Source organism: Meles meles, chromosome 2 (genome assembly GCF_922984935.1).
Source record: "Meles meles chromosome 2, mMelMel3.1 paternal haplotype, whole genome shotgun sequence".
In the NCBI taxonomy this organism is placed as follows: domain Eukaryota; kingdom Metazoa; phylum Chordata; class Mammalia; order Carnivora; family Mustelidae; genus Meles; species Meles meles.
Window position 1 is genome coordinate 157,603,861 of NC_060067.1, and position 144,179 is coordinate 157,748,039.

A 144,179-nucleotide genomic window follows, 5' to 3' on the forward strand; every position below is an offset into this window, starting at 1 on the left:
CTCTATTGGTATCTTTAAACTACCAGGAACAGGATTAAAACAAGAGGAATACACATTTAAGCAAATTATTTGGAAGCATTGTCACTCAGGATTAACTTTTAGCAAAATTCTATGAAATGCAGTTTTACATACATAAGTCAGAAAATCCCATTTTCCCCTTTTCGTTGTTTTGGAACATTCTGAGGAGTTCTTTCCCCAAGGATATCTACAGTGGTCCTTCCATCAGGAGCCCAGGGGCATATAATGACCTCTCCCTCCACCTATCCTTCTGAGTTATTAGTCAAATAAAACTATTTAGTTGAATGGTATTAGGAAGAAAGGAAGAAAGAAACAAAGAAAGAAAGAAAGAAAGAGGAAGAAGGGGGAAAAAAGGAAGGAAGGGGGGAAAGGAAGAAGGAAAGAAGGAAGGAAAAAGGAAGAAAGGAAGACAGGCAGGAAGGAAGCAGGGAGGAAGGAGAGAGAGGGGAGAACAAAAGAGAAAGAAAATGGGTTTAAGATAACAGCTATAAATATTTAACCACTCATGATGTATCTTATGCTGTTTCTTTTATTTATAGTCTCTCTCTCTCTCTTTATCTGGGAAAAGGGAAGGGGAAAAGAGGGAGTGGTTAATAAGAGAATGTTAGAAATAATATAACACAGTTAACTAGAACATTCTTTGGCTTTTATTATGTCTTTTATGCCTCCCTTCCCCCAAGTAGGCTTAAAATCTTCTGTTTCAGAATTTATACTTTTTAGTGCATTTAATGGGTTTAGACATCTTCCTCTGCCAGACTCTAATCTTTAGCACAATTAATAGTTTTTTTAAAAAATATTTGTGAAATAATGGATAAATAATTACCAAATCGAAGGAAATTCCTCGGTTTTCCTCTGTAATTTATCCTAATATTCAAAGTAGTTGGTTCCATGAAGGAGAGTGTGGGTATTGAGTCCCTTCAGAGAAGGCAGGGTACTTTTTCCCTCATTCACAGGACACCTGGGCCATTTGGATGCACTGTGACATTCCCCGCAAACAAGAACCCAAACAGCTCTCTTATCTACCGAGTCTTCTGAGTTACATCGTAAGGGTTGCAGAGAGGTGATGAAAACAGGAAGTCTGTTGGTTAGAACTTGCACACACAGCATCTCACAACACAAGGAGAGCTCACCCTCCAAATATCACCTCCTTCCCAGGAGGCTCAGCCAGCACAGCCCCTGGTGTTCAGGGAACACCTCAAAGACAACTGGGAAAAATCAGAATGAGATTCTGATGTTGAATTTGTGTTTCATTGAGTTTGATTGCCTCTTTCCAATGTTGGAAAAGACAACACGATAGAAGGCTAAATTCTCCTCCCTAGGATTTCTCTGCTACACTTTTCCTTCCACACAGACAATTTTACAGTCAGCCTAATCCCAACCTCTGTTTTTTTTTTTTTAAGTGTGGACAGGCTGATCAATCTCTGTCCCTGAATAATCCTAATAGATACACCAACATGATAGGCAAAATTAGGATAAACATTTGGATATGCTCAGCGAAGGCAAATCTGTGGCAACTGGCTGAAAACCTCTGGTCCTTGGGAGAAGCTAAGGAGTTCAAGTGAAGGGATGAGTTGTAGGATGGGGCTTTTGTGCCTTTGACACAGGAATGAAGGGGATCCTTCAGAGCCTGCAGGAAGAAAAGCATCGTATGATATGGCCTAGAGTGCCCCGTTATGGCAGAGCGAGACACGTGGGTGACATATTGCCCCTCAAGCAACTGGTCTCCAAATGTAGCTTTTTTGTAGATGTTCCTACTCAAACAGCTTTCGTTTTATGTACTTCTTTAAGAAAAGATACATTGTGATTATCTTGAAATGGCACATCAGAAACTCATCATCTTTATGTCTTTCACTCACCTAGAGCTCAAAGTATTGTAGCAGCTTTGTTTCTTTTCTGTAAGGAACTGCTCCAGGTTGACCCCGAGTTTCCCTATATGAAGTAAATTGAACAGTTAGGGGTTTACAAGATTTAGCACATGAACCGAACGTCTATGTTAGGCACTGTGTGGAGTTGGAATTACTTGCTGTTGGAAATGAACTGCTGTAATAGTTGAGCGAACAGAGTTTTGTCAAAAATCTGTCACTTTCAATGACAATGAAAATTACATTTAAGGAAGAGTGCTGTTTCTGGCTTTGCAAGATGTGGTTTCCTCTGTCTCATATAAAATGAATCTGCAGAAGTAATCAAGGAATGTCAAATGTCCACTGATGAAATCGGAAGGTTACTTAAGAATTACTAGTTGAGGGCACCTGAGTGGCTCAGTTGGTTAAGCGACTGCCTTCGGCTCTGATCATGATCCTGGAGTACTGGAATCGAGTCCCGCATCCCACTTTCTGCTTGGCAGGGAGTCTGCTTCTCCCACTGACTTTTCTCCACTCCTGTTCTCTCTCTTTCTCAAATGAATAAATAAAATCTTAAAAAAAAAAAAGGAGAATTGCTAGTTGATTTCGTTTTGTTTTGTAGTCATCAGAAAAGGTCCCAACTTGTTTTATTGGTAATTAAAATCCCCTATTGACTTAACTTTTTAATTTCATTTCTCAGAAACAAGGCGCATGTCTCTCTCTGTGAAAGCACAATTACCAGTTGAAACTGCATTAGATTTTTAAGCTATTGAATTGAATTTGGTGCTTTGACACAGTCGTTTACTAAACAGTTTAACGTCAAGCTATGGGAACATGAAGACACTCTTAGTGGGTCCATAGCAATGGCGAAACTACCTCAGCTCATCTGCAAATAGCAAATAGCTCCTGCTCTTTGTAAACTAAAATATTTTTACACCTGGAGTAATGTTGCCTTTTTTGTGTCTTTGTTTTTAAATGTACATCTTCATGAAATAAATATGAGAACAGAAGGCTCTATTTTAGTGAAAGAGGCCATCAAACCAAGTCTACCTCCTGAGGTGGAAGCATGGAGGTCTCATTTGCTCAATTCCTTCCCTTCACCCACACAGCGTTCTTTTACCTGAGAAGGGCGGTCAGATTTTATGAACAGAAGGGAGAGGGAATTGAAATTACTGAGCCTAAAGCAATAGGATTTTGGACAGTGGAGAAAAATCGCCTGGGAAATATTATAGCCTTGTTGTCAGAATCTTGGGGTCACAGAGGAAGTTGTATAAAGAGGCCTATCGGGACCCAAGGATAAAGTAGGAATAGAAATAACATATGGTAAGAGCGTGAGAGGAATCTATCTACCTCTCAAATAATTACTGTCATTTTATGCACACAGGTGGACAAAAGAGCAACAGGCAACCAGTTAGTCTGATACACGATGAAGACCTTTACACAGTTGTAACAGTTGCCAAGCTTCTCAATTACCTCTATGGTGCTGAGTATAAATATTTCATTTCAAAAATACTTTTTTCAAATGTTTTAAATCCTCTGCGGGAAAAGGAAGAAGGAGGAGGAGGGGAAGGGGGAGGAGGAGGAAGAGGAGAAAACAGAGAACAGCAAGCTAAGCCACTAGAGGTACAAAGATGTACAGAACTCAGTCTGCATACGTGAGGAATTCAGCCTTTGAAGGAAAGTATTATAGATAGGGAGATGGATGGATCAATTAAAATGTAGCCTGGTAAATGCTATCCCAGAGCTGGGAACAGAATGCTCATGGAGGATAGGGCAAGTACTTTTCTTGAGGGAAGACAGCGTTCTCACAGTATTTGAGATGGAGATTGAAGAAATAACAGCAATTTGCCCGGTGGGGGGGGGGTGGGTAGAAAATTTAAGTCGCGGGGAACGGTGGGGGCACCTGGGTGGCTCAGTCAGTTAAACATCTGCCTTTGGCTCAGGTCATGGTCCCGGGGTCCTGGGTTTGAGCCCTGCATCAGGCTCCCTGCTCTGTGGGAAGTCTGCTTCTCTCTCTCTCTCCCTCCACCCGTCACCATGCTCATGCTCCTGCTGTCACTGCTCTCTCTTTCAAATAAATAAAATAAAATCTTAAAAGGAAGAAAACAGAAAGAAAGAGAGAGAGAGGAAGGAAGGAAGGAAGGATGGAAGAAAGAAAGAAGGAAAGAAAATGCAAGTGTGGGATTCCAGTCACGAAGAACAGTCCTGAAGTATGGCATTTGCAGGATGAGGAAGAAGGTCAATGAGAGAAGAGCACGGAGTTCATGAGAAATAAAAATTCAGAACAGGCTTCAAAGCCCAGTAGCAACCAGAACAAAAAGGTTCTCCTTGCCATCTGAGGCAGCGGTTCAGAATCAGAACCACCTGTTAGGAGGGCTTGCTAAATCACAATCACTGGACTAAAGGGTTGTGTGAACCTTAGTCCTTCTGAGAATCTGTCTCTGTCCAGCCCGGAGCTGTGCTCTGCTTCTGGGGTCACATGAAATGACATCAGGGCTTCTGGTCATCTGCAACCATCCTTGCAATTACCAGAGTTACCTCTTAACCCTATCATTGTGGCTCCTTCACCTTTGGCAGATCTTAGCTCCTCTTACACCGTAAAAACTTACCATGAGCCTCCTTACCTTCACCCTGTCTTATATACATTGACCCAGAAGAGCTAAAACCTTCTTACATCCATAGTCCCTGAGGACATGTAGTCACATGGCTCTTCTCGACTGCAGGGGGGCTGGAGCACATCAGGGAGCCTCCTGATCTTCACCCTCCAACCCCTTCCAGAAGCCCTACAATGCCCAAACCCTTTGGGGAGTCTTGCCAGCTTTCCAGGCACTGGCATGAAGAAGGATGCAGACCCCTGTGCTCTCTGGGTCCACAGGCCCCCCCCTCGGCTTGGGGGACCCTCTGTGTACTCTGGAGGGGATCCTTTATGGTCTTTTCAAGGCACTCTATTTCTGTCTTCAAATGACACTCCAACTTTTTCCTGCTTCTTGCAAAACATAAGTTCTCTGAAAGTTTGAGGCTTTGAAGAACCAAAAGACAGAATGATTTGCAAACCAGTTTCGATTTCTGTCCTGCCCCTAAACTGCTTGAGACATTGAGATGAGGCATGGAGGACAGAAAGATAGCAAAGTATGGGGCCAGGGTTGGGGGTGGGCGGGATACTCATACACACACATACACATCCCGGGCCAACATGTCTACCACACGTTTTACCATTATTGGCTCTTTTAATACTCACACAACCACACAAGAAAGACAAGATGATTTCCCTTTTATAAAGGAGAAAATTGAGGCTTAGGGAGATTATTTCTCCAGTGTTTAAAAAGTAGCGCATGGTAGAACTAAGCATTCAGCTAAATAAATTCTCATCCCCAAATCCCTCCAATTAATCACTCCACTCAACCTCTGCCTTTATTTTATAAAGACAAAATAATGTGGACCTTCACACATATCTGCTGAAACAGCGAAGACCTCATAAAGTCTGCCTTTTATTAATGGTTATGTAGATTTTAAAGACATGGGTTAACCTCATTTCCCAAAGAAATATATAAAAATGAAACAATATAATATTAAGTATTTATTTGAAAATCACTGTCTTTAGGCTTTTTTTTTAAGTTTTATTTTTTTTAAAGATTTTTTTTTTTATTTACTTGACAGAGAGACCACAAGTAGACAGAGAGGCAGGCAGAGAGAGAGAGGGAAGCAGGCTCGCCGCGGAGCAGAGAGCCTGATGCAGACTCGATCCCAGGACCCTGAGATCATGACCTGAGCCCAAGGCAGCGGCTTAACACACTGAGCCACCCAGGTGCCCCAAGTTTTATTTTTATTTAAGATTTTATTTATTTGTCAGAGAGAAAGAGAGAGCACAAGCAGGGAGAGTAGCAGGCAGAGGGAGAAGCAAGCTCCCTGCTGAGTAAGGAGACCAATGCAGGACTCGCAGGACTCGATGCCAGGACTCTGGGATCGTGACCTGAGCTGAAGGCAGATGCTTAACTGACTGAGCCACCCAGCCATCCCTATCTTTAGGCTTTTTGAGGACAGGATTAATACTTCTATTTCCCCCTACCCCAAGTGCCTAAGACATTTCCTAAAAAGAGTAAATGATATTTAGTAATTTATATTCACCTATAAATATATCTGGCCCATTACTCAGGAAGACACACTCCATGCTAGGAGGCTGCATGCTGACATGGAGAAGGCAGACAAAATGTCCTGGGAAAGCAGGGTCCTTCATTATTGCTGCCAGGAAATGATGTGCTTATCTTGAGACACTAGCACTTTTTTATTTTAGGAGCACTCCCAAGGGTGTTACCCATTCATTGTGTGTTAGGGTTGGCAATCTGATACCTACCTCCGAAAAAGGCAGAGATAGAGTTGGAAAGCATAGAAAAATCATGATAATGACTTAGGGAAAAAAAAATGTATATATATATATATAAGAAGAAGAAGACATCTTCTTTTTTTTTATTTTAATCCCCTTTTACTCAGTAACTCAGCTTTTGAAAACTGAATCTGATGGCCTTTAATGTGTCAGCTTGGCTGAGCTACGGTTCCCAGTTACTCAGAATCACTTACCTAGGTGTTGCTGTGAAGGTATTTTTTAGACGTGGTTAAAGCCCCTGATCAACTGACTATAAGAAAAGGAGATTATAAGACCACCTGAGCGGGCCTTGTTCAGTTAAAGGGACCCAGAAGCAGCTGAGGCTTCCCAGAAGGCGAACTTTTGCTTGCTTTGGACGGCAGTCTCAGCCCATTCTAGAGAGTTCCAGCCTGCCCTTCCCGACAGCCTGCCCTACAGATTCCCCACTTGCCTAGCCGCCCTCCACAAACACATGAGCCAGTTTCTTAGAGTAAGTCTCTGAATGTACATCTCCTCCCGGTTCTGCTTCTCCGGTTGAACCCTGACTGACACTCTTAAGTAAGAGAAATAATCTGACATTAAATAAGATGTTCACTGGCATATAATGGCAAATTTAAGTGTGCGGTATTATGTTAAAGTAATTATGGTACAGTCACTGGATGGGTTTTTAAGTTCTATGCATGAAATTTTGGTAATATAGAAAAAAATGTTTGACGTACAGGATATAAACTATATGGAGGATGGTCACGGTTATGTAAAAATGTATCAAAAAAAAAAAACAGAAGAAGACTTGTATTAGAAGTTGTCTTTGGGAAGTGGCATTATTTATATTTTAATATTTTAAACTGGGAGAAAAGGTAAATATTAATCTTTAAAAAACTGGCCATTTATATAAAGATGCACATTCCTTCAGAATTAAGGACATTTCCAAGTATACATAATTTTAAAATACTGCTTTTAAAGTCCCTGGTGATTTTTCAAAGAAGTCTTGTGTCTTGATCAATTAGAAAAATAAGTACACAACAGTACAGATAAGATTGTTATTATGATTCTGCTTAGTGAAGAGTTACCTTAAATTAGATTTTGAGCTGGACATGTTTCCATCAAAACGAGCCATAATTTTAGCAGTTGTTATAATAGGCCTAGATTCTAACACTTACGTTCGTTTCTGTGCACAAATATTACCAGTGCTGGTCACATCCCCATCTGTGTGGGTTCCAGCAGCTCCCTGCATGTGTATGTCATACGTCTTCCTCTCATAAACTGACTTTGAAAATCAACAGTTTAAAAAAAAAATCCACAGTTTTTGTCAGAAAAACTGTGGGGGAAAGGGACAAAGAGACATAGGGGGGATCAGAGCAACAAAGCCACGAGATTAGTTAAGTAGATAAATGCATCTGGTGTGTGTGTATAGGAACAAGGTATAAAATGAATTTTCCATGTTCTAGGATTTGTCCAACGAGGATTAAAAACTCAGTAACATATCTTAATCCTAGCTGCCATATTCAATCGTTTACCTATCTAATCTAAACATGAAATCTGAACATGAAATCTAAAGCAGATACCTCTAGAGCAGAAGCCATTGTTTTATGTTATTTTATGTGTTTCATGTTGTGTAAGTACCCATTCTATATGTCACGAACAGATTTATTATGGACATATGTGTTTATAATAAGAATATTGATATTTCAATTGGTCAAATATAAAATTATATATGTATTTTATATGTAAAATCTTGTACACTGTATGTATGCATGTATGTATATACATATACACATGTATATATACGTATATGCATATGTATGTACGTGTGTGTGGTGTGTGTGTGTGTGTATGTCATATATATATATGTATATATATATATACATATATATATACATATATATATATGTGTATATATATATACATATATATATATGACATGAGAATGTGGATTCCAAATACAGGGTCAGTGGGTATCTTTTTTTTTTGCTTGCCTTGTATCTCCAGATCATGCAGTGACTCCAGATTTTCAGATTTGAAAGGAGTCAAACTTCGGAAGATTTTGAGATCCTGCAGCAGGGCTGGGGCTACTGACGTCCTCAGAGGCATCTGTGCATCTCCCTCCCCCAGCACTGCTGGGGGCACCAGCTTCTTTGAAAAAATATCCTGGGGAGATGTGCTCTTTAGTCAGCAACCCCGAACTCTATGAGATCATCATCATAATTTCATACAGAAACTTTGGAAGAAGTCAATAAACTTTGGCAATGTGCTGTGGGCATATGAGCTTGTTAGAGAACACATGTAGTGATCGTGAAGAGTTGATGACAATTCGGGATCCTCTCTTTTGAGGCATCTGTTTTCATTTATATTCAGTTGTTCATCTGCTATTCATTCAGGGAGGCTTGTTAGTAGCTTGGACATATTTAAGCAGTTGACTAGTTGACTCTACATAGAAAACTAAAATACAGATAATGGTCAGAGAAGATTAAGGCAGAATTCATCATATATATATATGTATGTGTGTATACACACATACACACACACGCTACATTAGCAATTCTTTTCATTGTGGTCTTATCGTTTTTATTTGCACTGGAGCACATTATGAATAATGCTGTGCTTCTGAGGCAAGTGGACCATTAAGTTCTCTGATTCACAGGCTAGAGCTCCTGTGTTCGAAAGGTGTCCAGGCCTGTGCTGTGGAATGAACGTGGGCCTTTATCCCGGAGCATCAGATAGACTCACTCATAAGTGAGGCATTATGTTTATGTTAAGGCTATTTCATTAAATGGAATTCAAAAGTTGTTTGGAAACAGAACACTTGGATCACATCAGGCTCTACACTCTTCCACCTCTGTGACTACACTTTGACTCTTCTGGCCACATTTTGTTCACTTGTTCATTCACCAAAAGCACAAGACATAAAAGAAAATCATTGGTAAATTGGACTTCATTAAAATGAAAAACATTTGTTCTTTAAAAAATGCTATCAAGAAATGGAAAGGCAAGCCAAAAACTGGAGAAAATATTCGCAACACAATATGTCAGAGGAAAGACTTGTTTCCAGAATATATAAAGAATTCTTACAATTTAATAATAAGACAAGTAACTAAAAAAAAAAAAAAAAAGTCAAACTGTCTGTCAAGGTGGTTATAGAAAACCTGCCAGCAGCATAGGAGTGTGATCTCTGGCACGTAATGACAACTCGGTCTCAGAAACAATGGTAGAACACAAAAATCATCACAATCTCTTTCCAAGGGGAGTCCACCTCCTCCCACCACCATATTTGAAACCTGGTAGGACTTGTGACTTGCTTTGACAAACAGAATACACTAGAAATGAGGTTGTGCTAGTTCTAAGCCTGGGCCTCAAGAGATCATACAGCTTCCACTCTGGACCTTTTGGAACCCTGCGAGTACCCAGAACAAGTCCCAGCTTATAGGCTGGAGAATGAGAACCGCTGTAGAGAGGCTCTGGTGTCTAAGCTAAGGCCTTCACAGATCAGTCAGGCTCTGTCTCACAAGGACCAGCTAGCAAAGCCCCGCCCAAATTGCTATCCACAGAACCGTGGGTTAAATTCAGGGTTGTGGAGCACCTGGGTGGCTCAGTCGTTGAGCTTCTGCCTTCCGCTCAGGTCATGATCCCAGAGTCCTGGGATCGAGCCCCGCGTCAGTCTCCAAGCTCCTCGGGAAGCCTGCTTCTCCCTCTCCACTCTCCCTGCTTGTGTTCCCTCTCTCGCTGCGTCTCTCTCTGTCAAATAAATAAACAAAACTTTAAAAATCAATCAATTAATTAATTAATTAAGTAGGGTTGTGGTTTGAAGCCATTAACTTGGGAGGTAGGTTGTTAATCACAATGAGTAACTGATACAGACATCTCATCAGTGAGATGAGATAACACAAGTATCTACCAAACTGGATTGTTGAGATTTTAATGAGATACGTAGTCTGTCCAAGTAAGTAAATACTCCAGTAGGTACAATAGCAATGATTAGAGCTGTTGCAACTTTTGATAAAGGAGGCTTTGACAGAGGAGGCTTTTTCAAAAGGCTGGCACTTCACGGGGCTACTGTATTGTCTGATAACCTTTAAGTTCCCATTTTGAAAAAAATACACTGTGAGCTACATAGGCTGAAAATGACTCCTGCTGATGAGAGGTAGAGATGTTCCTCTTCTAGATCATGGCTGTTTAATGTAAATACATTGTTGGTGCAGAGAGGAAGAAAGTTTACGGTTCTTCTCCCCGCTGATCTAACAGCTCCTATTCTTCTATCAAATTAAGCTTTTGTCTCATGTGGCATCAAGTTGAATCAAACAGATGTATGGGAGGGAGCAAGGGAAGAAGAACGTGAATTTAACATAGTTAAAAAGATAGTTTCCAAGAGGACTACATGGAGCAAGCTTGAGCAGAATACCTTGATTGTTGTTTCAACATTAGTTGGGACTTTCAGCTGCATTCCATTCAATGTTATCTCAATCAATCATGTCATCAGAATATAATATTTAGAATTTTATTCCAATGCATCTTTTCATGCCCCCAAGCCCAAACTATGAAATATATTTCTTAAATATATTCTTAAAAACTATAAGTGCTGATCAAACACTAATCCTTTTTAGTCGTCTTTTTTTGCATAATTTTAAAATTTTTACAAAGTCTTTCTCAGCAGCAAGCGCATTAACTGTTATACTAACAAGTGTTAATGTAGTTCCTGTCTTTTCCCGAAAGGACCATAAAACCGCAAGGTTTTTAGGATTTAAGGCATAGATATAAATATTCAACCCAGGTGTTTCTAAATCACCTTCCAGAATCTCAAACGATGCTATACTTAATAGCTCTGGCAGAATGTCTTAAGAGTGTCTTCTGTGTGTATCCCGTTATGCTACATCCAGAAGAAATGCATACAATAAAGCAAAGCCTGCTGACATATTTATTTTTAGGATAGTTCTGTCATATGAACTTTATAAGCATATTTGAAAATCCAGCTGTGGAAAGGTATGCATACTAGATGAATGGCTATTGGGCATTTGCCAGACCACGAAGTTAAACTCTATGTCGCCAAGAAAAATTCTAAACCAATGTTAGAGCAATTCATCCTTTTAAGTTAAATCTTCAATTAACCACCTAATTTCTGTCAATATCAATAGCAATCTTTTTTTATGCCTATTAAAAAATAAGAAAATAGATTACAATGTTTTTCTGAAACACTCCTAAGCGCGATGTCTTTCCTGGCTTTTAAAAGTCTTATCTAAAAAATGTTTCTATAAATAAAAATGTCCTTTGTGCCCAATGTAATCAATTTTCCATTTTCAGTAAATTCCCAAGAACTCTACCCTCCACAGGAAGTGTTGGCTCAACATCCTGGTGGATTGTTTCTGTTAGCAAATGCATTATTTAGAGAGGAATGTCTCCATGTGTTCTAGATCTCAATTCCAAGAAGGCAGTAGTTCAATCCTAAGCATTATTTCCCTCCAGTTAGAAACAAAATGGCATTTATTCCTCCAAAAATAGAGTGCTTGAGCCAGAATTTATGGATACGTTCAACATGAATAATTTTCTCTTTAAACTAAGGCACACTCTGATTCTAGCCCTTGTGTTTCATGAAAATAAAAATTACATCTAAATTATAACATTTATTTTTAATAACCCATACAATCACATAAATACACAGATAGAAAAAAAGTTTAAAAGCAGATACACCAAAACATTAACAACGGTTATTTCTTTGTTATGAATTTAGTACAAATTTGCTCTTTGTACTTCTAAAAATTATTAAAATGAAAATGGTCTTTTTAACACGTTGAAAAATGAACATGTGGTATATATTCAGAATAAGAACAGAAAAGATTATATATTCTTATATAGCCATTTTATAGAAAATATGAAAGTTGAAGCTAAAATAAGTACTCTTATCTAAAAAATTCAAGTTTACATATTCTTTTTGACCTAAGGTTAGAGGATGTTATTTGTAACTCCTCCAAACTCATCTTTAAAAATTTAACAGGACAGTTCAGTAGTCTATTTTTACTGTAAGTCTATCTTAAGCAAGAATGTTGATAACCTGAAGGTTAATATATATTCATAAGCTTTTTTTTTAAAATCAGAACAACATAATCCAAAGTCTTACCCTTTTTTGAACCTGAAAACAAACAAAAAAACCCCAAAACAACAACAACTAAACCTCATGAAATACCTTTTGAACTTTTCCCCTTCAGTTTCTCACAGCATTACGTTTTCAGTTCCCATGAGAAAAGTACATTCTGAAAGCTATAAAGTATGAGAACATTATCCTGGAAGCAAAATGTTATTGTTAAGCCACCAAATATATTTCAACATTGATCATTTCATAACTTTGAAGATATACCAAAACAATTAAAAAATAGGTCTCCTTCAACTTTAGCTTTTACAACTTAAACAATCCACTAAAACTGTACCGTGAGAAAAAAAGGCTAAGAACTTTTTTGAAAATTCTTGTGATTAACTCTTGTTAAAATACATAATTTTTGTGTGTTTGAGCAAAGTGCTTTCCTGGGTGTTTTCCTACTCAACCTGATTCACCTTCCTAATGAAATCAGAAAGTATATAATAGCCATTACTCTTTACATTACAGTCTTCAATGATAGTGGTTTGTCATAAGTCTTTCTACATAACTTCAGATTTAAAAAGCCACTTTCATATGCTGTTAAATGATACTTTGGTCCAAGGAAGCCAAGAGCAATTGATAACCGTCTATATAAAATTCAACTGGCTTGAGTTGTATAATAATAACACAGTACAAGAGTTTTCGCATGTTTCAAAGTGTTACGGTTAAGAATCATAGTTATTGAATAGTTCTCCTTTGCCATGAGAAAAGAAAAAAAGAAGCTGGGGCGCCTGGGCTGCTCAGTTAAGTGTCTGCCTTCAGCTCAGGTCATAATCTCTGGGTCCTGGGATCGAGTTCTGACATGGGCTTCCTGCTCAGCAGTCTGCTTCTCCCACTCCCTCTGCCTCTTTGTTCTGCTTGTGCTCATTCTCTCTCTCTCAAATAAATAAATAAAATCTTAAAGAAAAAGAAAGAAAGAAAGGAAGGAAGGTGATTTTTCCTAGAAATTACACACAATTTTCTGGATATATCATGATACCCATCCAGTCTCTAATAATAATGCTGGCATTTTGGTTCACATAAATGGAAAGTCCGAAGGTAAATCAGGCTTTGGAGGAAGCTTCCTCTATCAATTCAAATACGACTTTTATCATTGTGCCCCTTAAGACACTGGCTTTTTCTTTGGGTTCACATGGCAGCTTTTCACTCAGGCACAAATAACTATCAGCTCCAGACTCTAATCCTCATACTGCATTCTATAGAATAAGGGAGACTCTCTCCTGGTAACTAATATGGACAAGGAAAGAGGTTTCTCTTTCCAGAAAGACCAAACTCCTTAAAACAAAACAAAACCAAGCCAAAAAATCAAATTCCTTGTCCACAGTTGGGTTACCTGCTCACCTATCAATCAGTACCTGAGAATCAGTAGAATGAGTTATAATGTAAGTGGATCCATACCTGAATGCATGTCACCTAAAACAACGCACCTCAGGAAGGGAAGGCATTGTTGCCCATTAAGAAATGTGGGTGAAGTCCCCAAAGGAAGAGAAGTATGAGAGCGCACAACAAAGTGTCTACTGTATCTATCAAAATTACATAGATTATTTTATATTAATAATAGTTCTATTTCATCACTTTTCAGAGAAAATAAACAAAAAGAAAACTTATTCCACGGTCTTTAACTCCATGACCAAAATGAACAATGTACCATGTTTTTGACTTGAAAATAAGTCCCAGATGGACAAATCCACAAAACCTGCATTTTCCTATGCTTAGAAGAGCAGAGAAGACAGGGGTAGTCCAATGGCATATCAGAAACAATCTTAGGTAGTACTAAGAAAACGCATTGTATTTGCATCCCTTAGGGAGAACTTTATGAAACCACTCCCAGAAAATAGGATTTATGCAGAAACTAAGTCATTCTTTGGGGTAGACATGGCACTAAATTTAGATCAGTTATATAAACAAGACCAACAAATCAATATGTTTATTTAATTATCTGGAATTATAGGTGGGAGGTTATTTATCCTATTGGAGCCATTTATAGACATAGTTCTTTAAAAGTGACTTTCCAGAGGCCTAATATCAACATTCTTTGGTGCATATCATCCATCCAAGACAGAAACTTCCTTTTTTCCATAGCCAGCTAGTCAACCATTCTTTGATTCTATTTCATCACTATTTCTCTTTTCTGTCTCCCTTTTTCCTCCAGTACTATTTCTTTGCTGTATGTCTATGTCTCTCCTGGACAGTGTAACTGCTCCCTAACCAGTCCTTGTACCTTTACCTTTATCATCTTCTCATTTCCCTTCTAAAACTCACCTCGGGGAATCTTTGTAAAATGAAATTCTAGTCCCTATGGCTTCCCATTGTTTCGCAAGGTAAAGCTCCTTAGGTTTATACAAATTCTACCTCTCTAGTCTCACTTCTCACCAGTAATTACTACCATTTTTTTTAAAAAACAATTTCATGCAATGTGGAATGCCTGGGTGGCTCAGTTGGTTAAGCTCTTGACTTCAGCTCAGGTCATGATCCCAGGGTCCTGGGGTCGAGTCCCACATTGGGCTCCTTGCTCAGCTGGGAGCCCGCTTCTCTCTCTGCCTGTTGCTCTCCCTGCTTGTGCTTGCTTGCTCAGTCACTTCTGAAATCTCCTAAAGTTCCATGGTGCCTGGGTTGGGAACTAGGGCTGAGGTAAATTTCTCTGTCTGGGTGAAGAAACCAAGGCTCAGAGGTTGAACTACTTGCTTCAGGAATCCTTGACCAATGCCATCCGGAAGGAAACTATGGGGAAATATGCTGGAGTGGGGTGGGTGCTTAGATGGTGGCCTTGATCTCAGGCTTTGTCCACTTCCAACAAGGCCACTGCAATAGTTTGGCCCCACAGGTGTGACAGTGTGACATCACACCTGACCTTGTACCCTTGGCATCTAGACTGCCAGCTCCCCTTCTCAATCTCATTGGCTTCCTGTGGACATGAATAACATCGAAGAAGGAATTTGAGCACTGGCATTACTTTCTAAGTGACTCTATTGGGGAAAACCACTGCTGGCAAAGCAGAAAGGGTGGATAAGGGTGGTGTAGAATATTTGGGTGTGGAATGATCTGGCCCTTCTCCCTGACTGGCAGTTTGGAATCTTTTGCCAGTCGAGGCTGAAAGGCTTTCTGGGTGGCATATGGAAAAGGAGACCCCCTCCTGCTTCTTATGAAACAGCTGAACAGCTCTCTGGAGTTGGTCAGGCTAGACAGCTATGCCATAACCTCTAGCACATGTCTCTTGTTGACCCTGTGTTTTGTCCTTAGGAACATCTAAATTATGTGAGAGATACAAAGGTATTGGTTTTAGAGCTGTTAAACCCCTTTAACATCGGCATTTTCTCAGGACACGTCCAGAGATTTGGCCCTCGGACACACACCTGGACTTTGGCTTGGTGGGGGTTGGGGAGGGACAGTCACAAGCTGCGTCTTCTTCACGCACATGATGGGTGCCCACACTGGCCTTAGCTCCTGTGCCCAGTTCACAGAGTCTTCAGGATTGGAATTCCCACTTGGCTACAACTTGGCTGTTTTCCCTTCCTTGGTGAGATTTCTGGGCCTCTGCACATCTATGGTTTCCTTTACGCATCAAATCAGTGAGGTAATAAATTCCCTTTTATATTTAAGCCAGTATAAGTTAAGCTATTTTTGCAATAGATTCAGGACGCTGAAAATATGGTCAAGTAGCTTCCAGTCTGACACATTTGCAGGGCTACCCTCTGTGTGAACTGCCAATCCTTCAGGAAGCCCCCATCTTTCCAGACAGTAATTCAAGTACTTAGTATTAATGTCAAATTTATTTTCTGTCTGTTATGGCTTGTGCATTTTTGCATTTCAAAAACCATTCCCTTACCCAAATATCATAAAGGTAATTTTTTATATCAGTGCTTCTCCAACTCTAATAGGCATATTTTTAAAAATATAGATGTAGCTCAAAGGTGATGTCGATACTGTTTACAGATCTTACTTTCCTATTTTCATATTTATGTCTTTGATCTACCTGAAAATGATCATGAATGGTGTAAAAAGAGGCTTTCCCTGCATTTTCCCCTATATTGATAGCCATGTATTCCTACAACTACTTACTGAATAATCCATCATTTCCCCACTAATGTAATAGTTGTTCTACATCTTATCTACATATAGTCTATTTGGGGGCTCTCCACTCTAACAGCCTTACTGCCCTGTACTACAATTGTTTAAGAATTCTAATCACTGTTATAATTACTACAGTTTTATAAAAGCCACTCCCCATTTTTCCTCAAAATTGTCTTAGTTATCTTTGGTAGCTTTTCTTTCTTAAACTCTATTATCTTAAATTCTGGAGGAAAATACCGAAGGTTTTGGTTGGAATTAATTGTGCAGAAATTATAAACTGGGTGAGAATGGACAATCTTTATTGAATATTCCTAGCATGAAGATGGTAGATCTCTCCATTAATTTAGGCTTTGCTTTTATTTTACATAAGTTTTATAATTTTCTACATGAAGTTCACACATCTTTTTATTACATTTGTACCTATGTACATTCATTATAGGTATATAAATATATATCATGGCTCTTCCATAGAAATAAGTGATTTTTATTTTATTTTATATATATATATAATTTTATATATTTTATAATTATATATATAATTATATATAATATATTATATATTTTAATGATTATTTTATTTTATATAGATATAATACCCCAAATCTACCAAATTCTATTAATTATAAAACTTTGTCTAATTGATTTTAGTTTTTCTACACAGCCTTTCTCATTGCTAAAAATCAGTGATAAGGAGAAATCTTAAGAAGCAGAGTAAGAAGATTCCATAAAGGAACAAAGATAAAAATGACAGACTTCTCATCAGAAATAATTCAAAACCAAACAACAGTAGAGAGGCATCTTTAAATTACTGAAAGGAAGAATAATAAACCTGTTCACCTAAAATTATATACCCAGCAAAAACATCCTTTTTTTTTTTGACATCTTTTAAAAATGAAAGTGACTTTTTCAGAATTCATCACTAGCAAACTAGTGAGAAGTTAAAGAAATCCCTTCAGGCAGAAGGAAAATGATACCAGGAGAAAATGTGGCTCTCCATAAAGGAATACCAGCAATGGCAAATACATGGATATACATGATTTAAAAAAAAAAAAAAAACAACTCTAACCTTTTTATTTATTTTTTTTTAAGGATTTTACTTATTTATTTGAGAGAGAGACAAAGCACCTAAGCAGGGGAAGCAACAGACAGAGAGTTAGAAGCAGGATCCCTGCTAAGCAAGGAGCTCTACTTGGGTCTCAATCCCAGGACTCTGAGATCATGACCTGAGCCAAAGGTAGACACTTAACTGACTGAGCCACCCAGATGCCCCTAAACCTCTTTAAAGAAGAAGGACTGATTAAAGCAAAATTAATGACAATGTTCTATGGAGTTTATACCACATGTAGAGGTAAAATACATAACAAAAAGCTTGAGAGAAAATGGAAGTATGTTATAATGTTATAATGTTCTTGTCGTATTACTTGAATTAGTGTCATATTATTTGGAGGTAGCCTGTAACAAGTCAAAGATTTATACTGCAAACCTTAGGGCAACCACCAAAGCGAAAAAAAAAAAGAAAAAAAAGAAGCCAATGAAAGAGGTAAAATAGAAACATAAAAAAATTCAATTAGTGCCAAAAGTGCAGGAAAAGCAGCCAGAACAACAAAAAAGAAACTAAGACCAAATGGGAAACAGAAAACAAATAAGGTGGTAAATTTTAAACCCAACCATATCCATAATCAAATTAAATATAAATGACCCAAACACTCCAGAGATTTTCACATTAGATGAAAGAGCAAGACCAAATTGCCTATTATTTTCAGGAAGTTCACTTTAAATACACCCCGGATACTTGAAAAGATGGGAAATAATTACTGTAATAATACTTTCTAAAAGAAGGCTGGAGTGGCTATATTAATGTCAAGGTCGATTTCAGAAGAAAGGATATTACTAGATAAGCAGGGCCTTTTCATAATGATAGTCAATTTGTCATGAGGAAATAGTCAAAATGTTTATATATCTAATAACACATTCCCAATAAATGAGAGAACTAAAAAAATTTTTGTAGCCTCCAACTATAATTACAGTTGGAGATTTCAACAACCCTTCTCTCAATAACTTATACATAAATCAACTGGATGTTATTAAAATTTAGAACTAATGCTCTTTAAAATACACTGTTAAGGAAATGAATGAGAAGGATTGGGAAAAATCTTTACAAAACATGTACCTGACAAAGGACTCTTAAATCTCACTAGGAAGATGACACTAATTAAAATATAGGGAACATGGGGGCACCTGGGTGGCTCAGTGGGTTAAGCCTCTGCCTTCGGCTCAGGTCATGATCTCAGGGTCCTGGGATCAAGCCCCACATCGGGCTCTCTGCTCAGCAGGAACCTCCTTCCCCTTGTCTCTCTGCCTGCCTCTCTGCCTACTTGTGATCTCTGTCTGTCAAATAAATAAATAAAATCATATATATATATATGTGTGTGTGTGTGTGTGTGTGTGTGTGTGTGTGTGTATATATAAACATATAAAAACATATATATAGGGAACATGGGGCACCTGGGTGGTGCAGTGGATTGTGTCCAGCTCTTGGTTTTGGCTCATGTGGGGGATTTCAGGGTTCGGAGTTCGAGCCTCATGTGGGGCTCCATGCTCAGCCCAGAGCTGGGTTTAGACTCTCTCTCCGCCCCCACTGCCCCTTCTTCTGGGCTCTCTCTCTAAAATAAACAAATCTTCAAAAATAAATAAAATAAAATAAAATAAAGGGAACAGCTTTGAACCAAACTTCACCAAAGAAGATATATAGATAGCAAATAAGTATATGAAGCTCAACGTCTTAGAGAAATGTAAACTAGAATTACCACGAGACACCATTATGCACAGCTTTAATAGGGTCCTTTTCACTGCACTGTTGAGGGAAAGACTACCACCCTAACATCATGTGGATGGCCCAGCATAGGACACCTAGTACAGGATAGATGAGATCAACATCAGTTTAAGTTACATGTACACACAGCCTGGGGGAGGAGGAAGGACACTGCATGCCACTGGAAGGGCCACACGTGAGTAACTCCTGAAGACAGGAAAAAATTAGGGGCCGTGGGAGGTACGCTTCTTAGCGTTTATGAGGTGCTCCCCTGGTTACTGCTTAAGGGTGCGACTGGCTTCTCTGAATAACTGTCTGGCACGAAACTGGAACCTGCTACTCAGGGACAAGCAGGAACTGTGCCTGGTCCCCCTAGGAAGGAGGGTGGTTTGGCCGGGGACTCTCAGCCAGGGCAGCAGAGTGGGGAGGGCAACTAATGGCGAGGCCATGTGAGGCCCCCGCATTTTACCAGATGTCAAGACAGCACATGATTACAGCCTTGCATTCAGTCTTTCATCGCACGCACCCACTAAAAGGTTGATAAAACCAAGTGTTGGTGAGGATGCAGAGAAATGCAACTCATAAATTGCTGGTGGGGAGAGTAAAATGGTAGAGTCATTTTGGAAAAGAGTTTAGCAGTTTCTCAGAAAGTTAAACATAACTTTATCATGGAACTCAGCTATCATTCTTCTTGGTATTTATCCAAGAGAAATGAAAATGTGTATTCAAAGATTGTATTCAAATGTTCAAATAGCCTTATTCATAATATCCCCAAACTGGAAATAACCATCAACTAATGGCACAACACAGAAATTGGGGTATTTCCACATAGTAAAATAACTATCAGCAATATTAAAGGAATGAACTGCTAATACACGTAACATGGGTGATTCTCAAAAGCCAAACACTATAGGGTTACATTTACATGAAATTCTAGTAATGGCAAAATTAAAATGACAAAATGCAAATTAGTGGTTGCTAGGGACCAAGGATGGAGGGAGAGGAGTAATTACAAAGACGCATTAGGGTGATGGTTACAAAAATGTATACATTTGTCAAGGCCTAAACTGGTGAATGTGATTGTATTTAAATTATTCCATAACAAGACTGATGAAAACACATGGGGGGGAAAACCCTCAAGTCCTTAGGATTCTAATATCAGCAAATTACCTCAGGGCGGGTGCTGTTTTAGTCAAATTTGAGACTCTAAATTTGTTTTCTCTTGTCCCATGGAATCTCTTCTTATTTCCTGTGATATTTATTGTGATATTTTCTGTTGAATATTTGAAGATGTGTTGCAGGAGTTTTTAAAATTTTATAATATCTTTTCTACTATATTGCTGCAAGCAGAAATCTCATTTTCTCAAATTCATTGGCTTTTAGTGCTTTAAATGAGACCTATGTACTTTTGTGCAAAATTTCCTCACCTATTTTAATGGGAGAAATTCCAACTAGGTCTAAAAAAAAAGAAAGAAAAAGAAAATTAATGCTTAAAATATGGAGAATGTTTTTAAAAGTTACCAACTTGAAAATTAATGCTACATACCGTATCTCACATTTAAATACATTACCAGATATAGAAATGTAATAGCTAAATAAACGGCTGATTTTAAATTAAAATTCGTTTAAGATGTTGAATTTAGAAATCAGTAAAAGTTGTCTACAGAATTTGAACTATATAGTAACATGGGGGTTAGAGGGGGTCTAAGTGTTCATTTAACAAACCACAAAATGAACTGAGAATGTCCTACCAAGCAGGCATGTGCTAGGTGGGTACATCAGTAAACAAAACTCAGGATGTTTCTCACACAGAGCTTACAGTATAGCAGGAGGACAGACTTTATGAAATAATTGTGAATAATGGCTTTAATAATGTACAAACTAAAATGAAGAAAAATCACAGGGTGCTTTAATAGTATGTAATGAGAAGCTTAAAGCATGCTAGTGACTTAGGGAAAGTTACCTAGAGGAAGTTATGTTTAATCTGAAACCATGGGGTAAGTAGAAGTTCCCTTGACGAGGTGGAGAGAATAGGAAACAAAGACTTGGGTTGTGACGCCTGGGTGGCTCAGATCAGTTAAGCATCTGACTTCAGCCCAGGTCATGATCTCAGGATCCTGGGACTGAGCCCCTCATCAGGTTCCCTTCTCAGCAGGGAGAGTGCCTGTCCCTCTGCCTCTCTCTGTCCCCCTTCCCACTTGTGCTTTCCTTCCCTCCTTCTCTCTAATAAAATCTTAAAGAAAAAAAAAAAAAAAGGAAAGAAGGAAGGAAGACAGGGAGACAGACTGGGGATTAAGGAGCATTTCTGGTAGATGAAATAGTGTAAGGTCATGGAAAGTCCAGCGCATCCAAAAACTGAAAAAAGCAGAATATATAAAGGGTAAAAACGAATCCTAACCCAAAGGGTAAGGGAACAAGGTATAGGACATAAATGGTTCAAGAAAATGTTGCAAAATTGAGAAACAGATACATGGAATACTGAAATGCTTTTAAATTTTAACCCTTTATTTTTTTTCTTAAACTTCGTTCAAGTCTTCAACTGTGGCATTTTTAGTTTTCTAGTTTGAATGTCAACAGATTAACAATAATCAGAAATTGAAAACACAAGTGATTCTAAACTAGTATGAATCACTTACTGAGAAGATGACATACTGATTGGGTAAGCTGATGAATGCTTAATGGTTTCTGACTTCCTTTCCTCTCTACTCAAACCCAGTCTATCGATACTGCTTCCTAAATATATTTTCTTAAATATAAGAGGCATTTTTTTCCTCTCTTCTTTTAACACTTCTCAAATTGGATTGTAAAAAACAAATGTTTTTGTGTTTTGTTTTTTTTTTTTTTTTGAACGTTAGTAAGACTGATGAGGGAGCAGGAGGCTGGCTGAGGACAAGGCAAAAGCTGGCACCTTGCACCCCCTCTCCACCCGCCCCCCTCGGTAATATGTGTAGCATTCTCAGGCGCCCCTGACCACCATAAACGAGAAACAAATAGTTAACTTGCCTGCAAGACAGGAATCTCCCAACTATCTTGCTGTTAATGGCTTGCCAAAAGACCACATTGATCAAGCCTGAAGACCTCCCAGCACCTCATAGGCCCTCTTTAGCATATTAGCATATTTAGCTCCATTGAAACCTCCCTTCCCCTCACCTTCCCCCAACCACAGGGTACATAACCTGCCATCCCTCACAACCTGGGGCAGCAGCTCTTTCTGCCCACAGGTCCTGTCCCTGTGCTTTAATAAAGCACCATTTTGCACCAAAGATGTTTCAAGAGTTCTTTCTTGGTCATCGGCTCCGGACCTCAGCCCACCGAACCTCACCTAGGTTCTAGAACTCCATCAAGACCATTTATCACTAAATTTTAATTTGAATGTAAAATATGGACTCCCAAGGTTACTTTCCATATATTCAAGAAGGTGACTCTGGGACATAATACTGGAAAGTTAATACGTTATGCAGAGGAGGATTGATCATTACACTTTGGGCAATATAATTAAGGTAAAAAACTGGGAAACTTCTCAGCAGACACACAGATATTTCAAAGAGAGAAGATACTGGTATGACCTCTGCATGTTTAGTGAAGAATCATTTCTGATGAGACACCAAACATTAATCTGTACAGTTTATACCTAATTTTGGAAAAAGAAGGTTTTAACACACAGAATTCAACTGAATAAAGGAAAAAAAAATAAGTGCATTCAAAACCCTAAACTATCCATTTGAAAGGGGAACGAACCCAAGGTATTGAACATGGGTTATAAAATGTTGCATTTAGATGAAAGCAATTCAAAAGAATCGGAATTTGAAAGCTTAGATTCAAATGATGATTATGATAATAAAACAAGAGGTATGTAAGTGGAAACTGGTGTTCCTCAAATTTAAGTTACCTACAAATTACTTTGGGGTCTTGGTGCAGTGCAAATCTGATTCATAGATGGTGTTGAATGGCTGAAGATTTTGTGTATTTAACTAAGATTCCAGTTCAGGACCAATTAGTAAAATAGCAGACCAATTATTAATGTAATATCACCCCCCATGCAGATATTAATTGGAGATAGTCCTTAAACAAGATCAATTTAAATCCAATTTAAGAGTCTTAAATGAGAAGAACTATACGTTCTCAATCCCATTATTTCCCTCCATCTCCACTGTCAGTATAAACTGAGTCAGCCATACTATCTCTGGTAGATTACGGTAACGGCCTTCTAACAGTTTCTCCTCCTCTGGCTTTGCCACCTCTTACTCATTCTTCAGAATATAGCACTAGAATAAATGCTTCAAAAACTCAAATCTGGTTAGATATTTTGCTCCTTACTTTTTCCACTAAATTCAAACTGCCCCTGGGGCCTGTATGAAGGGACCACTCACCACTCTCCTCCCACCTACACAGGATGCATGCTAGTCCCAGTGAATTTCCTTCAAATGACTTTCCTCTCAAGGACCTGGTTTACGCTAGCCTTTTTGCTTAAACCTTCCCTGGCTATCCCGCATTCGCCTGTTAGGATTTACGGTAACAGCACAGATTAATTTTCTTAGAAGCCTTCTCCCTGCCCCCACCCCACCAGATTAGTCAGATGTATCATACTTCCTTTTAAGTACTTACTAGACATTATTACTTACTGAACTGTCATTTCCTGCCCAGTTTTTAGCTCTGTGAGAACAGGAACCATGTTTATCCTGTTCTCCGCCTGGGGCCAGTGCCTAGGCTCACCGATTGAGACCCAGTAAACACTTCTATCAACTTTGAGTCTATATCATTCATTAACATATCAACAAAGTATGATGACCCTTTTCTAGAACCTATGCTGATTAGATCTTTCCTCCCTCAATACCCTCCTCCCATTGAAAGGATATAGTACAAGGGGCCAGACTGCAACTTTTAACTTGATAAAATCTTACTTATCTGCAAACCTTGATTATAATTTCCTTATAATTTGATATTCATTCAGTCAACAAATAATGACTAAGTACCACTTAGTTTGTAATGAATAGACAAACAAATAAATGCTAGGTACTAGGGGGAAATAAGCTTCGGAAAAAAACCTGAATACTGACAGAGCCCATAGAGAGTAGTCACAAACAAACAATAACTATGGAATTGGAATAAAAATCAAAAGGATAAACATGACACTAAAGCCACAAAGAGATAGGAGCACATAATTTGGCCTCTGTAGTTGAGAAAAGCTTTTAAAGGAAGGTACAGAGAAAAAAGCCTTTTAAGGAAGGTACAGTGTCTTAGAAGATAAGCCAAATGGAGGGAAAATCATTCTCTGCAAAAGAAATAGTGTGCAAAAGGGGCGCCTAGTGGCTCAGTGGGTTAGAGCCTCTGCCTTTGGCTCAGGTCATGACCTCCGGGTCCTGGGATCCAGTCCCACATCGGGCTCTCTGCTCAGCAGGGAGCCTGCTTCCCCCACCCCCTCTCCCTGCCTGACTCTCTGCCTACTTGTGATCTCTGTCTGCCAAATAAATAAATAAAATCTTTGAAAAAAAAAGATTAAAAAAAAACAATAACAAAACAAATAAACAAAAAGAAGTAGTGTGCAAAAGCATGACTAAAGAGTCCTATGTATACAGACAGTAGATTTGTAGATGACGACTCTGGAAATGTCGATGAGACTTTAAAGAAAAAGATCTTCACTGTCCAGGGTAAGAAGTTTGGGATTTGCTCAGCAGGAATAAGAGAAATTTAAAGAACATATTAAGGAGCAGCATAGCATTAACAAAGAAAAACTTCAAAAAACACACTTTCCTAGCAGTGTGGCTACATTAAAGGAGGCAAGACTGTAAGCAGAGAGATCAGTGAACAGTGCAAACAAAGAATAGAAGTGGGAATGCAGTGGCAATGGGAAAGGAGTTTGATGGGTAAAATGGTATAAAGGGTAGGATTTGCAGTGGGATTAGTAGTAGTCATCTGGCTGAGTGAGATTCTGTACTGTGTTGATAGCAACTGTCACTTTGTAAAGCAAGCAAAAAACAAACCACCTGAATTAGGATTTAGAGAAGCTAATACATATTTCTTCACCAAAGTGGAGGATGAGAGACATGGAAAGTGCGTCAGAAGTAATGTGCCTAAAAAATGATCAATCCTGGCACCATTTTAATTTGAATGAGTTTTACACTTTTATAATAATCACTAACCAGTCAATATTTTATTTTAAAACTTTTTCGTAAATATCCTAACAAGGATACATTCTTAAAGAATCTCAGAAGTTAGTTTCAGAGGCAAGCAAAATAACTAAAGAAGTAGAAACACTGTCTAGTGAGGACCCAGAAAGAAGGAACTTGGGCGGGTAAATTTTACTGATAACACCACAAAAGTGAAAAGCAAAAGTAGTAGATGGAGAGACCTATGGTTCCACCCATCGGGATGATCAAAAGACATTTAAAAAACAGGTATAGAATAATTCTAGTGCATATCCATGTGCATGTCTTTATAATTCTAGTGCATGTCTTTCAGAATTTCAACACCAAAAAAACTGGAGAGCTATACCCAATGATTTCATAAATTGATTGCTGTCCAAGTAGTACATAACAACTTTAGGAAACTGAATGATTGGGTCTACAAATTAGGACTTAGGCCAGGACATTTAGCTTTCCCATGTCTCTAAGTCCCACAGTTCAACTTTCTTGGGTAATTAGTATTGATTCTCTGCTTTTTCTTATCACCTATTCATAATATAAAATTCAAATAATTTACACATTTGGGATACTTAAGTCTTCTGTTCTTAATTTGAAATGTTGAGTTGAACATTTTGCATCTAAAACCCTTTTCACAAAAATCAAATTACAATTTTCTATTAGTGATTTAGTTGGCCTCAGAGAGAAAAATAAGGCATACATGATATATAGTCCCCATTCCTACAACTATTAGCTATAATGAAAACCATTATAAAATTAATATAAACTTTTACCACCACCACCCCAAATAAATTTGCAGGTTCTCAGTGTGCTACTCTTGTCAGTACTGGTTTTCCAGCTTCCTCTTCTCTGTGAATAGTATAAGAAACTTGCAGTTTTCACTAGAAACATTAAAACTCAAGTGACACAACAATTAAAGATTTAATTTTGTAGTTAACTTTAAAGTTTTACACTACTCTACCTCTTCGCCCTTTCTACAACTTTCAACTTGAAAGAAAGGACGGATGAACCTGGGGATTGTTAAAAAGTAAAAATTAAATCTATAATGTTGTTACTTAAGCTCCAAAAGTGTTGTAGTTTGTAAAATTGACAAGGTCCTTTAATTTTTAATGCTTCCCTAAGTACCTGTCAATTATATAAAGCTGTATGTAATGAATGTTATAAAATACTGTTCCAAAGTCTTTAAGTTTTATTTTTCAGTGAATATATTTAGTCCACGTACATTATGTTAAAAATGCTAGAATAAAAAAAAAAAAATAGCTACTTTTTCCAACGTATTAATCCTTATCTTTGTCTAGGATTTTCACAGTTTAAAAAATTAAAAGGTTTTATAATTTATTTCACAGACAGATCACAAGTAAGCAGAGAGGCAGGCAGGGGGAGAGGGGGAAGCAGGCTCTATCCCAGGACCCTGAGACCATGACCTAAGCTGAATGCAGAGGCTTAACTCACTGAGCCACCCAGGCACCCCCAGGATTTTCACATTGTTGATGTTACTTTTCTTTAATCTGTTCTAACTAGTATTTTACCTCAACATATTCTTTATGTAACTGCTCCTATATAATCTTTATCCAGACCTATTCACAAAGTATAGTACAGATAGAGCAGCACAAGCTGCAGATGCTTTTGTTGGTAGTATAATAAATACATTTTATCCAGGTTATGGAAGAATTAAGGGAATGGAGTTAGTGAAAATTCTAATTAAGTAAGACTTTAATAACATAGCTCCAAATAATCTCTCCAGGATTCTCTTCTCTCACTTTCTCAAGGCCCTCAAGTTAATCAAAAAGGGTTTAAGGTTACAAGCTACTTACCAAATTATGAAAGAAAACTTTTCTACTATTTCTAGAAGAGCTAAGAAATAATTTGACTCTTACTTCAATAACTTCAACAAAGTCAAAATAGCTTTGTTTTCTGCAAAGATTATGTTGTCAGGGTAGTACTGAGATTCTTTGTAAGGGTAGATGTATAGCATTAATATGAGTTGATTTATTCCTTTTTGTTTCAAGTTGTTACATAAAAATATTTTTAATTGATTCCAAATTTCCATATATATAAGACATCTTTCACTATATTTTCAATAACTATTTATATTTTGCATACTGTATGTAAATTCAAAAAAGAAGTTTCAAATAATCTAATTGTATATACAGTTGACCTTGAACAACACAGGTGTTGGGGAGCCTACTGTCCATGCAGTCAAATCTGCATTTAACTCTGGACTCCCCAAAAACCTAACTACTAATAGCCTACTGTTGACCAGAATCTTTTCCGATGACATAAAGATGAAGAAATACATTGTTTTTGTTATATGTACCACATACTGCATTCTTATGTTTTTTAAGATTTATTTATTTATTTGAAAGACAGAGATAGAGACATAGAGCATGAGCAGGGGAAGGAGGCAGAAAGAGAGGGAGAAGCAGATCCTCCACTGAGCAGGGAGCCCCATGTGGACCTCCATCCCAGGACCCCAGGATTATGACCTAAACTGAAGGCAACCGACTGAGTCACCCAGGCACCCCATACACGGTATTATTACAATGAAGTAAGCTAGAGAAAACAACAACAACAACGTCATTAAGAAAATCATAAGGAAGAAAGCACCTGGGTGGCTCAGTCGGTTAAGCGTTGCCTTTGGCTTTGGTCATGGTCCCAGGGTCCTGGGATTGAGTCTCACATCGGGCTCCCTGCTTAGCAGGGAGTCTGCTTCTCCCTCTCACTCTCTCAGAGCTTTCTCTCTCTCTCTCAAATAAATAAAATGTTTTTTAAAAAAAGAAAGAAAAGGAATCATAAAGACGAGAAAATACATTTACAGTACTGTGTTGTAAAAACAATCCATGTACAAGTTGACCTGTGCAGTTCTAGGCCATTCACACCCGTGTTGTAGAAGGGTCAACTGTGTATGTATGCTATATAAAACAGACAGGGAGGCAAGTAAAAGACAAAGAGAAAAGAAGACTTCTTCTACTGTGCTGCACAAGAAAACTTAAAATATTTCTGTCCTAAATTGAGTTTTTCAAAAGAGAAAATATAAAATAAGTTTTTACGGGAAAGCAGCTGTTTTAATAGAAGGTAAAATATTGACATATGAACCACAAGGTGGAGCTATAATTCCATGCTGGTACTGATAGTTCAGAAGTTAATAGATTTTTCTTTTACAAGAAAATCTTTTAATCTTGATTTCTGTAATTTTTTTATAATGAAAAATCTAAGTGGGTTTATTAATCCTAGAAATATTTGCTAAATTCTACTAAATTTAAGCTTGTATGCTAACTTTTAAAATTCATAAATTTTAAAGTTTAATGACTAAACACATTAGAATACTAAAAATGCTTTATTTCTACAGATGTTAATATTAACTTTTAATGTTAGTCTCATGTGACAATATCAAATTACACATAGAATATAAACAGATAATAAATAAGTAAAATACAATCAGATGATCTAAATAATAATAAAAAAGGAAAAAAAAAAAACCCTCCTTTTTTCCTTCCAAATAATGGACTCAATTTTCTTAAAGATTTCTCAGGGCCGTTATTACATTTTTTACGTATAACATTTTTAAAAAGATCATTTGTCTAGTAATGTAGCTAGTAATTTAAAGTGAATTTCATTTTTCTCTTGATTTAACTTCATCTAAGACCTTTTCTCTCTCTAGAAAAATATATAACTTCCCATCACTTAAAAGAAAACAAAAAACCATACTGTGTATCTTGTAATATTGGATGGCCACCATCTGTGTCTGTACTGCTGGTCTTAAAATGTGTTATGGAATAGAGCACTAAAATACTCAACACACTTTTCGTGGTGAACTTTCTGACCTGTTGCCAAATACAGAAAGAGAATCAGACCCTCACTTTTTCAATGTTAACTAAATATGTATTACTGCTTTTTGATTAAGCATAAAATTGTATTTTTATTTAATTGTCAATGAGTATTTTTAACTTTTCATTCAACATATTAGTCAGTACAGACGGCAAGATGGTATGCATGAGAGCCCCCTGGGTACAATACGCAAATCCCAGTTGGAATGTTTCCAACAGGATGTAAACCATGGTCCACAAGCCTGTACTTTAAAAAGCATATTACTTAGCACACTGCCAACAAATGTCAACACAAAAACACAGTGCTGTAATGACTTCACTCTCTAAAAGAAATGTACTGGCACATAAGTTTTTCTTAAAAAAGTAAAACAGAGTAAAAAGTGTAATCATAGCATAAAAATAAGTATTTATTCAATATTGAAAAAACTCATATACCAAATGGAATTCAAATTCTTCATAAAAACATTGTAGCATATTAAAATTTATAGAGAATTCTTAAAATATACAATATGTACAGTAGCCAAACTTAGAGAAGTTGATGCAGAAAATTCTCTAATTAGTGATTTGGACATTTCAGTAACTCTGCGGTTTCTTCAAACCTGCAATACAACAAATAAATCATATTAAGTAAAAAAAAAAATTCATAACGAGGCACAGGTTTAAGTGGCTGAAATTAGGCTTTTGAACCTAAAATAAATTTCAGTATTTTTCTTATTTAAAGGTATAAACAGTAATTAAGTACATACTATGGCCAGAGGGGAGAAAGAGCAACCAAAGTGAACTGAGTCCTTAATTCTTAGGCCTAAGTTATTTTAATACCTATCAAATTTCAAAATGATATAGTTCATTAAAGTAGTAGACTTCATAATAATTTATACAAGTTCATTTTATATTTCTTTTTAATTGCTCTTTAATAACCATTGGTAGTTTCACATTTGTACAAGAAACAAGTATCATTTTTAGTAGTGCTTTACCAATAACTGTCTGAAAGACTGGCAATATTCTAATAAAACTTAAAATGTCTCCAAACCAATCACCGACATATATTAAATATTTTGCTACATTAGTTATCAAAAGTACATAATATCCTTGGTTAACTTTCAACCACAAAAATCTTTGCACTGCTTAATCCCACAATTAATTCCATTAACAATGTTTTACATCACTTGTTGGAAACCAAAACAGTGACTCATCTCACAAACATGTAACTGTAGGTGGATTTATTACCCACTGGAGTCCTGAAGGGAATCCCACACCTGATTGAGAGACCTTTAAGATTTGAAACACACATGCACTTTCCATATATACTGTAATCCTATACAATTCCCTATAGAGAAATGAATTTCTGTTGCCCCTTTCTGTTACTTACATTTTTTTCATCCTTTCCATTTTCTGGATTGTTGTTTCCTTTAATTTAAAAAGCAACAAATTTAGGCGATTTCTCAAAGTAAACCATCATCAAAGATGGACCATGAACATATAAAACACATTCTAAAACATTGCATTAAGTACTATTTACTTATCATAAAGAATTTTTATGAGAGATTAAGATTTACAGTTTCACTATTTTTTCTTGCCAATGGCATCTACAACTAAATCTAATGCTTGCTTGTTCTGACCTTAGAAAGGAAATCATCTAAGCAGTTGCCAGTTTTCTTACCTGTGAATTCTCTTTCAAACCACAGTAACTACCAGCTGAGGTTCTGGGAGTTGAATCTGATGACACTGTACTAGAGCCAGAGGATAGAGGAATACTTGTTTGCCTCTCCTCTTTGCTTTTTCCATCTGTGGAGAAATTCATTTTTAGGTTACCTTTTCCTTTCACAGTGGAGTCATATCTAAAAATTTCATGTATATATTGAAGAGAAACAGACATTTTTAATACGAAATGACTACTGGTGTAGACCCAGATAAATTTCTATTATTTTTTTACGACCTAATGACCTAGACATAGAGAACTAGATGTTCAAAACAGGCCAATAAAAATGACTAAAAGGTACTATTACATTTATCACAGCAATCAACTGAATAAATAGGCAAGTTCACAATTTTTAAGTATAAGCTACTGACTCAGGTATATAGTTTTCTTAAAGTGGTGGTAACTATTACTAACACTGACTATACTTTTTAAAAATCAAGAAACATTCTATCCTAAATATGCATGAAAAAAAAGGGGGGGTTTACAGATTTTTTTTTTTTCCTAAAGAACTGAACAACTTTCCAGTTCCAGTATGCCGATACCATTCATTCAATAAATGATGGTAAAGTTTTCCTACAACTCAATCAATTATAAAACATCATAGATAAGACATGCTGCTATTAAATCTAGCCCGATGTTTTAGTCAAGATACATACGGCTGCAAAATCAAGGCAAAAAAAAAAAAAAAAAAAGACACCCATTTAAGCTAGTATACATAGGAAAGTTTTATTGTAAGCCTACACAGACAACCTCATTTAGGAAAAAAGTATTACCACCTAAGGACTGAAACAACTAGACTTTTACTTTCATCTCAAAGGGAGAAAGGCTCTTTTTGTCCACTTCTATTTCTTTTTGTCTACTTCCATTACTTATTTACTCCATTTCTCTGCTTGCTTATCAACATGAATTTGAACAAAATGGCCACCCATTCCAGGCTCAACATCATTTGACTGACTTAATATCCTAATTCCAAATTCCCAAGGGAGAGAAAATGATCTGGCTCAACACCTTTTGGATTGGTATTCTCTGGGTTAGGTGTCTACTTTTGATCCAGTTGGGTCAAGATCACATGGTAGATTAGCTACCCCCAGGTCTTTTAGCAGGGGCTGCTGGCAATAGGTAATTTCAAGTAATAACTTGACACTAGGTAGGAACTGTATCTACCATTCCCTAATCTTGGGTTATTTTCTATGAATAGAGAGGTGTCCTTTGAAAGGACACTTCTGAATTAAGCTGTTCAAAAATCGGTGGATTTTGAGTCCAAGGACAGGAAATAAAGAGTGGGAAGACAGAGTAGAAGGTGAAGGAATGGGTCTGTCTGCTGTTTTCTGGGACCTAGCCTTGGAGGTATCTATCTAGCCTTCAAGGGTGTACCTCATGATGGGAGAAACCTGGTATTAGGCCAGCTAGGGGGCTATTCAGAGAGCCATATACAGCATTCCAGAGATTACAGGGGCATATACTGAACACCAGCCATATGTGATAGCCAGATCAGCTAAGTGTGTATTACTTTCTGTGTCGATTTTTCCTGTTGCGTTCCTGAGCCTCTAGTAGAGTCTTCCTTGTACAAATGTAATGGTTTCTTAGCTGTGCTATGGGAGATTTGAGAAAAGACTGGTAACTAAGCTCAGACTAGAAAGCAAAGGGGAGAGTAGTGGCCCTGAAGGGGAGTTTCAGAGTCGCCACTAATAGACCTCCGTGAAGTAAGCGGATCTCTAAGATCTAGATTTTCTAGCCAACTCTCTCCACATGACCATTAAGCTTTCACTGCCAACTTTGGAGAATTATGACCTGACTGCATCAAGAGAACTAGTTAGGTCCTTTGCCATTTAACTATACAGGTATCTCCCACTTTGTCAGTTTTCGAATTATGCACTTTACTTTTAACAAAAGACCCACATTAGTATCTATTTGCTAACCAAAAGAAATCAAGGAGGATGTTGACTTTTATGAATAAAGGTGAAAAATGAAAATAGTGTTCAGCATTTGTTTTGCAGCGAGTCATTACAGAGGCCTCACACCCTGAGCAGGGAGAGTGGCCCCGCCAAGCGGCTTCCCTGGGAGCTATACTCAGCAGCTCAGAACCAGGCCTCCACAGCTCTGAACTGCTCCTGTGAGCAACTGTGCTTTACCACAATTTAACTGTGCTTCTGTTAGCAAGATGTGTCCTTAGGTATCGGAAAAGTCTAAGAGAAGTCATTTTTGGGGTCCGGAAATGGTTAAAGAAGTTTTTATATAAATTAGTGGTAACTGCTTCTTTGTTTTATGCCATTTAGGCTTATGAAAGGTTTCACAGTAATGCTCTTCTGATAGCAGGGAAACCTGTAATTTATAAACTAGTACTTCCCAACCAGGGAAAAATTTATGTCCAACTGATTTCTGGATATTTTGTCTTAAGTATATCATACATAATTTAATATTTTCAAAAGTGAACTCATTTTTTCCCAAACCTTCTCTTTAATTTTCTATTTTATTAAGCATTTTATTATTAATAATTTAATAAATTATATTAAATCATATTTAATATGAATCATTAATTCAATAAATTATATTATAAATTATTTATTATTTTATTAATAATTCTGTTTTATTAAAGTAACAATTAGTTACTTTAATAGTTACTTGTATAACCAGTCATACAAGTCAAACACAGTGATCAGTCTTGACTTTTTCCCCCTCCTTCACCACTTCTACTTCTTTCAGCAGTCAAGGCCTATCAATCCTAACAGCTAAATAAATTACTTCCTCTTTATTCTATCATAGCCTTGGTAGACACCCCCATTATTCTAAAGTAAAGATCACTGAAAGACCCTTCAAATTAATTACTCTCTTTCCCAGTGTTACTTTCCTGTAATGAATCACTATTCTGTTTTAAGATGACTTCCCTGAAACAAATCTGATCACTATTAGCTTTGTTAAAAATCTACACATAAACATGATTTTGTCTTTCTACTCTTCTGCTTCAGTTTCCTTCATATACCCACATGTACCCTTCCTTCTAGTCATACTGGAACTACATTCTTGTGATATCATAACTTTATTTTCTTGGGAGGAAAAAGGCACAAAAAAACCCCAAAGCAAAAACAGAAAAAGCCTCAATGTCAGGGCCTATCTAGTAATTAACAACTAGATCACTGCATCCCCTCCTGAACATAAAAAATTTCATAGAAAATGAACATCATCTGAGGTCATTTCATTACCGTGATGAAACAAAATGAGACTGCTGTCACATATGAATATAGACAAGGACAGAATGTAAGTAAACACACAAATGACCAGCTATAGGGCTCTCCCAACTAACATGAGTGCTTCTTTTCCACTGAAAATTTCAGCTCTTTTTTTCATTCGTATTATCAGTCATCAAACTGCTTCTGCTTCCTGACAGCACCCAAACTAGAAGAACCCTCACTTCTTTAAACTGTCTCCAAAATCACCCCACATAAGCCCAATCCATAGTAAAAACCTCTTCTCACTGATTTTTACCAAGACAGAGACGCCTACAGCCATGGAAACACTATTTCTGATAAAAGGGAAACAAATCAGGAACTTCACAAAACCATTCCCAACTTAATACTAAAATCAGGTTGGTGAATTATTGTTCTCAACTTCCGAGATCAAACTCTGCTTCCATGTAGCATATATATGTAAGGTGCAAAGTATAAGAATTCATATATAAATCTGACTATTTTAATTGATCACATTTGGATTATAAGCTTTGAGATCAGACATTTACCTTGTTCATAATCTGTAACACATTTCAGATGTGGCCTGTCTACCCATCAGTCTAAGTCATAGCATAGCGGCTTAAACTTGTATATATTTTAACTAAATGGGCTAAAGCTATGTTCTGTAATAATGTTAATAAAATTATAACTATGAAAATGCAAAAGCAAAATTGGAAAAGGCAAGGTTTTTGCTTTTTTTTTTTTCTTTTTAAGATTTTATTTGTCAGAGAGCACAAGCAGGAGCAGCAGCAGGTAGAGGGAGAAGCAGGTTCTCCCTGTGAGCAAGAAACCCCATGCAGGATTTGATCCCAGCACCCTGGGATCACAACCCGAGCCGAAGGCAGCCGCTTAACCAACTAAGTCACCATCCCAGGAAAAGGCAAGGTTTTGCAAGTAGCAGGCATTCAGGATTCTTCCACTATATAAAAAATTGAGCTCTAGTATATACAGATATTGGAGATAGAAATACAGGCCTATTTTCTGCCTGATAGACAGAATACAAGGTAAGATCTTGATTACAAGGACCTCACAATTAAGCTTTGGAATTTGTTGAATAGATGAATAACAAATGCAAAGAGGAAACATTTTACCAAATCTGAAATGTGTAGTCTAACAAATTTAGTGCCCAAACCACTATGTCATAAAGGATATGTAAGCTGGCTTTTTTTTAGCAATGCCTGGCTTCAGTAGTCTGTAAGTTCAATATTGTTTTTGTTCTCGGGGTGCCGCAGTTTCTAAAAAGTAAGGCTTGGGAATATAAAAATTATCAAACACCTATATAAATCATCCTCCTGAAAACTTCTTGCCATACCACCAATACCACTGTCATAACATTAGAACTTACCAGGACTCAGAATATCCATGTCATTATTAGATTCGTAGTCTTCATTCATTTCACTGAAGTCTATATATTCATTATTCTAGAATAATACAGATTAGTATTTAGAATAAAATGGAAAGAAAATGTACTCTTTTATATTCTTACTGTTAAGCATAAATATAAAGATGACATGATGAATGTTTAAACATTTTTAACTGAACCAGAAATTGAAATCCTAAGTAAATAAAAAAACAAATTTCTTAGATTTGATAAGACCATGGCAAATTTGGTTAACTGTTTCTATGAAATTTATAATTTGATCAGAGTAAATGAATAAAAACAGAAGTCATGATTTTAATTCTTCCTGTCCATTTTTTCTTTTCCCCATAAAAATAGGCCATTTAGGCTATTAAAGAATATAATCTCAAGCTTCTCATAAAAATCAAACATTAGGGCGCCTGGGTGGCTCACTGGGTTAAGGCTCTGCCTTTGGCTCAGGTCATGATCTCGGGGTCCTGGGATCGAGTCCCGCATCGGGCTCTCTGCTCAGTGGAGAGACTGCTTCCTCCATCTCTCTCTGCCTGCCTCTCTGCCTACTTGTAATTTCTCTCTCTGTGTGTCAAATAAATAAATAAAACCTTTAAAAAGAAAATCAAACATTATCCTACCTTATTTTAAATGCTTAGACCTGTTTAAGTATTAACAGCTCTGAAAGCGGAAGCTAGAGAGTTTTGCTAGGTTATCTTAGTTGATAAAGAGAAAAACAATAACCACAACAGCAACAAAATAGGCTGTATCTAAACAGAACCTCATTTCAACTAAGTATTCACTACCTTAATATTATCATAATTAGCTTTTCTAAAAGAATACACACTTTACAATGAATGAAAACTTAATTGTATCTGAGATCCTAGAAATGTTAAGGAAAGAAAATACCTTTTTAGACAGAAGCATTTCTGTTTCAAGAAGAGTGATACGACTTAGAAGATTAGTCCACGTTTTTTCATTTACCATCACTTTTCCTTTCATTTTTTCTTCCAACGAGTCTAATCTACTCTCTACCAAAGTCAGTTTCTGAAGCTTTTCTTGGCATTCAACAAGCATAGTCTGTAGTGCAGTAATCTCAGGATTGATTTGAACATCCTAAAATGAATAAAGAGGTTAAAAATTATACTACACCAACTAAAATTCCCTTAAAATTCAATGTATCCCATTTTTCAGTGCACTGTGTTATTTCAGTAGTTACAACAGGCAGTATAGTGTGAGAATTGAGTGCGATCTGGAGAGACAGAATGCTTGGACACTGGAACTACCTCACCTGAGGGGTATGACCTTGGGGTCTCAATTTCCTTATATATATTAAAACAAACAACGAAACAAACAAAAAACAACCCAGTACCTACTTTATGCGGTTCCTGTGAGGATTAAATTAATTTGCATGAAGTTCTTAGAACACCTGGTGGTATGAGAAAACTGTCACGAACTTTTCTGTAATAGCCCCTAGCACAAAGCTAAGAGGGAGTGACAAAGAAATGACAGTGCATTGAGACTGTTCAGTTTGCTACAAAAAGGAATTAAGCTTCATGACCCTGTGTTAATTTTTATAAGGGACAACTGTATACTGTGATGTAGAGAAGTTATAAGAAAGAGAAGAAAGAAAAGTTTAACAGGAGCAGTACATATTAGACATTATAATAGGGTCTGTGACAATAAAGTAATAGGAGAGGTATTCTAAGAGTGAGAGAGGGACGGTGAGGGCCCAAAAAGGAAAATGAAATGGCATGAGTATACCAGTTTCTCCATTCATTAATGACGGGCATAGATAAACAGAGAACCCTCACTGTACAAAGTAGTATACTGCAGTCTCTCACCAGACCGTAAATTCCCTGGAGCAGTAAATTCTTACCCGTAACACCTGGTCCAGTACCCTAAACATAAGCAACAAATAGTATCTGTTGATCCTATACATTACACTTATTTATTCTTAAATAATGGTAAAAGGTGTTGTATTATGATTCGTGACTCAAAAGGTTAGAGGCATTCCAAAGTTTAGATGCTGAAGTAATCATGTACATCAAAGTAAGAAATCCTTGCATCTGTTAAAGAGGACCAAAATTCTTACTTGTTGTTCACACTTGATTTCAGGGAACTTTACTTCAGGAATCTTTATTTCAGTAGTCTTTAAGTTACACACATCAAATGTTTCACTAACATCTGTTACAGTACTTATCGTATCTTCAGGAATGTTAACACCATCTTCGTTATACAGGTGACGGATCACCACAGCTTTTTTCTGCATAAAGGAAAATACGTCAGAGCTGCTTCAATGGTTTCCTCATAAAATTATTTTAAACATAGACATAATAACTTTTCATTAGAAATATCTTTCTTCCCTTTAAGATTTACCAAGGTTTAAATAACATATTAAGGTATATACCAAACACTACTGATTAAACTGTTATTACTATTACTAATATTTTGTGTGATGAAATTGTGGTCCTGATTATAAAGCATTCTTACGGACCAGAAAAACTGAAATATCTATTCAATGATGTCTGGGATTTGATTCATATTGTTTCAGATTTTGGGGGAAAGATGCTAGAAAAGTGGTTACAATAAAGATGAAACAAGATTAAGGAGGGGCTGGGACCCCTCAGTAGTTCAGTTAGTTAAGAGTCTGCCTTTAGGGGCGCCTGGGTGGCTCAGTGGGTTAAAACCTCTGCCTTCGGCTCAGGTCATCATCCTAGAGTCCTGGGATCGAGCCCCGCATCGGGCTCTCAGCTTAGCAGGGAGCCTGCTTCCTCCTCTCTCTCTCTCTGCCTGCCTCTATGCCTACTTGTGATCTCTGTCTGTCAAATAAATAAAATCTTTAAAAAAATAAACAAAAAAAAGTAGAGTCTGCCTTCAGCTCGGGTCATGATTCCAGGGTCCTGGGATCTCACATCAAGCTCCTTGCTTAGCAGGGAGCCTATTTCTCCCTCTGCCTGACACTCCCCCTGCTTGTGCTCTCTCTCTAACAAATAAATTAATAAAATCTTAAAAAAAAAAAAGATTTAAGGAGGGGTTGATAAACTTCTAATAGTGGGAATGGGTAATTTTTAAAAGATTATTTATTCATTTATTTGACAGAGAGAGAAAGAGAGCAAGCAGGGGGAGCAGCAAGCAGAGGGAGAAAGAGAAGCAGGCTTTCTGCTAAGCAGGAAGCCCAATGTGGGGCTCAATCCCAGGACTTGGGATCATGACCCAAGCCCAAGCAGATGCTTAACCAACTGACCCACCTAGGCTCCCTGGGAATGAGTACTTTTATGAATGTTTGGAACATTCCATAATAGGTTGCCACATAATTTACATATAAATAATCAAGAACTGGCTTCGTGAAGGGGACCATTACAATTTTTTTTCTAATAAACAAGCCAGAAAATATTAGACCTTCATCTAATAATTCAAACTTAATAATGACAAAGAGAAAGTCCTAAGAGTAAGGCATGAGGTCAAACTATGCACTCACACAAGTCTTTTCTGCCTATTTCCTCTACTACAGACAGACTGCATATGCACTATAAAGATGTCATATAATGTAGGATAGAATTCACAAATCATACTCTACAGAGAAGATACTGGGAAAAGAAACCATTTGCTTTAGTATTGACTCAATTTAGTATTGACTTTAGTATTGACTCTACCTGTAAAGTAGTGACTCTAACTTTTCTAAGTTGGAAAGATTATTTATTTCCAACTTTTCTAAGTTGGAATACTTTTAAAATTTATTCAAATTTCTGTTAATTAAAGATCTGGTGGCACTGATTAAATTTTGATTAACAGGGAAACCTGGGTGGCTCAGTTGGTTAAGCGGCTGCCCTTGGCTCAGGTCATGATCCCAGGGTAATGGGATAGAGCCCTGCATCGGGTTCCCTGCTCGTCAGGGAGCCTGCTTCTCCCTCTGCCTCTGCCTGCCACTCTGCCTGCTTGTGCACTCTCTCTCTCTCTGACAAATAAATAATCTTTTTAAATAAATAAATAAATAAATAAATAAATAAATAAATGAATTTTTATTAATGACAAAGAATACTTTGTTCTAAGAAAACTAAAACAAACTTAATGCCTTTAAGTTTTGCAGCTTATTGGGGCAATTTAGATCATTACTCAGCCCCAAAACTGAAATAGAAGATTGAAAAATATATTTGGTTTTATCAGCTCATATTTAGTAAGTGCTTACAGTGCCTGTGCTAAGCACAGGAAGGTTACAAAAAAAGCCGTATAATAAAATTCCTGTTCATACAAATTCTAGTTGGAGAGGGACACTATATATAAATCATTTAGAAATTAGAAAATAAAATCTGAGGGTTTTGAAGGGTCAGGGGTGGGAGGTTGGGGGAACAGGTGGTGGGTAATGGGGAGGGCACGTTTTGCATGGAGCACTGGGTATTGTGCAAAAAGAATGAATACTGTTACGCTGAAAAAATAAATAAAATGGAAAAAAAAATCATATAAAACTAACAAGAGTTAGATAAGTTAGAGATTCAAGTTTACAAGAAGTATGGGCACTTATTCAGAAACAATGTGTCTTTTAATTCCTTTTCTTATTGCTCTTTTACATGTTGCAAAATGGTTATATTTAAAAAAGCAATTAAGAACATTTCTCCCCCTTGTAAAATGTCATTTTTTAATAGATTCTATTAATATAACTCATGCAGTTTTGACTGGGGAGAAATAATTCTCTAGATTTTATCTTAGCCAGAAACTATTCATATCTTTTACCTAATTATACCTTGATTACTTGATATTCTATCCTTCAATTTCAGAAATGGTTTGCCCAAAGTGAAAGATAGCTGAAAATATACTAATTGTTATAAAGTAATATTTTGGCCTCAATGTCTCTTGGAGATAGAAAAGCTATCTCTAAAGGCATTGGACTCATTCATCCGCTAGTGCTCAAAGGAGACAAGGGTAGGTTATTTATTAACAACAACAAAAAAAATGTTCAAAAACCTAATCCAAAACCAGATTATATGTGTAGGGACTATCAATCACTGGATACTATACACTCCTGGTATAAAAATATGAACATATACAAATGAATCATCATAACCTATCACTATAAGTAATGGTATGCTCTTCAAACATTCCCATGTTTTCAAAAAACTAGATACATAATTAAGAGTACATGTTAAGACCACATAACATAACCTTCCCAAATCACTGCTATTCTATCTGGACAATGAGAAAGAAGTAAGCATTAGAAACATAAGAAGAAACATTCGTCAATTTTACATATCTAACCTCTTATAATGTGAGGACTGTCCTCTGGATAATATGGTATACATTGCTAAAAATCTTTTATTATATCTGATTATTTTTTAAAGATTTTATTTATCTGTTTGACAGAGAGAGAGATCACAAGTAGGCAGAGAGGAAGGCAGACAGAGAGAGGGAGAACCAGGCCCCCACTGAGCAGAGAGCCCAATGAGGGTCTCCATCCCAGGACCCTGAGATCATGACCTGAGCTAAAGGCAGAGGCTTAACCCACTGAGCCACCCAGGCGCCCCTGACTAAAATGTTTTACTAGCTACTAGTCAGAAAAGTGAAACTCGTACACTGGTTAATTAGGTAGATAATTCTTAGCACTGACACATTTTCTTTCTATTTTCCTACCTTTCCTGAAGTCATAAACCTGCCAGTGATGTCAATGCCAACAGGATCTGTAGATGTCTTCTCAGTGCTTAAAGAAGATTCTGACTTAACAGAACTGACTTTCTTTCTCTGTTGTGAGGGAATCTTTAAAAAAATAAAATATTAAGACTTATTTTATGTGAAAGCTGACATATATTTAAATTATATTATTTAAATTTTCATATATGAAATACAACGGCCAAATGATAAGAAACTAATGAGACATACATGTCTTTTGAAAACTAAGATGTGAAGACACCCACTGAGCCACCCAGGCGCCCCTTGAAAACTAAGATGTGAAGAAAATGTGTTGTCAGAACAGTTAGCTTAGGACTAGTAGCTCAAAGTCACAAATGTGTAAAAACAAGTGACCAGTATTTAAAGCAAACATTCAGGTGTACAGTTATCTAGTAATTGTACATCTGTTGTTAGTTTGCTATCTAGGGTACTGACTGCATACATTAAAATACGGAGCTACTTGGAGAAAGTTAAAATCAATAAACAAAATTACCTTCTCAAGACTACTCAATTCCTTGTGCTTTTTCATCACGCAATTCAGAATATCACAAATAATTTGAATTTTCCATTCTGCAAATCCACATTGGAGAAACTGCTTTTTTGTCAAGATTGGTTTATAATTAAATTGATCACGAAGAAGCTATAAAGAGGGAATAGACCAAAATCCAAAAATCATAAATGGCCACCCAGTCAGGAATGTAATAACATCTTTGAGAGGAAAAGGAGGACCAAGCCATTAGATTAAGGGTATTAAAGATATTCATACGGGTGATATGAGTCATAGGTAGGAGATAGGTATTTACATAGAAAACAGCTAGTTAGGAAGTAGCAGAGAATAGATGACTGTCTAGGGAGATGAAAAAATATAGTCAATGATCAAAAAGTTCAAACAGCCTCATTGGTACTAGAAAAACTCCTTAACTTACTAGATAATAAAGAATAATACCATACCAGATGTCACAAAAATCATAACTTAATTCCTCCACAACATGGTCAGTAGGTCTCTCTGTGTTTCAATGTCTCATTTGTAAAGTAAAAGAAATAGACTAGACCAGCATTTTTCAAAGCCTGCAATTGTAGAACCCTAGGATTTCTTAGAAGTGCCTCTTAGGTTTCCATGGAAGCTTGCTGGGGTTAGAGGCAAAGATAGGGAAGACTAAAAAGAGACTCTTCACATAAAAGGTACCATTTCATGAAATGCAATTCATTATTTTAAAAAAATTAGATTTGATAAACGGGTTTTATTATTTTAACAGAAGTGAGAAAACCAGTGCTTGAGTAAAAATTAATGGTAATCTGGAGGCATTTTTTAATCATGAGATTAAGTTCAGTGTACATACAGTATAAATGTAGATACTGGACTAGATATAAGACATGGTCTCAGACATCAATGAACATAGAATCTCAAAGTTGTAGTTTCCTCTTACTAATTATAGTAATCATAATTCTATAAACTACAAATTTTACTCAATAAAGTCACATTTCTAAATTCTGTCAATATGCCAAATTTTACTAAAATTCTGATATAAAAAGAGCAAATGGTAACCAAAGACAAATTTTTACCAACTGCCACTTATTAGATTATAAAACATAATGGGAACTTAAATTACCTTGATTATAATAGGGACTACGTCTAAATGAGAAATACATATGAAAATATCGTCAAACAGATGTGGTTCACATATATTTAAGGGGTTATAAAACATTACTCTTAAAAAATCATTCAATGACTTCTGAAAGAATTATTTCATAAACTCAAAAATACCTTATAGACGGTATCTATAAAGCGCAAGTCATTCTTCGCTATGAGCTCTATATTGGATTCCATCAGAAGTTCTGCTACATAAGGTGAATATGAGGTAAGGGAATAGCTGATGATGGGCAAAGATGCTGCTGTATCTCCCTTTACCAAACTGTTTGGGAGAAAAGGGAAAGATATTTAATGAGCATAAAACCACAAACTCAGATAAGAAAGGAAATATAAAATATGGTGTCAATAATTTGTAAATTAACACTACAGCCAAATAATTAGGAGATACACAAAACCCTTTAGATTCCATCTCCTACTCTAACTCACTATAGCCAAGTTACTATGAAATAAGTTCATTTACTTAAACAGTTAGCTCTTTAGTAATAGTACAGTCTATTTACCACAGTATTTGAGTTTCCAAAGCTTAGCCTTACTTGATCAGTCCATTTTCTCTAATTAAACAAATATACCGCTTGAATATACTTGTAAACACTTGTTACATTACCTCATTCGCTCTTCATAATAAACCTGCAAGGGTAAAATATTATGAATTCTATGTTACAGAGGGGAAACCGGGCTGGAAAAGGCATCTACTGTAATTGGGCTGATTAGTTTGCAATCCTCCACTTGTAACAAGCTCAGTAGAAATCTGTACCTTGGTACAGTATGCTAATTCCTCCAGTCTAGAAAGGTATCCCATTATTCTTGGCCTGTTATTCCCTCTTATCAACTATTTGGCAGATCTCAAGCCTCCCAGAGAGCCACCCTTAATTTCTGATCCACACTGATTTCTTGCAGAATGAGTCCCAGGGCATTCAGAGTCTGATGCCTTATGCTCTGTCTTGTACTCTTTTCTACTTGTCTACATATGAACCTTATTTTCTCAATGTGAAGTACCTTCACTGATTCTCCCACAACAAAGCAAGGAGGTATTTCTTCAATTAGCCAGTTATATGTGTTCCACTGAAGTAAAAACGCACTTACAGAAAACACTCGTTTTCCACAAAATTCAAGACATACATAAATTTCCCCATCCTCACCTGAAACTTTTTTAAAAGGCAGAGAACAAGTATACAATAAAATAACATTTTATTTTTCAGGACAAATATAATTGCTTCTTTTACATCTACCCAATGAGAAAACTATTCTAGCAACCTTGTGTATTAGCTCAAAACAGGAAATGAAAATGATACTTTTAAACAGCAAAATCTGTCCATTTTATGCACATTATGACTAGAAGACAGCCGGGGTCTACATTTAATACCACTTATTTTAATTCAAAAATCTTGATTATCTAGTTTCTAGGGAATTTGATTAAAAGTAGTAATAAACAGGGGTGCCTGGGTGGCTCAGTGGGTTAAGCCTCTGCCTTCGGCTCAGGTCATGATCTCAGGGTCCTGGGATCGAGCCCCACATCGGGCTCTCTGCTCAACAGGGAGCCTGCTTCCCCCCTCTCTCTCTGCCTGACTCTCAGCCTACTTGTGATCTCTGTCTGTCAAATAAATAAAATCTTTAAAAAAAAAAAGTAGTAATAAACAATTATTATAAACTAGCAGACTGACAAACAGGAGATGCTGAGAAAAGGTGAAAAATGAGTAAGGAATATAAGAATCAAAATACTTGTGGTGGAGTGTGTATGTGGGTGAGCGGGGGCACCCTGAATAAGCAGCTGCAAGTGGTGTGACCTATTTAAAAGACCCTGCAGAGTACTATGTTGTGAAACAGTCTAAAAATTATTATTCTTAACAATACTCCTGAGTCAGCTAGAAAATCAAATATTAAATTCCAAACTCAAAAGATAGGGGAATAATTGGTACATTTTCCAAGTATTCCTATCCAGAATGTATCTTAAAATGATGCTTCAAGTAGGAAGAAGAAAATGTTGCTATTCAAACTGGTTAAGTCCCAGCAAGACAACAACATAGGATGCCCCTGTGTTAAGGAAGCAGGATCTGATTGGTACATGCTGTGGAGCAACTTCTGATTCTCACACAGAAGGCCTGGAATCGGTCTTTAGAGCTCAACTTTCTCCCATGGTCCTCATTATCCTTTCATTTTGCCATCTCTTGGGGTTAGCTCTCCATATGGTTCATCCACATGTATACGTAAAGCACATCCCTAGAACATCCACGCTTACATGTAAAGCACATTATTCTAAGATTCTCTTTTTTTACTGTTTTAACCAATTTTACTCTACTACTTGAACTTATAGCTAATCTGGACTTGTCCCTTGACACTTATTCATTGAATGTCTAGTTACCTCTAAAGGCACAATTCTAGATGTGAGGATACTGCAGTGAACAAAACAAAGTCCCAGTCTTCAGCTTATATTCTAGTGGCGAATACTTTATTTGACAGAGAGAGACACAGCAAGTGAGGGAACACAAGCAGGGGGCTTGGGAGAGGGAGAAGGCTTCCTGCTGAGCAGGGAGCCAGATGGACGGGGGGTTTGACCCCAGGACCCTGGGATCATGACCTGAGCCAAAGGCAGATGCTTAACAAGTGAGGCACCCAGGTGCCCCGTAGTGGGGAATACTTTTAATCAATAATCCCAGGTAAGAAGAGAAAGGAAATATGAAGGGGTAGATGATGAGAGTACCATATTTAGATCAGCATGAACATAGAAGAAATGCATGTTCCTACATACTACAAAAGCAAGTAAGTCATATATGGAAAGTGAAAACTACAGCGAAAGGTTCAAGTGGGGTCTATTAAATGTTAGCTTAATAACAATCTTAGCATGTGGTGTAAGTTGTCTTAAGAAACCCATCAATTAGAATCTTTCCAATCAAAAATACCATCTAACTGAATGTGAGAGGATAGCAAATTACATAATTAATGAGATCCATTATACTTTAATAAGTTTAAAAGTTGTATAGAAACCATACCTTGTACAGCTGTATTTCATGGTTCTACTTCTAAAAGGTGTTTTAAACCTCTTGAGTTAGAATTTTTCACTGACTCATACTTAGCAAAAAACTCCTGTAATTCCCTGCCTTCTAAAACATTTTAATCATTTCAAGGAAAATTTTTTAAACAAGCCAGTAAAACCTGTCTCTACTTAGATACACCTCCAATGTCCAATCTTAATTCAAATCGTTTTCAAAAAGAACACAAATAAGTTTGATACATAGCTCACCCAACACAATCCACCTCTTGAGGATAATTTAGTGAACGAAGAACTTGTTCTAGGTTCCGTAAGCTTCTTTTTAAGTCACCTGTTGCCATTATTTAACATTACATTTGGCTCCAGCTTTTGAAATAATCTAAAATTTCACCTAAAAATAAAAATCCATAAAACACTGGTTAAGCCTATTTCTGAATCTTTTATATTTTGTTCACATCTCTTACACGCACTTACCATACTTGTCTTATCTTAGCTATTTCTCCACTAACTTATCTTCCCTACTGGTCTAGTGCTATCGTCTATCTACAGCATATTCCCAAATATAAGATAATGCGTTTTCCCCAAATACTTTTTCCTTACAAAAAAAGTAAGTTTGCCTTATGTTCATATTCTTACAATGTGTCTCATGATACTCTCCCTAATAGTTTATTTTTAACAAAGTACCATTTGGGGAGAAAAATTAACCTGAAATAATCTCCATCAATGACTATCTTAGATGCTTATAATGGTTACATAATAAAATCAGTAATAAATGGAGACAAAGGAATTTATTACAGATATAGTCATTATTCCCAGGGCTTTGATCTCATATAGTTGCCAATAAGATGATTTGTTTAAAAAATAAAAATAGATTAGTCAAAAAAAAATTTAGGATTCAGCTTGTAAAATACAGCAGATTAAATGCATGTTATCTTTATTTCTTTTGTTTAAACATCACTAAAATGAAAGTAAATGATTAAAAACCATACACACTCACCAGGGCAAAATGAATCAGAGGGGATTCCACATGACAGAAAGTATCAACAAAGTTTTGGAAGATGGAAAGCAGATGATTAAGTGAAAACCAACCTAGCAAAGCAGAGACAGGCTAATTTTATCTGCCCATTTAAGAGGAAACAAACAGCCACAAGATAAGTCCAGAAATGAAGGACCTCTAATGCTTATGAAAGGCTAAGGGGTAAGGCCAAGGGGGCTGAAATAAGTATGATTATTTGAAAGTCCATGTAGGAGCTGCTAAACCCTAGATTTTTATTTTCTCTCCCCCCACAACCCCTCCCACATTTTTGTTCAGCTAGGCAACAATCTGCTTCCCCAGGTTTACCAATGAGTTTTTAGATAATATCAGAGCACTATCAAATTTTTAAAAAATAAGTTGTGGGGCGCCTGGGTGGCTCAGTGGGTTAAAGCCTCTGCCTTCGGCTCAGTTTATGATCCCAGGGTTCTGGGATCGAGCCCCGCATCAGGCTCTCTGCTCGGCAGGAAGCCTGCTTCCCCCTCTCTCTGTGCCTGCCTCTCTGCCTACTTGTGATTTCTGTCAAATAAATAAAATCTTAAAAAAAAATAAGTTGTATGTCATTAAAATTTAAAACTTCTTTTCTAAAAAAGACATTGTCAAGAGAATGAAAAGATAGCTCACAGACTGGGAGAGAATATTTACAAAAATACATATTGAATAAAAGACTTGTTCCCAAAATATACAAATAACTCTTACAAGAGCAAGGAGAAAAAAAAAAAAAAAACCCAGCCAACTAAAAAATAGGCAAAATATCTGAACATCCATCTCACCAAAGAGGACATACAGATAACAATAATCATATAAGATGCTCAGTCTTACATATCATTAGGTGATTGCAAATCTAAAAAAAGAGAGAGAGAGATACCACTACAGACCTATTATAATGGCTAGAATCCAAAAAACTGATGATACCAAATGCATATGGAATATGGAAAAACAGAAACTCTCACTTACTGCTGGAAGAAATATAAATGGTATAGTCATTTTGGAGAAGAGTTTAGCAGATACAAAGCTAAACAGTCTTACCAATACAATCAGCAATCATGTAAACAAGGTATTAACCAAACCAAACTTAAGAAGTATGTACCTATAACATCCTGCACACGAATGTTTATAGCAGTTCTATTCATAATTGCCAAAAAGTGAAAGCAACCAAAATGTCCTCCAGTTGGTGAATGGATGAAAAGAATCGTGGTACATCCATACAACAGGATATTAAGTCAGCAATGAGGAAATGAGCAGCAACAAAAAGACATGGATGGACCTTACTGTATCTTCCTAAGTGAAAGAAACCAGTCTGACAAGGCTACATACTGTACGATCTTAATTATATGACATTCTGGAAAAGGCAAAACTGTAGTGACAGTGAAAACAATAGAGATCAATAGTTAAACAAGGACTTAGAGGGAAGCAGAAGAGAGGGCTGAATAAGTAAATGTAGGGAAATTTGTTAGGGTAGTGAAAGTATTCTGTATGATACTGCAGTGGTAGATACACAACAGTATGCATTTGTCAAAACCTATAAAAACAGGATAACACAAAGAGAACTCTAACGTATGCAACCTTTAAAAAACCATTTAGAAGCTGGGAAACAACCTCATAGAAGGGGATGCATGGAAAAGATGTTAACTAAGTAACTTTGGAAATGAGTGCAAGGCTAAAAAGACAAAACCACATGCATATAAACACTGTATGCTGGTTTATAAACTATATGTAAGTTTAGAAAGTTGTTTCCCATGTACTTATGCATTAATTCTGATACAGCTGTGCATGAGTTACTACAATTCCAGCAACACACACTGGGAACTGAATAATTAAGTAAACAAGGCAGAACAGAAGTCATGTTTCTTATTGCTAGAGTAGGAATTTATAGATCAGTAAACAGAGGAGACTAGAATGAGCCATGCCTGCCTAATGGATTAGAGTTAGAAAATTCCAGTATGAACTCATGTTCAGCTTAATATAGATACAAACAGTTATATACTGAAGTATTTCTCCATAAGTGTATATAGACAGCTAGTATATATACGCATTGCCTTTCTCTGCCAGCTGAAAGTGACTAAAAGCAACAACACCCCAGCAGTAAAGAGCACACACCTCACATTCAAATCTTAGTGCGTATAATGTTCTCCAATAAAAGGAACCAGGACTCCCTGTAGAAATAGTTAATTCTAAGGCTGGGACAGAACGTATACAAGATGAGCCAAAAGTACTACATAGTTCTAGAAAGTGAGAAAGTATACACAAAATAAACCAATTCCAATGTGATGGGGGTATGTCAACAGGACACAGGAGACAAATGAAACAGCTCCCAATGGTCAAAAGTAAAACTATCTGAAGGACAAAATTAATTGAATACTATTGGACTATAATCCAAAGTATAAGCAAAACAAAAAATGAATTACTATAATGTCAGTGCATTAATAAGGAGAAAGTGTTATCCTATCAATACATTTCATAAAATTCAACATTCACTCATAATATAATTCTTAGGACATTAGAAAAGAAGGAACTGTGTGCATTTGATAAAGGATATCTACCAAAAAAAACAAAAACAAAAACAAACAAAAACCTACTGCAAACATCATGCTTCATGGAGAAATAAAGGAAACTTTCTTCCTGAGACTGGGAATGAATTTTGTTCCCTCTCATCATTTCTCTTTAACCTTGTACTAGAGGTCACAGATAGTACAAAAATGCAAGAAGAAGAAATAAAAGGAATAAATGCTAAAAAGGAAGAAATAATATTGTCCTTATTCATAGATGACATAACTGTATATAATAAAAGAGTCCAAAAAAAATAAGTGAATTTAGCAAGATTGCTGGGTAGAAGGCCAATACATAAAAACTAGTTGTACTTCCCTGTATCCCTCAAGTAACTGTATAATTTCTAAAACAGATTTTCTATGTATAAATCATGTAGCCTCAAAAGTATCACAAACATGTGAATAAATCTAGAAAAGATGTATAAGACCTCAAAACAAAAAACCCTAACTTTATTGAGATGAATTAAAGAAGCAATAAACAGAAAAAGTATACAACTTCTTTAAGCATTAGAAGACTCAAAAAATTGATCCACAGATTCAATGAATTTCCCCCTCCAAAAAAACTCTCAAGGTTTTTGGTTTTTTTTTAAATGGAAATTGACAAGCTGATTCAAAAATTTATCCAGAAATGCAAAAGATAAAGGATAACTATCAATCTTGATAAAAATCAAAATTGGAGGACTTAACCACTGGATATCAAGACTCATTATAAAGTTACATTTGGAATTAGTGAAAATGTACAAATAAAACAATGGAACAGAAGAGTCCAGAAAAAGACAATGCTTATATTGACACTAGATTTATAACAAAGTTGATGCTGAGTAGCCCTGGAGAAAAGATGGTCTTTTTCAATAAATGGTACTGTGTCAACTTAATACCCAGATAGAATAAATAAATCTTGACCCCTTGATGTAAATGGTACCTCACATCTTTTACCAAATTAATTCCAGGTTTGTTGAAGATCTAAACATAAAATGTAAGACAACCAGGCTTGCTGGAGATCATAGAGGAGAATATCTTTGATCTTTAGGTAGAGAAAGATTTCTTATCTTATAACTGTTAAGATGAATCACATTAAAATTAGCAACTCTGTAAAAGACACCTTCAAGAGAGTGGAAATATAAACCACTGAGAGAAAATGTTGCTATAGAGCTAAAAACCAACAAAAAAAATTCATATCTAGAGTATGTAAAGGATTCCCTTCAAAGCAGTAAGAAAAGGAAAGCCAATAGAAAACGGGAAAGAGACCTGAACAAGAACTTCACAAGAGTAAATATGTGAAAAGACATGCAATCTTATTTGTCATTAGGAAATTCCAAACTAAATCCAAAATGTGAAACTGTAGAACATATGAAACTCATACAATGCTCTGGAAGGGTAAATTAGTATAATTACTTTAGAAAACTTTTTGGTAATATCTACTAAAGCTGACATATAAAGGGCCTATGAAACAGGAATACAACTCCAGAGAACATATATATGAAACAGTATGGTATGTATATATGCACCAAAAGACAGAAACAATAATTGAGATTTTAAATAAAATAGTTTTTTAAATTCCAAAGAAAACAACATGGGATTATATTGTTAAATGACTCATTGCATGGTGTACGGTTTTCATTAGATTCTCGAAGATTATTCTCAAAAGAGGTTCATATAATAAATAAATATTGACAGGTAAATAAATGATTAAGAATCTTCTAGAAAGAGCTAAACGGCCTCTAAACTGTAAGTTTAGTCAATCAGTAAGGCAGTGCCTAATAACACACTTAAAAAGATCTATGTGTAACTGTCCATGGACACTCCATAGAAGGAAAATATATAATAATACCTTGAATAATGAATCCTCTGAGAATGAAGCTCCTTTAAAATGAAGTCATTGACATTAAAAACAAAACAGAACAATTCATAAATCAGGTAGAGTTAGTATAATCTTTTCCCCCAGTCAACATTCTAGCAGTTGCACAAGATACAAAATATTCCCTTACACACTTTCTCTGTATTTGTGTATAACTAGAGGTAATAAGGTCAGCAATTTGCAAATCCTAAATTTAGTAGGCTTTCTACTTTAAGCCCCTAGCCACCAAATTCTGCTTCCCCCCTTCTTTAGGAACACAGTATCTTCCTGTTCCAAGACTCCTCTCCTTTAGCAACATAGTAAAGAACAGGCTATTGAGTATAATTTATATGCTCATGCAGGGATTCTAGTCAATATTTTTCAGTTAATCAATTACTACTAAATATTTACATTTTTAGGTAGAGGGAGTATCTGCCAAATGGGAGATAACAGGAAAAAGAAGTGATCCTGAAATCACATAATACAAAATATTAGCCAAGAAAATAAGCCTTATTAAATATCTTTTAAGATGACTAGGGGATAGATGGATATAAGGAAGCAGTAAGAAAGGACTTCCCAAGACCAGCCTTAACTTTTCTGGGAAAGATGAAGTGGGAATTAATCTGGTTGTAACTGCAATATATATATATATTCTTAGGTACTGCCACTGGCCAATATAGTATTTATTGTATTAAGTTCCAGACCCACCTATCTTAATATGACTCTTCTAGGGGTACCTTTTCCTAAGACATTCTATAGCTTTAATATAAATTGTATCTCCCTCTGTAGGCTTTAATTCTTCCAAATATATATTCCATGTTTTTAGTACATGTAAATTTTGTTTTACTTAGCACTTTATGGTATCTTTCCCTTCTCTGAAGTCCTGGAACATAGATCAATGTCTCATATTATTTCTACCTCTGATAATGGACTTTCTGACAACAAAGTATGTCCTTGGAACACATCCTCTTCAGTATCAGCAGAATAAATATTTTTGAGGAAGAGTAAGATACAAGTACAGGTTGGATCTGTAGGTGAAGGAGGTAAATAATAGAAGAGGATAGAAAAAATAAAGGTATTAAAAAGAAGTATTATACAAAAAAATGACAGCCACTATTCTACATTTTCATGAGACTTTGCTAAATCTACTATGAAACTGAAACACTAAAACCAAGATATTAAGACAATCTACAAGTCATGCACATTTTAGCACAGTACTTTCAGAAATGAAAAATAACTTACTTTTTAAAAAAGGATTAATGTTTTCACTTTATAACCCTTATTAAAAGAAATTAAGGGAAAAGAGCCATTACTCTGCTTGCAGCATAGTTTCAACCATTAAGATGGATTCAATATTGCTTCCCAGCATCCTCCAGAGAATTTTCTCTGCAAGTCAGACCTGCTCGACTAAACTTATTGCGGAGACATAGTGAAAAGGGTATACAATAGCAGTTTACATTTTTAATCTAGCTCAATCTCATTGTGATTAGAAGTCTTAAATGATTCCTCCCAATGGAATGCCATTGAACTGAGAGTGATTTTTTTCTTCAGAACAAAGCAAGTACACTGACCTTAATGATTATAGTCCATGGCTAAGAGTTTGTGACATATCTTAACAACACTACATATTATCTAAAAACCGTGTATCAAAAATGGAGTAGATAGGGGTAAAGTTCAGTTTATGAAATATTCAATATTCTCAAAAGTTATTAGGGGAAATACTGTTCTAAAGTTAGGTAGAAAGGTCTGGAAAAGGGAAAACAGAAAATTGGGCGAAAAACAATGGGGGTACCGGACAAGAATATAGCTCAATAGTACTGCTGTGTTCACATATAAAACTGCTCAAAATACAAAATATTTGTGGATAATTTTAGAAAAATAGTCTTGTGTACCCATAATTTCAAAATCAAAATGCCAAGATGGATTTTCTTCGCAGCGAGGGGGAAAAACTGTAAGTTGTCTAGAAGGCAGAGAAACAAGGAAACTCAAAGAAATGCAGGCAAGAAAAACTCACTACTTTCACCCCGTCCTTCTAGTCAGCATTTCGGAGTAGGATCCTTCCTCAGCTCATAGGTTCCAACTGAAGGGATTGGTCTGTATTTCCCAACCCTAACCCTAAACTAAGAAAATTAGATGCCACGATTCTTCCTGTTTCGCTGTTTATCATAACGCTATACTAGTTGCGTTTATAGGCAAGGCATATCTAGGGCTCCCCTCCCTCCATTTGATTTAAAAGGATGAAAAGGCAGACCTGGTCATTTGCCCCCTTCCGTGGTTTCGGTAAGGGCTGCAGAGACAGGCTTCTTCCCCTGTTTAACCTGGGGCGCACGCTCGCCAGCTTCCCCAGCAGCCGCCAAGCAAAGAGGGCCCCGAAGGCCTCTGGCCCCTCACAGCCGGGAGAGGGGGAGGTAGCATATGCGACCAGAGATAGCCACCGGAGCCCAGCCTCCAGCAGCTACTCGCTGCAGCCGGACGCCTACACCTCCGCGCACCCCTCGAGTCGACCGTTGGTATTTAAACAGTGGGTCGAAGCCCGCCTTGCGCCGCGGGAAGACCTTCAAAGCAGCTGGCTCCTCGATGCTTCACGATTCTTCGCTGCAGATTCCACACCATATTTGTCCAGACCGCGGAGGAGACTTGACTCTGCGGAGAGGATTTTCAACAGCCAGTTCGACCCCAAATTGCAGATTAAAAGTTTATCTAGTGTTGATGCTTAAAGTGGCTCGGGATGCGATGTGAGAAACGGGGAATCTATATCGAATCGTAAAGACCGTGAATAAAAATGCTTCTTCTCTAAGGCTCAGAACCCTAACGTCACTTCCGGCAACAATAGGAAACGTCAAAAGTCGGACAGTCGGTAGCTCTGGCTGCTGCTGCTTGAGGTGCACTGAGTTCAGAGGGATCCGGTGCTTCTTCTGCTATTCTCGCTGCTGATACCTCCACCGGCGTGAACAAGTAAAGTTTGAACCGGCATCTCCATGGCCTGGGCACCAGTTCCCGGCTGAGCCATTTTCTTTTTGACTAAAAGCCCCCGCCCAGAGGCCGATTCGTCGCGGCGGCGGTGGGGATCACAGGTCGTTCAGGTACAAGATATTTCAGAACTCTTGCGTCTTTTCTTTACATACCCTTGCTTTTCTTCTTGGAAATAAAGACATCCGGTGTTTGCCAGTTGGCAGAAACTTGCCAACCAGCAAGACTTTGGGACCAATGGCAGTGCAGAGCACTTTGAGTGACAGCTGTAATGGCGTATTAAAATGTAGACTCTGTATCAGGAGGCGGGAGTAGGTGTGTTCCTTGTGTTTCTAGGCCACTGGAGTATAGGTTAAGTTGGGACCCAAGGTGGTGTCCCAGTCTCATTATGAAGTAAAGCCGACAATGGGAAAGATTACTATTTTCTAGCCCAAGTGTTGCTTTTCAAGTCGAGTGTTTTCTTAATGCATAGGCAGTTTTCGGTTCTTTACATACTTTTCAGTTAATGTGAATGCAGACACTTTTACTTAAGATCATGATGGCTTGGCCAGGTACTTCAGCCATCAAACTCGTGTTACATATTTGGCAGATTATTAATTTATCTCTTATTTGTTTCTTTGTAACTGGTCTCTACTCTCTTCTATGTCGGGTTTTCCAGTTAAGTATTATACATAAATTCCAATCATCATTCAAGTTTTTTTGTTTTTATCTTTAGGTTTGGGTATGTAATTAGCAGGGGCTACTTGTTTTAACAAATTGAATTTTTATTTTCAAGGATCCTAGATGTTTCTCTCCAGATCAATATATCATGCTCTTTGCTACTGCAAAATGAAGCTAATTTCTGTTTTTCATTTCTGCTTTCCTTCTCCTTTTAATATTTGGAGTATGGTGACCATATTTATGGCACAGGAGGGTTTTTACCTCCCTAATGGCTTACAAAATTGAGCAAATCTGAGAATGAAGGAAAAATTTTATTCTGTTTTTCAAGTTGAGTCGGAAACTTCCCATTTTTAGCCAGTTAATATGATAATTTGTCTGAGGTGCTGTATTAGTTATCTATTGCAAGGTAAAAAATTACTCCAAAATTTAGCAGCTTAAAACAACAAATGTTTATTATCTCACAGTTTCCGTGGGTTGGAGATTTGGTTACAGCTTAGCAAAGGGCCTCTGACCCAAGGTCTTTCATGAATTTGTAGTTTAGCTACAGGTGGGGACTGTGATCCCATCTGAAGGCTTACTGAGGGGTAGGAGGATCTGCTTCCAAATACGTGCACATGGTTGTTGGTAGGCCTAGGTTCTCCACCACATGGGCTTTTCACACAATGAGTGTGGTAGCTACTTTCCCATAGGGTGAGCAATAAAGAGTGCACAAGACTGTCCATAGTCTCCTATGACCTAATCTCAGCAGTGGTATCTCACCACTACTGCCATTGTATTAGAAGTGAGTAGTAAATCCAACCAGAAGTTTTGGGGGCTATCCTCTAGACTGCCTAACCCAGCCTGACTGATAACATTTAGGAGTTACTAGATAGGGATAACTGAGCAAAATGCATCCAAGAGAAGTGTAGTCAGACAAGGAGCAATGTCAACTTGTAAAAAAAACAAATCTGTGCAAGCATTATCTCTCTTGGAAAAAAGTTGTTTTTGTTTTTTGTCTTTTTTTCCCCTACTAATTATCGAAGAAGTGTTTACTATTTTCCTTGGGAAATTATGCCTCATGAGGGATGATGTGTGTGAGAGGAATGTTTGTATTTTCAGGGTCTACATGAGCAAAGCATATCACAACTGGAGATTGTGTATTTCTTACTCATTGTCATTTTATATGGTTGACACTGTGCCAAAATAAACATGACCATCGGTAGCTCTTAAGGAGGAGAGAGGTTAGAAAAGCTAGAGGTAATGCTTTTCTAGTATAGAAAGAATGCAAGTCATTGGCTGTCTTTATGTTGGTGTGAGATCAAATAAGGATGGGAAAGGTGTATCTTAGAACAGAAGTGTGTTTTTCATGTCTGTTTTCAGCATTATTATTAGGTGGCAGGTCCCACCTTCTATCAGCATTACCTGGCTGTCCATCACCAGCACAGCTTCTGTCAGTGAATCACATAACCTTCTTACAAATTAAAGGTACATATAGGCTTTCAGGGCTTGTTGTGACACTGTTTGGAGGATGATCTATGGTAAAACCACATACACTTCTTCCAGGTTTGAAAGATGTTGTATAAGCCTTACCTGTTAGTAAAGTATTAGTCGGGTTTATCTTTTATAACTTAAGTGCTTAACACCAGCCTAAATGTGTCAATTCTCAAAGTATAAATTTGACTTTTAAGTTGAGATTCCCTGTCACGTTTACATATTTCATTTATAGTAGGTTACAGCTGATTAATGAATGTGATTTGGGGCCCTTATATAATTGCAAAATTTTAAACATTTGCTTGAGAAAATAACACAGTTGAGACGCTTCCAGCCACGAAATACCTTATGATACTAATGGCTAAATAAGTGAAAACATATATTGTAATTTATTATGTGATCAATTTAATAAGGAATGTTTGTGTGTTTACTGTGCTTTTGTGTAGATGAGTCATTTTCCTCTTTTCATAATATAAAACCATTGATTTACCAAGAGATTATCTTCCTTGATCACAGTGCATTGAAGTTAGTCATGCAAACTTAATGATTTTACGGTTTACTATTATCCAAATGCTATGTGCAGCTATTCTACATTTTGATTCAAATTTGGAAACCGAGGCTAATCCTTTGGCTGGCCTGTGATTAATGCATCAAAATCATTGTCTGTGAAATACACATCTAACTCGTTGCTTTCTCATTGAATTATTTTATTATTTTAAAACAACTTTAATTAAATATATCCACTTCTAGGAATTTGTATTCCCTATTTCTTTTATTTTCTTATTTTGTTTTTCTGACAAGTTTATTGATACACATTCTATAATAAAACTGAAGCACCCTGACTTGATTAAATTTTACATTGTATTTGGGACAAATAACTTTAGTGACATAGAGATGATAAAACATAACTGTGGTTTCAATGTTGGGCATTGGGTTTAGTCATGAACATAGGGGAAAAGAGATGGAAAGAACAGATGCTTACACACACACATTCACCCTTCCATCGCCTCTTCATTTTATTTATTTATTTTTAGGATTTTTTTTCTCACTTAATTTTTATAGAATCATAGAATTTTACAGCTAAAAGAGACCTTAGGGATTGGTCATCAGGTTCAAAACCTTTGTTTTACAGGTGAGGAAACTGAGACATAGAAATTTAAGTGACTTTCCCAATACAGTTGGTAAAGAGGAGGAGCCTGAATCAAATTTAGGTTTTATGTCTCTTCATTACTAGATATTTTCTCATCTCATTTCTAACTTTCATTATACTCAGGCTGCCCTCAATATTCTAGTATCTTGTTTTATTTGTCTAAAAGCTGTTCAGTGAGAATTACAGTTTTTGTTTTGCTTTTTTTTTAAATTCCTCAACTCCCATAGGAACGGCCATTTTGGTTAGTGAGCATGGAGTGTGGTGTGCCCCAGGGAAGTGGGTTGGGATATGGTGCTGTGGCAGTTGCTCATTATAAGGAGTTTGAGTAAATAGTGCAGTTAAGTAAGAACCAGTAATGCTGGTGAGAATTATAATTGTTTTTGCTTTAAAAGTTAAAACAGGTGAGAAGTATGATAAATTTATTTTATTTAAAGATTAAGCAGTGGGGTATTTCTTGTAAACTAAGCCAAAAAAATTAAATAAGGCTAAAATTCTCAGCTTTTGGATTACATTTAAATGACACATTTTAATTTTTGCATTTGTTTAAATGCCATTTGGTAACACTCATTTTAGAATCAAATTACAGAACTGGAAAAAAGCTTCAGAAAGTAATATTGTAAATCTTTTTGAATTAGAAAAAAAAAAAAACTACAAATGGTATGCCTTTTAGTAACACAAACTGCTCTTGCAGAACCAGATCTTTAAATTTAATGAGTGGGTTATTTTTTTTATGTGTTTAACGTACCTTGTGACCTCTTACTACTTAGCTATTTCCCTTTTTCTTCTTAGAAAGACCTCCTTGTGGGCTTACCCTTCCTTCTTTCTTTACAGTGGTTGCCTTTCAGTTTTAGGGGTGTGATTTGTTATCATGGTTTTTTCTTCTTTTTTTTTTCTTTATTTTCTTTCTTTTTTTTTTTTTTTAATTACTCCACCTAATGTGTTGTAAACTACCTTGGTGGTCTGTTCTTTTGGAAGTAGAGAAATAAACTTTGGGCTGCCCATTTGATTCTAAATGTATTGTAGAGAATATTTCATCAGAGCATTTCTCATATTCTTATGCCATAGAGTAATATCACATCACAAAGATTTTTAAAACCTAAAATAATCAAAATCTTTGTTACTTTCTAATTGAAAATCTCTAAAAAGATAAAAGTAAGCGAATCTCCTTGTCTTTTAGTCTTTATAAAATTAACATTTTAGAAATAACATTTCTGGCACGCATTTTAGATCTTTATCTAAGATAAGAAATGTCTTATTTCTAAATTCCACTGTTCAGATGTTTAAGAATTACTGAATAAAACTAACTTTGATAATGAGTTATTTTAATTAGATTATTTGTATGTCAGTCCTCCCACACCGGTGCTTTAACAGTGTTTGCTTAGGAAGAGACTGATGGAATTGGTTTGCTTCAAACAAAAGTATTTAAAAACGATTGCTTTTTTGATCCCCCAGACTCATGTCTATTCTTCCCATCTTCCACATGTATTTTCTACTTAAATGGTGTGTAAGCCATTCTTTATTACATAGAGTAATCTCCACAGCATGTGCTATTTGAATGCTTGGTGCTATGGAATTTCTAAAAGCACTAGTGCAATTACCCTTTTCTTATAGAATAGCATTTTATTTGATGTTTAATCTGTTACCTAGACACATTTTGATTAAAGTTGCTTACCATTTTGTAGATAAGCTTTGTATTAGATATATCAAGGGCTATTAATAAATCCTATATTATGCTTTTTTGAAAATACTCTACTCTTGAAAAGAGTAACAAGACATTACAAATACAGTCAAAAATACTATCTATTTTAGAAACATAGCCATCTACTGCATAGAGAAGTATTATGGTTCTTAGAAACTTTAATAAATTGGTGGCTAATATAGTCATTGGTGATTAATTTATACTGCCTTTAGATAGAAGTGTCATTGTGTGATGTTATACCAGATTCATGTTGTCTAAAACTGTATTTCACTTTTTAAAAATGAGAAAACTACCTCTAAAATCATGTCAGAAAAGTATTATTCTTTCTTGGATTTTTGCATTAGAAAAAAAAGTGAGTCAGGACATACATACTGTTTTACCAATTAAAAGATGTCTTTAGGGGCGCCTGGGTGGCTCAGTGGGTTAAAGCCTCTGCCTTCGTGTCGGGTCATGATCCCAGGGTCCTGGGATGGAGCCCCATATCAGGCTCTCTGTTCGGCAGGGAGCCTGCTTCCTCCTCTATTTCTGCCTGCCTCTCTGCCTACTTGTGATCTCTGTCTGTCAAATAAATAAATAAAATGCTTTAAAAAAATAAATAAAAAATAAAAGATATCTTTGTATGTTATCTCAATTAAGACATACAGCAATCCTGTAAAATAGACAGGAATGATTTCCCCAACTTTGTAGGAAAGAGAAGCTCACAAACCTTGTTTGAAATATCTAAGGTCACACGGCATATGGCATAATTGGAGCTGTAACTTTAAATTCACCCTCCAAGAGTAGCTGTGTCAAGAAAACTTACACATTTTTCTCAAGCAGACATCATATAGCCTGCATTCTCTAAACTCAGCGTAATAAAACGAGAAATAAACTTCAAAAAGTCAAAAAGGCCTGAATACCTATTTTTTTAAAAAATAGGTTCTTCCAAATAATTATTACATCAATGCACAATGAAAGTATTATTATTAATGTTGCTGTTATTTTCATGGAAACCAGGATATGTAAGAATTTAGGAGATTTAAACAAAACTTACTCTGATTTTTAAAATATTTTTGGTAAAATTGTGTCTTTACCTTAGAAACGATATCAGTTGAAGCAATCCAAATTTACATCAGTTTTTGTACTTTGATGTATATATACCTCAATAAAAATCAGTTTTCTCTTTAATGTATTTTGCATTTACATTTTTATTAGATCAAGGAAGAGGCGCACAAACATCAATCCTTTAGCATTTATACCTTTACGAATTATGATACAGCCTATGTAAATAGTTAAAACATAGTGTTCGTATCTTTAAGGATTTGTATCCTTGATCAAGTCTTCTTTTGACCTATATGGTAAATTCCATGAAATCAGAGAGGATTCCTAGGGTGTCTTTATTTTTTTTAATTTTTTAAATTTTTTTTAAAGATTTATTTATTTGAGAGAGAGAGAGAGAGCGTGCACAAGCTAGGGGAGGGGCAGAGGGAGAGGGAGAGAGAACTTCAAGTAGACTCCCTGCTGAGCCCCAGAGCCCTAGGTGGCTCTAAGGACCCTGAGATCATGACCTGAGCCAAAATTGAGTGTCAGTGCTCAACCGACTGAGCCACCCAGGCACCCCTGATTCTTTTTTTAAAGCTGTTTATTGAGGTATGATTCACATACCATAAAATTCACCCATTTTAAGTATACAATTTGTCCCCCCCTTTTTTGAGGTAATTGTGGATGCACATGAAGTTGCAGGAAATACACAGGTAGATTTCTTGTACTCTTTACCTAGTTTCCATGGATGGTAACAATTTGCAAAACTATAATATACTATCACAACTCAGACATTGATATTAATAGTCCAGCTTTTTTATTTATATTCCCCCAGTTGTATTTTTACTCCCATGTGTAAATGAGTATATGAAATTCTGCACAGGTTCATGTATCTGGCATCACAGTCAAGGTACTGAACAGCTCAGATACCACAGGGATCCCTCATACTACCCCTTTATGATTATAAGCACTTCCCTCCTGAGTAATGATGGTGAGCATGTCACTATATGCTTATGTGCCATTTGTTATATCTTCTTTGGTGAAATATCTGTTCAGGTCTTTCATCCCCTTTTTAATTGGAATTTTTTATTTCTTTACTATTGAGTTTTGAGAGTTGTTTATGTATTCTAGATAATAGTCCTTTGTCAGATATGAGGTTTTCAAATATTTTTATCAGTCTGTACATAGTTTGTGTTTTAATCTTCACATGGTCTTTCGAAGAGTGAGTTTTTGGTTATAGAGGTGCACCTCGTCTGTTTTTACTTTTATGGATCATGCTTTTCATGTCAAGTATAAGAACTTTTTGCCCAGTCCTGGATCCTTAAGATTATCTTCATGAATTTTAGGTGACGTTTAGGTCAAGATTCTTCTAAATCGGTTTTTATTTTTATCATTGCTTACCATTCATCCATTTGTTCATTCAACAAATATTTACTGAGCACTTTATAGATCTAAGTACTGGATTTATCCATGTAGCCTATTGTGTGGAATCAATTCCTCACCATAGTACTTACAGTCAGTTCTTACTTTGCATGGTACCATGTTAATTGAAATGAGCATATTAGAGATGTGGCCTCACTTTTCACAGTCCCATGGTTACTATTAATCGCTACCCCCAATACTGTACAAAGCAAGGACTGCCTCTATACAGGCATACCTAGGAGATAGTGAGTGTTTGCTTCCAGACCATCACAATAAAGTGGACATCACAATAAAGCAAATTAGATGAATTTTTTGCTTTCCCAGTGCTTATAAAAGTTGTTTACTCTAACTGTAATATATTAAGTGTGCAATAGTATTATATCTAAAACATGTACATACCTTAATTAGAAAATACTTTATGGCTAAAAGATGTTAACCATCATCTGAGCTTTTCGTGAGTCATGATCACTGATCACAGACCACCATCACAAATACAATAATGGAAAAGTTTATATTGAGAGAATTACCAAAATGTGACATAGACTCAAAGTGAACAAATACTATTGGGAAAATGGTACTGATACACTTGCTTGTTGCAGGGTTGCCTGAAACCTTCAATTTCTTAAACTCACTATCTCTGAAGTGTAGTAAAGCAAAACACAATAAAACAAGGTCTGTGTGTATATACATTTTTTAAAATTTGTATTTCTTTTAATAAACTAAATAATAAACTTTAGGGATGCCTGGGTGGCTCAGTCAGTTAAGCGGCTGCCTTCAACTCAGGTCATGATCCCAGTGTCCTGGGATGAGTCCCACATCGGGCTCCTTGCTCCACAGGGAGCCTGCTTCTCCCTCTGCCTCTGCCTGCCTGTACTCTCTCTGTCGCTCTGACAAATAAATAAAATCTTTAAACTAACTAAATAAATAAATAATAAACTTTAAAAAGCACAATAGATAGGTGAGTTCCAAAGTATTGTCTTAGTGAACATATTGGAGTAAATATTAGTATTCTATAATTAATATGCTTAAAATATGAATCTCAAGAATTGCAACATTGATTTTAAAGATCTAAAAAATTAACATACTATTCACAAACCACTTTAAAATTTTAATTACTGGTCTTCTAAATATCTGTAGTAGAAATTTCCTCTTATTAATTGACATATTTATTTTGTGATACTGCCAAAAGAACTTTGACATGTTGAATCTTTCCGTGAAGTCTTAAAGTTTTCATTTCTAGAAACATTGATCATGATTAAAGATGGTAGTAGTACTTAAGTGCCAAAAAGTTATCTCTCTTATAACTGACTGATGACTAAGTACTTGCCTTACTTGCCAAACTTTGTTTATATATATATATATATATATAGTATATAAATCTAGGCCAAGTTAGTTGATGCTTCTTACTTAATGTATTTCTAGTTTTTTTTCTCCTAGCAAAGGTAAATGTCATCTCTCCAAATTTCACAGATCCTAAATTAATTAAAATTAGAAATAAGACTATAACGACTCAAGTAATTAAATCCAAAATAATTGAATGTACTCAGAAATGAAAAAAGCAACATAAGATTATTATTTAAAGAGAGTTGAGAGATGAATACAAAACTACCTGTTATTGTAAATTACCTGCTGTGGGCTAGGTTTTCTAAATGTTATCCCCTCTAAATCCCATGGGGTAACAATTATCCGTTATGGGGGACACCTGGGTGGCTCAGTAGGTTAAGCATCCGACTCTTAGTTTTGGCTCAGGTCATGATCTCATGGGTTGTGAGATCCAGACCCATAAGGGGCTCTGTGCTAGGCATGAGATTCTCTCTCTCCCTTTATCTCCCCTCCCCCATACATAAATCTTTAAAAAAAAATTATCCATTATTTTACTGATGAGGAAAATGAAGACCACAGACTATAGGTAAATCAGATTCTGTGTCAGAGTTTGAGCCAGATCTTTTTTCACATCAAAGCCTATGAGAAGAGAGCTTCAGCTGGGAACAACAATGGAGGTAATAAGCAGTGATAGAGAAAGAAGAGATGAGAGCCAGTGATGAAGAAACAGATGGTAGATTGCCTTTGCCATCTGTGAGCTCAAACAGTTCTGGGCATAAGGTTTGGTGGTTAAGAATAAAGTCTTTGGACTCAGACCTAAGTTTGAATCCTAAATTTTACATTTGTCAGTAGGAGTTCTCAGGCAAAGTTGCTTAACCTCTCTGGGTCACAGTTTCCTCAGGTATAAAATTAGAATAATAATTTCTTCCTATTAGGATTATTGTGAGGATTAAACCGAGATCATATATAAAAGCTTTAGCAGAGTGCTTAGCACAGAGAAAGTATTAAATGTTGGTTTATAGTACAAAAACATTATTATTTAATGTTTTTATTAGGTATTATATACATAATATGTACAGAAGGAGGGAACACAGCCAGGAATTCCAAACCTTAAATATGAACAAAAAAGTTAAAAAGAGTATTTTTTCCAACTTTATTTAAAAAAAAAAGTCCTCCATGCTTTAAAAATTTTGATCAAAAATGGTAAAAATAGGGGCCTGGGTGGCTCAGTGGGTTAAAGCCTCTGCCTTCGCCTCAGGTCATGATCCCAGGGACCTGGGATCGAGCCCCGCATTAGGCTCTCTGCTCCGTAGGGAGCCTGCTTCCTTTTCCTCTCTCTTTGCCTGCCTCTCTGCCTACTTGTGATCTCTGTCTGTCAAATAAATAAATAAAATCTTTAAAAAAAAATGGAAAAAATAATTCTTGCTATTTTGATATTTTCTTTAATAGAGTCTCCTACTTCTCTTAAGCCATAATGCCAGGCATTTATTTCTTGGTGATGATTTTCATTGTGTATTACATTAAACCCTCGAGTGGTAATTTTTAAACTGCATGTACATCTAACAAAGAACTTTTTAAAATTCACATGCCTGGATTCCACACCAAATTTTTGTTTACAGAAAAGTTGTAAGAATAATAAAAATAACTAGTCTATACTCTTTACCAATATTCATCAATTTGAAAATTTTTCCAACATTGCTCTATCACTCTCTCTATGTAGAGATAGATATTACTGCTCTGCACCATTTGAGACTAGGTTGCATATATTATGCCTTAATACTTCAGTGTGTTTCCTAAGAATGAGAATATACTGTGATACAGCCATTGTACAGTTACCAAATTCAGGAAATTTAACATTGATACAATATTTTATCCAGTCTTCATCCCATATGCCTAGTTTTTCAGTTATCCCAAAAATGTCCTTGAACTATTCCTCAGCTTTTCTTTGGCTTCACAGCATTTTTGAAGATAAAAAATTTCTGTCATTTTGCAGACTCCATTTGGGTTCATTCCTCTGATATGCCTCATGTTTAGAGTCAGCATACATATCCATGTTTGGCTGGAATAGTGCATAATGGATGGTGTGCCCTTCTCTGGGTATCATGGCCAGAAACACATATAGTCCATTTGTCTCTTACTGATAAATGTTAATTTTGATCATTTGGTTAAAAACTATCTTCATAATTCTGGTAACTAATGAGTAATATGTGAGAAGATACTTGATACTTGGAGATGCTGTAAGTATTCCATTCTTGACCAGATTCCAGATCCAGCATCCACTCATAATTTTTGCCAGAGTTATTTTTCCCACAATGATTATAAAATGATTCTTCCAACCCATTATTCCTTTTATCTTTATTAGTTGACATTTTCCTGTAAAGGAGACCTTTCTTTTCTTCTTTATTTATGTATTTATTGATCATCAGTGTAAACTCTTAGATCCTTTTCTTTTATGTGATGGATTTTAATCTATTACTGTCCTTATTTTATTTTGATGCTCAAATTGTCCTGGGTTTGACCAATAGGAGCTTTTTCACAATAGCGCCTAACATCCCCTTTGATATTCTCTAATTGCTTTTGTTTTCGTTTTATTCTGTTTTGTTTTGTTTTGATTTGATTTTCTTTAGCTTACTGGACATTCTTAATCTGCACTTAAGAAACACTGCCTTAGGATTTTTTGGTAGCCCTCGAGGGGGTCCCAAGTGGACTAGAAAGGTTAAAGTTGGGAGAAAGATGTATCTTTTTGCCGTATTTATATGTTACAGAGCTTCAGTTGGTTCCTTCTCTAGGCAAACTCTCAAAAATATGTAATATTGGGGCACCTGGGTGGCTCAGTGGGTTAAGCCTCTGCCTTCAGCTCAGGTCATGATCTCAGGGTTCTGGGATCGAGCCCCACATCAGGCTCTCTGCTCAGAAGGGAGCCTGCTTCCCCCTCTCTCTCCGCCTGCCTGCTCGTAATCTCTCTCTTTGTGTAAAATAAATAAATAAAATCTTTTAAAAATATATGTAATATGTAGAGTTTATTATTTTGTTTTTTAGATTAAGATTAAAATTAACTTGTTAACTTTTGTCAGAGTCACTGGATGAAATCAGCAAAAAATAAGCCAAGCAATCCTTGTGTAAATGCTTCAGGCACACTTTAATGACTGAACTTTGCATCTTTAAGACAGTAACATGTTAAACTGTAGGAATATGCACCTGTATAGAACTGGTAGCCCTTGCTTTGGGATGATTGGTTTGATAGCCAGTATGATGGGCCACTTATAAATGTTAGAAAAGAAGGGGATTCTTTTCTCTAGGGTTCAATTTCTTTAGAGGAAACCCTTCTTCATTCAACTTGGATAAGGAAAAGGGGTTAGAGTATATGTCTAATAATTCTAGACACTTTATGCTTATGTTTTGTCATCCCATATTATTTCATTTAATTTTCATGAAGACTGTAAAGGAACTAATCTTTTTCGTTGTTGTGTAAAGATGGAAATAGTAACCCAGTAATCCCTTGATTTTTGTTTCTCATTTTAGTCTCATTTATTTCCATACTTACACTCTTTGGACCCCCAAAAGGCTTTGAGAGTCCTCCAAAGTACATAAGCTTCTGCTTAACTCTTTGCACTATTCCATCTCTTTCTGCTTTTTCTTCATGGCTACTTTAGTAACCACTACTCCTTCCACTTTCATATTACAGAAATCTATTGAAATGTTTTGACCACTCAGCAGCCTATTTTCCCCTTTCTTTTAGGCTTAAATTTTCCCTTTTTTAAAATTTCTTTTCTCTCATTTTAATAGGAAGAAAAAGTGATTAAATATATGTGCTCAATCTTAAAATTTTAACAAGAAGCTAGGAATTGACTGTAAAAGATTTTTCCAAAACCGAGTTAGAATATTTTTTATCTACTGTTGTCTAATAGGTGGCTCATAAATCATGTTAATGAGATGGTATGCTACCATTTATATTTATCCTCGTCCTGGCTTAAGACTTATTCCTGAAATCACATTGGCATGAATCAAAATAATTTTATGGTTTAAGACTATTAAAATCAAGCTATGTAATACTGAAAGAGCTTTCTCGAAAAGAAGGAAAAGCACCATATATGCATCATAACCTGGATGTAACATGCCTAAAATATTGTCAGGTAGAGGTGAGATAGATCATTAGAGGTGATAGTGCCTGTTTGCTCCATAAATGGACCTTTAGCTAAGCAAGAAGCTTTATTCACTATTGATAAATATTTTCCAAAGACTGTTTATTTTTGGAAAATGCTAGAATCCTCCTAAAGCCATATTAATTTCCATTTATGTTATCCCAGCTACTGTGCCATGGTAGCATAAGAGTTTAAGAACACAAAGTTAAATTTGAAATGTAAGATAATAAAAATAATAAATTCCTTATGCATGGGATCAAATTAATAAAATAGCTGTCTCTTTCAGCTAACGTGACATATTTATACACACTGCCGCTGAGTTTTCAAAGTTGTTCAGTTGCATTACCCATCCCATAACCAGTAGTTCCAAGGCTTTTGAGTCTTCTATCCATGTGAGACATTTGCATATACATGTACTTATGTACATGAGTACATGTGCAAGTAGTACAGAATTGAATATAAATATTTGGCCCTCACACAAAAACAGAATGTAGTAGCTCTGAGACATAGGGAGCATTACTTGACTACCATTGAAAATGAAAATTAGGGGCGCCTGGGTGGCTCAGTGGATTAAGCCGCTGCCTTCGGCTCAGGTCATGATCTCAGGGTCCTGGGATCGAGCCCCACATCAGGCTCTCTGCTCAGCAGAGAGCCTGCTTCCCCCTCAATTTCTGCCTGACTCTCTGCCTACTTGTGATCTCTCTCTCTCTCTGTCAAATAAATAAATAAAATCTTTAAAAAAAAAAAATGAAAATTAATTAAATTGAAAGACATGTTCACATAATTCCAGGAAAATAGAAATTCTTGCATAACAGTCATTTGCATATTTGGCTATTGTTTTATTTGAGATTCTTCATCCAATTTAAAAAGGCATTCTGAGTTTTTTTTTTTTTTGCATTACTCATTCTCTGGAAAAATGGAAATTTAAACTTACTAAATAGTATCTAAATCTTTGTTTATAATTATCATTCTGAAAAATAAGAAAATATAACATCCTAATTGCCTTGTTTCTTTTTCTGATAATTTTTTCTTTTCTCTGGAAGGAAGAATTTCAACTTTGAAATTTTGTATGGAATTTTTGTTGGAATAATTTCTCCTCTGTAATCTACATAATTATGAAATTTTAATTTATTTCCATCAGCTGAGAAATAATGAAGCACTGTTTCTAACTTTGGAGACCAAGAGAAAATATCTTTGGTTTCATTTTGAAGGTCCTTAGCATTTTATAAATCCTCCGAACATGATAAACTTTAAACAAAATAAATTCAAATTTGGAGGAAAAGGCATCAGATATTTTAAATTGTATTCATTACAGTCGATCTTCCTTATTTGCAGATTTTGTATTTGTGAAGTCTTCTACTCACTAAAATTTATGTTTTTATACCCCAAAGCAATGCTCTTGGCACTTTCACCATCATTTTCTGACATATACAGACAGACCTGCAGAAAATTTGTGTCTCCGACGTGCTGTTCTTGCGTAAGGTCAAATAAGGCGATGGCTCTGCTCTCTTGTTTTAGATCTCATATAGTGAACAAGTGTCCTTTTTGTAATCTATTTAGTGGCACATTTTTTACATTTCTGTGCATTTTTTGTTGATGATTTCACCATTTTAAATGGCCCCACGCTTACTGCTGAAGTGCTGTCTAGCGTCCTAAGCGTCACAGCCACAGAAGGCTGTGATGGTTCTTTAGAGAGAAAATACCTGTGTCAGATGAGCTCTGATCAGGTTTGCTGAGTTCAGTGATAATGAGTCTACAATGTATATTAAACAAGATATCTTTAAACAGAAATATGCATAAAACAAGATTATGTATTAATGAGTTGGCAGAAATGTGGCCAGAACCTTGCAGGAACCTAACCCCATGTATCTCCTGGGAATACTGGTTCAGTATTGACTAATTCACTGTAGTGACTTTATAGAACATAACTACCAGGAATTACAAGGATTAACCATATTTCTTTTATTTGTACATTAAACAGACTAACTATGCTCTTATAAGAGTACAGTTTCCTAGAAGTATCTATATTCCTCAACTTGTTTTGAGTGAACAGAGTATCAGCAGTGATTTCATCACAAAAATCCATACTTAAAACAAAGTATTTATTTCAAATACAAAAAAAATTTTTTTGTGTTTATTTTTTTTTTTTTTTCAGTTTGAAACTCTGTATATTCGATGATTCCACTATGCAGCCTGATATTTATTGGACTGAATTCTTGGCACAAATGACAGAGTACTGTATGTTTTATGATGTTATGTTTTAATGTTGAAAATCTTTATACTAAGATTTTTATTAAAACTTTAATAGAAATCTGAAGATTTTATACTTTGAAGTCATATTTTTATTGATTCAGTTCAAAAACCTATTTTCAAGAATTTTGAAATCATGTAAGACCCCAGCATGAAACTATCATATTTTATATCTTTTAGAGACGGATGTTGACTCATTACTAATAATAACACAAGGATCTGTTTCATGCCATTCTTATTGGCACTATCATAAGACATGCTGCAGTTTTAAAATTTTGTGGAACATAATACAGGCTTTTTGGTTTTTCAAGTTTGGGTTTATCTGGTTGGTTGGTTGGTTTGGTCATCAGTATGAAAGAATGGGATTTACGAGCGAAAGAATAACCATGGCTGATCAAGTATCAATATGAACAAATGAGTTTATTCAGCAGGCATAACATCTGGACAACTGAAATATCATTAAATTTTACCAAAGTTCTTCTCATTTTCATTTTATGAAAATATGATCTTGTCACAACAAACAGCTGATATTGTCATAGCTGTGAGATGAACTTTATACGCATTATCTCATTCAATTCAACAACCTTTTGAACTGTAGGTATTATTATTATGTAATATGCAAATGATCCCATTACATATGAAGAAACTAAATCTTAGAATAGTCGAATTCCCCAAGATCCTGTAATAACCAGTGGAGTCAGGATTTAAACTCAAGTCTGTTTAATTTCAGAGTCCACAACATTGTTCTCCCTCCATGACTTACTATACAGCTTCTGCAGTGGATGGCATGTCATTTTAAGAATTTTATCACTTTTCTGACAGTTCCACCCACATTCCACATCCCTGCTACCCTAAGGAGAATGGGGATGGAACTCTGTAAACACCCTTTCCTTTCCCCAGAGCACAATTTTTTGATATTAATCTTCCTCAAGTGGTTTATCATACTTTGTTTAAAGCAGTATGAAGAACTGCTTTAAAGCGAAAAGGATATTCCAAGAAGGCAATTTGTGGTGTTATTCATCAGTAGGAAAATAGAAAATGCAGTTTCTTTTGTCTAAATTATGTGTATATGAACCTCAAACTTCCACCCTCCCCATCAAGGTTTTGTTGGTTTTTTCCCCCCTCCAAGAGCCAGCTGCTAGCTTTACCTCTTTCTACCTGCCGGATGCTTTCTGAATCACATTATCCAGTGCTCAACTTAAGTGATCCCCATTAAAGTCCAGATCCTAGGGAAATCACCCTGATTCTGTGTTCCCTAGCAACATCCCTGAGAATAACAACAGCTGCTTAACAGCTGCTTAACCAGAAAGATGCTGCAGGGGAAATACACAGAAATTGATATTAAATGCTTTAAATCTTGAGACTTCAAACATTATAGTTACCCTGTTGTATTATTTACTTTTAGTGATACAAAAACAAAAGAGAAGACTAAATGGGATCATCAAAAAAAAAGGACAAGATATGCTGAATGACCTTAGCAAGCAAGGTGATTCTAGATATTTTCTTGATATGATAAACAGGGAAATAGCCATGATAGAAATAACATACCTTTCTTTATGATTTTTGAATATTAAAATGTTACATTTGTGCCAATTAAGTTATACTTACATTGTAATAAGATATGGCATTGTTTAAACACTTAGCAAACTTAAAATTCCTTACAAATTTTTGTTGATATTCTTTATTTTTTCTGTTAATCATTTTTACTCTCTCTGTAATTTGCCTTTTCCATCTAGAATGTCAAATAATTGGATACATTTGTATCATACATTATGTAGCCTGTCCGGATCATTTTCTTTCTCTTAGTAATATCCATTTGTTTCCTCCATGTCTTTTCATGGCTTCCTAGCTCATTTCTTTTAGTTCTAAATATTTCACTGTATGGATGTACCAAGGTTTATCAGTTGACCTATGAAGGAAATCTTGGTTGCTTACAAGTTTTGGTAGTTAGATTAAAGAGGTCACAAACATTTGTGTACAAATTTTTATGCGGACAAAAGTTTTCAACTTATTCGGGTAAGTACTAAGGATCACAAATGCCAGATCATATGATAAAGAAACTGCCAAACTGTTTTCCAAAATGAGTGTACCATTTTGCATTGCCACACCTTTGCCTGTATTTGGTATTGTCAGTGTTTTGGATTTCAAGCATTCTAATATATGTGTAGTATTGATTATTTCATTGTTTTGATTTGAGATTGTAGAGTAACACATGATGTGGAGTGTGTTTTCATAAGCTTATTTACTACCTGTATATCTTTTTTGGTGAGACATCTGTTGATCATTTGCAAATTTTTAAGTAGGTTGTTCTCTTATTGTTGAATTTTAAGAGTTCTTTGTATATTTTAGATACTAGTCCTTTGTCAGATAAGTCTTTTGCAGATATTTTCTCTGGCTCTGTGTCTTTTCAATCTTTTAATATCCTATATTAAAATGCAAATTTAATTATTATAGCCTACTCACTAATTTAAGAACTGCTACCATTATTGTGGTATGTATTTTAGGGATAAAAGATTACTTTTTATGGTTTCTTTGTAAAAATAAATTTCCCCACATTTAAAAACTACTATGTTCCTTTGCTTTGAACTCCCCCATCCCGTTATACCTTAAATTCTTGTGATTCCAAGCAGTTCACTGTGAAGAAGAGTGAAAAATTATCCTGGACTGTTTTCCTGTTCTGATCAACAAGTAACCCATGACAGTAGTCATTATCTGAATAATAGCCAATAACTCAGTAAACATACATGTGGAGCATGTCTTTTTAAATACTGAAAAATAGTATCTTTGACAATCTCTGAAGTTCCTAATTTTTAAAATTTCTAGTCACCCCTGGGTGTTTTTTATTTTTTTTCTTTTTTTGTTCTCATTATAAACAGCTAATTAAAACTGTTTTATAGATGGGCCATGCTATGAAATTTATTTTATGATTTTCTATGAAAATCAGCCCCCCCCAATTTTTAAATTACATACACACATATTAGTAGCCAACTCAGATTTATAAAACAAGAATATTTTGTTTGGAAAAGGGATCATGGAAGTACCTATATTAGTTAAAATCTCTTCCTGATTTTATGTTTCTCTATTAATTTATTTGCCTAGGAAAAATTACTTATTTTAAAGCCAAGATCAAATAGAAAGTCTAGGCCGGTAGTTTCCTAACATTTGTAAACTAGCTAGTCCAGTATTTCTTAACAGATAAATGTAGAGCCGCTCTGGTTGGAGGTCAAATGAAGGTAAAGGAGTACACTCTTTTCTACCTTTTCCCAGGTACCTTTAAGGAATCTACAGGGCTATATGGAGAAGAACTGGAAAATTAGACTAAATTCTAATTTTTATTTAAAGTAACAACAAAACCAAATAGTCATTACTAAGCTATTTATCATGGAGTTCTAGGTGTCTAATTTATAAGGTTTCTGAATTAGACTTCAGGGCCTATGTTACATTTTATTACAGTCTACAACTTAAGCGTAGACTGGCAAGAATTAAAGGAAAAGCCTGTTTCACAGCTGTTATGCATCTGGGAGTTTGTTTAAAAGGGGCTAGCTTAGCTTAGCCTGAGTTGTGATAAAAAGCAGGGTCTAGAGGCCTTTTAACTAAAGTCCTGTGCTCTGATCAGAGCTGTATTTAATACGGGACCATAAGTCCACATAATTATAATTTGTAAGAGTCTTTAGGACATCAGTAACTTTTAGATCTTACCATGTGAAAAATGATTATGTCACCTGTGGACTTTAAAAGTAGTTAGCAAACTGGGATAAAAGTGATGATCACATCAAATATTTCTGCAATTTTCTCTGTCCAAGATTCGTACTTACGATGTTCCAGCTATACTTTGTAACATACCGCTCCTTTCAATGTGCTTTAATGAGGAATGTTAATTCTGGTAAATTAATGCTTCGTGTCACAGTTAACCATACTACATTCTGGCTTTCTCCCAGGCTTGCAGATGGGTCAGGGGCTGTGGAGAGTGGCCAGAAACCAGCAGCTACAGCAAGAAGGTTATAGTGAGCAAGGCTACCTCAGCAGAGAGCAGAGCAGGAGAATGGCTGCCAACAACATTTCTAACACCAGTCATCGTAAACAAGTCCAAGGAGGCATCGATATATATCATCTTTTGAAGGCACGGAAATCTAAAGAACAGGAAGGATTCATTAATTTGGAAATGTTGCCTCCTGAGCTAAGCTTTACCATTTTGTCCTACCTGAACGCGACTGACCTCTGCTTAGCTTCATGTGTTTGGCAGGACCTTGCGAATGATGAACTTCTCTGGCAAGGGTAAGTTCAGCCTAACATGTTTGATTCAGATATCTCTAAACACAATCATGTTTAAATGTTTTTATTATTATACACACACACACACACACATATTATGACTTATTTCTTTTTAACCTCGGTTTGTATTTTAACTTTCTCTTTATTAAAACTCAGAAAGATAATGAGGCATCATCACAGTCAAATTTGATATTGGGAAAAGAAGGATATAAAGGTAAATGACTCTACAGTTAGAAGTTAAAAGTGAAGAGATGTCAGTTTATTCTAAAAATACAAGTTGTTAGGGTGCCTGCCTGCCTCAGTCGGTAGAGCATGCAACTAACTCTTGATCTCAGGGCTGTAAGTTCTAGCCCCACATTGGAGGTAGAGATTACTTAAAAAAATAATAAAATATCTAAAAAAGAATACAAGTTAAGTGAGAATTTATAATCCAAAATTTAATGTTTACACCCCTGGTATAGTTTGTGCTTCCCATATGAAGATTGTGTGTTTACTAATTTATATACTTCCTTCTATCACAGAGGTGCTTCTTAATATAAACTGTGGTAACTAATTGATCTAGTTTTTATTTTTTCTAACCAACATTTCATCAATGAAGTAGGAAAATAGTAGAATGCAAGGAGATACTCTGCTTGCTGAAGTAAAAGTGGACTGTAGAAATTGTAACAGCAATTATATCAATTTAAATTTAACCTATAAATTTAAGAATGTTTGAAATAGAATCTATTTTATGTATAACTTCAGTCTTCCGTTACTCCTTAAATAGTATCATATACTTGAGTCATAAATATATTACCAAACTTAGAAGAATGTTTGGGATCTTCAACTTCTGGTGTCTAAGGTTTATTGATATCTCATTATTTCTAGTTATTTAAAACATATCTGTAAACAAAGGTCTTTTTGTGACTTTAAATAATTTCTAAATGAAAATCTAATTGAGAGAATTAGTAAATTATCCAAATAACCAAACTTTAGTAAAAATGTATTGCCAACAATGACATTTCTAACTCTGGGCTTTCTGATGCTACAGAATTACAGTATTAATTATCTAGTTACTTTCTCAACCTCTAAATAGATAAAAATCATAAGTGTCATCCTGTTACTCTCATTGTCTTGTTATAGTGAAGGTACTGTGAAAGTACTACTATTAGTAGTGTTTATGGTTATTAATTTCTTACTCAGTAAAAGAAGAAATAAAAATACTTTAAAACTGGCTCATTAATTATTTAAAATTTCTGCATTTTAGTATTTCCAGTAAACTTAATTCGTAATCCTATATTTGAACTCTGAAGAAAAAGTTTATTTCTAAGCTTATCTGAACCCAATCAGAATGTCCTCTTTACCTGAGATTTAAATCTGGATGTTCATTTCTGAAAGAAATGCTTCCTTTATTTTTACCACATAATTATGCCTATTTTTATGACACTTGTTTTTTTTTCTTAGTGGTAAAGTGCTTCTATTTTAAATTGAAGGCCAGCTTAGTTTTTTTTTTTTTTTTTAAGATTTTATTTATTTATTTGACAGAGAGAGATCACAAGTAGACAGAGAGGCAGGCAGAGAGAGAGAGAGGGAAGCAGGCTCCCTGCTGAGCAGAGAGCCCGATGTAGGACTCGATCCCAGGACCCTGAGATCATGACCTGAGCCGAAGGCAGCGGCTTAACCCACTGAGCCACCCAGGCACCCCAGCTTAGTTTTTATTTTTAACTTTAGATGTGTGAAACATTTATTAATGTTGAGAGGTTCTATTATTTTCACATCACTCAGTAATAAAAGTCAAAAGCTATAGGACTACAGCTTCTGCTAAAATATTGATAATTTTCTAAACAAGCTCCTAAACTCACTAAAACTCACTAACTCAAATGAAATCAAAGATTTCATTTGGTTGGTAAAAATAATGCAAGGATATAAATAACTATTAAGATATTCTCATTAAATTACATATTTTACCCACTATGCTCACAATTTTTGATGTTACAGGCTGAGACAGTAACTTTTTCTTGTTGCCCTATACATTGTATGTGTGTGGCATGAAATTTGAGTCAAAAATCAATAATGATTATCAGAAAATGATAACTATTTTAATATCTATCAGTACAAGTAGGTGTTTTGAACACACAAAAATCAGATAATTTTGAGATAGTGTCATTAAAAGTTTACTAAAATATAACTGCAGTATTCTCTATATCTCTAGAGTAATGCACTTTTAAGATTTAATGACCTATAATCTAATGATCCAGAATTTCTAGGCATTGTAATAAGATAAAATGAGATAAAGCTTAAGCTTTCAAATAATAACCAGTAGCTAATGCCTTTATATAGAGTTGGACACAACTATCCCAAACTGCAAAACTAGTATGTTTTGCTATAAACTATTAGCATTTTAGGTTTCCTAGAATTTTTAAACAATCATATATCACTGTGATGTTAAAACAAACAAACAAAGTGTTCTGAAGCAGCATCTTAAAAGCAGGTACGCTTAATGTCATACCCAGTTTTTGATGTATGTACTAAAGTTAATAGCATTGTAATTTCTATGTTTATTTTGCCTGTTATCAATATATATATTGTTTAAAAAAAAATAACAACGACAAAGTTCTCCCCCCAACCTAACAGTCTTTACCCTCATTCAACTTTACTTTGCAATAGATCATAGTAACTTAATCCTATTTAGCTTCTTGGTTAAGATTTCTAGCTCTGGAGTAAGACTTCTTGGGTTCAAGTCAACTTTTTTATCTTTTATTGTGTCTGTGTTTCTTTATCTTTAGCACCAACATATAACATTGTTGTAAAGATTAAGCAAGTTCATACTAGTATAATGTTTTAAATAGTGCCTGACATCTAGTAAGCACCGGGTAAATGTTTTAAATAAAGAGCTATCATTGCTATTATTAGTAGTAGTTTCTATTTAATTTCAAATAGTCCTCTTGAATATTATTAATCTTTAACTCATGTTTATTAAGTACTATCAGAATTGCTAAATTGAAGGCATTTGTCAATCATACTCTAGTAAACAAAAAACAAGTACAGAATTAAACATTTTCAACTTTCGAGCTATAAATTTCATGTTACTATTTTATCATGTGTATACATGTTTAGCTTAGGAAATTAAATATAGTAATGTTTTCTTGTCTGATTTTATCTTTTACAGGTTGTGTAAATCCACTTGGGGTCACTGTTCCATATATAATAAGAACCCACCTCTAGGATTTTCTTTCAGAAAATTGTACATGCAGCTGGATGAAGGCAGCCTTACCTTTAATGCTAACCCAGAGGAGGTAAGTGAAGAACTTGAGTATTTGGAAGAGTTGAACTTTATTATGATCTTACTGCAGCTTTCCAATATAATAAACTTGCAAGTAAAGTAACAGGTCATTGAATATTCCTGTCCAATGAGGAAATGACTGAGAAGCCCACTAAGTAAAGTTAATGCTATGTAACATAGTCATTTCTCTTTACCTTACCAACTCACATTTTAAATCTTTCTACCTGCTCATGTTGTGTGGCAGCTTCCATGACATATATGCAGTCCTCTGCTGGACCTGATTACAATATGACTGCATTATATGTGGAGAGCACAGAATGTGTTCATCAGATTTTATCTGCAGCATTTTCTTCCTGTTTTATTTTTCTATTTAGTAACGAGGCTATTTTTATCAGAGACAGTCACAAAGGACATTGTCCATTTGTGACACATCAAAATGTTGTCTTCTTAATGCCTTTAACAGTCCATGTTGCCATAGAAACTGCTTATAGATTGCCATAAAATTGAATAATTTTATCAAAATATCAAAATACGAAGACCATGCTTTCACTGATATTTTTCCCCCATTCTTGCTTTAATACATATCCTGGAAAGTACAGATTCTCAGAAATGCTGTTGTTGTTTTTTTTCCCTCAGAAATGTTTAAATGTCTACTAGGCTTATTTTTAGAAATCTAACAAATTATACAGCCCTCAGAATACTAATAGTTGAATTCTTTTCTGTGTAAAAATTTAGCTGGCAGTTATTTTGATTTAATTTTCAAAAACCAACTTTTTTTCATTTGTTGTAGAGGTATTAAAGGACTATTTAAATTATGCAAATATATCAAGTATATGCATGTGTATACAAATATATGCACATATATGCAAAATATATCAAATTTTTTGGAATATCTTAACTTTAGCTATATTATAATTAAAAACCTGTTTCCCCCATGTAAAATATTTGAATATTATACAAATACTGATTTTATAAATATGCACATAATACAAATGACATTTTAAAAATTGATCTTTACTTATTACATACAATTTCTTAACTTCTCCTTGTATACAAATAAAAAATATAACACCATTGCAAAGCTTTACTGAAACACCATCCATTATCAGTTAAGTCTTGGCACCACAAATATAAAAAAACATATATATTATAGAGCCTAATGTACATATTTAAATTAAGAAATCTGTTCTCTCACTACTGTTTAAGAGTTTTGACATTCAGATTGAATAGAGGACTGATAGTTAATTTAGAAGGCAAATGAATAGATAAACTGTCATAAATTTAGGTTTTATAACTTATCCCTTGATTGTAAATTTTTTTCTGCTGCATTTTATCATAAAAGACACTTGTTTTTACTTTATTTTTTGTCAAATCCAAGTTCTGTTCCTTCTAAATATGTAGCAACAGTGAGCATGTCACTTTTTGATCTTGCACTATGGCATAGCTACTCTGTACAAGATATTCTTCTACTTAACGTATTTGAAGAATGACATGGTTTCAAAGGCTTCGTTATTCTGTTTGCTAGCATTTGACATTACTTGCAGCTAGTTAAAACAGTTCATATGACAAATTTTATAATAAGATACATATATTATATCAGTCTCTTAGTGAAATGATGATTACTGGAGAATCTTGGCAGAATAGTACAGTATTTTACTTTAGATATGTAAAGAAAGGCAGCTGTTGCAATCCCCAGTCTTATTATGCCCAATTTATTAAGGCATTCTGGTTCCTGTCATGAATTATACTGATAATGAGTAGAACTGTCATCTTTAATTCATATCACTTGCTATGTTACATTCTAAGGAAAGTAATAACTTGGTACATTCTAAGGAAAGTATAACTTGGTAAGTACTGGTATATTTACAAAGTTAGAAAAGTTGGATGTAACTGCTGGTATTAATTATGGTAAGTAGTCATTCCTTGCTAAAGCAGTACCAATTTTTAAAATAAATTATAAAGCCATCATTTTTATGCAAAGATGAAACCGTAGATAGGCCCTCATTTGCTAGAATATGATATGGATAGTTTTAAATCTCTAAGTTGGAAAAGCTAGATGTCAAAATATGTTTCCATCTTTGCAGCTACACATATCAGATTATAGAATTCTTGTTACACCTCCTCTACTGTGTTTGGAGGAGTGAACATAGAAGAAAGGTAAAATTAAAAGACCTCTTTTTATCTAACAAAACTTTTTAAAGTTTTTTTTAAGTCAAATGTTTGCTAAGAGAGGGGATTGAAGTTATTAATTAAAATAAGATTTTTAGATCTTCAGATTTTACTTAACCATCCTACCTTCCATTGTTATTGAGAGTTGGCTGTATTTTCTTTTTCTTCACTCCCTTGCTTGACTTAAAGATATCCTGGAGCATTCCAGAAAGTTGAATTCACTCTCTGAAAGGTACTCTCAAGAGACATAGAGCTGAACCTTTCAGAGTGACTTGTGGTTCCAGAATTCTGATTCTATCCTTTTATGAACATCAGTAGCTTAGCAGGCGTTACCTGATAACAAAATAGAATCCTATCTTTAGCAGAATGCACCTAGGTTATAAATAGGCAAAGAAGGATATTGAGATAAATACACTTGTAGATGCAGAGAAATGAAGGAAAGTACTTTAACGACTATATTCTATACTTTATTTTGTTGACTAACATAAATAATATCACTTGGTTGTTTATCCAAGTCAAGCCTTCAGAATTAAAATCATGTAATTAAAAGAGTTATCCTAATAGATGTTTTTATATAGAACTTAATCTGTATGAGTCATACTTTGGCCAGGTCTTAGAATGACTCTTGCCATGTTTTTTGAGTGTTAGAAATCAGGAAGTGCTTTTTATTTGGAGGCATAGTTTCCCCCTCTAATTGGAGCAGTATCATCAGATGTGTTATTTTGGGTTCATTTAAGCCTGAGAAGTAAATTAGTTTTGATGATATGTATAAATATAAGTGTTTATTGTAAGTACCTGAGGTAAGATGTGTATAATTGTTCAGTATTATAAAAAGTCTACTTTTCCATAATTTCTAGTTCTGTACTTATCATTTCGATAGCAAGTATCATTAAAGTATTATAAAAATAAGAATACTTACAGCCACAGGGAACAAGATTCTCCAAAGGACATCGTTCATGTCACGGATATGGGTAACCAAACTCCACAGCAACTGCTGACAGTGGCTCATGGGGTGGGGGAGAACATCCGCCCAGTCTGTGGTACGATTATCTAGCACGCTGTTGTTATCTGCATGACCTGTGATCTCAGCTGTATGTAAAGTCTTGATCTTGTGCATGAGCTTGTGTACTTTGTGGCAGGTGACCACATTCTAGTAGAGGAATGTGCTGAAAACCATCTGTTTACCTTAGGCTGTATTTCCCCTGCATGTACTAGTTACGTGTGTTGATTTTATTTTGCTAGCAGTATTATAATAAAATAATTTATCCTCTCAACAAATTAGCTATATTCCTTGAGCTCCATTTGGTATGAAAAATTTTTCTTGACTTAGTTATTTTTAAATTTTGAGTCTGAAAAATTGGGGAGCAAACATGGTTTAATTTCAATACATTATAGGTTATACTTTTATTTGTGTAAATATGTTTTTAAAAAAATTTTTAAATAATATTCTCAAGAGACCTGGGTGGCTAAGTCAGTTGAGCATTGGACTCTTGGTTTTAGCTCAGGTCACGATCTCGGGCTCTGTGGGATCAAGCCCCTCAGCGGGAGTCGGCTGAAGAGTCTTCCTCTGCCCCACCACCAACCACGCTCACGTATTCTCTCTCAAATAAATAAATAAATCTTTAAAAAAATAATAATATTCCCATTGGGATCAGTTAAAAACAGTCTTAACTATTATATAAGCACAGTTTTCCTTGCCTTCATAAAGGAAGACCCACATGCATGCATATAATTTTCTGCATAATTATTAGATTGATCTGGGATAGAATCTTTTACAAGAAATATTTTAAATTGAACCTGTGTATATATTTTAGATAGAAATGCATATGCAATTTATTTTCATGATAATGTATTCTTTTTGTTGTTGGACCAGCTAAAATATAAATGGGAAATTTATAGTTTTCATTTTAAAAAGGAACTCAGGAGTTAATACTCAGATATTAAATCTTACTGACTTTTTGCCCCAGTATATAACAGCAAAATGTTTATTACCATTACTTCATAGCATAGCAACAGTAATGAAAAATAATTTTTATTTTTATTCCTAGACATAGAAAGCCCTGATTGGTATCATCAGAATGTACCGATAAGCATTTTCCAAATGTATTCTTTTGAGTAATTATTCCACAGGTTAAAGAACATAGTCAAAGGAGTTCCCAAGTCTAATAAATTTGACCATGATAGGTTATGATTAGTCAGCTTATTTAATGAATAACTTTTCCAAGTCTTTAATACATTGGTGCACATTGTGAGTATGTGTTATATGTAGTAGTATCCAAATTTATTTGACATAGTGTTAAATTTATTTGACAGTATCTTTTTCTTTTTTTTTTTTCTACTTTGGTAAAGTAACATTCCAGGGGACATGTTCTGCAATATGCTAGTGTATCTTACTATGTGTAAATAAATATATGTTCCTAAACGGATAGACACCTAGCTTGAATACCCTCTTGTTCACTGACAGTTATCTGATGCCTATTTTACAGGTAATCTTTTTTCTTTTGAAAGTCTAAGAATTTATATTTGTTCTCTCTCCTTTTGTCTGATAGTATTATAAAAAAAAATTAAAACTGACAGTTGTGCCTTGAAAGACTGAGAGATTTATCTATGTTCTGTATTTTGATTGTCATCTAATATGTTACAAAAAATGTTACTTTGTAAAATAAGGGTAGGACAACAAACCTGATAGAAATATTGAATTCAAATAACTACCTTTAGACATTGATACAGGCATTCATATCAAATAATTTATACAGATAATTTATCATTACACCCTTGATATCTCATTCTCTATACTAACTCTATTTCTTGCAACACATTTTTCAGCAAAGGCTGATAGGCCACTAGGATGCTTTTAAGTTTGGCACATATACTGCCCACTTTCTCCTATATGTATCACATAGGGTGTTTGGCTGGAACAAACAGACAGTTTAATAGTGGCTTAACCATATATATTCACCTCCAAAGAGACCCATATGTGGGTATCCGAGAGTTATTTCAGTGATAGACTGATCTCATCACAGACTGTCAAGGTGTGTTGTTGACTTCTGCTTTCTTTTGATAGTAAGTTAGCCACCACCACTCAAAATATCACATCCTTGTATGAAAGTATCCTAATCACAAAGATGGGGGCATAAAAATCAGGAGCCTTTCGTGTACTTCTTCTGATTTCTAATGGACATACTGAATCACATGAACATTCCTAGACCTATTGAGAACAGAATAGATGGGATTACTAATTGGTTTAGAGTTACCATGATTTAGCAACTGTGGCTAAGATGCTAAAGGAATGAAAAGAGTGAAATGGCTTTGAGGCAGGCCTAAGCATCTGCAGCACGAGTTTCACTAGTGGGCCACTTACTGAATTAGTTTTTCTGCTTCTTTTATTTCTGGGCTCTAATGGCTTAGAAACCTTAGTACCCAAAGGAGGAATATTGATAAGTGGCACAACAATTCAAATTGGTTGCTCAGACTACCTACTTGCAGTTATAGGTCCTCCTGCCACTGATCAAAAATGACAAAAAAAAAAAAAAAAAAGGATGAGGGTCTGTAATTATGCTATAGCTGAAGTAATGAAGCCTCATTATCAGTGGAAAATAGTTTTTCCCACAAATTGGGGAAAACAGAAGGATAGAAGTGGAACTCAGGAGATGTCTTCAAGGTCTTTCTAATACCCCTATATCCTATCATAAAAGGAATTAAAAAAAAAATCACATAGACCTGTATGGACAGGGTTTAAATCACATCACTTAGACTACTCAGATATTCACTTAGACTACTACTAGATGAAGAACTTCAGGCAGCTGAAAGGATAGCTCCATTCCCAGCCTCAGGAGTTGTACACAGATTATTCCAAGGTAATCATGATAATATTATTCCTCTTGGCTTGGCGTCCATGCAGTCTAGTTCTGACCTGGAAGATTGGAAGAAACGTGCAAAGAAAATTTTGTTTCAAAAAAGAGACAGAAGAAGGTAATACCATATCTGTGTGTATGTGTACATACCTGTACATGTGTATACTTCTGGGACTAATGTATGAGTATATAATGATAGGAACGGATGCAGCCATTTTGCAGCCATGAGTGCTATTAACACAGGCAAATAGAACATTAGGAAGAAAGAATTGGGTCCATGAGCCTAATAACCTTGGAGCCAAAATACTTTGAAATTTCTTATTGTATAAGAAAGTAAATCCGTTTACTTTTTTGAATAGGGGTTCCTGTTGTTTGCAATCAAGAGCATCCTAATGCATCATCGCCATCATCATTACATGGACTTGTTAAGAATTTGATACATAATCCTGAACACAAATTATTTTTATAAGAATAAACAGTGCTAATTTTCATCAACAAATTAATTTTATTCCCAATTTGCTGATGAGAATCTAGTCAGAGCAAGGGAACTAGTTGACATGGAGAGGAGTCCGTCACTGTATATAGCTTAAAAAGCTATCTCTCGGGGCGCCTGGGTGGCGCAGTGGATTAAGCCGCTGCCTTCGGCTCAGGTCATGATCTCAGGGTCCTGGGATCGAGCCCCGCATCGGGCTCTCTGCTCCACAGGGAGCCTGCTTCCTCCTTTCTCTCTGCCTGCCTCTCTGCCTACTTGTGATCTCTCTCTGTCAAGTAAATAAATAAAATCTTTAAAAAAAAAAAAAAAGCTATCTCTATTGGAATTATTTACCTGAGAAATCTAAAATACTCAAGTTAATTGGCAAAACCCCTTTCTCTTGATTTGTATTAGAGTCAAAGTGAAAAACTATGCCTCTCAGACACTGAATATTACCCTCTGGCTACATAATTTAATATTTTCAGTCTGGTTATGATGAGTCAGATCATACTAAACTGGAGGCCATTCACCTTTTTGAGGGCAACATGCATGTGTATGGTACGTATGGATATATCTTATCTCTTTTCAATCTGATCCATCGTGTGTTAACTTTACATTTAAGTAGGTAACTTTATCCTGTGTCTTTCAGGTCAACTTTATTTTACATACTGCCCTGACCATAATAGATCTGGACTACCTTCCCCTTCACTTGTTACCGAATCATTCCAGTATGTGGTATACAATGAGTCCACAGAAGTATGTGGACTTAGGGTAAACCCTTTAGAAGCTTCAAAGGGAAAAAATTTCCCAGGCCCTCTTTCATCTTAATATAATTGAACAAGAGATTCAGACCTAGAATATTCTATAGCTTATTCATCAGTCAAACCACCTGATGCATTTTGCTTTTGTTTTCCCCCGAGTATGTCATAGGAGATACTGTTACCTCATTTAGTGTGAATTACCTAGGGTAAATATAAACAGAAATTAGTGGACAATGTATTAATCTAGGACTTTCAACTAGAAGAAAGAATAAAGGTAGAATATATTAGCACCACAGCAACCATGCTACAAATTTTAAAATGTGCAGTGCTGAAATGAGCAAAAAAATTTTTTTTTCCTTGAATTTTTCTTTTGTTGCCAATTTAGATGCCTATACCTGGTGAATTTACAATATTGTATTAATATTTTAAGTACATTTCAAATAAAAATTTGTTTACCTTTTATTTCCTTGCAGTATCCTGACCATCTTAATACGTCCATGTTCTTTGTTATCTGCTGTGACCACAGTTTCAGTGAAATTTGACAACACTTTCTAGACCTAAGTTCTCAATTTTAATGTCCAAAATTGGACACATCTTGTGTCCAATCATCTTGTGTAGAACACATCTTATCCTACACATCTTGTCTGAATGTAGCAATTGTGAATACCGATACCACAGTAAATGTCACTCTAAAAGATGAATTCTTCATCAGAAATCTAAAATAATATATATTTCCTCAGTTCTTGGATGTCATCAGTTGTACTGCATCCATCAAATTAATTGCAACTGTTAAAAAAAGATTTTATTTATTAATTTGACAGAGATAGACAGTCAGAGAGAGTACACAACCAAGGGAGAGTGATTTGTATTAGAGTCTTCCCGCTGAGCAGGGAGAAGCAGGCTTCCCGCTGAGCAGGGAGCCCAATGTGGGACTTGATCCCAGGGTCTTCAGGGCTAGATCCAAAGATTCTGGGATCATGACCTGAGCCGAAGGCAGATGCTTAATGACTGAGCCATCCAGGTGCCCTAACTGCAGCCTTTGAAATATGGAAATATAAAGGAAACATTGCATTAATGCAAATGTTTTACCAATTAACTATAATATACATTTATTCCTAATATTATATAACATTTTCTTTCATGTCATAAGTATTTTGAAGATGCCTTCTTTATAATAAATATGTTAAGATCTTTGTGAACCACTTTGGCCATTAGCAAGTAAAGATATCATGACCTGTTGCTTTTTATTATTTGTACTGGTGACTCCCAAGTTTTGAGAGTTTATAATTTGAGGCATTTCAAAGTATGCTGCAGTTTTGATCCAACTCACAGGTTTTTGTTGTGGTTATGTTGTTCTTTTTTAACCCCTTATTTTAATTATATAATCCTTAAAAGTCGATAGATTCTCTTGAAAGCCACCTGGAGGCTTTGTACAGATTCAAACATTCATTCAGCAAATATTTATTAAGTATCTCTGCACTTACTAATTATATGACTTAGACCGTGTGAATTATTTAACCTCTGGGCTTCAGTTTCCCCATCTATAAAATGAAGACAGTGATATTTGTGATATACAGTATGTTACTGTGAATATTAAATAGTGTATGCTAAATGCTTAGTGCCTCTAAGTGCTTCCCAAAATTTAGCTTTATATTTATACTAGAGGTACAACTATGACAACTTAAACTATGAAGAGCCAAACACCGCTGTAGGCCTTGGGGTTCATCCTCCCTTAACTTTCAGATCCTAATAGATAAATATTTGACACCTGAGTAATGTTCCTTCATAATGTATGTATCAGTGACACCAACATCTGCTAGCTTTGAATGATGAAATGATGATACCCTTTACCTTTAATTTCATTTTCTAGCATTTGATGAACACTGTTTTGCATATATAGTAACTTTTTGTGTTAGTGGTGGTGCTTAGTTTAATCTTTTTAAGGACATTTTAAACAGTAATTAGGCGTCCAAAATTACGTTCAGATTAAAACCTGCGTCGTGTCTGAATATAGTGGTAGGATGAACAGATACTGTAATTACATGAAGAAGTGTACACATGTGCTGGCAGTGAGACTACGGTTTAAATCCCAGCTTGCTTCTCTGTTTGTCTTCCTTGAAGACTTGGAGTTTTTTCTTAATGTTGTTTATTTCAAAATTGTTTCAAGGCTGTTAAACTATATTTATAAATGTACATACTAGAATCTAGGTAATATGAGAAAATTTTTATTTATCAAAGTCAAGTTGGTCATTTAAATCTATTTGCATGTAATTTTTATTAAGCAGGAATTCTAAATTAGTCAGTATTGTATTCAAATGTGTCACTTTCTCATTAGTTTGAATTATTAATTGTACCTTCACCTCATAGTTTTACTTCCAGATTTTGACTAGAATGCTTTCTTTTTCTAATTTGTAAACAGTTTAGAGAAGAAGGGGCCTTTCCAAGTAACTTACTTTAGCTACCAGCAACTTATCAATAATATTAATAGTAGTAATTTATCATTAAAAATTAACATCATGTTCTTCATCTTATTGATCTATCCCAGTCAGCAGAATGACACTTTTGGGGACTATTAGAACTCAAAGTGTGACACTTTTTCTGATTGAGTTTATTAAAGCTAATTAATAGGAACTAATTTTTATTTGTTATTTAAAACCTAGATAATGACCTTTATGTGATTTTTGTCTGATGTCATTGCTTTCTTGCCTATGAAAAAAGAAGCACAATGATCTGTCTTACATTTCTCCATTTCCCCTGGACTCCATTAGAAGGATTTTCATTTTTCTTTAGATTTTCTTTGAACTGTCCCTCCTTTGTGTGAGATTTCCCATTAACATCTTCTGGCTAGAAATAATTTAGGGTGTATGTGTGATTATTCTTAGCAGTTCATCAACATTGTACACTCTGATGTATGGGGGAAAAAACCCATAAATTGTTTTGGAAAGCTGAAATCCTTGCCACTTCAAACAGGGTCTGTAAATAAGTTGATTTCATTCCATATTTCATACTTAAAACTGAACAGTATGATTCTTCATTATCCTCCAGAATGTCTCATTCTGACCACTTTCAGTAATGGTATAAGAAGGAATTGGCTGACCAATGTATCAGTGCAAGATGCTTATACCAGGGGAAGCTGGGTGGGGTGGGCAAATTGAGGGTTGGAGCCAAGATGGGAACTGTCTATACTTTTGTTCACATTGCAAAAGTGAAACTGCTCTAACAAATAAAATCTATTAATTTCAAAAAAAATTTAAAAAAGAAGGAATTGACTGCAGTATATCAGCACTGTCTCGTCGCAACTGTCACTTCTCCCACATAAGCATGGACAGTGTGTGCTCTCTGTTCTTCCTAGGGAACAGACAAGACTGGAATCTGCAGTTCATATTTCAAACTGACATCAAAATCATCTTAACATTTCTGTCCCAATTGTCATGATGTCCTTTCCTCTTAATTATAACTAAGTCACACAGCGGTTTCCATTGAATAAATAGCCTACCTGTAGGCACTTCAATAAGGGGAACACTTTTCTTGTCAATTGTGTAGTCTCTCTATATAGAACAACTTTAAAAACCTTAGCATAGTTTTTACTTTAGTCTTGGACTCTAGTGACTAGGTTAGGAATAACAATTACATTACGTATGAACAGCTTAAATTTAACATGAAAAAAGCAGTATATGTTATTTCTAAAGTTTATGTTGAAGTCATTGTTACACCAGAGGAAAGTGGTATGGAAACTTACAGATGAAAACCCTGCAAAAGTTTGTGGGTAGAACGAAAAGAAATGACAGAACAAAAACTTCCATACTTAGTCTTAACTTCCTTATTAAGTAATCTGTACTTACTTTGCTGCAACTAAAAAGCAAGGTGTTAATTTAATTTAATTTAATTTTGCACTATATATATATATATCCCCATATGGATTTCACCTGTTCAAGTTCTATGTGTTTTTTTCCCCTTAACTATAGAATACATATTCTCTGATTAAATAGGGAGAGTGAGAACTGCCAACTGAACAAAAATTAATAGATTTTGCATCTTGCTTAAGTGTTTCTGAAAGTACTATAAAAAAGAAGAAATAATATCACCATCAGTACTATTTTCAAACAAGACCATAGGAATACTCCATTTAACCTATAAAAGGCTGACTTCTCTCTATTGTGCTATTTTTTACTAAAATAAATATCCATAACATTTTTTGTGTCTCTTAATTTTTACATATTTTAATGTGAAAAGATGATATTTCAATTGTTCATTTCACTGTGGCTGCAATACATATTCGAATATTATTATATCTCTTCTCACTGAAAGAAAAGTTAGAAATCTAGATTGAACTATGTTATTTTATATATATTTTATTTTACAAATATTTATTGTTAAAATTTAAAGATTGTTATTTTAAAATTCTTCAAATGTCCTTTAAAAATGTGGTGTCCAGTTTGCTTTCTATTATGTAATGCTCTAAGGATAAGTTTGTTACCTGAAAAATAGTAATCGTGGGTCTGGATTTTACATTGTATACAAAAGCAAATTGGAACAAATTTAGTTAAAGCAAGTTTTTTTCTAAATATCTATATTATGCTGTTCTCTAGGAAAACAAAGATATCAACAGTTTTGTTTTTGGAGTGATTTCTGTTATTGACACAGACTGCTACATAATGTTTCTACCAACATTCTGTGCCAGTAGCCGATACTGTCAGTACCATGGTCAGTGTTTTGTTTTGTTTTTTAATTAAGAATGTATATTTTTAAAGTCAGTTTTAGGTTTGCAACAACAGCTGGTTCTTTTTTATTTGGTTTTGCATACCTGTTTTTGTAGAATTCACTCCATTACCTGTATAACTTCTGATCCTGAATATATGTATGGTAGATTTTTGCTTCTGAACCACACCAGATAATAATGGATAATAATGATTTGAATAAAAAAAAAGACTTTATTAAAAGGGGAGAGAAAATGTGGGTATTGATGTAATAGAAGGAATGAAACATAGATGGATCTTAAAACATGAATTGTGTGCAAAGAGCTGTTCTTACAATAATAAAAGAATAGATGACTAATACCTAACATATTTTTTCTTTTTATTTTTTAAGTTCAATTAAGTAACATACAGTGTATTATTAGTTTCAGAGGTAATTTAGTCATTCATAAGTTGTATATAACACCCAATTCTCATTATGTCACATGCCCTCCTTAATGTTCATCACCCAATATCCCCTCACCTCCAGAAGCCCTCAATTTGTTTCCTGTAGTTAAGCATCTCTTATGGTTTGTCTTCCTCTCTGATTTCTTCTTACTTTATTTTTTCCACCCTTCCCTTATAATCCTCTATTCTGTTTCTTGAATTCCACATATGAATGAAATCATATGATGATTGTCTTTCTCCAAATGACTTACTTTGCTTAGCATAATACCCAGTAGTTCCATCCATGTCCTTGCAGATGGTAAGATTCCATTTTTTGATGGCTGAATAATATTCCATTGTGTATATATACACCACATCTTCTTTACCCAACACATTTTTTTCTTGATTATAAATTCCTTAATATTGGTGTAAACTATCTGTTCATGATTTCTTGAATTATTTGTTTGCCTCCTAAACAAATTACATCAAAACAGTTCACTACTCTAATTTGATTCTGTAAGTCTTGAGGCTCTCATTTGCATAAGTTTTTAATAACACACTCTATGGAGTCTCCTTTACAAAATTTCTTAATTTTTTTAATTACTGCAAACACCTGTTCTATCAAACAAAAAAATGAGATGGGATGAAGTACATTAACATCACCCTGCTTGCTTGGCACTCCTTCTGTTTATTCCTAGTAGATTCCCAGTGTATCATATGTGAAATTAAAGAACAGGGAACAGGAACTTATTCCTAGTAGATTCCCATTGTTGATAGAAATATTTACCACTTCACTGTGGGATCCAATTCAGCTCTTTTCCAACTATTTCTAGATGGTTTATGCACCCTAAGAAGAAAACCAATATGTGCTGTTTTCTGCCTTTATCAGTTTCTTAATATGCCTGTCTCTGAACCAGCTCTACTGTCCTCTCCTCCAGTCTCAGAAAGCATTACCAACTCCTTAAGTCTACATTCATGATCCAAGATTTTCCTTCCCTCTCTTGATCAGTTTCATTACTTTCTATAATTCTATCTTCTCTATCGCTTAATTGGTTACTCTGCTTCTTCCATCCTTATGGTCAATGCATCCAATCAGTTTCAAATCTCGGTTATTGCATTTTTCATTTTGGCCTGATTGGTTTTAAGCTCTTTTATCCCTGCAGCAAGAGACTCCCTTGGTGTCTTCTATGTGTTTCTCAAGCCCAGCTAGTATCCTTATGATTATTGCTTGAAAGTCTGGATCAGGCATATTACTTGTCTTATTCACTTAGATCCCTGGCCATGACCCCTGGCCATGACCTTTTCTTGTTCTTTCTTTTGGTATGAATTTCTCCATCTTAGCATTTTGTCTTTGCGTTTGGAAGGCCGTTTATGTTTCTTGCTCCTGAGAGTAATGACTTTATGAAGAAGAGGTCATATACTCTCCAGGATCTGATGCTTCAGGAAGTGTCTTTGGTGTGTGCTAGTGTACTCTGCCACAGTGTTACAGGCTGCTCTGTCTCTCATGTCAGTCCTCTGCAGGCTTTCTCCTTGCCTACAGTGGGAAGTGTTTGGACCTTGGCCAGAGCGTGGTGAGTTTTGATTCCACTTGTATTTTCAGTCTTTCCCCTGCTCCCCTTTTCTCTACTTTGCCGCTTTCATTATCTCTTATTGTTTCTTTACCAATCTTTTCCTCTCCCTGTTGATTCTCTTTCTTGCATCTTCTGATATGCATGGGTCAGAATTGTCTTGAAAAAACAGTTGTTTCACTCTTTGACCTTCAGTGTTCTTTAATATTTTTTTCCTCCTTTGTACTAACAAATTTTTCAAGTGACTGCGCTATCAGTTTCCTTATCTTGAGCTCATTCCTTAGCTTTCTTCTTAGACTTGAGCCCCCATCACTCTGTAGAAAGAGACCCCTTGAATGGCACTACTTTCTTTTCTCCCAGTCACCAAATCTACTGCCTTCTTTCTCATTTTCATCTCCTTGAGCTACCTAAAGGAAAAAGGATATTAGCCATGTTCTATGCTAGACACTTTCATATCTTCACAGTAGCCACTTAAATAAGATTTTTACTGATTAAGAAACTAATAAGGTTTGGAAAGTTTGAGTAAATTATGTTCACAAAATTACAGAACCATGATTTGGTCCTCTTCTAATTATACTAGGTAATTATACTTTCAATTATACTAGGTAATTGCATTGTATACCCTTTTCTTTACATTTCAAAGACTTTTAGCCTCTGGGACATTATTCTGTCTCTGCTTTCTTCCATCTTTGCCTCCTCCTTTACTGATTCTTATTATTCAGTATCCTTAGTCTGTACCTTCAACTCTCACTTTTTTCTTTATGTCTTATTACATCGTCAGACGCCTATTTTGCCTTTCTAGTTTTACCTGTCATCATCTGAAGGTAACATTTTGAAGTCCAAACTCATTACTGTTTTCTTTAAATCAACACCCTCTTAACCTGAGTTTTCCCTGTCAGTCATTTCCCTTTTTGTCTAAGCCAGAAACATCAGTTACTTTATCTTTCACTTTTCATTATTCCTTGACTTGATAGCCAACATGATAATAATATATGCTCTCACATCATATTTTCATATACATACATAGCATATGTGGTTCTTTCATATGTTTTTAGGATAGATTATTTCCTTTGCATTTCTGTTGCTTTAAGCCTGGACAGCTGTAGTAGCTTACTCTCTAATTTCCCTTTTATTATTTCTCTTTATATTACTGTCAAATTTATATTGCAGGCCATTGCTTCATCATATAAGGCTTCCAATTACATATGAGGGAGAAGATAAACTCCTTACCTTAAAATTCAGTGCTATTTCTGCTACAGTCTAGTTCTAGACTTGGCTCTCAAACCCAAGATAGTTCCCCTATTTTCCTGAAAAATGGCCTGACTTTTTTTAATCTTATAATGCTTTTGCTCATATAATACAACACTGACTAAAATTTTCATCTCCAGTGTTCCCCTCATTTTGAGCTATTTAAACCACTATGTCGAAGTAGGTATTCCAGGGAAACTTACCTAAATGTCCTGTCCCACAGTGAGTTTTCCTTCCAATGAACCACTGAAATACTTGAAACACAACTGATTTCTGTGCATTGATTTTATATCCTGACACTTTACTGAATTCCTGTACAAGTTCTAGCAGACTTGGAGTGGAGTCTTTTGGGGTTTCCACATATAGTATCATATTATCTGCAAAGAGTGATAGTTTGACTTCTTCTTTGCCAATTTGGTTGTCTTTAATTTCTTTTTGTTGTCTGATTGCTCCATGTCCTCATATCAGGGAGATCATATGATAGTTGTCTTTCTCCGATTGACTTATTTCACTAAGCATGATACGCTCTAGTTCCATCCACGCCGTCGCAAATGGCAAGATTTCATTTCTTTTGATGGCTGCATAGTATTCCATTGTGTATATATACCACATCTTCTTTATCCATTCATCTGTTGATGGACATCTAGGTTCTTTCCATAGTCTGGCTATTGTAGACATTGCTGCTATAAACATTCGGGTACACGTGCCCCTTCGGATCACTATGTTTGTATCTTTAGGGTAAATACCCAGTAGTGCAATTGCTGGGTCATAGGGTAGTTCATGGAGAAGCAACATGGGGGGGGGGGGGTAGGGGGATAGGAGAAGAATAAATGAAACAAGATGGGATTGGGAGGGAGACAAACCATAAATGACTCTTAATCTCACAAAACAAACTGGGGGTTGCTGGAGGGAGGTGGGATTGGGAGAGGGGGAGCGGGCTATGGACATTGGGGAGGGGAGGCGAACCATAAGAGACTATGGACTCTGAAAAACAACCTGAGGGTTTTGAAGGGTCAGGGGTGGGAGGTTGGGGCAACCTGAGGGTTTTGAAGGGTCAGCGGTGGGAGGTTGGGGGAACAGGTGGTGGGTAATGGGGAGGGCACGTTTTGCATGGAGCACTGGGTGTTGTGCAAAAAGAATGAATACTGTTACGCTGAAAAAATAAATAAAAAAAATATATATATATTTGTGGGGCGCCTGGGTGGCTTCAGTGGGTTAAAGCCTCTGCCTTTGGCCCAGGTCATGATCTCAGTGTCCTGGAATCAAGCCCCACATCAGGCTCTCTGCTCAGTGGGGAGCCCGCTTCCCCCTCTCTCTCTGCCTGCCTCTCTGCCTACTTGTGATCTCTCTCTCTCTCTGTCAAATAAATAATAAATAAAATCTTTTAAAAAATGTTAAAAAAAAAAAAAAAAAAAAAAAGAATTCCCCTGGGAAGCCGTCTGGTCCTGGGCTCTTGTTTTTGGGAGATTTTTTGGTGACTGCTTCAATCTCCTTACTGGTTATGGGTCTGTTCAGGTTTTCTATTTCTTCCTGGTTCGGTTTTGGTAGTTTATGTGTCCTTAGGAATCCATCCATTTCTTCCAGATTGTCAAATTTGCTGGTGTATAGTTGCTCATAATATGTTCTTAAAATTGTTTGTATTTCTTTGGTGTTGGTTGTGATCTCTCCTCTTTCATTCATGATTTTATTTATTTGGGTCCTTTCTGTTTTCTTTTTGACAAGTCTGGTCAGGGATTTTTCAACCTTATTAATTCTTTCAAAGAATCAGCTCCTAGCAAAATAAGTGAATCAGAGAAAGACAATTATCATATGATCTCCCTGATATGAGGAATTTGAGAGGCAGGGTGTGAGGGTTGGAGGGTAAGGAAGGAAAAAATGAAACAAGATGGGATCGGGAGGGAGACAAACCATAAGAGACTCTTAATCTCACAAAACAAACTGAGAGTTGCTAGGGGGAGAGGGGGTTTTGAAAGAGTGGTTGGGTTATGGACATTGGGGAGGGTATGTGATGTGGTGATTGCTGTGAAATGTGTAAGCCTGACGATTCACAGACCTGTATCCCTGGGGCAAATAATACATTACATGTAAATAAAAATAATTAATAGAAAAAAACGAATATCTGAAAAAAAATTACATTACTGGGGCACCGATCCTGTGAGCAGCGAGAAAGATTGACACATTTGTCGAGTTATAGAGTGGATTTTAAATTTTTGGATTTTTTTCCAAATTAATATTTATGGTTATAAGAATATCTCTTTTCTCTGGCACGTGGATGACTCAGTTGGTTAAGCATCTGACTCTTGATTTTGGCTCAGGTCATGATCTCGGGGTTGTGAGATCAAGCCCTTAATATGCGCTGAACATGGAGCTTGCTTAAGATTTTCTCTCTGCCCCACCCCTGCTCAGGCACATGCTCGCTCACTCTCTCTCTCACATTAGTAAGGAATTTAGAATTTGTAATATGAATATTATTTACTTTTATGATTTTCCAGAGAAATTTGAATCTTAATGTATATAGCCAATCTATTTTCATGATACGACTTTCATTTATCCCACTGTAACTTTTCTTTAAAACTATTGGGAAAAAAATTAAAAAGAGAAATAAAACTTTTTTTTTTAGGGACGCCTCAGTGGCTTAGTTGATTAGGCATCTGCCTTTGACTTGGGTCATGATCCCAATGGGATCAAGTCCACCTGGGGCTCCTTGCTCAGTGGGGAGCCTGCTCCTCCCTCCATCTGCCACTCCCCCTGCTTGGGCTCCCTCTCTCTCTCTCTGACAGGTAAATAAATAAAATCTTTAATAAATAAATAAGTAAAACTTTTTTTTTTTTTTTTAATAAAATCCATTTTGGTCAATTGTCTTCTTCCAGATGACAAAAGCTTCCCTTTATGCTATGGAGCCAATTCGTTATAGGACTGGGACCATCATGATTTATATGTTATATAAGTTTATAAGTTATATGACAAAAATGTCATAGAATTATTGCCATGTGAAAGAGGAGGAACTACACCATAACTAAGAATCCAGATAATTCTGCAAGTTGAACAGTGTAAAGTTTGCATAATGGAGTTAAAATGTATATAGATTAAGCAATCAAACTAAACTAAGTAGTAATAATTTGAAGCTTAAGCTTATTTTGGAATGTAAAAAAAAAAAAAATTGAATCAAGCAAATGACAAACCACTGGCCTTGAACAACTCAGCTATAATTCCAAGCGTGGTCTTCCTTATATGGCACTAACCTTCCTTTGTATTAAGGACACTCAGTAGCCATACTCCTGCATCATCTAGACTAGGGATTCCCACTAGAATAGGGATTCCCAACTTGGAGTCCTTAGATGGACTTCGGGCATTTAATGTATATTTTAAAAATGTGTATGTGCATTATTCTGGAAAGAAGTTCTTTACTTTTCATCAGCTTAAGATCTTCACTAAAACCACATACAATGTCTGTTCTTTTTCCTTATGATAAAACCTTTCAGATGTCTCAAAATCTTAATCTTCTTAAGTATCTTCTTTAGGCCTAATATCGGTACATCCTTCAACTCTTCCTTCCTTATATAACAGATGCTATACCCTTCAACAATCTTATGAGGCCCTGATTTCCTTTATCCAGATAAATTCTAGTTTGTCAATATACCCCACAAAATGTGACATCCAAAATCTGACACTTTTGTAGTGAATTATGTGGCCAATAGTGAGCTACTGCCTTCTGTTTTTTTCTGGAAACTATGTTAGTATAGACTAATACTAATGTTCATGATTTCCTTTATCTGTGAGACACCACATGCATACTCTCACTCTGCTGAGAGCTCTAGTTGTGATTAGTAACATGCTATGTGGTGTGGGGATCTCTCTGTACCATTCTTTTAAAACTATATTTGGGGCACCTGGGTGGCTCAATCATTAAGCGTCTGCCTTTGCCTCGGGTCATGATCCTGGGGTCCTGGGATCAAACCCTGCATCCAGCTCCCTGCTCAGCAGGGAGCCTGCTTCTCCGTCTCTCACTCCCTCTGCTTGTGTTCCCTCTCTCGCTGTGTCTCTCTGTCAAATAAATAAATAAAATCTTAAAAAAAAAAAACCCACTATATTAAAATTTTTAAAAAATACGTATACCATGTAGTAAACAAATGTAGTTATTTAGCCAATCTCATATTGTGTTTTCTTTTGTAGTTCATCAGTTACATAACAAGATAAGAATTTGGATGTTTGCAGCTTGGTTATTGAAGAAAATTATACTCTGATCTCATGCCTTTTCCTATTTCACACCCCTTGACCCGTCACTTTGATAGCCCTTCTGAAGTAATCTTCCTTTCCAGAGAAATCCCAGGCTTGAAAATTGATACCTCCTTTCCTCATAAAGCCAACAGCGTTGGCTTATTTCAAGCTATGTCCCTCATTTTCAGGATTGGGTTTAAAGCTGTTTGTGTTCTTGCTTACACCTCTGTATATGATTGATTTTGGAGACTTCAAGTTAGGTGAGAGATTAAATTTTTAAAACATGTATTCCTTAAAAAAGAAAATTATCAACAACATAATTTTAGGATGCTTACATGAGGCAAATACCAATGCTATTTTGTAACTAAGGAGGATCAAATGATATTAAAAGACATATATCATGATTAGAGAATTATGTACTATTTAATGGATCATTTAGTTTTTTTTTAATATTTTGTATAATTCTAAAAATTGATTAGAATTAGTTTTGTATCTCTTAAGTATTGACTTATAAGTAAGCATAAATGAAGACCTTATTAAATAATTAGTTGACATTCCTTGGAGTTTGACTAGCTTAGATTCAAATTAAGCACTGCAAATACTTCTGAAATTTTGTTATTCTCTCAAATGGAGGAATTTTGGAAAAAACTCAAAAGACAGTTTTTACTAAGTAGATGAATTAAAACATACAGTCAACTCTCGATTATTCAAACTAATGGAGGAAAGGATGGAACAAGCATTACTATTTCTTTAGTTCCTGCCCCCTCAGACAATTGCTGAGAGCCTCATTCCAGACAAATTCTTTGGCTTTCCATCTTGACCATGTTGTATTTCCTAGCCTTGTATCCAGGAGCCAGTCTGAAATACCACTTACATTTGAGTTGACCAGAAAGTTTCATGTTTTCACATTCTGTTCTTCTTAGACACATTTTTTAATCCAGTGCTTTAGCACTGCTTTTGTGCTATTAAAATTCACATGAGAAACTGATAACATTGTCATTAGGGTATTATCCTCATGGCTCATAAAATTAGTTTTATATTAAAAAATCTTATCTTTGAATTACAATTTACAGATAATTATAACCTTTCAAAGGCATTACCTCATTGTACCAAACTGCTTTTTAATTTTTTAATACAAAAATTTTATGACACTTTTTTATCTGAAGAGTGTGTCATAAAAATTCTTCCAACTTTTTGAATTCTTAATGGGTGCAATATTTCTGAGTACTATATGTGTTTGTAAAAGGGAAGAAATGCTGAAGGAATTTATGTGTGAAAACACTATGTTGCGTGTATATAATACATCATTTTCTCTACTAATTAACTGCGCACAGTGTGCTATTATCCAGACATAAGTATTCATGGGAACGCATGTATCTGGATAACTATGAGTTGAAATAAACACACCTGCCTTTTATTTCAATAACTGCACATTCAAATCCACATAAGGTATTTATTTGAATGTGACCTCCATATACATGAGAAAACATTGGTTTCATTGTTCAGTTTTTTTGTTGATGTTTTGTTGTTGTTGATTTAAATCTAAAATAGGTACAAACTGTGGATAATGCTTCTCTGGAAAACTTTGCATGCAGGGAAAAGGAAATTCAAAGATAAATCTTATGAAAAAAACATTGCAATTGTTCTGTCTTATATTTTGCCTTACTATATGTTGAAGCTAAATTCTTGTGTTAACATAGCGATGCTACACACTAAAGCCAAAGTGTACAGACCATAAACCCACCTGGAACTGTGCCTACTTTAAGTCAAATAATTTAATTATCTTCCTTTACAGAAAAAATTGTTGATCTTTGATTTGGAGAATCTTTTTTTCTCAAGAAGCTTTTTCCTTGAATAGTGTATTAGAGTATGTCTAAGAAATCATGTTTTCTGTTAGGCAGTGGAAGTGTTTGTTTCAAGGCTTAAAGTCTGCATAGTAGTTTCCCCTGCCCCCCAACCACCACCACCATATAAGCCATATTTCTGTATAGTTAGTTTTAACTGACATGAGCCAGAAAATTGAATTAGGGTGACTTTAGGAGTCTTAACTTTGAATTTCCTACTTTTCATTGCATGTAAACTCTCAACCACATGTAATAGTTTCAGCTCAAGTTCTAGCTTGTATTTTGCATGTTAAAGCTATAAAAAGTCTATTTATGCTGGAAAGAATTTATGGCTATTGTTCCGCTATCACCTAATTGATAAAATTTATAAATAAAGACTGACTTTATTTATGTAGACTTGTCTTTCTGCCTTAGGGAGTGAACTACTTTATGTCCAAGGGTATCCTAGATGATTCACCAAAGGAAATAGCAAAGTTTATCTTCTGTACAAGAACACTAAATTGGAAAAAACTGAGAATCTATCTTGATGAAAGGTAAAAAAAAAAAAATTCAAGTTTTCATCAGAAATGAGTTAGATAATGCTTTTAATGAGTTAAGCTTTACTTTTAAAACTATACCATATAGCGGTCAACTAGTTGAGAAATTTTTCTCACAGCTATTTATAACTTCCATTGTAGTCTGAAAGCAGATAAACAGTATGTAAACAAATGAGTATGGCTGTGTTCTAATAAAATTTTATTTACAAAAATAAGTAGTGGGCCGTATTTGGCTCACTAGCTATAATTTGCCTATCCCTACCATAAACAATTGATAGAAATTAAAGATTATGATCATATAGTCATGGTTGAGCTCAGCAAGAATTGAAGCATAGTTAAACAAGGATGACTATATATTAGATTGTCATTGATAAAAAATACGCGTACACATATACAAATATTTGTACACACATATACTTACACAAATATTTATATAATTGTAAATAACCCAAATGTATATAAGTAGAATTGTTATCTCCATAAGATGGGGTACTGATGAGTCATTAAAAAGAATGACTTAGATCTGTGTGTAAATATACAGAAAGCTGTTCACAATATACCAGATGAAATGAGAAAAGCAAATACTGAAAAAATATATACTATATGTTGACATTTTTTAAAGTCTACATAAATAGTTGTTACCTCTGGTGGTGTGGATTGCTGTGAAAAGTGAAAACTCTTATTATTTTCATAGTTAAAAAACATAAAGAATTCTGTTGCTCTTTGAATTTAGCCAAAACACAGACACACACACACACACACACACACTTGAAAAGAAGCTGCCGCTTTTAATATTGCAAATTTTTTTCTTCATTTTATAATTAGAATTACTAGTTTCACCTTACTTTGTTATAACCTATTCACAGAAAATTTAAAAATTATTTAATGTCTCAAATAATCAGAGTTGGATTTTTTAATTTTAAGGATTATGTATACTTTGCAGGATTAGCTGATCTGAGAATCAATAATAAGGTATTTTTATCCAAAAACATAACTTATGAGTCCTTATCATTTTTTTAGAAGAGAACTGTTGACTAAAGCTGTATCTTTTTCTTTTTCCACTAGGAGAGATGTCTTGGATGACCTTGTAACGTTGCATAATTTTAGAAATCAATTTTTGCCTAATGCACTGAGAGAATTTTTTCGTCATATCCATGCCCCTGAAGAGCGTGGGGAGTATCTTGAAACTCTCATAACAAAGTTCTCACATAGATTCTGTGCTTGTAACCCTGATTTAATGCGAGAACTTGGCCTTAGTCCTGGTAAGAATATGTATAGTGAATTCCTTCCGCTCCCCTTCCCACCGGCAGGTAAAAATAGTAGTATATGAGACTTCTTTTTTTCTCACCATGGGGAAACATGCCTTCAGTCATTACAGGTATTTCTTTTACTACTTGTAGCAATGACTAATTCTATAGAATACAACATTTATGTGAGTTTAGAATAGTTTGTCCTGCCTGTCATTTATACGTAGTAAACACACTGTTTTAGGAAGAAAGTTAAGACTTAGCTATAGATGCATTAAAATTATTCTTGATTGAGAATTGGGTATTACTAATTTAACTAAAAACTTGAGAAATTATTTTTAAAGCTTTTCATAGTCCATATATTACATAGGTTAACACCTAGAATTTTTCTACTAGAATTTATCTTTAATACAACTAATTTTCATAATGTGTATATGAGTATATATCTATGTATGTGCAGTATAACCTGAGTATCCTGTGTATTTTTTCATTTGATAGAGCTTTACTTTTCTCTTCATCTCAAAAATTTTATTGTGCTTATTAAGTGGAGATTACAAAAACATTTACCCATCATATGAAATTGGTTGAAAATGCTTTTATAAAACATAATATTTAACTTTGCTTTATTAAGACTGCAGGAGTCTGCAATAAAAACTAGCAAGTAGTTGTAGCAAATAATAATACAAGTATCTTGAGGTTTGTTACTATTTTGATAGTAAACATCAGATATTGCCTTGTGTAGATATAAAGACGTTTTGTTGTTGTTGTTGCATACTGCTCAGGTTTAACAATCTTGTCCCTAAAAATTTACTTTTGAAATTAATACATAAATTCCATGGACCTTAAAAATACATATCTCAAAGGAGGATATTAATTTAATAATCTTATCATTGTTTACATTTTATTTTGAAGGACTGTTAATGCACATCTTTGTCATTAAATATTTTCCAGTTAGATTTTTATAAAAACATTCTATGTAAATAAATATGTGGGGTTTTCTTAAAATAGGAAGATAAGTATACTAACAGTACAAATGTATTTTACGGGTCATTGAATGGGAGTATCACATTTGAAAGCAAAGATGAAAATAAAGCCAATTCTGAAATTTTTTAATTTGGAATGAACTTTTATTATAAATTCCTAAACTATTCTAAAATGCTTTAGTAGTTGAAGGAAGTAGTCATTAATTGGTGGTCAGTTAGGATGATCAACTATCCCTGTTTATCTGGGACTGAAGAATTTCCCATGACACAGGATTTTCAATGCTAAAATTGGAAAAGGCCTAAACAAACTGAGATGAGTTAGCCATTCTATGTTTAGTTATGATCCAATCTCAATTTATTTATATTATGAAAAATTTTGCATTAGATAATTCCTTTGGGACCACATTTTTCAAGCCACCTAATAATTTGAGGTGTTTCTTTTTAATTCCAGATGCTGTCTATGTACTGTGCTACTCTTTGATTCTACTTTCCATTGACCTCACTAGCCCTCATGTGAAGAATAAAATGTCAAAAAGAGAATTTATTCGAAATACCCGTCGTGCTGCTCAAAACATTAGTGAAGATTTTGTAGGGCACCTTTATGACAACATCTACCTTATTGGCCATGTGGCTGCATAAAAGCACAATTGCTAGGACTTCAACTATTAACTTCAAACTAAAGTTACTCAAGGACTTATTTAGCAGATATGGGGGTTACATTAGTGCTGGTCATTCTAGCCTCTATATACAATCAAGCTTAAGTGTACACCTTTTTTTCCCTTTTACTATTTTCTTTTTTAGTAATTTCCTTGGGGAACTAAAGAATTTTGCAGAATTTTTCTTAATTTTGCTTATCATGTTTTGCACAAAGCAGAGCGATTGTCTGACACAGCTGTTTAAGAATGATCAACTGACATTATACTCTAAAAGATGGTATATTTGTGCATTAGATTTGCTTGAAAAACTACTCATTTTCATTCTTTTTTAAAATACCATGTAATGTGTACATATTTAACTGAAGAGATTTATAATCATAATTATTTTATTGTAAAGATTTTAACTAAAGCCCTTCCTTTTTCTCTCAAACTGAGTTCTGAAATTTATTTGATTCTGATCTGAACTTATTACTGTCTTCATAAAAGTTGGATCTGACTTGGATAAAGACAAATACCAGTTTCTCTTTCCTTTGAACTTTATTATAAGAGTATAGATTTATTACTAGTAATAAGCAAAACAGGCACTTATTTTTATAATATAAATTCATCATTCGACTTTCCATTTTTAAAAGTTCTGAGTTAGTCATTTCTCAGTAAGTCCTTTAAACTATTTGAGATAGCAAAATATGTTGAAATCTAGGATTCCCATACATAGGAATAGAATGTTATTAAAACTTATATCTCTTGTAATTAGTCAAAATTTACCATTCTCTTAACTTGATAATTTCTGTTTACAAGCAGTTGAGAAAGGGGTATTGTGAGTCAGTCATCCAATAATATTTACCAAGGACCTTCTGTGTACTAAACACTGTGATAGGTAGCAGCGATACCTAGACATGGGCCTTGCCTTCATAGATGTTACATGATTGATAAGGAAAAATACTGCTGCTTGGAGAGCATATGTATGAAGCATAGCTTAATTAACAATTATTTAATTATGAAACACTTAGCATTGAAATGATAAAGAGGAATATATTTATATGGTAAGTCAAAAGTTTCCTGGAAATATTGCTAAGTGAAAAGGATCAGCTTTGAAATGAGACACTATATGATGAGTAGAGCTGCTAGTTTAGGGGGTGGAACTTGGAAGATTAGAAACTTTTTACTGAATGTGTACAGTCTGAGCTTCTTTCCAGATCTGGTCCTAAGTAAATAGTGGTTGATAATATTACAACTGCAAGTGATGTCCTATAGAATTTTCAATGGCAAGACATAAGATAGTCAAACAATTGTGGAAGTCAAAGGGACTTTTAGCCGGAAGTAAACAAGTTTTCAGATCTTGAAAAAACCTAAATTTTCACATGTGCGTAATTTTGAATTCCATAACAAGATACTTCTTTGTAATTTTTAACTTCAAAACTAATTTACTGGAAAGTCTCAGAAGACCAACAGTAATAATAACATTTTATCATTTCCATTTTCCCATGAATCTCCTTTTCTTTCTCTTTTCCGCTCCCCCCATCCCTATCGCTCCCTTACCATTCGGTTCTTTCTGCTTCTGTTTTAGTTTTACTCTCTTTTCTTTCCTTCTATATAGGTTTTGTATCCTCCATTTCACAGTTTTCCCCTTTTTCCTGTTTTATTGTTTCCACCCTGACCTGATTACAAATGTAGATTGGCAGTATTCTTTTTTAACATTTTCTTATGGAAATTTTCAAACATATAAAAGTTAAAATATATTTTACAGAGAATGTGTATATAACCACTATGTAGGTTCTACAATTAAAATATTACTGCATTCACTTTAGCACATATTTATCCATCCCTCTATCCATCAATCCACCTGTCTTATTGTTTTAATACAGGTAATACAAGTTTCGGACATCACAGTACTCTTTCTTCCTATAGAATTCAACTTGTATATTGTTAGCTAAAGATCTACTTTTTTAAAAATTTTTTTTTCTTTATAGGTAAAATTTGCATTCCATGAAATACATAAATGTGAAGTGTACTAATCCATGAATCTTAATAAATGCATACACTTGAGTAAACCAAGTCCGTATCAAGATATACAACTTGACACAACCTATTTACATTTAATATTTGTACCACTTCACATAAAATATAGAAACCCTGTAACCATACAGGGTGTTTACCCACTTCCTCCATTTGTTATCTTAAAGTTGTTCTATGAATTGCAGATAGCGTACATGACAGACCCCACACTATAATAATCTATTTTGAGTAGTCGTGTACACTTTAAACAAGGGGAAAAACCTCATTTATATTGACCCACATTGTCATTTCCAATGCTTTTTTCCTTTCTGAAAATCCAGGTTTCCTTGTAATATCATTCATGTCAGCCTGAAAAATATTACCATCTATATGACTGTTCAGGTTGGCTGGCAATGAATTATCCTAGTTTCCTTATACATGAAAATGTCTTTACTTTGTTTGCCTTTTTGAAGAGTGCTTTTGCTGCATATATAATTCTGCATTGACAGTTTATTCCCCCCTTTCACACTTTAAAGATAGTCCTCCACTGTCTTCTGGCCTCCATTGTTTCCGGTAAGAAGTCAGTATATTATAATTGTTTTCTCCCTGTGTATATAAAAAAACCTATTTCCCTCTGAAAATGAATATTTTGTCAGATATTTCTAAATCTCATTTTTCTTTCCTCTCCTTTTACATATGTGCTAGAACTTTTGATATCATCTCATAGATCTTTATTTTTTCCATTTTTTTCCCTCTTTTCTTCAGTTGGATTATATCTGTTGATCACTGTTCTAGGTCACTGACTTTTCTGTAATCCCTTTTAAGCTCATTCAGTGAACTTTTTTAATTACTATACTTCTTAGTTCTAGAAATTCCTTCACATTTTTATAATTTATATTTCTGTGCTGCTGCAGTTTCGTATCTTCATTTACTACAAGCACATTTTCCCTTACAACCTTGAACATAGTTAAATAGCTGCTTTAAATCTTTATCTGTTCATTTCATCTTCTTCAATTGCCTCTTCTTTTGAGAATAGACTATATTTTCCTGTTTCTTCATATGTTAGTAATTTAGACTTTGTCCTAGACACAGCTAATAAAATACGTAGAAACTCTATGTTATGATACATTTCTCCAAAGACTTTTTTTTAACGCTGGAAGTTAACTGGCAGAACTCAGTTGCAAGCTCTTGCTCCCCTGAAGTAGTTCAAATGTCTGTTCCCTTCTTTAACCTGGAATCTTTTATGTGTCCACAGTTTAGAGAGAAGCCAGAGTGTGTGGCACAGTTCATACACAAAAATTAGGGAGCTTGCTCTTCTTTTCTTTTCTTTCTTTTTTTTTTTTTTAAGATTTTATTTATTTATTTGGCAGAGAGAGATCCCAAGTAGGCAGAGAGGCAGGCAGAAAGAGAGAGGAGGAAGCAGGCTTTTCCCCGCTGAGCAGAGAGCCCCATGCGGGGCTCAATCCCAGGATCCTGGGATCATGACCTGAGCCAAAGGCAGAGGCTTTAACCCACTGAGCCATCCAGGTGCCCCTCGCTCTTCTTTTCTTGCCATTATCTCTTTCTTCCTTTTTTTTGCAGCTGCTATTGCCCCAAACTCTGCCCCAGGGTTCTTCAAGTCTGTAAAACTAAAGGCTCCAATGATGCAGCCTGAGGGCTACCCTCAGGCAAAAACTATAAAATGGGAAATTCTTCTCCTATCTTCTTCTTCCAAGTACTCTCTTCAGTGTCAGCCTGAAAAAAAATGTTACTGATCAGCCTTTACTGGGTTGCTTTCCATTTCTATACTTTGTCCAGAGTTTGTGGTTTTATCTCTTCAAGGGCTTGTCTGAAAGAGCCATCAGTTAAGTAGACCCCTCTTGAATTGGGCAGTATTCTTTTTACTACTTTCTATACTTACTGAATAGGGATTTATTCCTGTCATTTTAAAAACTTCGTGAGTATAAATTTACATGTTTATTTTTAAAAACCCCATCATAAACATTTACTGAATGCTTAACTCAGAAGTTCAGTGTTTTCCAGTGAGGTCCCACTGGCTTTTGGGGAAGGATGTTCATTATGGGAGACTGCTCCCTACAGCAGAGAACATCAACATGCCTGGATTTTGCCTGCTAGATGCCAGTAGCATCCCTCAGTTATTGTGACATACAAATGTCCCCACATGTTTCCAAGTGCCTAAAGTTTGGAACTAGTTAGTGGACCTTCTTTCTGATAAAACAAATTTATCTTTCTAAAATACAAGCTCCTTTGGACACTTCTGTTTCAAGTACTCAATATCTCCCTTTCTACAAATTAAGCCTCCTCAGCATGGCATAAAAGGCTGTATGATCTGGGGGTACCTGGGTGGCTCAGTTGGTTGAGCATCTGACTCTTGATTTTGGCTCAGGTTGTGATCTCAGAGTCCTGGAATTGAGCCAAGAGTCAGGCTCCCTGCTCAGCAGGGAGCTTGCTTCTCCTGTCCCTTTGTCCCTTCCTACCCATCCATACACACACTTTCTCTCTCTCTGAAATAAATAAATCTTTAAAAACAAACAAAAAAGACTATACAATCTGGCCTCAGCTTATCTTTCTTTAAAGCCTCATCTCCAACATTCCTCAAATGTGATGTGTCTTTTATAAGCTGGTCTTTCTGTGATGTCTTGCTCTCCCTTCTGTATCTAAAGTTCCCCTACTAATCATCCAAGATCCACCTCAAATATAGCTTATTCAGCAAAGCTTTCAAAGACTGGCTTTCTATTATAAGGGCTAAACTAGGTAAGTGGCAGAGGACTTAAGAGGAAAGAATAAAAAACAAAAACTGAAAATTGATGGGGCTTAGTGATTTTGAAGGAACAAGTTTGATGTAAGGGTCTAGTTTTCCTACTATCAAAGGTAGCTACTAAGAGAAGCAACCAGTGGAGTGATATGGAACAGATGCGATCCCAATTATTTTGAATTTGAAAGTATCAACAGAACTTTGGTTGCAGCTAGAGAAAAAAAATCGTGGCTGGATAATGTAAGTTTGGAGGTCTTACTGGTATTTAAAAGGTGTTTTGTTAAGTGAAGCACTGGAGAAAGCTCCTCTAGGTTTGCTGAGTAAAAAGAAATTTTTGGGAAACACAGCATTTTAGGTTTTGGTAGAGAAAATGAGGGTTTATGAAGACTATAGAAGGACCAGAGAAGAATGGTGGCCTGAGAGCTAGGGAAGCCGAGTTTTAAGAAGGATGCTGAGTTTGCATTTGGTGCTGCTCAACCAAGTAGTTTTTTTTCCCATCTACACTCAAGCTTCTTTGTCTACCTTTTCCACTTAAGGCTGAGTTCTTTCGTTACAGTAGTGCTAATGGCTTTTATATTGTCTCTGACCAAATATTCTCTTACCCAACACGTAATCTGAGCTCTACTGAAACCCACAAGAGTACTTACAGTCCTCCGCAACTCAGGCCTGTCTACACCTTCCCTCCCCACTAAGGGCTGTGCTGTTTCAAGGCCAGAACATACCATACCAACTGGGTACTGCTAGTGCATTTTTCCTATGCATGATTACCAGTTCTGTTTTCTAACATACAGGTTAGTTTGTGGGGTTTTTTTGGTTTTTATTGTTTGTTTGTTTTTGTTTTTGTTTTTTTTTAAGAAAAGAAGGCAAAGGAAAAAAGTGCTCAAAAACTTTTGAGTTCTCCAGATTTATCATTAGGATTTTTCCCAAGTACATTTTTTAAAACTAATACTCTCTAAACTCAATGAACCCTCCATTTTCATTCCTCCATTAATTTTGCTTTTTTTTTTTTTTTTTTTTGAATAATTGTAACCTCTCCTTCACATTTACCTGTTGAAATGTTATTTGCCCTTCAAAGTCCTCTTAGAGTCTTTCCTCTCCAGGGTAACTGTTCCAGTTCTTCCAGGTGGAGATTTTATTCTTTTATCTCCCTCTGTACCTAGCATAGACCTTGGCCAACTGAATTATTTTAGATCTGGTTTAGTTTGTACATAAGCACATAGGAAGATGGTTTTACTATGTCCATTTTTTAAAAATATAATTTGGAGCTTTCAGTTGTACAGAACTTATTAATTGGAACATATTAGAGTTAACTCCTTAAAAATATTTAAAAGCTCATTCAACCTCTGTTTTATTCGTGATATAAATTCATCTCTAGAGAACTTCTGATCTTAAATATTTGGATGAATCACTATTTTAGGACTGTCTTTTTTTTTAAATTTCAAGAGTTTAAGCCATTGATCTTTTTACTTCTCTAAATTGATCTTTTACATTTTTTACAGTGTGATTAATATGGTGCTTGATGACAGTAAGCCTATTCAGAAGTCTTAACATTTAAGATAACAACTTGTTTATTGTAATTTGAGTCTGTTTTCCTGTGTTTAAAACAAACTCCTTAAATATCATACTGTTAACTTCCTAGTTCCTTTTTAAGCATTCATAACTGAATATGTGTACTGTGAGAAGCCATCCTAAGGAAATAATCCAAAATAAGCAAAAGGCAATACTTACATCATTAATTCTGCAATTGTTTTTAATTTAAGGGGAAAAAAACCCAAAATAACTGGAATGCCCAAAACTTGGGGCTGTTCAAGCAAATAACTAGCAGATATTTGAGAACATGCTATGTATGAGATACTATACTAGGCACTGGTCAAGTAGACCAAAATACATCCTCATCATGTATTATTGTGAAGCTATGATGTTTATAAATAATGTAGGAAAGCAGTTACAAATCATGATGAATACCAAAAGGATATGTAATTGTGCACACACACATTACAATTACTACGTAAAACGCCACAAAAATCTGATTGGAGGGGCGCCTGGGTGGCTCAGTGGGTTAAATCCTCTGCCTTCGGCTCAGGTCATGATCCCAGGGTTCTGGGATCGAGCCCCGCATCGGGCTCTCTGCTCAGCGGGGAGCCTGCTTCCTCCTCTCTCTCTGCCTGCCTCTCTGCCTAGTTGTGATTTCTCTCTGTCAAATAAATAAAAAAAATAAAAAGTAAAAAAAAAAAAGTAAAAAAAAAAAAAAAAATCTGATTGGAAAACAGACACTAGAGTAAAATATACCAGAGTACATTTTATATATAGTATACCAAATATACTAGTATATTTGTATATTAGTATACCAAATATACTAGTATATACTAGTATACCAAAATATACTAGAGTAAAATATGGATAATGATCTCATTTCCTCTTTCAAATATTATTAAGGATCGTATATTTTCAATAGAACTAAATAAATTCCCTGAACTATTCAGAAAATAAAGATAAATGGTGTCCCCAAATTAACCAATATAGTTTCCCCCAGAATGTTTCCATGTATTTTTATTCAAAATTTGTTTTATTTTTAAAAGACACTTGGTTGATCTGTTAAATGATTTCTGGACAAATGTTTTGTTTTCAAGCTTCGAAAAGTGGATTGTTTTATATTATTTTTGTCTCATCGAATTAAAGGCCAACAAGAGAAAGATACCAAATCTTTACTGAGGAAATTTTCATTTGTTTAAAAAAAAAAAAATGGCTTTCTTCTTGGCGCGGTTGGACAGGAAGGTTGGATTTAATTTAAAATGATTAATGAGATTTTGTCAGGCTCCTTGACTTTACCACCACTGCAGTTCGTCAGTGCAACAACCCGGGGAGCCCGGACGCCACTCTGTCGCCCAAAACCACTCTCCAGGGAGAAAATTAACTGGCAGAAGTAGTGCCAGGTACACGTCAATGGCCTTGTCTCCTGGGTATCGACAGTTTAAAAGTCTGAATCAGAAATATGTAAGTTTTGGGGATACACATACCTAAGATAATGTTTTCACTCATAAATATTTCAGTGGGGGAAAGAAAAAGAAAAATTTAAGTTGTTGATGCTTTCCAAAGGAAACTGTAAAGCCCAGCTCTTCACTAATGTCTCTCCTCCCTAATTTATTTGAAAAATTAAAATAAATGATGATTCAATGATCTCAGGATACTTTCTGCTTTTCTTCTTTTTTTTTTTTTTAAGAATTATGGTGAAGCATTCTTAGAAAGTGAAATCATTTTTCACTTTTGAAAACACGTCTTAGCCTTCAGCATGACCCAGTTTTATTATCAAGTTTTTAGTATATGTGCTGCCGAAGCGAGCACTATTATCAAGTTTTTAAATTAAGCTGAAAGGTTGTGATCTGACTTAACACGCCCTTTTATGCTTATTTGTGTACGTAAGTTTAAAATTAATCAATATGATTAGCTAAAGCCAAATTACTGCATGTGGTTAGTTATGGATGGTTAAAGCAATACATATTTTTGCTTTGGTGTTAAACTGCAAAATAAAGCAATACCAGTGTTGATGATCTTCTCTGAAAGCCTATCTGAAAGAGTTCAGGCAAAAGGAATTTCTACCAATAAAATCGTAGTGAAGGTTTGAGGATATGATAGGCATCTGAAGACTACCTTTGTAGAAGTTTAACATAATGAATTTTTGCCCATTTTTATCCAAACAAAACATGAACAAATAATGCTTTCATGTTAAAAGTTTCAGAGGAGTCCTCTCTTCTGAACGATGAATGTATGCAACCGGAGGAGACAGACCCTCTATCAGCGCCAGACTGCCAAGGAGTCTGCTTGCGCTTCTGCTGGAGGCAAGCTGAGAAAAGCACAGAGGAGTGGAAACTTCTGATGGATCAATGGAAACATTGATCAAGGCCACTGCTCTTACTGAGAAGACAATAAAAGGACTAAAATAGAGTAGCTCTGGGTATATACCAGCACACTGTCACACATCACGTTGCCTCATAGTGAGTGTCTGTTAGGGCAAATGTCATTTTCAATTCTGAGGCCATCAAATCGTTTATTGTATCTCTAAAACACTCAAAAATTATATGCACTGTTTTTAATAAGTACCAATTTTAGTGTTGCAATCTAACTGCTTCATTATGTGTTTTTTCCCCCATAAGTGGATTGCAGTATCCAATGTAGGTAATTATGTTTCTGAAGGGATTCAGTTATTCATCTTATTTTACTTTGGAGATATTTGTTTTTACTACATAACTCAAATATACATATTTTCTCCTTCCCTTAGTTAATCTTGGGACAAAGAAAATAATGCGTAGTATTTTCTGAAATGCCACCCAAAAAACATTACGGGCCTTGTCAATAAGAAGCCAGAGAAATGAAAAACCCTTGAGTGAGGCCAAGCTCAGATTAGATGAGGAGAAATCAATGCTCTTGTAACAGCGTTCCCTGGGTAGCATTTATCACCGTGATGAATTTGTTGGTTCTGAGTTCTCAGCCTCAAAATCTGATTTTATTAACATACCTCAAGCAGTGTATTTTTCATGGCATTGATTTTTAAATCTAGAACTGAAGGAAGTGTTACAAAGACAATTTACTGAGCGTGATCAGTACATTCTCTCTCTTTACCAGCCTCCAGAAAGTTGGTTGAGGATCATGGAGTGAGAGCAAGGAAAGTTACCAGAATCAAACACTGTATTTTTTGTATCAAACAGCATAGTCTGAACGCATCACACTCTCAATAGAGATGACTTTTGCACGTTTAGAGTTTGACAGCTAAAGTGACTTTGCACTAGGTAATGCCATATTTCTTTTTTTTTAATATTTATTTATTTATTTGAGAGAGAGAGAGGATGAGCAAGAGCATGAGCAGGGGAAGGGCAGAAGGAGAAGCAGACTCCCTGCTGAGCAGGGAGCCCAACAAGAGGTTGATCCCAGGACCCTGGGATCATGACCAGAGCCAAAGGCAGACATTTAACCAACTGAGCCACCCAGGTGCCCCATATTTCTTTTAATTTTAAACTGTGAAGGGTAATAATGCTTTAACTTTTCCCTCTTCACCAGTTTCCCTTTTCATTGACTCAAAGTGTTTCTAATACTTTTTTTTCCCAAGTTTTTATTTAAATTTCAGTTAGTTGCAACACAGTGTAATATTGGTTTCAGGTGTAGAATTTAGTTTCTAAGACTTTGAATTGTTATTACAGTAATTTCTTTAAAACCTTATTAGAGGCATGGCCTGCTTCCTAAAAGCCATTCTCATGTATTTTGTGCTTTTCTCACTCTTTAAGGGAAATCTCATTCCTCACGTATTCAAGTTCACTATACCTCCCCCCAAGTACCTATAACGTGGCATAAATTTAGGACATTATTTTACATTATAGTGATGTTTTAATTTAAATATTCAAATGAGCATTTATAGATGGCTCATTTTTTGTGAGGAAGGTATTAGCCAGGTGCTATGTAAGAGACAAAAATGAAGAAAACTGCCCCTTACCATCAAAGGCTTCAGTGGAGGGGAAGACAATCATAATCCATACTGTTCTATAATATTTTATATATAATGCCACAATTCTGCAGTGGTCTGAAGAAGTTATGTGACTTTTGGAGGTTCACATGAACATTTACAGGGATCAAAAGAGGCCAACTCCCAAGTACATTTTGTACATTATTAAAGACAATTTTTTTTTAAGATTTTATTTATTTATTTGACAGAAATCACAAGTAGGCAGAGAGGCAGGCAGAGAGAGAGGAGGAAGCAGGCTCCACTCTGAGCGGAGAGCCTGATGCGGGGCTCGATCCCAGGACCCTGGGATCATGACCTGAACTGAAGGCAGAGGCTTTAACCCACTGAGCCACCCAGGCGCCATTTTGTACCTTATTAATCTTAACGAACAGTAGGAGAAAAATGTGCTAAAAGATCGTAGAAAAGAAAAAGACAACCAGCACTTTAGAAAGAGTGAATAATTAACACTCACTAGCTCAGAGATGTCAGGGTGGCTCAGTGGGTTAAGCATCTGCCTTCAGCTAAGCTCATGATCCCAGGGTCCTGGGATTGAGTCCTGCATCGCACTCCTTGCTCAGTGGGGAGCCTGCTTCTCCCTCTGCCTCCTGTTCGTCCTACTTGTGCTCTCTCTCTTTCTCTCTCTGTCTCTGACAAATAAATAAAATCTTAAAAAAAAAAAAAAACCACTCAACTAGTTGAGTGTGAAGGAGGAATGTTATTTCAATATGTTACTGGTTCCGGGGGAGCAGCCTGATCCAAGCCATGGCAACACTGCCGAGGAGGAGTGTGGAATGGCCAGTCATCTGCTGGAACTGGAGGATAAGGTGTGAGCAATGAGTTAGTGGAAGAGACGACCAGAAAATATACACTGAAGAGAGCAAGCTGAAATAGAGAGTTAGCACTTTAGTTTTGTAGGCAATTGGAAAGTTTCGTGAAGAATGGTGTCATTTCTGATCTGTGATTTAGGAAGATTCTTCCAAAGCCAGTTTAAAACATGAAGTCAAAATGCAACAGAATGTAGAGCATTCAAGGAAATCAGTGAAGAGGTCCTTTTACTTAAACAAGCGAAATATGGAAAGTTGACCTTCAGCATCGATACTGGACATGGAAATGGGGGAAGGTTTTGGGAGACATTTTGGAAGTAAACCATCTTGGCTACTAGGGGCTGTTGGATAAAAAGAGGAAGTAATTAAAAAGTACTCCAAATGGTCTGAAGGACGTGTTGCCATTACAGATAGAGGGGCAGAGTTGAAGGGCAAGTTTGCTTGGCTTGAGTGTAAGGTGGTGATTAGAAGGAGAGAATGATCTCTCTTTTCTCAGATGTAAAGTACGAATAGGACAATTATGTGAATTATTTTTCAGCAGTTAGTTTGGAAATGTATAATAATGCAAAGATTAGAGATGAATGCTGAGATAACATTTTGGGAGAGTACTTAGCATAAAAATGTAGAAGAAATAGCAGAGGAGGCGCATATATTGTCATGATCAGTTGGCACAGTGCGTGAAGAATTGTAGGGTCTGCGGGGCACCTGGGCAGCTTAGTCGGTTAAGTGTCTGACTTTGGCTCAGGCCATGATCCCAGGCTCCTGGGATTCAGCCCTGCATCAGACTCCCTGCTCCACGGGAAGCCTGCTTCTCCCTCTCCCACTCCCCTGCTTGTGTTCCCTCTCTCACTGTCTCTCCTTCTGTCAAATAAATACAATCTTAAGAAAAAAAATTGTAGGGTCTAAAGAAGGAGTTGTTGCATGAACACGATACTGATAAGTGTTCTCAAACCACATATCCAAAAATCTCTAAGTACTTCAATACCATGCCTTAGACATAAAACATTCAACCTATTTCAATTTAAAAATCTTTCCCAGTACAATTTTAAAACTAAATAACCAAAGTACTGTCTGCTCAGAAAATGTTCCTCTTGGACATGCTGTGTTCCACTATTCAACAATTCTTTGTGCATTGATAGACTGCAACTGATCCTATAATTGGAATACTCAAAACTAAAATTATCCTAAAGCAAAATTAAATCTTGCCCTGGTGAGTAAGACCCATGAAAATCCGCCCCTACCCTCCACCTGAATATTTCTCAGAAGGCTTAGAAACTCTGATTAATTGTTTTCACACCTCACTGGGGCTAAGGGTTACAAAGCTTCTCCTAGATTATGGCTCATTGCCTTCATTTCTTCACCAGGATACTGCCGGCTAATACATTTATACAAGCTGTCACAGAGCCAAAATGGTTCTGTTCTCTGCAGTCCTCACCTCACTGTCTTAGAATAGGGGTCTTCTTAGCAGAAATCGGGGGTGGGAGGAAGAAGAGCCCCTCCTCACAGGGCTTAGCCACAGTCTTTGAGGCCCTCCTGACTCGTCCACTGCTTCTGCCTTCAGCCACCAGTGGCTAACTTTTCCTCCCAAAGCCCTTCTCAGCGCGCAGATCAGCCAGACGTCTCTGAGTCACCAGCCTCACCAATTTCTCCAGCTGGCGCACACTCGGCTCAGGACCACCCCAGTGTTCCTCAGCCTCTCCAGCCAGGCACCTGCCTCATAACTTGGGGGACTACAGAGTTTATTGTCTAAGCCAGGACACTTTCGAGAGTGCTAAAATGCTAAACCAGATGGTACTTCAAGACAACAGGCATAAACTAGGAAGTATGGTCACCCTACCCATGACTATAATACAATGTGATAAATACAATAATAAAAGTTTAAACACTTTTCAGTGGAAACATTGTGAATGTAATGCGCCAAAGGGTCAAAATTTGTTTCCAATCAAGAACATCCCTAAATTATTTCCCAGTTGGCATCCACGATAAAAACCATACCATTGGGCTCGTGCCATGCTTCCCAGCAGAACTCCAGCTCTGGGAGGAAATCACCTTTCAGCATCTTGGAAATGTATTTTGTGACTTAGGATTCTTGTTGAAAAGAACTCATTTTGTAGTTTGGTCAGCACTCTAAGGAATGGAGTCTCAGAAATCTCTGTGATGATTGAGCAAATATTTAATTGACAATACTGATGATAAAATCAAAATTACAGAGAACTTTTATCTTACTGCCCTATCATGACTACTCTGCTAATGGCTTTGTATTCCTTACGTCATTTGCTTTCACAAGTACACTCAGAAGATACATGTGACTTTGGAGGTCACCATATATTGGCTATAGTGACATAGATGTACGTGCCTCCCTTTATCTGTCTAAAGACAACCATCCCTGAGAAGATCGGGGGAAGAATATTCCAAAGCAGAGGGAGCAGCAAATGCCAAAGCTGTGAGACAGAAACATTCACATACAATAGAACGTGAGCTTCAGGAAACAGGATACTGTTTCATTCATGTCTTGGTTCCAAGCACCTTAAAAAGTCACTGAAACATAAGAAAACATCAGTAAATATTTGGAGAATACATGAACGAATGAATGAATTGGTAAATTCATTCAGGAAGGAAAGCAGGTTTTGGAGAGGACGGCAGAAGTCCCATCTTGCCTGGCCTGGCAGGTGGTAGTAAGGCCATGTACCATGAATAGTTACAGAAGGATTTGAATAGAGGAGTGATGTAGTGCGATTTATGTTTTTGAAATGATACTGTGACTGCTGTGTGAGGAATGGATCATTGGCTGGAACAAGAATGAAAGTAAGGAGAGCAGTTGTCTCGGGCTTCTGAGGTTGGACAGATGAAAGCTGAGAAGGCTTGGAGGCTTGGAGAAGGATGGTGGCCAGAGGGATCTTTTTTTTTTTTTAAAGATTTTTTTTATTTGTTTGACACAGAGAGAGACAGCGAGAGAGGGAACACAAGCAGGGGTAGTGGGAGAGGGAGAAGCAGTTTTCCCGTGGAGCAGGGAGCCAGATACGGGACTCGATCCCAAGACCCTAGGATCATGACCTGAGCCAAAGGCAGACACTTAACCCAGGCACCGCTAGAGGGATCCCAAGAACTGGATGCTGCTAGGGTTTTGGCTTTAAAAACTAGGTAGGTGATGGTGCCACTCACTTGAGTTGAGGAACATTGGGAAGGACTATGTTTAGAGAAGATCCAGGGAAATTTATCCATTAGGAAAATATAAAAACTAACTAAGAATTAGGGAACTGTTAAAAAAGAATTAGGGAACTGTTTATGGTAAAATGTTAAGTAAAAGAAACCCATACTAATTGTATGCAGTAATTATAACTCTGAAAAAATATGTTCGTGTACTGAAACAATGAGTAGAAAATATGATTGAATGAAAGCTTTAATTTGTTGAGGACTTTGTGGTTTTTAAAAAATTTAGTTTAAAGTTTTACTCTGCTTATTATAATATTAGAAAAGTAAAATTCTGGTTAAGAAAAAACCAAACAAACAGTAAGTCCATAAGAAAAACCTAATATGAATGCAGCCCAGAATATAATTTCATTATAATAAATTCATTAAAGAATTTTATAATGGGATTACTTTAAAACCACTAAAAACTGGGGCGCCTGGGTGGCTTAGTGGGTTAAAGCCTCTACCTTCGGCTCAGGTCATGATCCCAGGGTCCTGGGATCCAGCCCCTCATCGGGCTCTCTGCTCCGCAGGGAGCCTGCTTCCTCCTCTCTCTCTGCCTGCCTCTCTGCCTACTTGTGATCTCTGTCTGTCAAATGAATAAAAAAATCTTTAAAAAAAATATTTTAATAAAAAAAACCCAAAACCACTAAAAACTTTATTCTCAGGTTTGAAAATCCAGAGCAGAAGTAATGAGGGGTCAAGGGAGAAGGAAGAGAGGTAGAGACCAAAAAATAAAAAAAAATTAAAAAAATTAAATTGAACTCAGATTATTGATATAAAATTCTACTGGTAAAGACTTGAAGAGAAGGAGATTCCATGAGTTCCCATTATAATCCAGCCCATTACTCATAACTCTAATTTCTGTAAAATTTTTCCACCTTTTTCTAATATAAGTTCCTCAAGTCTCTCTGTGCTTAACTTTGAGGCTTTTTCTTGTGTCACTGTCAGTAGGGATAACAACTTGGTGCCATCTTCAGTTTGGAGCACTTTACATACCTGAACCACTTGTAATTGTCCCCTTCTTTGTTCATACAGAGAAATTCTTTTACAATTAAAATTATATTAAGAATACATTGTGGGGGGGCGCCTGGGTGGCTCAGTAGGTTAAGCCTCTGCCTTCAGCTCAGGTCATGATCTCAGGGTCCTGGGATCAAGCCCCGCATGGGGCTCTCTGCTCAGCAGGGAGCCCGCTTCCTCTTCTCTCTCTGCCTGCCTCTCTGCCCACTTGTGATCTCTCTATCAAATAAATAAATAAAATCTTAAAAAAAAATACATTGTGGGGCCCTGGATGTCTCAATTTGTTAAGCGTCTGCTTCGATCTGGTCCTGGGGTCGAGCCCCGCATCAGGCTCCCTGCTCAGCGGGGAGCCTGCTTCCCCTCTCTCTGCCTGTCTCTCTGTCTACTTGTGATCTCTCTCTCTGTCAAATAAATAAATAAATAAACAAACAAACAAATAAATAAAATTTAAAAAGGAAAAGAACACAGAGACTTTCCTCGTGGGTTGGATAGAGCATCTTCACATAGACAAATACTTTAACATCTCACTTTCATATTTAAAGAACATTCATCTGGAAACAAAGATCCTGACTCCATATAGTAAAAAAGCACAAGAAAACCTGCAACTTTATGTTTAAACAACACTAGAAGTATTTTTCCTGGTGTATAAACCATTTTTTCTAATAAGAAAATTATTTTTATCTCCTTAGGAGATATAAAGATGAATAAAATTCCAATTTCACTTGGTAATAATATCTTAATTCTATCCTAAAGAAGAGGTTTGATTAAATGAAACTATTTTATCTCTTCATGGTAAGTGTGAGTCTCATTTAAGGGGTCTCTGAAAACAAAACATGCATGAGTGCATGTATGTATATATTGGCATATGTGTTTGACTAATTATTAACATGGATGTTATTCCAATATGTTAATGTTTTGGACGATAACTCCCTAAATTTGAAATCGCTGTGTGATGCCTAAATTTATCTCCATAAATTTGAATAAAATTGATCCTAGGCTTTGTGGGACCTTATGCAAACCAAGTTGTTCAGACCCTTAGGTATCTTTCTATAATCCACACACCTGAGAATAAGAGAAATATGCAAAAGAGAAAAGCAAAATTTCTTAAAATAAGCTAGGGGATCTTGTAGACAGACTTCTGTGGAATGTAGCCGGCATTGGAAAGCTATATAAACTGAAAACAAAATGTATTCTTACCATTAGCTGTTAGCTGTAGTGCTCAAAAAGAGACATTTGAAGCAAAATATGGTGAAAAGTTTCATAGAAATAGGCTATTCTTTGTACCAAATTTTACTCCTAGTGGTCAGTTTTGCACACTTTGCCATCTAGTGGACAACGTGAAAACTACAGGATTTACCCCCCCCCACTGCACCCCACCACCACCACCTCCCCCCCACCCCCCCCCACCCCCGCCACCAACCCCCACCCCCGCCCCAACTATTGATATCCAAACTCTTCAGAAAGAATTGCCCAACTACCTAGGGCAAGGATTTTGCTTGTTTTGTTCATTGGTGCTCCTAGAATAGTGCCTGGCCGCCCCAACTATTGATATCCAAACTCTTCAGAAAGAATTGCCCAACTACCTAGGGCAAGGATTTTGCTTGTTTTGTTCATTGGTGCTCCTAGAATAGTGCCTGGTACTTGATGGATGATCAATAAATAATTGGAGGTAACTTCATTAAAGACTATTCTTATGGAGAATGTAATCAAACATACATTTACAGTACGATATTGGCTAAAAGTGTTTCCTAACTAAATGGAAAGTTCCAAATTTCCAAAGTAAATGGTGGGTTCTATGTTGTTGGGTTAGAGATATATCTACATAGCTCATTAGGAACAGGAGATGTCATCACTGAATCCAGATAGTTTAGTTTAGATGCTGAGAACCTACTTCCCTTTCAAACCCCAACAGCTCCAAATAAAATTAAATCTAGCCTGGAAAATGCCCTTTCTTCTTTGTCTAAAAACCATGGCTGGCTTTCTTCTTGCTTTGGGCTGTGATGTTTGCTATTCCATTTTTCTGCTGCCCCAAATTATGAAGCCCTTCTAGCTCTCTACTCAAAAAGAGTACACAGGCAGGCAGAGAGAGAGGGAGAAGCAGGCCCCCCACCCAGAGGAGAGCCTGATGCGGGGCTTGATCCCAGGACCCTGGGATCATGACCTGAGCCAAAGGCAGAGGCTTAACCCGCTGAACCACCCAGGTGCCCCTCTTTTGGAAATATTTTAAACAGTAAAACATATCCCTATGTTTTAGCATCTTAAAATTTGGGCCGGAAAAAATTCATTAAGTAATCTACCTCAAATTTCTTTCTCAGAAGGATAATATTCCATTCTAAAACAGCAATCAAGCTAATCTTAGACTGATAATATCCTAACACAATAATAGGTCACAAATCTCTTTTTGGCTGAAATTCTATATTCCTTATGTACAACTCATTTATATTGCATAGAATTAAAACTCCCTCAAGGGCTTATAGTTTTAAACAAATATGCACACACATTCAAATAAATATTATTCCAAAGCAATAACTTTACTTTGACCCAGTCAATAGGAAATGTAACCTCACATACATAGGCTAGTACAGAAGACATGTTAGAATAACAGCTCTGATAAAGTACAATTTTTTTGGAATGATAAAGATAGAACTTATGAATTAAAATACTCAAGAGTCAAAGACTTTGAAAATGGAAGTTACAATGCAATTGCTTCCTAAGGTATTTTTGCTCTTCTGAGGAAAAAAAAAAAGGCTTAAGTCACATTTTTATAAGCATAATCATTTCTTACATATCTGTGTAACTGAGTATAACAATCATATGCACATACAAAGTAACACACAGAAGAAAAAGTTTAGAATAACATTTTAATTATTTTTTAGTGTATGTGAAATCGTTTGCTTTTTCTCAGCTATATCCTAGGTCAAGGTCTGCAGCATGTATTTGAACCAGCTATCTATCTTATTTTCATAAGAGTCTCAGGAGGCAATAGTCAGACATTGTTACTTCAGCCTTCACCAAGGCAAAACAGTACAGAGCCCCGGACTGTAACAGACAACATGGCCAGGGCCCTATTTCAGTTCCTGTTACATTGAAAAGACTCCTGCAGGTAAAAGACTAAAACATTCTTTCATCATTATAAGGTTAGTGACCATTTTAATGGAATAAAAGGATTATTCCTGCTACATTGGGGAATGGAGGTTTAGGGTGTGAGTATATAGGAAAGATGTCTTTTCCTTTTAGGCTTGTGCTGTTCATAAGCTCTCCTTAATTAGAATAAAGCTACCTCTAGGATTTCAATATTAACATTTGTAATAAAAGCTAGGGCAGACACAGATTGTATAGACAGCCTGTTCAAAGAATTCAATGGACATTTTTGTAAACATCAAGAGAAGGCAGGTAGGTGATTTTCACAGGCTGAGAGGTTTTGCCTTTTAACATCAACAATATAGTACCATGTATATTTGCTCTGTCATTGTGACAGAAATGAAATTTTACATTTAGTTTACTCACCTCACAGGGATGATATGTAACATTTTTTAAATAAGTAGAGGTTTCAGAATTAATTTTCTTGCCTAATGTGCAGGATTCCCAACTAAATGCAATCTTTCTTAGTTGTGTGTTTTTTGTTTGGAGATAGTTATAAAAAGAATTTTTGACCTGCTGGGTTGAGAAACAAATGGGAAGGAACCTGGAAAGGTAAAGGGAAAAGATAGTAAAGGTCAATTATTCACACTTGTAAATTATGAAAGAGAGAGACAGAAGAGATAATCCAACAAATAAAATCTCTGGAGTTTTTTAAGTACTTTTAAATAATTAATCTTTAGATTTTATGTTTTGATAAAATTTGCTCTTTCAACAAAAGCATTCCTCTTTTGGGAGGGAAGCTTTTGAAAGTAAAAGTAAACCAACGGAAGTGATATTACAACATTAGCTTATACTAAAAAATAAGGCTTCCTTTCTGTTGCAAAATTATTTTGTATATAACTTACACAAGTAAATTATATTTCATAAAAGTGTAAAATTTACAAGTGACAATTTCATATGGCCGTATATGGAATGTATGAAAATTATGTTTTACAAGGAAGATTAACAGCATTTTAATCTTGATTTTTTACTGTTTTCTGGCAAATATTCCTTTGTTACTTGCCAATCTATCTCTAGGAATAAGAAGAGGAGATTGTTTAACCTGAAGAGTTAGTTGTTATTTCTTGGTTTAAGTGGGGTAAATTCTGATTTCGTTGAGGAAAATGTATTATAATAATTTCTAAAATATAACCAAGTTTTTAGTGATTTGTGTATGTGCCAGGTAGTTAAAACATTTCATTTCAAAAAATCGGGTATATTTAAAAGTCCAATATACTATTTGCTCTCATGGGGTTATAATTTGTTAGGGAAGCAATATTTTTTCCTGCAAAATAAAGTTTTATAACCAAGCGTCATCGATGTAGGAAATCTGTGCCAACGACTGAAATAAATTTTATTAAATTGCAAATGTAATTTCATTGTAACTATTCATATAACCCACAAAAATTATGTGAGCGTTTTGTACATGGTTATCTGAAATATTATATGTGTCTTTCTTAAAACTTTCAGTTCCTTTTTCCTTTCCCTTTCACGGTGTGTTGGCGTGTGACTAGCACAAACCATACCCAATCTTTTCCTGCATCTTAGGTGTACCACCGGAGATTCCAAATGGAGTAAAAAATCAGTTAAAGTCTTTGACACAATTGGACTAATATTTATGAATAAGGGAGGGTTGTCGCCTTTCGATCTTTTTTGCGCTGAACCGTTGACAGATCTTCTTAGCCTCTTAATTGACTTCCACCAGACCTAAGTGGATTGTGTGGGCTTAGAAGATTCTGGTGGTGGGAGTGGAGGTGGCGGGGAGATGCAAGTTTGGGGCAACTACCTCTCCCGGGCCCTGGTTCTCCCGGCGGGGGGTAGGGGGGAGAAGAAGTGGGCGGGAACCGGGCGGTAGAAACCAGAGGCAAGTAGGGAGGGAAGCGGGGCTGAATTCTTCCAGGATGCTGGGACCTTATCTCCAAGGAGCACTTAAAGCCTCCCTTATCTCACGGTCTTCCTACTGCAGGGGCTGGTGCCCAGAGTCTGGCAGCTTTTCCCGTGTCACTGCTCCCATGGTGGGTGTGGGGGTGGAGATGGGGTTAGGGCACTTAACACTAAAGGGAATGACAGAAACCTGTTATGTCCCAATCCGTTTCAAGGCCAGGTCTGCGTAGCCTTCGGAACCAAGACAATCAGAAAGTTGGAAGAAGTCGCGCGAATTGCAGTGGGGGAGGGAGAGTACCCCGTGTCCGTCTCCAAAGGAAAATCCAGAACACTGGTGCCAGTTTAACTCTTTAGCATCTTCCTTAGTCGTTTTTGTTTGGAAATAGTTATGAAATGAATTTTTTGAACTGAGAAAGGGGAAGGAATCTGGAAAGATCAAGCCAGCGTTCACTGTCCATGTTAGTGTTCTCGTGGCCTTTCCGGAGGCCTGCCCAGCGGAGGCGTCTGCTTGAGCGGCTCAAGCTTGGGGGAGGCAGCCTGCGGAAAACTGAATGGCGAGAGAAGGGCTTCGGGATCTGACTGCTTAAAAAAAAAAAAAAGGTTATTTGTAACCGAATGGAACCAGTTTCTCTCCTTCTTCGAGAGCGCAGTTTGGCCGCTCGCCTGGCGCTGGGGCTTTGGGCGCAGTCGCTGGTGGGTTCTGGAGAAGTTCACATCTTAAAATAAATGACCAAGGATAACTCTTTCCCAAGGCGAACGGCCCGTCCCGCATCCCCGCTATCAAGGCAATGCGCATTGAACTCTAGGGCGTTCTGTTCCCACCGACCGCGTGCGGGACTTGGACGCGCGGTGGCTTCTCTGCCGCCTGCGCACTAGCTCTGCGGGCGCGCGGCCTCCAAGACCCCCTGCCAGCCTCCGGCCTAGAGTCCCTAGAGGCCCGCGGGCCGGACAGGTCAAAGAATGGATAGACTTTGAGTTAACCGAGGGGTTTGAAATTGAATCCGACCAGCAGGAAAGGCTGCAATCTCCTCGCCCCGGAGCTGTAGAGCACTGGGTGGACAGGTTGGGGAAAGGTGTGTAGGTTGAAGGATCCTTCCCCTGGGCTGAGCAGTCCTGTGTTAACTCTGCCGCAGCTCCCAAATACAGTCTAACGATTCAGGTTTACGGCCGACTTGTGTCACCAGCGCATAAATCACTGTCAGCTCGGATAGAGGGTGCAGAGCCTTCCCGCATGCCCTGGCTACTCTGGCCCGAGGCAGGTTAACTGCAGGGAGCTCCGCACGAAATTTCCGGACCCAGAGTATTTGTCCTGAATCTTTCCAACCTTGTCGCCTTGGCTCCAAATACGCGAATCGCGCAGACTCGCCAAAGCCGCTGGGGGAGAAGGTTCTAGCAATAGATCGCGTCTGCTCGCGATGGCCTGATTATTGTTCCACAATCAGAGCACGCAAGAGCACATCGTCAGATCTCATTTTGTGCAAGGTTAAAGTCACGGTCTCAAAGACACACAAAGCTGTCATAAAACTGCGGCCTGATCCAAAATCTCTTGATTCCCGCTCTCACTGCTTGACCCCCTCCACCGTCCCGCCTCTCCAATTCATTGTTTTAGAGATAGCAGATCTGAGGGTGCTCGTAAAGAAGGATTCACTATTTACCGTCGTGGCAAACTATCAGGACAATTATCAGTGCGACGTCTCCAGTTCTTGTCCCAGGAATGTACTTGAGATCTTTTCTTACTCTACTCATAAATACAGACAAATGGACTGTCAGGCAACTCAGACAGATATCTGGGTGCTAGACACCCAGGGCACCTCCCCGACTCTTGGGCCTCTGGGCAAAGGGTTACCGGCACCCATCTCTGTCTGGGAAGGAATTCGGTGCACAGCCGGAGGACTAGGGGCAATGAGGGTCGAGGAGGGTGGGCTCGGGCATAGAGAAATCCTGTAGTGAGGCAAGTGGGCAGGCAATCAACTTTCACCTTCTCATAGCAATTTGAAAAGGGACTGGTTTTCGTCCAGCCAACAGTACCCTCAGGCGTTCAGGGCCTGACTTTATCGTGATTATTTCTCACTATTCACATTAATTATTTTAGGAAAACACACACACACACACACACACACACACATCCCTCCACACTTTGAGTAAAGGAGAACAGGAGTCATTTCGAATTCTTTATCCAGTTTCCTTTATTTGTTTATTTTTTAAAATCTCGGTTAGAACGTTGATAGTACCCAAAGCATTTATTTCTGAAGAGGCCATGAAGGTAGTGGTCTCTTCCTTGTTCTTTTTATTCAGATTCCCTCTTTCTCTGCCTCTCTGCCTCCCCGTGCAAGAGTAGAAAAGAGAGAAACCTCAGCCTTCAACTGTCAACTGTTTTCCAAACATCAGATTAATGTTCCCCAGGACTCGGTAGTAATGTGACCTTTCTGTTTTCAGATGTGTTTTTCAACATGTAATCGTTTGTTTGTTATGTCTCTCAGCGTGGAATAAGAAAAGCTGGGGGAAGGGGTGCCTGTTGCCAGAGGGGGGGAAAATGAATTTAGAGCCTGTTTTTGTTCTCTCCTCAATACAGGAAAGCTCGAAGAATTTTATTTTTATTTTCCAGAAGCTAATCCCCAGAAAAAAAAAATCCACAATACTTGAACTAGAAAGAAATCTGACCATTTGATAAGCAACAATTCAAAAACAACATACCCCAAATAAAAATCTGATAAATTAATTTTTTTTAAATGAGGGGGACCTCTGAGGTACTGGTAATCCTCCTCCCCCCTTTTTTATTTAGGTAGTTACATGAGAACTATTTAAAAATATGTATATTTTCCAAGCTTGTTACTTATGATTTGTGTCCCTTTGGGGATTGTTACACTTCAGTAAAAATGTTTTTATAATCTGAGAAATAGGAAACCTTTGATGTGTGTGTGTATGTCACACTCTTCTAAAACTTATTCCTAAAAAGTTTTCAAAGAAATATGTTAACCAAAAAGTTGATTTCTAAACAATAGGTTCTGAATCAAATTGACAACAGTATTGAATTGGCTATTTGCTAGCCAGTATAAATATTGGATTATTGTTCCTAATATATTAAAATATCAAAGAAACAATGAGAGTTTAGGCTTATTTTAAGAAATACATAAAGAAATAAAATAGCTATTCGGTTAACAACGACAAGCAGACGTCGTGTTTTAAAATAGTATTTAACTGTTTGAGACTAAGTCCTGTTAGAAAATGTTTTATCCCAAATGAGAATTTAAAAAGCATTTCACCCATACTCAAAAGCGAATTCTTGCTAGAAAGATGTCAGTTTTAAACTTGTTTTCCCTCCATAAAATATTATTAGGCTGCTTTCATGGTTGGTGATTAAGTATTTCACCAAGAACCAAAGATTAAATTGCTGTTCCCGCTTAATCAATAGCTTTTATTGCTGGAATCAACCTCACTAATGGCCCCCTCTTGCCCCCTCTACTCCTCATTTCTTTCTTTCTCTCATCGTCCGCTTCCAAGACAGCCCAGTGTCCCCCTCACCCCCATTAAACTTGGAGAGAGCGTGATTCTCAATCTGGGAAATTATTTCCTCGACAAATCGCTTTATGGTTGACTCTCAGCCCCTTCTTCTTTCTCTCCTTCCCTAACCGACCCTTTACCATCGAGAACAATTGCTAAACCCTCACTGCCCACATGGAGGCTTCACCGCCGCATGACTTTATAGGCCCTTCCGCGGTTTTATGATTGGTTGCTGTGGTTGGAATGTTTATAGATAATAAACAACTAATCCATTTCTTGCCTAATGAATTGCACCACCCGCGTACCAGTTTAACACCTGTAACTACCTCCAGGATCAATCTGATCCCGTGAGTTGTGAGTTGCGGGGCCGAAACCACCCAACTTCTCTCCGGATTCACATCGAAGGCGAATATCCCAAGGTCAGCAGACCTCGTTTTCTCATTTTCCAACTCCTCTTCCCCAATCTCCCCACCCTCAGCTCGGGCCCTACTTCACCCACTCCTCTCCCCAGCCGTGCAAGGGATGAAATCCAATGAAGGGATGCTTTGGTCGCTTTTGTTGGCTCTAAAAAAGCGAGACCAGGGTCTGGAAGCCTGGTCGCGCTGCGACATCAGCGCGCCCCCAAGAACCCGACCCTCCCAAAGCTGCCGTCCGTGGCGGCGCTTCATTTGTCCAGCTCAGCCTCCAGGGTCAGGCAGCACACAGCCTAGCGGGAGTTTGAACCGTCCTGGTTCTGAAGGAGGACCGGCCCGCGGACCGCGGGAAAGGCAGACATTTGCCAGAGCGCACGCTCCTGCTCCCCGACGGCTGAAAAGGACGCGCTCTCGGCTGGGAGGACCATAGTCTAGTTAACACTTTGGAATCTAGTCTGAAATAAAGAAAATGCATGTTTATCCTCCCAAGAGACCTGGAAAACGTGGAGGATCTGCCGAAAGTATTCCAAGAACAGAGGAAACCAACGTCTGGCAGAGATTCTTTTATACACATTATGGCAGCTGCACATGGCCTCGGTCAGTAGCCAGGGCAGGGGCTGTGATGACGGTTGGCGGGGGCGGGGCCCCTGCACCAAACACCGGCATCTCCTACTGGGTTGCGGTGAGAGAGCCAACTGTCTAGTCTGGTCTGTGAGTGGCCCAGAGAACGTTGATGTTCGCCACCGGACACTCCCTTTCTGTACGCACCCCAGGAGGGAAGCCCAATGAGTCTCAGCCGGAAGGTCCAAGTTCAACAATTCCTTCACTAGAGGCATTTCCAAACCCCATTTATCAGCTGTATTTTGAATGAATAGATTTCTTTTACTTAGACAGTAGTTTGAAAGTTCTGCAGTTCTGCGTTTATAAATCTAATTTTACAAAGCCAATGTTTATGTCGCCTTCCATCTGAGCGCCCCTTCCCTTCGCAGGATCTCTTCTAAGAACCCAAGGAAGGAGCCTTAGAAGCACTCACTCCCCTCGGCATCCCACGTGTGATTTTGCTTCTCTTTATTATAAAGAGAAGGTGGAGATGTTGTTGAGTCAGAATTTATTCTCCTGGGTGGGCAGTTCTTTCACTAGTCTTGGTTTACAAATCCCTTTGTTCCCTGGTGGTGGTGGTGGTGGTGGTGTGTGTAGGCGTGTGTAGGCGTGTGTAGGCGGGGAGGACTTCTAATAGTCTATCATTCAATTAACAAGTAGTTATTGAATGCCTACTGGTCTAGGCAATGGGGACACAGCAATTAAAAAAACAACAAAAACCTTTTCTGGAGCTGCCACTCAAGCAGGGAGGATTAGGTTGACATGAGAACTCACTCTGGGCTGGACCCTGAGAGAATGTGGTTTTAAATAAAAGCATGAGGCAAGGTCCCAGCCACTCCGTTGAAACCTCTCTTTTTGTCACCTAAAGGTTTTCTTTTTTTAATTATTATTATTATGTGTGTTCAATCACACTGCCTTCCCAGTCTTTCTACAATGTACCTGACCCACTGGATAGCAGATAACACTCTCCACCTCTTTCCCCTCACAGAACCATTTTCCTGTGCGATGTGTTGGAGACGGGTACTCCAGGCCACTCGCAGCTCACGTTAGCCATTATTCAAGATATGTAGTCAACAATTCAATAATTTTAGTGTCCCCTGAGCAATCTTGGCCCCATGACTCTTCAGTGACCTCAGGCCAACTTCAAAACAAAAAGCAGACCAGGTTCCTCAGTGAGAGACGGGATTTTCTTTCTTCATCAGCATCTGCGTTTGGATCATCTACCTGCCTGGGATCTCATTCTCTTTCTGTCCTCAGGGGACATAGGTGTTGCTCCTGGAAGAATTAGAGCTTCTCATTGGCCGCCAGAACTGGCCAAGTTCTGCAGACAGATTTTGCTGGAAGATCTTTCAGTCCCTTGCTCTTTCTCAGCTAAAAACCTCCTATTCCGTGGGGAGGAAAGTTGCCCTTTTATTACCAGGACAAGGAAGCTTTCAGGGCCTGAGCGGTTTGGGTTGGCCTCCTGCCCTCGCACTGCGTGCAAAGATATTGATTTAATTACCCCACCGATGAAGCAGAGAATTACAAAACTCTCCTCGAAGAAAAACTCGAATACAAAAAAAGGGGGGGGCGAGAGAGAGAAAGCAAGAAAGCAAAAAGCGCACTGAGACCTGCTTGATTATTTTCTCTGACTTTGCTGTTTGATTTGAATCTGCCTCATCAGAGATAAAAATAAATAACACAAAACGTTGACTGGTTCTCTAGCACTGAATGTGTGCATGTTGATATAGAGAAAAGAAAATAAAGCCTGGTTACTTAATGAAAGGAAGAAGTAATTTGCGTAAATAGAGCTTTAGATCAAGGAACTGAACGAGCAGGAAAAGCCTGCCGCGACCAGCGACCGTCGTACCTTCGCAGAGGCGCGGGGACTAGGAAGCGGCGAGTGAGCGAGTCATCGTGGAAGCCCTCCCCACCCCGCCCCCTCCACCAGGCTCGGATAGCCCTGAGAGCCTGGATGGAGCCGCACATCAAAGGGCGGGGGAGCCGGGCTTAATTTTATTTGATCATCAAAGGAATGGATAAATCAGCAAGGCATTGATGTCTGCATCCTAGGTAGCGCCAAGACCTTTACAAAGGTGTTTGCATTTCCGTGGGACTTTTTCTGACAGACAGTAGACTGTGCAAAACAAAGGCTCTTACCTGCGGGAAGGCATAGCTGTTCCTCGTGCCTGGTACCGTAAAGACACGGTGCGCGAACTTCCTACAGACCTGGGATCTCCCGTGCAGGGGGCCTTTCCCAGAGAGGTGGAGCCTGAAGACCATGGGGTCCTGAGGGCACCTTATTCTTCAGCCTCAGATAGAATCCTAGATGACTTTCGGATGGGTCCGCGAGCCTGTTCAGGCATCACAGCCTGCAGAGGGGAAAATGCCTGCGAAAGCCCCCCTTTAACTGTAAAGGGATTAGGTTGCATTGTCACTGTGTGCCTCTGAACTGTTCATGTATAAATGTGGGGACGATCGGTAAGAAAACGTTTGCCAGAGTTCCGGTTTCATTTCATTCCTATTCTCTGCCACCCCTCCTTTCGCTCCTGCAATTGACAGGTACGGAAACCTTACACAATATTTCTCATAGAGTCTTGTTGCCTTCTCCCTTTGTAAACTTAAGCTGCCTGCAAACTTGGCTTTAGAGTTAACCAAGGATCACCTTCCATTCAGAAGCGCACAGTTGCTGTGTGTATACAGGTATGTTTTAAGGCAATTTCCTCCAGTGCAGACCTGAAGATGTGGAATAATAATTTGCACCAAGTGAGTCATAGCTATAATTCCATTTTACTTATCACTTTAATGTAATGTAAAAAACTAGACCCGGTAGCTTTTTTTTTCCCCTTTGCTTTACAAATTGTGGAAGATAAATAAATATTCTGCCTATACCTTGCCACAGGAAGGGAGAATACAGTTAGAGAGCTTATGGCATTACATTTTACTTTTGTACCCTAGAAGAGCCTTTATCAGCAACTTCCAATGCAAAAATAGGGGCACAAAATGTTAGTGTGTATAAAGAATTTTGTGAGCATATTTGACAGCTTTCTTACCTGAATTTGGGGAAGAATGGGCATGTTTTGTGAAAGAAACATAACTCAGGATGAATATATGTTAGGTATTATTATCTGTATCAGTGACGACAGAAGCCTTTTAGAGTAAAATTCAGTTAAAGAAAAATACTTATCGTTGACATGATCAGAAGAGTAAAGCACTCATATCAGAAAAGAAAATTTCAGGGTGCCTGGTTGGCTCAATTGGTTAAGCGTCTGCCTTCAGCTCAGTTCATGCTCCCAGAGTCCCAGGATCAAGCCCCCCTATCAGTCTCCCTGCTCAGCAGGGAGTCTGCTTCTCCCCTCTGCCCTTCACCCTGCCCCTTTTCTCTCCCTAGCTCGCTCTCTCAAATAAATAAAATCTTTAAAAAGAAAAGAAAATTTCTGCTGATCTGAAGGTAGGAGCTCTGCTGACCAAGGGGAGGTTCAAGTGAGAACTGCTCCCCCCCCACACACTTTTTACCAGACATTAGGCCCTCTATACTCTTGACTCAAGAGCCTCAACTCTGAGAGCCTGGGTTCTCTGACATCTGTTGCTCAGGATTCCATTCCTTTTCTTCTTGTCCTCTCCACTCTCCAGCCACAGGGTAACTTACAGTTCCCTGAAGTGGTGACTTAGGAAACATTCTTCTGTCCCCTCCCCCACCAAAATTTACTAGGTTTACTCCAGGCCCCATTAGGTCCCAAGAGCTGGTGGATAAACTTATTCATATGCAAGTGCTAATAGATGGTTTAATGTGCTCTCCTGTCCTGTCTATTACAGTTCTCCTAAAATTGATGTTTTCAATTCTGGTGGGACCAGAAGTGGACAATCTAGTCAGCTTTGTCACAAGGAGAGATATTTGGAGGAGGTTGCTAATAAATGCCCTTTCAACTATAATAGTCTCTTATCCATCTTTGGTTCTGCTGGCCTGGAGTCATGTCTAGTAGTGAGTGAATTCATAGCAAACCCCCTTTTCCAAAACGAATTTTACTTGGTAGTCCAATACATGAAAGAAATTTAAAAAGAACTGCTTTGGTGGCTAGGATGGTGACGGACCTATAACCTGAAAATTAGGCTAGTAGGAAGCCAGCACCTCTATCTCTTTCACTTCTTGGAAGTCAAGTTTGAAAATCATTGTTTTGCATGAGGCCAATATGGAAGATGTAGACATCACTGTAGACAGAAGAAACAGCCAGTTGGAAGTGGAGAGTGATTGTATCAGAAGAAGTATCAGTGACCATGAGGGAGGACCATCACATGTATGTATGTATTGTGTACAGAATTAATAGATCCCATATTCATACATAGATTCATAAGTGTATTTATAAGCAATGATTACTGGAAAGGGTCCACTTTAAATCTCCTTGAACCAAGGGTCTCATAATGTCACCATCTGGGTTGAGGAACGTACATGAGAAAATCACAAGGCAAGGTCTGGGAAGAGAGCCACGTTAGTGAAACGCTGTGAAAGTTGTGGAGATATTTTTCTCTGTTATCCCCATTCGCAACAGGTCAGACTGTACTGATAACAGCTGCAGAAACAATTGGGGACCTTATTCATAAAATCAAAGGCACAATGCCAGATGGCAACCAACCAGTGGAGTTGGGGATGGAGAGGATTACAAAATGCTGGTGAAACAGGGAACAAGTCCTTTGGGGAATACACATCCTTGGGTTTTGGCTAAAATGTAGAAATCAAATATTTTTGTGTGCAAAAGTGCCATCACACAGCACAAAATGAAAACAATAAGTGTTTGTTAATGAGGAAGTTTATTCATGGAGAAAAACAATTTTTGTAGTAAAGAGTTTGACGGGCTGTTCAGGCTGCTCTGTCACTTTTCTTGTCTTTCCTCATAATCTCTATGTAATCCAGAAACAGTCAGTAAAAGGAAAGAATCTCTGCTTCTTTAATTACTTCCAGGAAATTTGACAGCTCCTACCTCAATCTCATTGGCTAGCCCACCTATAAATAGACCACTCTTTGAAAGACAGCATAATTGTTTGGGTATACCTACTTCCCTAGCTATATATCATGCCTATCAAAACTAAGTGCTTCCAACCTACCTTAACAGTGTCTTCCCATTTGACTTGAGCAGTAGGTTTAACTCTTAAATTTTACTTAATTTTTTAGCTGGTAAATTTTCAAGCCATTGATGTTGATATATACCCACAGTCTGAAATAAAACCCGAAACAAAATTTATCAATATTAAGAATAAAGAACAAAATCCCTCTTTGTGATGAATTGGAATTATTGAATCCCACTTAATCTCACTCACTCTTGAAGATTTTGTAACTTGCTACAAATTTTATACTTAATGAAACTCTTCTAGGTGAGAGGGCCATAGAAACAAAAGTAAGCTTATGATAACTTTGTATGTGTATGTTTAGTGGGGACGGAAATATGCCGTTGAGAAAAGTAGCATACACCAGAATTCTATTGCAATTCTGATGATTTAATGAGTTACTAAAATTCTTAAGCTTAAAATACTAGTCTTTTCCATAGATATCTGAGGACAGCAATGCAAATTTTTAAAAAACTTTACTGCTGATGTGGATAAAATAATTTAGATAAACTTTTTAAAACTAGAATTTTACTTATTGGTTCCAGATACTATTTCCTAAGAAAAATTGGACCTTTATAATTAATATTTAAACCTTGAGCATTGATTTAAGTACAAGATTAGCCAGAAATATGCCAATTGAAGGAATATATGTGGAGCACACGTTAAAGTTCTTTTTTGTAGAGTGTTAACTACAGGAGACATTTGGCACCTGCTAGTTACTTTGATCCAGCCAATTTGACAGTTAAGACCCCTTAATGGATTTCAAAGGGTTCTAGCTTATCTGCTTTGGTTCTCTATTGACCCAGTAATCCATTCGATTAGAAATATGTATTTTATTATGTACTGAGTAATGCTTTAAATTAGTAGTGCTGGGTGTGGTATTTAGTTATGGATGAAACTTACTCTGATTCCAGGGCTTGACCCCTAGGTATTATTTTATAGCTTTTTACTAATAAAAAGTATTTGGGGGCTTTATTTTTTCACAGTTTGGTGTATGTGTTGAAAATAATAGGAGCTGTAGGGCATTTAGAAAGCAGTAACAAGGTGGGTGGGCTCTCTTGTCATTTCTAATATGTGCAACATGAAATGGGGTGGATACTATGATGAAACAAAAATATGAGTGCAAGTGTACCTTCAGTGAACTTGGAAAGCTGCAGGAATGGGAGATTTCAAAAATGAAACAGAATCATCCATTACAAATCAGTGATTCTGTTAATCTTTGTATCAGCAGATGTATCAGAACCAAAGGAAATATGGTAATATGTGCTTGTGTCTGGAACACATTAAGCTATTGCAGTAAAACAATGCACATCTGCATACGTGATTAGTCATGCTTTAATTTTCCTTTAATGGCTGTGTATGGGGAGGAAGTGTTTGAAAAAACCCACTTCTTACTTTTTTATCCTTCTTAATTGAGGAGGAAGGTGGTGGAGATTCAGTCTTGCCATTGAATAGTCTATCCCCAACTTGAAAGAAAGAATTGCACAATCAATCAAGGAATGTTTGTGTGACAGACAATTCTATAAAGAAGCCAAGGCACACAGTCTCCATAAGTGGGAAGATAATATGTAAGTATTTAAGATGTTAAATAACTATAAAAGAGATAAATAGCTACCTATTTGCTTGGTACAAAATGCTAAACATATTAAAAGGCAGTAAATTTTATTTGCTTCTAATAAAATATCTCTAGAAGGATACACGAGAAGCTAATAACAGTGGTTGCTTCCAAGAGGGAACCTAGCTGGTTGGAGGAAGGGGTGGAGAGAGAAACTTGTTTTTTTTAATGTGCCTTTTGCACCCCTTACTTTTTGAACACCAAGAATGTATCATAAAACTGTATCAAAACTAACAAAATAAAAGAAAGTAAATAAGCTCATGGTCAGTTTCTGAAACAAGGGTTCAAGTGGACACCACTATACTTGGAATTTTTTGTTGCACCTTAATGAAGACATAGTAATCTGGCCTGTGTATTAATAGATGGATAATATTTGAATAGACTGAAATGAGGAGGAAGCATTCTATTAAGCAGAAGCCCTGAGGAGGAAGATACAAGACTCTTGTGGTTTTAGTAAGTAGATCAGGAAGACTATGGCAAGAGATTAAGGGGAAGATTATGAAGGTCCTTGAATGCCAAGATAAGGAGCTTAGACTTAATAAACAGCAAGAAGCTTTGGATATTTTTGAACAGGATAAATTGATCTCTGATTAATGTTTCATATTAATTGAGATGGAAGGTATCAGAGTCTAATATAATCTTCCAGGCAAGGAGGCTGGGGTGTAGATGTTGGGGTTAGTTTGTAAAGGTCAGAGCAAAGAGACTGGGAAAAGGTCACAGTGTTGGAGTGTGAAGAGATAGGAGAGAAAGAGAGGGTCCCCAAATAACCTATCCTCATCAGCATCTGATTCTTAAGAATGAGGACTGAGGAAAAGTTATTTTATTTACTCATTTGTAAGTAGTTATTGAGAAAGTATAGACCATATATCTTCGATGAGTGTACATTTTCATGAGAATAGGGGGTAGGAGTAATAGTGAAAGTGTTAAGAAAAAAAGGAAGCATTTATTAAAATTAAATAATCCAGTATAATCAGTATTGTTTGAATGTTTACTATGTGCTGGCAAAAGTATTAGGCAGTGAGGATACAGTGTGGAGCAAGATGACTTAATCCCTGTCTTTATGGATTTTATAAGTCCCTTGTGAATATAGACATGAAACAGGGAATTAACATGAGTGGCTTATGTGCCACAGACGGAGAGGACTGGGTGCTGGGGAAGTTCACAGCATGAAAAGAAGGATAGAAATGGGAAAATAGTTGGGAGAAGGTGGTAGAGACACATGAAGTGTGTGTGTGTGTGTGTTTTTTTTTTCCCCTCCAACTGGATCCAGGTGTCTTTGAAGGCAGATTGGAAAAAGTCCACGGTGAGGACAAGAGCAGGTAATTGATGAGGCAAAGTCCTTGGGGAATTGAGAGGAGAGAGAATGGACTCCAGGTGGAGAAGTTTACCTGTGGAAAAGAAGGACATTTTTTTTTTCAGCAAGAAGAAAGAAAAGAAAACTGTAATATAGGGGGAATGCTGTTCAGAGGTTGGGAGGAAGAAAGGCAGTATTTAAGCCTGGGTACTTCACCCTTCGAGTATACCTGGAGCTTCAGGAATATGGGTTTGGAATCACCATTGCGGGAGTATGCTGAGATGAGCTGGGTTCATTCTGTTTCAAGGTTCTAGGCTGTGCTGTTAACCTCCTGGCAACTCAAGGCAATGGTCTGGCGAATGGAAGGTGTACTTCCACGGAGCCCGGGGTGGTGAAATAAATGGTTTGATATATGTCCGTCGAAATCTTTTTTACCACTAATTGAAAACTCTCACAGAACATGTCCTAAGTGGGATCTTTTAAAACCAATAGGATCGTATAAAAGGTCTTTTATTTTTCTCATATTATATGAAAAAGGTTCTATTATTTACTCATATCTGTTAACCTCTCACATAGTAGGCAGCCCAGGTATAGTAAAAAGGATTAATTTTTGAAAAAGATGAATTGAACCCATAAAGAGATTTTCAGCTGGCTTGGGAACCTCCCTAAATTTTCATGATGTAACTGTCACAGTATGGTGGTAACGGGACCTTGGAAGGGTAAGAACTCAGAATTTGGAGTAATTTGGGGGCCAGAGTCAAGGGGCTGAGTCCACAGGTTTTTATTCCCAGCCCCAGTTTCTGAGAAAAGCAACTGTGAAATGGGAAAAAGCCTTGGTGACGGATGTTCCCCAGTGATAGAGAAGACGGATATCTCTGGAGGGCTCTCACTAGCGTCAGCTCTGGGGCAGCCCTGGAAGGAAAAGGACAGATGGGAGGCCAGGTGACTGGCCGCCTGCTGCCCCAGGGATGCCTCCCTCACATCTGCTCCCCTGACCAGCGGACCCCTTCTTCCTCTTTACTTCAGGCAAAGAAGAAAGCCTGCCTCTCAACAGGCCAGGGAAGATGAAGGCTAAGCATCCAAAGCTGTGCAGATGGTAATCAGGATTTATACTAGCACATTTAACGCATTTAATCGTTTGGGGAGTGTAATCCAGATTTAAGTATCCAGAGAAAGGATAACTTCTGGCTAGAGACCGGGCGGTATAAATCAAGCAGTTCACTGGAAATACAGTGTTGATGGGGCCGCTGTAGTTCATGCATAGATATTTTAATGAGTAAAAGCTACATATTATGTTGTCACACACTCCCTGGAAAATATCTCTCTGCCATTTGGTTGTGAATGCCTTTCCATTTTTATGAAACCGTGTTGCCTATCATTTTATATCATGTGATAAACTGCAGCTAAATATCAAAAGTTATTGCAATTTAAAATAGATATAATTCCACCATTGCCACATTTTACAGGGCATCAGAAGTCAGTCTGTCCTCATTATTTTTCTTAAATTAAATCTATCAGATAACCTAAGCCTTTAAAGCCATATATCCTATTTTAATTAAAAAAAATTCTGGTTGTGATCATTGTATAGTATTAAAATCCCATGTAAAATATGGGAAGAAGGGAGGTAAGGGGAGGTCATCTAGTGTTACCTGATAAAAGGAGACAGTAATATTTAAAATGAGGTAAGTGTTGCGCCGATTTATGATGTATTTTATCTTCAGGAGAAACCATAGTTTATCGTGGTGTCATTCAGCTTGAATCGTCAGCTGTATATCTTTGACTTTTTGAATGTAACTGTTGAAAGGAAAAGACTTTCAGAGATGTGAGCTATGAGACAGATCAAAAGCTTCAAGCAATTTTGCTCTGCTAGTTCAAATATTATTTTTATTGAAACATATTTTGTTGTCATGCATGCATAAATATTGCAAAGCATCAGTTAAAGACGGTGAGAGTCCCAGGGTTGCTGGGTGTCGTTAGCAGAGAGGCAAGGAAGAATTAAAATATCTTTTTAACTTCTTTTATCTCAAACACTTTGCTCTCTCTACTTTTCTTCTTTTCCCGTCTGATTTTGCAGCTGCCACTCTTGTCCTTAGGTGATTCGTACTGTAGAAAATAAAATAAATTCTTGATGTTGGATTCACCGACTAAATTTAACCATAAATTTAAGGGACATAAATCCTTAGGAGATAATAGTAAACACTAGTCAGAGATTCTTAAGAAGTTGGTAATAGTTCCGCATTCTACATGAGCCAATACACGTAATCTATACTGTTAGTTTTGGGATTTTAATTTATTTTTTCTGTCATTTTGTTTGTATTTCTTTGTTGCTTCCAACTGGTAAGCATTGTAAATAGTCCTTAAACAGTTAAAGCTTGGTAACAGTCAGTACTCTGACAGCAACTTGTTAATCTGAGTTAGGTTTATTTTTTTACGTTAGCTGCAGACTTTCTCAGGATAGTAACATTTTCCTTCTACTTAAGTATCTTTAGAAACCAAGTAAAAAAAATATTTTTTTTAACCAGTGGCATAGATTTCTACGATTTTTAGCATTTCCCTTTTCAGGAGTTGGTTTCAGTTTAGAATGGAATAATGAAAATAAGCTATTAAGAGTCAAGAGATCACTAGAAGTAGGGTCGAACAATGCTACAGTCTGAAGACAGGAAGGAATTAAGTTATTTAAACAGTCTTTATGGAAATTAATCACAAAATATTTAAATGATTGGATTAAAATATATTTAGGAGAAAAGACAGGGGAGAACAAGAAGAGACATTCTACTGCTTGTTCTACGCTTTTAGAATCTACTGTCTTCATTTTAGTTTTTAAGATAACAGTTGACAAACTGATCAGAGGTGAATTGGCTTTTCTGTGTCCCCTTCACCCATGTCTTTCTTAGGAACATATGCTTAGAATGTGCTCATGTTCATGCCATCCTTGGTACCCTCACGGAGCTGATGATTTGAGGTTTTAGGAGGAAAAACAAAATCAGGACTCATCCATTGAATGTACTGTCTCCTTCCACCAAAAAGCATCTTACAGAATATAGATTCCTCACTGCTGTGTTCTCACCTCTCTGCAAAGTGGAAGAGTAACAAGAGATTTTCCTAAAAGGACTTACAAAATGGTAAAGCAGCCTAGCATTTTGAGCCGGCATAGCACGTTATACAAGGAACTTGGAGACTCTCATAATTCTTAGTATTATTTAGAAAGCAGCAGCTTAAAGGGCTCTGATGTCTTGTATATCTTACCCAGACTTTATTAGAATGTTTACAAAAAGACTCACTTCATAACTCACATCCTTTCTTAAAGCAGTAACTATAAAGCAGCAAACATATGACAGATGTGTGTCTGTGTGTCTTTTCTGCCTTGTTTAGGCTTTATAGAAAGTTTTTTTTTTTTTTTAAGAAAATCATTAGTGGAGGATCATTTCACATTAACATGCATTCTTTTGTTTGTACTTTTGTTTTTAAGCTTGCTTGAAGTGTATTCTCATTAGGTCCATCAGGGAAAATATTGTACACTTATCTGTATTTAATGTTACACCTTATAGAAACAAAATACCTTTCAATATTACACTTTGCTCATTCAAAGATTTTTTTTTTCAGTCTTTTCCCTTCCACCTTTTTTTTTGCTGGGGGGGGGGACTTCAGCAAGAGGAACATCTGATTGAATAGAGTTTTCAGAAGTGAAAAAACATCTTATGAAAACATTTGGGAAAAATGAGTCCTAGAGTTTCTTACATTTAAACAGGGAATTAATGTAACTGACATATCTTCAAATAAATACTGAATGAAAACAGCACATGAGGGTAGATAAGGGAGTGAAATGAATGCTGAATGCTAGCATTTGCAAACAAAAACAAATCCATTTATTTAGACAAAAATTATTTCTGATATTTTGTAAATATGTTATTGGCAGATGTTGCATTAGATATTTTAATTTTACAACCTCAACACCACTATCACCTATTGTAACTTCTTGTTTTTCAGAAAGGAATTAAATACACCACATAGGATGAACTAGCACTAATTTGTATTCCAGCCATTTAGCCATTGGTTTAAATGGCAATAAATTAGTTCCACTAGGGAACACTACTAGGAATTAGTAACGATCTAGAGCAAAGTAAGTTTATTAAAATGATTAAAGTAAAAAAAATTATTTTGTGAAAATATCTGAGTCCCAAGTGCAAAGGAAAAAAGAGAAATTTAAAATGAGAGGTTTTTACGGTGTGTCCTCAGTGCTGAAATACAGCACATTCTTTCCCTGTCAAAGCTTTCTGTTAATTATAGTTTATGCACTAAATGCTAATGGGCTAATATATTTCATTACAGTATAATTATAATATAGTATTATAATATTTTATTATATATTTCAATATTTTGATCTATTTAGATTCTTAACATACTAAATTTCAATATAGCCTGTATTGTGGAATCATAAACAACCATTTCTTAAAACATGATACAAGTCTGACTGAAGACGATTAAACTGCTATTTTTGCTCTGAATCCTTTTTCCTGATTTTCTCCTGTTTCCCCATTTCCCATTGTCTAGGAAAGACATTTTCCATCATTTATATCATTGTGGTCTCATTTATTAGGCTTTTGCTTTTCAGATCTATTTTAAGGTTTTCTCTCAGTAAATTATTACTTCTTTGACGTTGCATTAAGTGTCAGTTTCTATTGTTTTAGGAGCTGCTTGATGGTCTTGGAGGGAGTTTTTCCACATTTTTCCTAACAAGTTCGTTAAGTGCCTCCAATTAGCTGACCCCTTCAGACTTTTGATAACTGTTTACTACAAGCAAATAGCATTTAGAGCTCATTAAAAATTCTTTCTTAATTTTTTTTAAATAGTGAGCTTTATTAATAAAAATAGTAAGGCAGTTTGTAATGATTTTAATGATCATATTCATGTATTTCATTACTAATTTATAATCATCTCATTAACTATTTTTCTTAGAAATTTCATAGCTTTCCATCACCTACTTTGGTAGCCATCAAAATCAATCCCTTGCTATTATGAAAAAGCTATTCAAGTCTTCCAAATGTCCTGAAGCTTGACTTTATTATTTGCATTTAACTTTAAAGTGCTATATTTGAGGGAAATGGCACTGTACCCTCATAATGCCTCATAATTCAGAAGCATTACAAGAATAAAGATGCTTTTATTTTAAGCCATATTAAAGTGATTATTTAAGTTTTTTAATAACCAGTATAAAAATATTTGCAATAACAAAGCATGTTTCCAATTAAATTATTATTAAATTATGATTAGTACCGGATGTCAAAGTAAAACTTCAGGTCCAAATGGCACAAAAGGAAAAGTTACCTGAAGATAATTAGTTGATTATTATGGGACTCACTGTCTTCCTGGAAGCCAAAAACCACCGTGTTGACTATATTCTTTTATTATTATGTGTATTTTATCTGATCATTAAACAGGCATACTTTACAAAGCATGGCATTTTGTGAGTTGAAATAAGTCCTTGGTAAAAGGGAAGAGACACTGTCCACTTTCAGTTTATTTATTAGTTAAGAGGAATTATAAAAATGTATTATCATTGTGAGTTTTGATCATGTGTCTTTTCATCGCTGTAAAAAAAAAATCAAACCTCTCTGCCTGTTAACGTTGCTACATTTTATCCGTCGGAAGACAGGACTATGAAAATCTGCAATAGCCTTCGATGTGACTTGATGAATAGCAAGAGAGCTTAGTGGAAATGTTGAACTCCTTCATGATTAAAAAGCAAACCTTTAATGTAGTTTTTGTTTACCATGTCATAAGTGCAGCGTTGGAAGTTACTGCCAAAGAGTCATTGGAACAGGCATCAGTAAGGCAATGTCAGCCAGCCAATGCTTTGAAAATGATTCAGTTCCTTTAGCCTTATGACTAAAATAATATCCAGTGGCTCCAGCCCCAAGCCTGGTTAATGCATCTGTCCAGAACACATAATTACTCGGTCATAACATTCCCCCGGCCACCAGCCAACAAACCAATCAGCATTTCTTCCTAACTTACCAGAATTTTTGCTGTGTCAAACTGTTTGATCTCTAGGTAGTAAAAATGCAAAAAAATGGAAGGACACTGCACTGGAAGGTTTTAATTTAGAATAGTTTCTCATGGAAATTAAATTTGAAGAGAAACATGTTTTTATTGTCTTGACTAAAGTTGAAATTTTAATTTGATATCCCTTTGCATATCATGTAGCTTATTTTTTCATCATAAGCTAACATTTTTTAGTCATTTTGGTGAGGAAAGATTCTAACAACAAAATGCCAGTACACGCATCTCCAGTTACTATTAAAAGATGATTTTGTATCCAAAACATTGCAAATATAGTGGCAACATTTTCTTTTTGGTTAGCATAAATATTGCATGTGCATATATTCATGCGTACCAAAAATATAGAATTCTTCATATCATCTTCAGACGGCAGTTACAAAAGTCTAAATCTCTTCACAGACATGGGTGTGTGTATAGTCGAAGTTTTTACACAATCCATTACATGTGAGTAATTGTTAATGAAATCCTTGAAATTGCTCTAGATTAAGTTACATTATTTTCCCATGTTTTTCACAGACTGGTCTAAAAATGTTTTAAAATGGATTTCAAAAATCATTTTTTATAAGGTGAAGGTTCACTGAGCTTAGTTATAAAGAATAAATAGATTTAAGCCACAAGAGGAAGTGAGGAAGAACACTCCAGATAGAAGTGAAAGCATGTGGGAAGAAGTGTAAGTGTGAAAGAAAACGGCATGTTCAGGAAAGTATAAGAAAGTTGGTCTTTCTGGAGTGCAAAGGGCACGCATGAGAGTAACGTGAGAAGCAGCTGGGGTGGCTGGCATGAGTGAGGTTGTGAATGACCTTAAAACACAAAATAGAAGCATAAATATTAGGGCTGATAATTTGAAGAAATGACATTGGGACCCTTCAAAGGGTTAATTTCTGGACACCTTAAAAACATTTCTCGGGGCACCTGGGTGGCTCAGTGGGTTAAGCCTCTGCCTTCGGCTCCGGTCATGGTCTCAGGGTCCTGGGATCTAGCCCCGCGGCGGGCTCTCTGCTCAGCGGGGAGCCTGCTTCCTCCTCTCTCTCTGCCTGCCTTTCTGCTTACTCGTGATCTCTCTCTGTCAAATAAATAAAACAAAACAAAACAAAACAAAAACATTTTCTCAAGTGTTTATCCCCCTCTCAACGTCTTCCTGTGGCAGGTTTAGCTGGCGATGTACCAGTTGGGTCCTATTCTTGGCTTCATGTTTGGTAGGAGAAAGAAGCGTGGAATGACTTTGTTCTCACAAATAGCTGGTAAATATTCTATAGCATCATTTCTTTATCTCAGGCACACTGACCCACAAGGTAACAAGAACTGGAATGAAGATAAAAGATAGTGTCACAGAACAAATTTTATCTTCCAAATATCTGGTTACTGAATATTCTGGAGGAAGGGCACAGTAAATTTCCCTTTAAGGTCAAGAGGGGAGAATTCGGCATATACATAGTATATACACCCACGTACATGCACGTCATGCTTTCTGCCTGGTGTCTTTCTGCGCTCTGGGGTATCATCGTGTATATCTGTGGGTGGACATTCACAGTCACAGTTTATGGGCTGGTCTTTGTGGGTCATTTCATTTCCCTTGTGTTATTTGCAGTGCTGTTTGCATGGTCAAAACCTTGAAGTATTTACCGAGATACAGTAATAAATAACAAACATGAACCCATCTCTACAAAGTAACTGCTTTCCTTTTTAAGTAATTGAATGTTTTATAATTCCAAAGGTACTTGAGTTTCCACTTGTGTAGATCGGATGAGCTTTTTCCAGGAAGGTGATTCCATGGTGAAAACGTGTGGAGTGTGAGGCTGCTCCTACCATTGAAAATCTGCATTTTAATGTCCATCTATGTCCTTAAAAAGTAAATCTAGTTTTTAAAGGACTTTTGTCTGAAGGATGGATGTAACTCTCAAAGCGGTAAATTTTTTTTTGAGAGTTATCAGGATTTTATTTTATTTTTAATAAACATTTTTCTAGATTTATTAAACAATAAATACATATTATAAAACAACTGGAGGATACAAGTAAGCAAAATCCAAAAAGAATATAAGCATAACCCACTACCACATAATTCAGATTATGTACATTTATTTTTATTTTTTTTTATTTTCAACGTAACAGTATTCATTGTCAAAGCGATAAATTTAAGGAATGATCTTAAAGAGAAGAAGACATAGTGTTGGTGAATTACTATTGTTTCTGCTGTTAATAAAATATATGATTTCAGTGATTCAGTGATTTCAGAGAGGCTATCAAACATGGAACTGTCCATTTTGAGGTAATGGAATTCATGCTCTAAGGGAGCACTGTCCAGTAAAAACAGAATGAGATCCCTATATGTAATTTTTAAATTTGTAGTAGTCTAATCGCTACATTAGAACAAGTATAAAAAAGATGAAATTAATTTTAACAAGATATTACTTCACCCAATACATCCATAATATTGTCCTAGTATTTAATCAATAGAAAGTACTAAAATAGTTATATATTTTTATAAAAATTAAGTTCTTTAAATCCAATGTGTCCTTCATACTTACAATGTTCCTCAATTTAGACTAGCCATTTCCGGTGCTCAATAGCCACTTGTGGCTAGTGGGTACCATGTTAAACAGCAGAGCTCTGAAGTGCGAAGGCTGAACTCATAATTATGGCATGCTAGCCTGGAGGCGCATTTGAAATTGATTTATACCTTTATGTTTCAGTCCTTGGATAGCAACATCATAAAGACCTTCACTGTTGAAGTTTTTTTCAGTTTATTTATTCAGATTCACACACATATTTATCTTACTTTTTATTATTTCTTAAATTTCTGAGTTCCCTTAGGGATAAATTTTATTCAGCCCCCAAAATATTTTAGACTCAGGTCTGCTGGAGGTAAATTTTCTGTTTTTGTTGCTCTGAAAAAATATCTTAATTTCATCTTTGTTCTTGGAGGATATTTTTGCTATGCATAAAATTCTAACTTAAATCATTATTTTATTTAAATACTTCCACTAGAGCTTTAAAAATAGCTTTCTGGATCTTTTTTGGGTTTTGTTTTATAATTTTTCCTTATGTTGTTTGTGTTGAGGAGACAGATGTCAGTCTAACTATTGTCTGTATGAAGGTATTCTGTTCTTTCTTCTGTTAATTGTTGTTGATTTTCTCTTTGAATTGGTTTTCAGCATGGTTTTTCAACATTATCAGTATAGCCATAATGTGAGCAGGTGTGGATTTCTTTTTAGCCTTTTCTTTTCTTTTTTTTCTTTTTAGCCATTTCTACTGAGCTTTGTATGTCTTCTTGAGTACGTGGCTTGATTTTTTTTTCCCCCATCAATTTGGTTTCATTCTCAACCATTTTCTCTTTATTTTCTTTTACGATTTATTTATTTATTTGGGGGAGAGAGAGAGAGCGCGCGCACACTGCTGGTGGAGGGGGGGCAGAAGGAGAAGGGACTCTATTTATTTATTTATTTATTTATTTATTTTTATTTGTTTATTTACAGTATAACAGTGTTCATTGTTTTGGCATCACACCCAGTGGACTCTTTTTTTTTTTAATTTATTTATTTTCAGTGTAACAGTATTCATTGTTTTTGCACCACACCCAGTGCTCCATGCAATACGCGCCCTCTCTATTACCCACCACCTGGTTCCCCCAACCTCCCACCCCCCGCCCCTTCAAAACCCTCAGGTTTATGGGGCGCCTGGGTGGTTCAGTGGGTTAGGCCACTGCCTTCGGCTCAGGTCATGATCTCAGGGTCCTGGGATCGAGTCCCGCATCAGGCTCCCTGCCGAGCAGAGAGCCTGCTTCCCTCTCTCTCTCTCTGCCTGCCTCTCTGCCTACTTGTGATCTCTCTCTCTCTCTCTCTCTCTCT

At 36.4% G+C, this 144,179-nt stretch overlaps 2 protein-coding genes across 5 annotated transcripts; one reads left to right on the forward strand and one right to left on the reverse strand.

The window, feature by feature from the left end:
- Positions 1–28,453: 28,453 nt before the first annotated feature.
- Positions 28,454–53,750, reverse strand: CEP44 (centrosomal protein 44). Of its 4 annotated transcripts, XM_045988968.1 has the most exons (13): positions 53,430–53,746; positions 52,097–52,206; positions 51,173–51,204; positions 46,012–46,150; positions 42,888–43,035; positions 41,616–41,762; positions 41,087–41,209; positions 37,557–37,727; positions 36,371–36,577; positions 35,459–35,534; positions 30,851–30,975; positions 30,560–30,597; positions 28,458–29,789 (listed from the first exon to the last, which is right to left on the reverse strand). In XM_045988968.1, exons 4-13 carry the CDS (start codon positions 46,098–46,100, stop codon positions 29,747–29,749), a joined length of 1,167 nt encoding a protein of 388 aa, XP_045844924.1. In that variant the 5' UTR covers positions 46,101–46,150; positions 51,173–51,204; positions 52,097–52,206; positions 53,430–53,746; the 3' UTR covers positions 28,458–29,746. The 4 variants fall into 4 exon arrangements, with proteins under 4 accessions (XP_045844933.1, XP_045844924.1, XP_045844917.1 ...); XM_045988961.1 differs by lacking the exon at positions 52,097–52,206 and having other exon boundaries at positions 53,430–53,745; XM_045988950.1 differs by lacking the exons at positions 51,173–51,204; positions 52,097–52,206 and having other exon boundaries at positions 28,460–29,789; positions 53,430–53,745.
- Positions 53,751–54,008: 258 nt separating this feature from the next.
- On the forward strand, positions 54,009–104,885 carry FBXO8 (F-box protein 8). The gene is made up of 6 exons (XM_045988988.1): positions 54,009–54,261; positions 73,223–73,559; positions 76,705–76,831; positions 98,487–98,605; positions 99,674–99,870; positions 101,290–104,885. Exons 2-6 carry the CDS (start codon positions 73,231–73,233, stop codon positions 101,475–101,477), a joined length of 960 nt encoding a protein of 319 aa, XP_045844944.1. The 5' UTR covers positions 54,009–54,261; positions 73,223–73,230; the 3' UTR covers positions 101,478–104,885.
- Positions 104,886–144,179: the final 39,294 nt, after the last annotated feature.

Bases quoted from the DNA above. Each gene is read 5' to 3' on its own strand.
- FBXO8 (XM_045988988.1), top strand. From the start codon at position 73,231: ATGGGTCAGGGGCTGTGGAGAGTGGCCAGAAACCAGCAGCTACAGCAA. The intron at 73,560-76,704 runs GTAAGTTCAGCC...TATCTTTTACAG, and splicing joins GATGAACTTCTCTGGCAAGG to GTTGTGTAAATCCACTTGGG. The intron at 99,871-101,289 runs GTAAGAATATGT...TTTTAATTCCAG, and splicing joins AGAACTTGGCCTTAGTCCTG to ATGCTGTCTATGTACTGTGC.
- CEP44 (XM_045988968.1), bottom strand. From the start codon at position 46,100: ATGGCAACAGGTGACTTAAAAAGAAGCTTACGGAACCTAGAACAAGTT. The intron at 41,763-42,887 runs GTATTTTTGAGT...CCCTCTTTATAG, and splicing joins TTATAGATACCGTCTATAAG to CTTCTTCGTGATCAATTTAA. The intron at 29,790-30,559 runs GTAAGTAACAGA...GTTGTATTGCAG, and splicing joins ATGGAAAGGATGAAAAAAAT to GTTTGAAGAAACCGCAGAGT.